At 33.7% G+C, this 141452-nt stretch overlaps 14 protein-coding genes, 2 long non-coding RNA genes and 5 pseudogenes across 42 annotated transcripts; 13 read left to right on the top strand and 8 right to left on the bottom strand.

The window, feature by feature from the left end:
- The first annotated feature begins 4356 nt into the window (after positions 1-4356).
- Positions 4357-8280, top strand: LOC146918722 (ARM repeat superfamily protein). Its single transcript, XM_085720347.1, has 5 exons — positions 4357-5341; positions 5447-5549; positions 5822-6465; positions 6850-7560; positions 7962-8280. Exons 1-5 carry the CDS (start codon positions 4529-4531, stop codon positions 8145-8147), a joined length of 2457 nt encoding a protein of 818 aa, XP_085576473.1. The 5' UTR covers positions 4357-4528; the 3' UTR covers positions 8148-8280.
- Positions 8281-9777: 1497 nt separating this feature from the next.
- On the top strand, positions 9778-11226 carry LOC146918721 (uncharacterized). Its single transcript, XM_085717473.1, has 3 exons — positions 9778-10337; positions 10442-10537; positions 10636-11226. Exons 1-3 carry the CDS (start codon positions 10269-10271, stop codon positions 10930-10932), a joined length of 462 nt encoding a protein of 153 aa, XP_085573599.1. The 5' UTR covers positions 9778-10268; the 3' UTR covers positions 10933-11226.
- A 1974-nt stretch (positions 11227-13200) lies between these two features.
- LOC146918720 (Pentatricopeptide repeat (PPR-like) superfamily protein) lies at positions 13201-21836 on the top strand. Of its 2 annotated transcripts, XM_085720345.1 has the most exons (4): positions 13201-15378; positions 16251-16367; positions 18853-21174; positions 21552-21836. In XM_085720345.1, the coding sequence occupies exon 1, from the start codon at positions 13324-13326 to the stop codon at positions 15142-15144; it is 1821 nt and encodes a 606-aa protein (XP_085576471.1). In that variant the 5' UTR covers positions 13201-13323; the 3' UTR covers positions 15145-15378; positions 16251-16367; positions 18853-21174; positions 21552-21836. The 2 variants fall into 2 exon arrangements, with proteins under 2 accessions (XP_085576471.1, XP_085576470.1); XM_085720344.1 differs by lacking the exon at positions 21552-21836 and having other exon boundaries at positions 18853-21311.
- Positions 16488-29855, bottom strand: LOC146918718 (lupeol synthase). The gene is made up of 15 exons (XM_085720343.1): positions 29561-29855; positions 21595-21780; positions 21315-21404; positions 19761-19958; positions 19583-19667; positions 19319-19485; positions 18891-19193; positions 18297-18539; positions 18039-18194; positions 17889-17935; positions 17632-17775; positions 17316-17493; positions 17163-17243; positions 16973-17056; positions 16488-16872 (listed from the first exon to the last, which is right to left on the bottom strand). Exons 1-15 carry the CDS (start codon positions 29753-29755, stop codon positions 16741-16743), a joined length of 2289 nt encoding a protein of 762 aa, XP_085576469.1. The 5' UTR covers positions 29756-29855; the 3' UTR covers positions 16488-16740.
- On the bottom strand, positions 22574-26120 carry LOC146918719 (uncharacterized). The gene has a single exon (XM_085720346.1). It carries the CDS (start codon positions 26007-26009, stop codon positions 24210-24212), a length of 1800 nt encoding a protein of 599 aa, XP_085576472.1. The 5' UTR covers positions 26010-26120; the 3' UTR covers positions 22574-24209.
- Positions 29856-30636: 781 nt separating the features above from the next.
- On the bottom strand, positions 30637-40014 carry LOC146918717 (uncharacterized; annotated as a pseudogene).
- A 2323-nt stretch (positions 40015-42337) lies between these two features.
- Positions 42338-42679, top strand: LOC146918716 (uncharacterized). The gene has a single exon (XM_085722079.1). It carries the CDS (start codon positions 42338-42340, stop codon positions 42677-42679), a length of 342 nt encoding a protein of 113 aa, XP_085578205.1.
- Positions 42680-43582: 903 nt separating this feature from the next.
- On the bottom strand, positions 43583-51835 carry LOC146918715 (CemA-like proton extrusion protein-like protein). The gene is made up of 7 exons (XM_085720342.1): positions 51106-51835; positions 50696-50781; positions 49700-49873; positions 48849-48963; positions 46640-46737; positions 45800-45935; positions 43583-44109 (listed from the first exon to the last, which is right to left on the bottom strand). The coding sequence occupies exons 1-7, from the start codon at positions 51745-51747 to the stop codon at positions 44041-44043; spliced, it is 1320 nt and encodes a 439-aa protein (XP_085576468.1). The 5' UTR covers positions 51748-51835; the 3' UTR covers positions 43583-44040.
- Positions 51836-52738: 903 nt separating this feature from the next.
- Positions 52739-55703, bottom strand: LOC146918714 (chaperone binding / ATPase activator). Its single transcript, XM_085720341.1, has 5 exons — positions 55385-55703; positions 55210-55296; positions 54926-54995; positions 54722-54810; positions 52739-53109 (listed from the first exon to the last, which is right to left on the bottom strand). Exons 1-5 carry the CDS (start codon positions 55634-55636, stop codon positions 52975-52977), a joined length of 633 nt encoding a protein of 210 aa, XP_085576467.1. The 5' UTR covers positions 55637-55703; the 3' UTR covers positions 52739-52974.
- Positions 55704-58067: 2364 nt separating this feature from the next.
- On the bottom strand, positions 58068-78136 carry LOC146918713 (uncharacterized). 9 transcript variants are annotated; one of them, XR_015016343.1, is made up of 26 exons: positions 77909-78136; positions 77663-77719; positions 76796-76922; positions 76642-76704; positions 75845-75946; positions 75590-75755; positions 74596-74694; positions 73375-73524; positions 72692-72731; positions 72434-72491; positions 71264-71346; positions 69266-69364; positions 68060-68175; positions 67864-67985; positions 66449-66519; positions 65985-66090; positions 63807-63979; positions 63152-63310; positions 62974-63077; positions 62621-62796; positions 61103-61292; positions 60592-60687; positions 60294-60462; positions 59167-59249; positions 58996-59072; positions 58068-58443 (listed from the first exon to the last, which is right to left on the bottom strand). XR_015016343.1 is itself a non-coding variant. In XM_085720332.1 (26 exons), the coding sequence occupies exons 2-26, from the start codon at positions 77705-77707 to the stop codon at positions 58272-58274; spliced, it is 2850 nt and encodes a 949-aa protein (XP_085576458.1). In that variant the 5' UTR covers positions 77708-77719; positions 77909-78136; the 3' UTR covers positions 58068-58271. The 9 variants fall into 9 exon arrangements, 8 of the variants coding, with proteins under 8 accessions (XP_085576458.1, XP_085576460.1, XP_085576459.1 ...); XM_085720332.1 differs by having other exon boundaries at positions 60592-60691; XM_085720334.1 differs by having other exon boundaries at positions 60592-60691; positions 63807-63946.
- A 5288-nt stretch (positions 78137-83424) lies between these two features.
- On the top strand, positions 83425-87731 carry LOC146918712 (uncharacterized). 13 transcript variants are annotated; one of them, XM_085720328.1, is made up of 9 exons: positions 83425-83594; positions 84020-84093; positions 85510-85753; positions 85843-85992; positions 86111-86209; positions 86404-86473; positions 86576-86632; positions 87129-87197; positions 87323-87731. In XM_085720328.1, the coding sequence occupies exons 3-9, from the start codon at positions 85680-85682 to the stop codon at positions 87479-87481; spliced, it is 678 nt and encodes a 225-aa protein (XP_085576454.1). In that variant the 5' UTR covers positions 83425-83594; positions 84020-84093; positions 85510-85679; the 3' UTR covers positions 87482-87731. The 13 variants fall into 13 exon arrangements, with proteins under 13 accessions (XP_085576454.1, XP_085576453.1, XP_085576445.1 ...); XM_085720327.1 differs by having other exon boundaries at positions 85838-85992; XM_085720319.1 differs by having other exon boundaries at positions 85506-85753.
- Positions 87732-88480: 749 nt separating this feature from the next.
- LOC146918711 (nucleotide pyrophosphatase/phosphodiesterase 1 pseudogene) lies at positions 88481-90241 on the top strand (annotated as a pseudogene). The gene has a single exon (XR_015016342.1). The product of XR_015016342.1 is annotated as a nucleotide pyrophosphatase/phosphodiesterase 1 pseudogene (transcript).
- A 2052-nt stretch (positions 90242-92293) lies between these two features.
- Positions 92294-96053, top strand: LOC146918710 (thioredoxin-like 2, chloroplastic; annotated as a pseudogene). The gene is made up of 4 exons (XR_015016706.1): positions 92294-92311; positions 92831-93010; positions 93817-93973; positions 95573-96053. The product of XR_015016706.1 is annotated as a thioredoxin-like 2, chloroplastic (transcript).
- A 5058-nt stretch (positions 96054-101111) lies between these two features.
- LOC146918708 (uncharacterized) lies at positions 101112-103222 on the top strand. Its single transcript, XR_015016341.1, has 2 exons — positions 101112-101645; positions 102248-103222. It is a non-coding gene; the product is annotated as an uncharacterized LOC146918708 (long non-coding RNA).
- On the bottom strand, positions 102472-102561 carry LOC146918709 (small nucleolar RNA Z159/U59; annotated as a pseudogene).
- Positions 103223-108454: 5232 nt separating the features above from the next.
- LOC146918707 (uncharacterized) lies at positions 108455-111051 on the bottom strand. Of its 2 annotated transcripts, none has more exons than XR_015014356.1 (3): positions 110820-111051; positions 108879-108961; positions 108455-108736 (listed from the first exon to the last, which is right to left on the bottom strand). It is a non-coding gene; the product is annotated as an uncharacterized LOC146918707 (long non-coding RNA). The 2 variants fall into 2 exon arrangements; XR_015014357.1 differs by lacking the exon at positions 110820-111051 and adding an exon at positions 109091-109358.
- Positions 111052-115207: 4156 nt separating this feature from the next.
- On the top strand, positions 115208-116908 carry LOC146918706 (uncharacterized). The gene is made up of 4 exons (XM_085720309.1): positions 115208-115312; positions 115606-115707; positions 115823-115909; positions 116026-116908. The coding sequence occupies exons 2-4, from the start codon at positions 115636-115638 to the stop codon at positions 116638-116640; spliced, it is 774 nt and encodes a 257-aa protein (XP_085576435.1). The 5' UTR covers positions 115208-115312; positions 115606-115635; the 3' UTR covers positions 116641-116908.
- A 1709-nt stretch (positions 116909-118617) lies between these two features.
- Positions 118618-120599, top strand: LOC146918705 (uncharacterized). The gene is made up of 4 exons (XM_085720310.1): positions 118618-118829; positions 119444-119566; positions 119680-119793; positions 119911-120599. Exons 2-4 carry the CDS (start codon positions 119480-119482, stop codon positions 120346-120348), a joined length of 639 nt encoding a protein of 212 aa, XP_085576436.1. The 5' UTR covers positions 118618-118829; positions 119444-119479; the 3' UTR covers positions 120349-120599.
- On the top strand, positions 118888-124736 carry LOC146918704 (uncharacterized). Of its 2 annotated transcripts, none has more exons than XM_085720311.1 (4): positions 118888-118964; positions 123865-124016; positions 124094-124183; positions 124313-124736. In XM_085720311.1, the coding sequence occupies exons 2-4, from the start codon at positions 123912-123914 to the stop codon at positions 124493-124495; spliced, it is 378 nt and encodes a 125-aa protein (XP_085576437.1). In that variant the 5' UTR covers positions 118888-118964; positions 123865-123911; the 3' UTR covers positions 124496-124736. The 2 variants fall into 2 exon arrangements, with proteins under 2 accessions (XP_085576437.1, XP_085576438.1); XM_085720312.1 differs by having other exon boundaries at positions 118904-118964; positions 124316-124736.
- A 3330-nt stretch (positions 124737-128066) lies between these two features.
- Positions 128067-129880, top strand: LOC146918703 (nucleotide pyrophosphatase/phosphodiesterase 1 pseudogene; annotated as a pseudogene). Its single transcript, XR_015016340.1, has one exon. The product of XR_015016340.1 is annotated as a nucleotide pyrophosphatase/phosphodiesterase 1 pseudogene (transcript).
- Positions 129881-134823: 4943 nt separating this feature from the next.
- On the top strand, positions 134824-138543 carry LOC146918702 (thioredoxin-like 2, chloroplastic). The gene is made up of 4 exons (XM_085720317.1): positions 134824-135126; positions 135980-136159; positions 137096-137260; positions 138074-138543. The coding sequence occupies exons 1-4, from the start codon at positions 134959-134961 to the stop codon at positions 138203-138205; spliced, it is 645 nt and encodes a 214-aa protein (XP_085576443.1). The 5' UTR covers positions 134824-134958; the 3' UTR covers positions 138206-138543.
- The last annotated feature ends 2909 nt before the right edge of the window (positions 138544-141452 follow it).

Below are 141452 nucleotides of genomic sequence, written 5' to 3'. Positions count from 1 at the left end.
AATTTCAATGTACAATTAAAAGCAACCAATGACATGAAATCAACCTAAAAGAAATTAATGAAATGGAGGTTAATTACCTAATACCCAATGTCAGGTTCTAGCGCGTATGAATGAAGGAAGAAGAAGAAGGAAGTAGAAGAAGAAGATGGAGGTAGAAGAAACAGGAAATACGTGAGTGAGATTTGGAGAGATGAGGAATTTTGTGTTGTTGAGAAATCATTAATAAGACAATGATTAAAACATAAATGATTATATTAAATGATTAAAACATAAATGATAAAGTATAATAAAAATTGGGGTAATATCTTAAGTGCATTCCGGATTATATATTCCGGATTGCATCAGAAGCTTTTGGCCGGTGGTCTGCACCACAAAGAAAACGTTTTTCAAACGATTTGGGCGGTGGTCACCGTGTAAAAACGTATTTTTACACGTTTTTTTGACTGTAATCATGGCTAAGCACACATTTTTTACTTTCCCTCCCCTATAAATAGGCTTCATTTTCTCAATGCAAGTCACACATTCTTCTTTCTCTTCTTCTACAACGATGTGTTTCCATCGTTGGCCTTTCATAGAAAGAGGTCTCTTTGGAAATCCATCAGGGGTCATATGATCGGTCAATAAGGTAGGGATGAGTTTGAATATGAGGTTGGTTTGCCTGGGTGTCATGTTGACCATCATGGTCTCTTGTTCCCTAGAGGAGCTGGAGTTAGAGCTGGAGCCAATGGTATAACTTATGTAATAGGATAGGATTAGAAATAGTTTTAGGATGTAATAAGCTTAAAAAGCTTGAAAGCTTGAAAATTATTGTAATGTATTGTTCATATATTAATAAAATGATTTCTTTTTATGCTTATGTCTTTTTATTTCTGTTTATTATTTTTATTCGCATTTTATTTTATTTTTTACTTCTGGTAAAACATTATTCTGGAATTTAAAATTCGGAAACATCTGCAAAATTCTAACAATGTAATCCGGAAAACGTAATCCGGAGCAGGGGCAAAATTGGAAAAAAAAATAGGGCGCGCGAGGAAAGGCATAGGGTGGGAAAAGTAATACTCTAAGTTATATTGGGGGAGGAAGGAAACCGAGAGAGAGAAAAAGAGGATTACGATAACAAGGGTTACGGCAGCTTGGGAGACCAATTGGAAGGTGATTCAACTGGTTTTGATCATCATTCAACTGCAATTTTAGGTGTAATTCTCAATTCTCTTTTAGTTTCTGACAAACATTATGAGTAGCTAATTTTCATGTTGTTAGGGATGAGATTATCTAGATGACAATTTTTGTTCTATGACTTTCTTTTGATTATTGAAGAAGTTTATTGAATCATTTTTCTTATCTCTGTTCTTAATGCTTTTATTGCTTGGCTGTCTTTAAATTGATTTACGGTTTATATTGTGAAGTTGAATTTATAAACGCTTTGAGATAAGAAATTCTTGCCTTTGTAATCTAGGAATAGATGCAAACTCTTGAAACCGATTATGAATTCTTGTTCAATCATGCTTAATTCTAATGTTAAATTCACTAAGGAATTAGGGGTTATTTTAAGATTAATGATTCTGTCACTAAGGAATTAGGACAAGAATAAATTAGAGAAATCGGTAGTGATTCGATACGTCGATTCAATAGTCATATTCAAATTGATAGCTCAAGATAGTCATGAAACTCATCCCTGACAATTTTATTATTATAAAGTTGAAACCAAATTTACTTTGCTTAATTTTCATTATTGCAATCAACCAAATTCAGTACCTTTTTGTTCAATTAAGTCACAAATATTATTCGACAGTATAACGCGATCCTCGAGTTCGACACTCGGTCTTACCGTTTTAATTTTACTACTTGCACGATTTCGTACACTTGCGAAAATCGCTATCAAGCACAACCGTGTTCGAATGAATGCATATCAAAATCTATCTAAATAAGCTAGCCTAAATCAACCATATTTACTTCCATTAGGACAAGCACGACCGTGCCATTATTAAGCACGACCGTGTCATTATTAAGCACGATCGTGCCATTATTAAGCTCGACCACATCCAAACTCTTTCTCATCACCTTTGTGTTGCAGCCATTGTTGGCTTCTTACCCTCTTTATTTGACCAATAATTAACTCAGAAATTAATTAATTATTCTTTCAGTTATGGTATCTTAGCCTCTTTTATTACCCAACAACACTACTATACAACAACCATATAGTATAATAAAACATTTAAAATGATGAACAAAGTTTTATTCATACCTTTAAGTTGAAAATGAATCTAGATCTATAAACCGAACTAAGCTGCAATCTCCAAATCAATAAAGGAAAATGAAATAATGTTGAACAATTTTGCTGATGAAAAAGAACTTTAAGTTAAGCATGAAGGAGAAAGCATATCTGGAAATGTCAAGAACATGGGTGGCTATGGAGATGAAGAAAAATGTTAAGCATGAAGGAGAAGGGAAACAAAGCTCAAAATGAGATTTAAAGTGGTGTTTCACGTGTGAAGAAAAAGAAAATTTGAATTACTACTCTCTATGTTTCAATTTTAGTAGGGGGTATACAAGTAATTGCTGATAAGTGGTGGTTTTTTAGGGGGTGTGAGCCGCATAAACAATAAATGAAATATTTTACAATATAATATGTTTCATTAAAATATTCCAGCAGGTAAAAAATCACTTTTTACTGCCAGCTGTCCAAAAATTCCTCCCTTGTGCATGGTGCACAAATCTTTTGCTTGTGCATGTTAAATGCCACCATGTTTAAATGTTTCATCCATTTTAATAAGGCTTAATTACACTTTTGGTCCTCGTGTTTTGACCTACTCACGAAATTGGCCCTGCCCTTTTAAAACAGAACAAAATTGTCCTTCAGTTATCATTTTTGTTGCATTTTTCGTCCTACCCCCCATTTTATTCTCCAAAAACGCAGAGAAATAACAGTTTTAGACCTACCCCTTATGCTCAACCATGAAATAAACAAGGAATAAAGCATGTGGGTACAAAGAATCCACTTTATTCAACACACTAACCAAAAAAACCCTAATTTCTAAGATATGTTTCAAATTAGGGTTTTTTTTTTGTTAGTGTGCTGAATAGAGTAAATTCCTTGTACCCACATGTTTTATTCCTTGTTGATTTCATGGTTGATCATAGGGGTAGTCCTAAAACTGTCATTTCTATGCGTTTCTGAAGTTTGAAAATAGGAGGTAGGACGAAAAATGCAACAAAAATGATAATTGAAGGACGATTTTGTTCTGTTTTAAAAGGGCAGAACCAGTTTCGTGAGTAGGCCAAAACACGAGGACCAAAAGTGTAATTAAGCCTTTTAATAATATTCAACTTTGTGTGCACGCGCGAGGACGTTTTGTGTGCACGCGCGAGGACGTTCTATTAAAACACTTGCATTTTAGGCATGGTAAAATCTGTTAGGGCATCTCTAATGCTAAAACTAAAATTTGATTCTTAATTACACTTTTATAAGTCGAAGTATGTCATGTAGGATTTAAGAACTTCAAGGTATTTTTACTCCAATGTAGACTAAACTTACTTGTTCTTGTTTTATTTCAATCTCTCATATGCCTTGTGAGATATATATATATATTGTACAGGGGTTACTTCACAATCCTTTTCTACTTGCTTCCTTTTACTTTTTGTCGTTTCAAAAATTACTAACTAAAACACGTTCTACTGGGACAATGATTCTCCAGCAATGAATCCATGTCATTGAACTACAATGGTGAAAAAAAATTAGAACACGTTCTTACCATGTAAAGCACATTGAAGAACATTTTTTTGGATTGACTTTTTTCACTTTTCCAAATTGGCCGTTCCTTAATTGTCAATTTTATCTTAAAAGTACCTACCATTTAAACAAAATTAATTTTTTTGTATAAAACAAAACGCTGGCACATTCCCTTAACTCAGCGGAAGTTAACTCGCGCTCGACATTAAGTGTAGAGGAAGTGGGTTGATAATCAGTGCAACATAACGAAAATTGCTCTTCTCCTTTTCAAAATTGCTCATTCCCTTAACTCAGCGGAAGTTAACTTACGCTCGACATTTTTCAGCGGTATTTAACTTACGCTGAAACTTTTTAGATCGGTTCAGTGTCTTTTTAAGTCGGATCAACCGATTGTAAAAATGACAGCGTGAGTTAACTACGGCTAAAAAATACCAAGCGTGAGTTAACTTCCGCTGGATAAAGAGAATAAGCAATTTTGAAAAGGAGAAGTGCAATTTTCCAACATAACTACTAAAGCCCAAAATCAGCATAAGACCCATAGCTAAAGTCCGAAATTCAAATTCACGTGAAGAGCGCGTAATTTCAATTTTGAATTTATATAAATAAATAAATAAATAATAATTCTCACTCGGAGTGAGTGTTAATATTAAAGATGGATATGTCTTTTCTGTCGCAGCAAGATTCTCTCTATTCTCTGACTCCATTTTCAAATTTCAATTTCTTTATAGTATTTCATTCATCATTCTTATCATAAATCAAATTTGAAATGGTAACACAAATACAAATTTAGCAATAACAATGAAGACCAACAACAAGCTGAGTAGTAATTTCGAGATGAAGCAAAGAGTACACAATGCATTAAACAAAGTTGGAGATCGAGACACACACGATATCGGAACCAAAGAACTCGAAACAATTCTCCACTCATTAACTCCACATTCCATCTCCTCATTCCTCTCTTGCATTCTCGACATTCACTCCGAACTAAAACCTTCCATTAGAAAACAATCTCTCAAACTCATCGCGACATTAGCCACTGTTTATGAATCTCTTATACTCCCACATCTCACCAAAATTGTTGCTGCGGTTGTTAAATGTTTTAGGGATCCAGATTCTTCTGTTAGAGAAGGTTGTATTGAAATGTTCGCGGTTTTAGCTTTGAAATTAGCGAATCAAGGTAATGAAGATAAGGTGTTTGTGTTATTGTCTAGTCCTATTTTCGATGCTCTTGTTGGTGAACAGAATAAGCATGTTCAATCTGCTTCAGCGTTTTGTCTTGCTGGTATTGTACAAAACACGCGGAATCCTCCTGTTTCGGTTTTGTATGGTATGTTGATTAGGATTCTTAAGTTGCTTAAGAATCCACATTTTATGGCGAAACCTGCGTTGATTGAGTTGAATAGGTGTATTATTCAGGCTGGTGGAGCTTCGACGCAGAGTGTTCTTTTGACGGCTGTTGGTAGTATTAGAGAGGGTTTGAAAGATACGGATTGGAAAACACGTAAAGCGGCTTCTGTTGCGTTGGGACAAATTGCTTTGGCTCGTGCTTCGTTCTTGTCATCTTTAAGGGTTTCTTGTATTCATTCTCTTGATTCCTCGAGGTTTGACAAGGTGATTTCTCACTCTCGGTTTTTTACATAGTTAGTATTACATTTCTCAATTTTCATGTTTTCCGTTAACTAAATTATAAGTGTATATATTAATAATCGATTATAGGTGAAACCAGTGAGGGATGCGGTTTTACAAGCTCTTAAATATTGGAAAATGCTTCCGGGTCATTATACTACCGAGCCTTCAGAAACTGGATCCTCCTTCAAAGGTTTACCTTTGCTCTTTCTCCCTCTTTTTGAATTTTGATATCAATATTGCTATTGGTTGGAATAAGGATATATATAAAGACATTTGGTAGTATTATAAGTCCCAATTAGATAGTGTTCTTGTTTATATTCATCTTAATTAACGTTGAATGCATGACTATAAAATACTAACATGCTAATATCATCATCTGTTTGTACGAAACTTTCTGATTGTGATTGCTAATCTTATACATTGGCATGCTTTTAAGCTCTTCTTAACTTATGCTTTCTACAGAAAATATCTGCGGAGGTGACTCTGTGGATCTCAGTAGTACTACTACTACCACCGAGTCCAGACATAGAGATGTTAGGCTCCAAAAACTTAATATGAAATCAACTACGGGAAGGATTCCTTTGTCTGTAAGAAAAGCATGTCAAAATGATGTTGGACATCTTCGTCATCCCAAAAGAGATGATTGGCACGTTGAAGTTGCAGTCCCCAGAACACATTCTGTAGTGGAATTCCATAATGAAGAGTTTGAGAGTAGTTCTGTCACCAAGCCGCTACAAACAATGAGTCTTGATGTTACAAGCATGCAGGATGTGGGTTATGAATATGGGCCTATGGATGACAAGCAGGAGTGTTCTTCTGTTTCTAACTATGAAACGAAGTTTTTAACTTCCCATGACTGCTTTGTAAACAATGGACTACCGAAGCCAAATGTGAGAAGCAAACCGTTAGAGGAAGTAATAAGTTGTAATGAACAAATGTACTCCATAAAGATGCAGGATCCTAAAAGTTCTGATTCGACAGTCACCGAGTCAAGTCCCCAAATTACACATCAATGTTGTGTACAAAGGGCAAATGAAATGACTTGTATTCGGAATCAACTTTCAGATATTGAAATCAAACAGGAAAACATGATGCATCAGTTACAGGTATTAATATTCTATATACTAACATATATACATGTCTATTTGTAAGTTTTTGAGTCTTGCTGCTGCTAGATACTTTCCGATATACAGTAGCTCATTTATTCAACATTATCTTCCTTGTTTACTTTCCACTACATGATAACGCTTCAAGTGCTTTCAGTAAGAGCTGTAAGTTTTGTATGATTTTTTCATTCAACTATCACGTACTAATAACAAAATCAATAGTGTAGTGAACATTCATGTAGTTTATCACAATAAAAATATGAATATTGTAACTTTTGGCTCACGTGTGCTCACACATATTTGAAGTAATGTCCGAAATGGTTCTTGTTACACCACACGGTATGTGGTATATATTTTACTTAGCACACTTCAAATCTTTTTCAGATTTTTACAACTGGCATAATGGACGCCCTTTCTACAATCCAATCAAGAATGGTAGGCTTGGAGAATGTAATTGATAGATTATCTCAAGAATCTTTAAAAGGAGGAAGACATTCCTTTTCAGAAAACTCCAAATTTGTGAGGCAGAGCCAAAATGTCGCTTCTCCCAGGATCTCCGTATGCACTCCAAAGCCATCTTCAGAAACTAGTACTAAGCAATCAGGCTTGTTTTCGGTGAAAAGTAGTGAAAGTTTGGAAAAAAGATCATTTTCAAGGAGCCAACCGAGGATTCATGCTGGAGATAGTGTGGATATGTGTAAAAGTTACAAGGTCAAGACTGCCCCAAAAGTCAGAGAGGATAATTTGAACTGCTTAGGGGAGGATAGACAAAGCACGAGTTCTGCTCAAGTGAGAAAGAATGGTAGTATCTTTTCCTCTGCTGCCAGAACCAATGCTAGAAATGGTTGTCCTCCCGAGAGTAACACAAACTACTGGAAATGTGTGAATCGTCTTGTATGTGAAGGAGATCTAAACTCTGCATATATGGAAGCTTTGTGTTCCGGTGACGAACTTATTCTCGTTGAGCTTCTGAATAAAACCGGTCCAGTTATAGAAAGTTTATCCATGAAAACTGTCAATGTTCTTCTTAGCACTTTAGCACCGTATCTTCTGGAAGGAAAAATTTTCAATACCATAATCCCATGGCTGCAGCAGGCAAGTTCACTTACTCATAACAATATTTTATTATAATATTAAAATTTACAGTGATTTGTAAAAGAATTGAAAAATAACTAATTAAGGAAATAGTAAAACATTTTTGTTGCATCTTCGTGGCATACCTTAAATGGTATTCAAAGCATTTTAAACTAGAAGTGTGAATCATGAATGAAATGAAGATGCTAATTTTTATTTTCTTCTGATGGCTATTTGTATCTTCCATGCCATGTGAAAAATACAATGTGCAGAAACTTAACCAGTGCAGCCAAACAGGCCTGGGTTATTAAATTGTTTAACGATCATTGATAATGCAAATGTAGGATATTTTGTAGTTAATCGCTTTTACCGAATAACCTGGGAAGTATATCAGTTATTTATGTTAGTCTTTCTTGTTTTAGGTTGTTGAAATGAGCACCGTCCACGGACCAAATTGCATTGCTCTTTCAATTGAAGTCGAAGAGCAGCTTTTATATGCAATTCAAGAGGTTGTGAACTTGAATATTTTCAGCCATGCAGAAAAGAGGCGTGCAGCTGAATTAGCAATAAAATTACATCATATCTGGAGTAAGATTAGTGAAAGTTAATAATGTATTTATGGCATAAAATTAATGTATCTAAGACATTTTCTGTGGGGGAACAGATCTTGTTCCTGGTTGAACTCCAAAAGCCAGTTTGTTCTATGTATTTTGTGAGTAACTGAACATCATGTTTGGTGAATTTTTTTTGAGGGAAATGTTTTTAATTGCTAGCAAACTCATTAGGAATCTTGTTCATTACATCATTAAAGTTGTTAGATACATTGATTGTTGTTCACCACGAAAAAGACTTTTTGATGCCCTGAGGCTGAAGTAGTATCTCTAATTGAAGCTACGGTGCTAAAGGGTGTGTAACCATTCACGTGTGTTAGCTTAAGCCCTGATTTTAATGTCAATACTCCGACCTTAAGTTTGTGCCAACACGATTTTTCCCTTAAAAGATGCCTGACAGCACATGTGCACAAATTTAGTTTGTGTGTTGACTTATGTTACAAACATCAATTATTTTTGTTCAATATTACCAATTTCATATTGATTTAATTTTTTTTTTAAATAAAAGACTTTAATCCTTTAGTTCAATCAAGTGAGCTACCTATCCCAGGGTGAGGTGCAGCACAAAGATTTCTCAGAAGTTAATTTAATTTTTTTTTTAAATAAAAGACTTTAATCCTTTAGTTCAATCAAGTGAGCTACCTATCCCAGGGTGAGGTGCAGCACAAAGATTTCTCAGGAGGTCACCATCCTAATACTACTTTTCCCAAACACATTTAATTGTAGAGTTTTGATGAAATCCCGTGTATTAGTGTTGATATGATTGTTTATTTAAAGAATAGGGTGTGAAAATTAAAAAGTAATAATGTCCCCGATGAAAACATTTTTTATCACTCAAATGTTAGGAATTTGGATAACTTTTTAAATAATCTCTTTCGGCTTAACCAAATGTTAAATTTTGAATCCAATAGTGTGAATACAACATTGTTAAATTTTGAGGGATCATAGTTTAACCATTCATTGTAATCATATTTCACTTGATCAAATTAGTCTGCATAGTTACGCGCAGAATCTACCTTATAATACTTGATCGAAGAACATTTTTTTTTACCCAGTTTGATTTAAAAATTGATAATGGTAGTGGACAAAACATGTTCCAAGGGATTGGATTAAAACAATAATTTTTGTCCTTAACTAAAACATGAGACAACTCTTTTTTGTTCAATGCAAAAACTATCATTTTTTTTTAATTTTTGTATATTCCAACATGAAATGAAAAACTTTACTCCCATTGATCTTAAATAACATCTGACTTTTATTAAAGACCAGAGGGAGTAGCTCTCTATCTCTAAAGTACAATTTTGTACTGTTCTGTATTTTGAAATACCTATTGTTTTGTGAACTACCCCAAGAGTGATAGTAGTTTAAATTCAAGCTTTATTTTCATATAACCCAAAAATATATTTAAAAAAACTCGAAGTGATCTAAGAATGAATGATAAGAAGAAGAAAGAGAGGAATGATGAGCAGAGAGAGTAAAGCAGAAGAATCAAACGTCAACAATTTGTTCTCTTGTTCATCAGCGATCCGAATTTTACCATGGGCTCGGGCTTTCAAATTTTTCTTCATTCATTCCGCCCAAATAAATAACTAATTTTCTTGATCAGTTACGATTTTCATTACGATTTATATACATACTTATCTCTCTAGGGCTTGTTGCATTACGATTTTCATTCATAATCCTTGCTTTTCTTTTCTTCACTCTCAAGGTATGTATTATATATTTTCATTCTTCTTCTTTTTCTTTCTTTTTCAATTTTAGTTCATTCACTATTTTATATTTATATATGTCTCTTCTTGCCTTTCAATCTCTTCTGTGATTATCATGCCACTTTCTTTCTTTGGGGGTAGTTAGGGTTTATTATACGTACGAACCCACCTTTTCAATCCACTATTTTCTGTTCTTCTCTCATATGGAGGAGATAATAACATAACTATGATAACATAACATGCATTGTATTGTATTTCAGAAACATTTGTTTGTTAGTTCATTGCCTAACATCAATAACCAAACTGTGTCTTATTATTAATATACATCATCTGCAGTCAAATTCAATTTCTCTTTCTATTGCTTTGCCAGTTGAATCTCTCCACAATCTTCCACATCTCACAACCGCAGATGCTTCCTTTCAAGGTCAATAAAAGATATTGGCCCAAAACTCGACCTGGGCCAAAACCGCAAGTCGAGGCAAAAAAAATTTCCCTGCAAATGTTAACAATGCTTTTGATTCATATTTTAGTTTCTTTCTCTATATATTTGACTGAGTTCTTTAATGTTAATCTCTAAACCAGGAGAAGAAAATCCGCAGGGAATCATATGAGACTATACTTGCTGGAATTCGAAAAGACAGGAATAAAGCCAAGTCTGACTTTGATTTAAAAGTCGATGTAAGCTTTTAGTGATGCTTTTGATTCAAGTTTCACAATTTTAGTTTCTTTGTTTATTTTTGAATTCTTTAATACTAGTTAATCTCTAATCCAAGCAGAGGGCATTGCTGAAGATAGTGATGCATGCCATGGATGAACTTAATAAGGAGGAAGCTGCTGAAGCTCGAAAGCAGAAAGCTGAGGACAAAAAGAAGAGAGCTGAAGACAGAAAGCAGAAAGCTGAAGAAAGAAAGAAGAAAGATGAAGATCGAAAGCAGAAAGCTGCAGACCGAAAGAGGAAAGCTGAAGACCGAAGGCAAAAAGCTGCTGATGAGAGAAGGAAGAAAGCAAAGATAACTGAAGTTCGAAAGCAACCACCTAGGACCGCTAAAGTTCAAAAGCAGTTGGAGGCTTAAGATGAAGAACATCCAAAATGTATATGTTAGACCTCCTATAAAGAATATTAGTAAGGCGGATAAATAAAGCATGCTAAATGCTGTAACTAAAATTAGGCAGTTTTGTGTAGTGTAGGAATGCGTAACTGAACTATGTTCTGTTTTATCCTGAACTTGTGAGTGTTAGACACTTGGGAGGCAGAGAACCAAGCTCTTCAATCTTGGTCTATCTGTCTCTGGTTATTCTGTACTATTTCCTATTTTTGAATCATTCACCAGAATTATTGCCATCAATAAAGTACTTGTATTGTGCAATCTGTTTTTTTCTGTTCAGTGCCGGATTCTATCAGTATCATGCTTGCATCTAGCAAGGGTTCTGGACTGTTATTTTGACCACAATTTATAGATGAATGAATTGTTAGATGGTTGTAATTGGTGAAAGTTCTAGTCTAGCAAGTCCTTCGCTCAATTACCGTCTATTATTATAACCCTTGGATGTAATGTAAAATTACTGGAAATGTGTTAATTTTCTTGTATGCTAAGGGGTCTAAACTCAGAAGAATATATGGAAGCTTTGTGTTCTGGCGATGAATATGTTCTTGTTGAGCTTAATTCTGAATAAAATTGGCCTAGTTAGCAGCATATCTTCTTAAAGGAAGATTTTTTAATACCACGATCCCATATCTGCAGCAGGCATTGCAAGTCCACTTACTCTACCAATTTTATTTTACAGTGATGTGTGTGTATAAAAATTGGAAAATGATTAAAAAAATGGTAAAACACAAAAAAGTTTTGTCTTTATGGCATATCTTAAATGTAATAATTCATAGCTTTTTAAACTAGATGTGCAGAATCATGAAATGAAGATACTAAAATTTTTCTCATTCTTGAGTGGAAGTTTTACAACTGCTACATATTTCAATGGACTTCTGATGGTTATTTGTTCTTCCATGCCATGTATAAAATGCCGTATGTTGAAACTTGAGCGGCCATAACAGATTTCAATGGTCTTCCATGCTACAATTATGTATATGTTATACTTATACCAAATAAGCCTGGTTTGGTTGAGCATCTGCAACACAATTATCGCATCCAAATGCAAATACTGCCACAGTTTTGAGAAGTTTTAAAACTTAAATTCTGTGTTAACTTGAATTCTGGCCGCGATTTTCATTGTTTAGCTGCATAACCAAACAAGTGCTTATATTGCGAAACTTATGAAGTATATCTGTTCATTAACGTTAGTGTGTTTGGATGAGGTAATTTGGAAATTTTAAAGAAATTAAAATTCTAGGCAATTTACCTCACAGTATTTGAATTCCCTCATAACATTACATTCCCTCAACATTACATTACATTCCCCCATCCAAACAACGGAATTCACTTCAAAGTATTTGAATTCCCTCATAACATTACATTCCCCCATCCAAACACACTCTTGGTCTTTCTTGTTTTAGGTTGTTGAAATGGGCACTGTCCATGGACTGAATTGCATTACTCTTTCAACTGAAGTCGAAGAGTAGGTTTTATATGCAACTCAAGAGGTTGTGAACTTGAATATTTTCAGCCATGTAGAAAGGAGGGTGTTGCTGAATTAGCAATAAAATTACATCATGTGGAGTAGGATTACTGAAAGTTAAGACTAATATGTATACAGGGGCGATTCCCTTTGAAAGGATGGGGTAGCTTTGGCTACCCCAAAATTTTTATTTTTATTGACTCATTAGGTATATTAAATGGCTAGCTACCCCAATAATATTTTTTTAGCTACCTCAACCAAATTCATTTGCAAATAATTAGCATAAATTAAAAGGTTAAAAAATTATTACTTGATTAATAAACTTATTTGCCTTATTTTGACATTTCATTCTCTACAACAACTATAAAGAAAGCATTTTTAGCAATAAAAATTATCAATAGGCAAACATAATAGACGATAATTTCATGCAAATAACCTATTTGTCTACGTTGAAAAAAAAAAAACTTTTAGAAAGATACGTTGAAAAAAAAAGTTAGAGATTAAACATACTTAACTTTTAAATTTAATATATAATATTTTAAAATATATAAAAAAAAATTTACCTAAACAAATTATTTGTATTTGGCCCCCTCGTAAAAATTTCTCTAGCTTCGCCGCTGTATGTATATGTGTGTCTATGACATATTATGTGTTTTTTTAGGGATTTTTTCCTTACTATACATTACGTGATACAAGGTCAAAGGAAATATAACTCAAATTATACTGTATTCTTCAACAAATTATTGTTGGTTCAGTTTCTGGGATTTTTTTTTTTCCCTTGATGTAGACTTCAAAATTTGAGTTTTGGTTAAAAAAAAATGAATGTGCCGAAAATTTAAATACACCTTCTATCTGATGTGCTACAAGTTCTTAAAGTAAAATAGAGCGTAAAAATGAAGGGAAGATTGATCTCTCTTCTAAAAAACTGCAAATCAATATATCATCTTCAACAAATTCATTCTCTCATTTTCACAACTGGTCTCCATCAAGATACTCACACTCTCAACAAACTCTTCTCCGTTTCCATTCATCTCAACAACGATTACTTTCACTATTCTCTTTCTATCTTCAACCACACTCATCACCCTTCTCTCTTCCTCTATAATCTCCTCATCAAATCCTTCCTCAAACGAAACTCTTTCTCCACCGTCATTTCTCTTTTCAATCAATTAAGACTAAATGCTCTTTACCCTGATAATTATACTTACCCTTTTGTTTTAAAGGCTATTGCTTTCATTCGAGATTTTCGTCAAGGGACAAAAATTCATGCTTTTGTTGTTAAGACTGGTTTAGATTGTGATAGTTATGTTTCTAATTCGTTCATGGATATGTATGCTCAACTGGGTCGGATTGATTTTGTACGTAAACTGTTTGATGAAATGTCTGTGAGAGATAATGTTTCATGGAATGTTATGATATCTGGTTGTGTTAAGTGTAGGAGATTTCAAGAAGCGGTGGAAGTTTTTCAACGGATGAGGGTTGAAGGTAATGTGATGATTAGTGAAGCTACTGTTGTTAGTAGTTTGACTGCGTGTGCTGCGTTGAGGAATGTGGAGGTTGGGAAAGAGATTCATGGTTTTATTGAAAAGGAATTGGATTTTACGATGATTATGGGGAATGCATTGTTGGATATGTATTGTAAGTGTGGTTATGTGAATGTGGCTCGTGAGATTTTTGATGGGATGATTGAGAGGAATGTGAATTGTTGGACTAGTATGGTGACTGGTTATGTGAGTTGTGGTGAGTTGGATAAAGCGAGAGATTTGTTTGATAAGAGTCCGACGAGGGATGTCGTTCTTTGGACGGCTATGATTAATGGGTATGTGCAGTTTAATCGTTTTGATGTGGCGGTTACGTTGTTTGAGGAGATGCAAGTTAGAGGAGTGAAGCCTGATAAGTTTATTGTGGTTGCTCTTCTTACGTGTTGTGCGCAGTTGGGAACTTTAGAGCATGGAAGGTGGATTCATGATTATATACGTGAAAACAGAATCGTGGTGGATGCTGTGGTTGGTACTTCTCTTATTGAAATGTATGCTAAATGTGGTTGTGTAGAGAAATCTTTGGAGGTTTTTATTGGATTGAAGGAAAAGGATACTGCCTCGTGGACTTCGATTATTTGTGGACTGGCCATGAATGGTAAGACCAGCGAAGCACTGGAGTTGTTTGAAGAAATGAAACTATTTGGGGCAAAACCTGATGATGTTACTTTTATTGTTCTTTTGAATGCGTGTAGTCATGGAGGATTGGTAGAAGAAGGCCGCAAGTTATTTCATTCCATGCCATGTATATATGGTATTGAGCCAAATTTAGAACACTATGGGTGTTTCATCGACCTTCTTGGTCGAGCTGGACTGTTATGTGAGGCGGAGGAGTTGATAAGGAAGTTGCCGGACCAAAAAAATGAGACAACAGTTGCAATTTATGGATCTTTGCTTAGTGCCTGCAGAACTTATGGCAATACTGATATGGGTGAAAGGATTGCTTCAGCACTAGCAAAAGTGAAATCCAGCGATTCGAGTCTTCATTCACTCCTTGCTAGCATTTATGCTTCTGCTGACAGATGGGAAGATGCAAGCAAAACGAGAAGTAAGATGAAAGATTTGCATATCAGAAAGGTGCCAGGATGTAGTGCCATTGAGGTGGATGGCATTGGAAACCAGGGAGGAGTTGGGGACTTTTCCAGTTTTCGGTCCAAAATTGGTCTGCCTACATGAGATAGGTGAGTGGAGGAGAACTCAACTATTGCCTAATGCAGTGTCCTACTTCTATGGGAATTTGATTCTATAGACGAAAGTGCAAGATTTGAACACCAACTTCTATTAATTTATACCTCTCTCTTCCTACTTTGGATGATGCTTATTTTTAAATACAAGCTCACGAACTCAGCAGATCATCTGCATACTGCCTCGTGTGTCCTCCCACAGAATTCAAGATTGTGTCAATTTCGTGTAAGGCATCTTTTCCTCATCTTAATCATGTCCTATAATGGGTGTGCATGATTCAGATAACTTAGTGCATCAAATAAACAATCAGAAGATCAAATCCAGTTAACAAATTACTTTTAAGTCTGGTGCTTGTAAGGACTGAGTGTTGTGAAACTATGCACAAGCCCTTGAAGATGTGTTTCTTTTTTACCCTAGCACCTTTCTTTAAGATGCAAGTGCAACTCATATTTTTATCCCTAAAAATAGGTTGATCACTTCATATTGAACTGACCCCTTTATTTTCTCTAATTGAAGAAAAAAATAGATTGTTTTATAATTAAAACTGTGTATTCATTTCTCACATTTAAGTTGTTTCATATATTTAGACATTTTGTTCTTTTTAAATTAATAGCCTATTATGAAAACAATATCATTCAGTTGTGTTTCATAAATTTTTCACAGTTAGAATATTACTTCCGTTTTATGCTTACAATAGTGAAACAATTTACTTGTTTCTTCCCCACATTTGAAGTGAATAAAATAAAATTGTGAAAATAAATTGTTATCTGTTTCATTGATATTGCTTAAATCATCCTTTATTTTTCTATTCACTCTTTGGTGAATACTGAAACTATTACTCTTAATATTGCTTTGTTTGATATTTAAGAAGTGAAAATTTTGACACTCGCACACTTTGTCATTCTTTTTTGTTCATTAAACGTAGTTGGTCCATGTGTGTGGATCTCAATGGGTTCTGATTTAGATCTGCCTGCTATGGAAAGTTATGCTGAAATCTTGGAGATGTTTGGTGTGCATCATTTTAATTTCCCTTTTAGAGGTGTTGTACTGTATAAAATTGTTTATCCTGACGTAAATGTACCTGAATCAAACTTTAGGCGAGAATAGTTTCAGCACGCCGTACTCCAGAAACGATGTTCTCTTTACGCCTTGTATGCTGTGAGTGAGGAAAAAAAGTTAATATGCTGGTGCTGGTGGTGCAGCTCACTTGCCTGGTAACTTCCTTCAATTGTGCTTTGTATTAATTTCCTCAAAGACCAATTGTCTTCGTAACATTAATTTAAATCAGGTTATAAATGCCATTGGGATGGGATATAGAATCAAAGTCCAAGATCTTAAAATGCAATAGAACTGAAAATATATATTGCGTTTCTGAAAAGGAATAAGTTACATGATAAGTTGCTGAAATGAATATGCTTACAGTTACCGATGATATTCTTGAAGAAAGACTTATTTTAAAAAGAACCAATCGACAGTTTTTTTACAAACTGCCAGAAAATACAAAATTCGGAAAAATAATAATCAAATTATAGTTTCATAACTTGATGTGTACAACCAATTAGCACCTGGGTAGTGAGTAGTTACAATTCAAGGTGCAGCATTTGGAATTTGTGCAGACAAGACTCGGTGACGATACTCTCCCAGAGCCCATATGGGAAAGATGTTTCGATATGATGAGTAGTTCAGGGTACAATTCCTCATAAATACTCCTGTTATCTCCTGTAGTTGCATTTTTTAATTTGTTATCAACTTATAATTAATTAATGAATAAGAATAGTATATAAAATTGATGGAAGGAGAGAAGTGCTACACTAATTACCTGTTGTGGGAAATCTCCATCTTCCATCTGTGAATTGATTATTAACTTCATTCCACGGTGTATGGGTGTAGGATCTATATCAGCCTTTTTGTAACAAAAACATTCATAATTAGAAAAGCGCATTTATTAACATAATTTATAATTACCAAGAGGCAGGAGCTAAGCTAGCTTTATTTTTCACAATACTAACCTGCCCTGCACCAATAAGGGACAACAAAGCCCACGAAGTTTGAACTAAATTTGCACGGTTGTCTTCTAGGTTTGTATATACCTATTTAAATTAACAAGGAAAAACAAGTGAGTTCTCATTCAAAGCAAAATGAATATACAATAATATATATACCTTGTTTTGGCTTGACAAATAACTTTCTCCCCACCCCCCATTAGGAAGCTGCTTTGACAATAAAAATTGACAAGCTTTTTGCAAGGAAGGACTGTTACGGTAATTCTTTCCACAAGCTGTTAGTCCCTCTACAGCAAACCAAGTGCCATACGTATAGCAAATTCCCCAACAGCCGTACCTGTGGAGTAGTGTATGTACTAATTATGTCTATCTATACTAAATCATGAACCAAACAAAAATTAAAGAAAGTCTCATGTTTAACACAATAGATCATTAGGTGGTGTATAATAAATAGAGAGAGTAGAAGATAGAATACCAGGATCCATCAGGGTTTTGTGTGTTTTCAATGAAATGAATTGCTTTGGAAAGGCAGTGATGTATTTCCTTAGCTCTATGAGTTGGGTGTAGCTTTGTGAAGAGATACAGGGCTTGCATTGCAGAACCAGTGCACTCAACATACCTATTAATTTCACAATGAACACATATATGCAGTGAGAAATTTATATATGCTTCAACAATGAATATGTATACACACACATATATGTTTATGATTGATGTTGCTATATATCTTACTCCCTCTCAATCAGTGTGTCTTCAAAGAATTCAGTTGGATTGAATTTCTGCAGTAGACATGCATGCATAGAATTAGTTGGTTGTCATTCTTACAAACTTTTCTTTTATATAATAATATGTTTGACGAATAAGAGTAACTTCATAGCATACCTCTAACCAACTGTAAGAATTTTGAGGCTCCCAAGCAGGGAACCCGCCATTACTGCTCTGTAGCGAGAGGATGACATTAACAGCATCGTAGAGTCGCTCTGTTTCCAATTTTTCTCCAACAAGATCAGTTGGCATTTTTGACAACAGGAGTGCGGCCTGCATGTGTTTTCATGAATATCATGTCATGCCATGCATGTATATTTTGAAAAACCTACAAAAATAGTTAACATTTATATATGACGATATAATTAGTAAAACCTTGAGTCCTTCTGCGGTGCAGTCAGAGACTTGCCAACCTTGGTCATGCATTGAGAATGTCCACGATCCTTTGCATATGTGTCTGTACATTGCTTTGAACTCACCGGATGGATTTTCAACTACCTGTGAGGCCTTCAGGAAGTCATGTGCTTTCCGAAGTGTAGGACCATACTCTTCACTCACGTTACAAGCAAGTATTGCTTGTATAGCAAATGCTGCATCCCACATTTGACACCCAAAGCTCTGCATTCATTATTATTATTTAACAACTGTTAATTTTAGTGGAGTAATATTATACCATGATTTTTTTTTTTTGAAGGATAATATTATACCATGATTAATTTATATTAAATTACTTGAAACTGAAAATCTGATTCTATTATATGGGGAATGTGTGTATATGTACACATGAGTATCCTAGTCAGTTCCAATAATTAGAGAAAGAATCAACTAAGAAAGGAAAGCTAAAGAAATATAATCAAGGCATAATAACTCAATATCCTAAAGATACTAATCATATTTATATATCTTAACAAAATTAAATGAAATGTTGCAGGCCTTAGTTGGTTGAATGAATAAAAATACAATATTAACCTGGATTTTCAAGCCATCTTCTGCAAGCCAGAAGTAATCAGGGATTCGGGCTAAATGAAGTTTGTATGCCTCTGAGTTCGGGTCTTCAACCCAACGCGCTATCAAACATAATACCTTCTCTACACTTCCAATGCAAAGGTATCTACTGTTCTCATCCTCGTAACGCACATGATTAATTGCAATTTCTAATGCCTTCTGTCTAAGCTTGGTGAAAGGCCAGCAATTCAGAAAAGGCTCTCCCACATGATAAAGAAATCCCCATAACATATCTTGAATCATAGGATGTGGGTAGTACAGATCCTCCTGAAATTGCATGCCATTTTCAGTTTCATATATCTATATGTATGTATGCATCAAATCAACAATTGTATGTATGCATATCAATTAAAGATATAGATAATATAGATTGGTTCCACACACGTACAAACCTTAGCAATAGTATTCCGGGCTTTGTTCCAGTTGATTTGATCATAAGGTTGATTGTACAGTTCTTCTCTCAGTGATTTGATTAGATCAGTGATAGGGCCCACAAACTTCTTCCCATATAGATATGACATGGGCATGTAAACTAACCGACAGTAGCACAACATTTTCCCTGAATGCATATTTAATTTGACCAAGGCATTAGACAAGATAATGGTTGCATATAGAAGTTAAGGAACCCCAAATTAATGTAGGACCTAGGTATGCACCTGGATGAATAGGGGTGAATTTTGGTAGAAACCAGAATTCTGGTGGAAGTGGATTGCAGCCTCGCCACTCATAAACTCCAAGTACCTATATATAGCGTGATTGCTTATTTTGATGCATATTTCTCTAAAATAGAATGCACTGCTGTATATATAAAATGAATGAATTAAATTAATTTACCGTGACCCAGAACTTTCCCCATGATGGAATAGCCACTAAACCACCATGGTCAAGGATCCAATTTCTGCATCTCTCCATTGCCTTGTCTTCACCATCTTCAGGTCCTTCTCCAAGCAGCCTCAGTGCAATATAGCTCAATGCTGATCCAAACATTGTGCTATGACCCTCTATATGGAATCCCCATCCACCATCTTCGTTCTGTCACCTCATCACAAATGGTATTGAAATAACTGATTGAGTGATTATTCTATGAATCTTGACAGTATATGACTTTCTTGGTACTACCTTCCATCATTTTATCGATGAGTTGAGAGACACTAAAATAATACTTACTAGACAAAAAGGGTCTTTTGTATCATGTGTGGAAATTAATGCAAGGAAGTCTTAGGTTTTCAAATGCAATTAAGAAAAAGGGGATTTCTAACTTGTGCCTCGCCGACCACAATTCGCATATAAGTTATTACTGAATAATAAAATGGTGAATATTGTTTTTTTCTTTACCTTGTGCACAATGATGACCGCAAAAAAAGATTATTTCACCTCACTTAGTCTATCCAAACCTTACACAATTAGCTTAATCCTAAACTTAAATTGATCCTGGTTAGTGTGCTATTTAATTTTGTTCATTTATATTTTATTCTTCTTTTCATTTGTCATATTCAAATTTACAGTTATCCTATAACACCATTCATCAAATTCAAACATTGTTGACATATATGTCTTGAATTTTGAGCTGTGGGTTATTCCAGAGGAAGTTGATATCAGATCACAAACATTGCAAAACTTTGGGCGAGACCTATTATGATGCTTTCTTTGTGATAGAGTGTAAAGGATGTTTATTTAGGTTTAGGATTTTTCTCCTTGTATTTTTTAGCAATTACTCAATTAACCTATTCTCCCTGAAAAACTAATAAGATGAACCTCTGTATACTCTAAAGCTGCTGCATAGACATAGGCTACCTTGGCAGAAACACATATAGTTGCATTCTCTTTCATTTGTTTTGTTTATGATGTTTATCTTTGTAAGTAGCATCAAAGCTTCATTATATGGAAGAGATAGTATCTATGTTACCGATGTGAAGGAGGATACGGAGTTGAAAGAACTGAAGAGAACTGTCTATTGTTTAGTGAAGATGGTGCAGAAGCAACATCTTTGATTCTGAGCAGGGGAAGGGATCCTCATCTAAAGGGATTTTTGCCTCAATGAAGTGCTTATATATAAGTATATATATAGCAAGGAGTAGGGGCAGCTAAAGAAACATTGTCTGAAGCAAAATAGGGGGAAGGAGTCAAAGTAGAAAAGGAATGCAAATGTGAGTGATGGTGAGGCATTTGCCAGTGTCGACAAACAATTATAGTTTTGAAGAGGGGGATGAATGGTCATGATGTTTTGTCAACTTTCCTAACTCGTTCAGTTAAGTCTATGATTATCCCAATTTGTTAGGATTACAGTTATTTGTTTTTTTTTTCAGGGTCTTTATTTGATCTCAATTATTCTGAGGAAAAATATATTCTTATTTAGTATAGAAGTAAAATGCATGATTTACATAATACCTGGTGATTATATAAATACCGAACAATTTCCTTCTTATGTTGAGGTCCTAGAACCTCATCAAGGGATCCTGTAACATAGAGGGCCATTACCTGTATGCATATAGTAATTAGTTACAAATATCAATACGTCCAGTGGTCATCAATATCAGCAAGTACTAAGTAATCTCTCCAGTTTTATATATAAGAAAAGGCTGGATCAATAAAAATTGTTGACCAAATTTTCTCTTTTGTATAAAGATCAAAGGGAGTTTCAATCGAAGATCAAAGGGACTTCACTCACCAATGGTTGAACAAAAAACAAAGGGCCAGCAGATTCTGCAGGCCAGTGGCCATCATGAGCTTGAATTGAGGAATAGAAACTTGTAGCCCTTCTTATTGTTGTAATCAATGCTTCCCCTGTTATGATATCTTCTTCTCTCAGTTTAACTGCTGGTGGAATGGGGCTACATTGATTCTCTTTTTTTAGCTGCATGTTCATCAATATTCAATCACCATATTTAGAAATGACATTGGAAATTAATCTACTGCACTTCTTACGAACTGCAACAAAGTTTACTTTTTAGAACTACAAGAAAGTTTAACAAAAAAAAAAGTATTTTACTACAAGGCTAAAAAAAACCGTTTACAAACTAGTTTTTATATCTCCTAAAAAAACTAGTTTTTATAAGTAAAAAAATCGCTTATTGTAAATAATTTTTATCAAGTAAAAAGTTATTAAGACATGAAAAAGATAAATAAAATAATGTATATCGTCTTTATTTATACCAGCGTTCAGACGAACACTAACACGTTTTTTTTTTCCTTCCAATGACAACTGTTATATTAATTGTTACATTAGTTTTTTCTCTTTGTCAGGACTTGAACCTAGGGATGGCAAAGCGGGCCGGCCCGCCCCATTTAGGCCCGCCCCGTCCAAGCCCGCTAAAAACGAGACGAGACGAGCCGAGTCAAATTTTGTGACCGAGTCCAAAATCTCACCCCGCCTCGTTTAGTGGCGGGCTTGCGAGTTGGCGGGCCGGCCCGCCAAACTAAAACTTTTTTCTTTATTTTTTTTACTACTTAATTGTTACAAAAAAAAAAAAAAAACTATGTTACTTTTATTGAAAAAATATAAAAGAATATGTAGCAAGTAAATTTGTGAAAAACAAGATAATTATCAAATTGTCGAATTCAACATCATAACTAATAGCAGTCGAATTCAACATCATAACTAATAGCAAAATAAGGAAAATGCGCAACATAAAACAAATCATAAAATATATCCAACAACCAAATTATAAAATAAGTCTCAAAATAAATAAACTCAACAACCAAGATAAATCCAAAAGCATAAAATAAGTCTCAAAATATATCTAACAACCAAAATAAATCCAAAAAGATAAAATAAGACTCAAAATAACAATTGAAACACGAGTTAAGCGGGCCGGCCCGCCACGCCCTGTGCTCGTCCCGTTTCCAACGAGTTAAGCGGGCCGACCCGCCCCGCCCCGTGCCCGCCCCGTATTTTAACGAGACGAGACGAGCCAACTATAGAAAGCGAGTTCAAAACTTCGACTCAGCCCGCCAAAAATAGCGGGCCAAACGGGCCGGTCCGACGGGTCAGACCCGTTTTCCACCCCTACTTGAACCCTGAACCTCCATTTCTTTAACCATAAATTCAACCCAGTTGAGATACTCAACCTCCTCGAATACTAACGTGTTTGTTCATTTTTCTATTTCCTTTAATCGTATATAAAAAGATAGAGAAACGATATTTGCAATATTTGAACAACCCATTTTCCCCACATATATTCAACATTCCATTTTATCTCTATTTCTCTCTTATCATTTTATCAATTTATCATATTAATTACATCATTCTCTCATAAAGTATATACATCCATTTATCACATTAATTACATCATTCTCTCTTAAGGTATATACATCCATATAAAATGTACACCAAATTTTTTCTATAACTAAACTCCTTTTAATAAATTTCAAATTTTTAAAAAATAGGGTATTTTTTAGTGTATTTATTTTAATGTTCACTTTATGTATAATTTTGTTTAAAAAATAATAAAATTTTAAACGCTAGTGCGTGTTCAACTATGACTTCTCATTTCACAAAACACTTCATAGTATATTTGGAAAATTAATAAAAATACCAAGTAAATGAACGTAACACATATATCTAACTCTAAGGACACATTGTTTTTCTTTTGATGATCAATCTTATAGCATGTCCAAAAAGCTTAAACCGTATTGGATACTTTTGGGAGTCTATTGTGGGTCATAGTCCTAATTACTTTTGGTTAGAAAAAATTTATTTTATGGGAATTAAAGTTTCATGCTTTTCTTTTATAATTATAAATGCAAAACTAATTTTATGTTTGAAATCATGTGAAGTATTTAGAATCACGAGTAATCATTGTAATTTTTTAAAAGCTATAAGATATAATTTCTGTAACATCAAGGTGGATCCGTGATTCTGACATTTCCACCGTGATACCGAAATTAGTAAATGAAAGCAACATACACCGAATGAATGCAATGAAAGTTGAATTGATAGTGCAACATGGTTGTAGCATTTCGAGTCTGGGTCCACCCCCTGATGCAGGAGGGTTTTATTAGTAATTTAGTAGCATTTATTATTTAGCCAAATCTTAGTAATTTTCTAGAACTTTCTATTATTATTTCGTTTTATTTTATTTCGGCCCACGGGTTTGTTATTTCTTTCACTATATAAGCAGAACTTATGTAGCCTAAGAGGCACACTTTTTGATTCAATAAAATTATTCGAGATTTTCTCTCAATTCTGGTGGATTCCGGAAACCCTTATTTTGATAGGTTTGTCGCTTGCAACCCTATTTTCACAAGTTTGTTGGTTGCAAACTTGTTCTTTTCTATCTAGGTTTAGCGCTTGCTAACCCCACGCTGCTGAACAGTTATGATGAACTCACTGTTTAGCCAATTATCATCAGCAACTAATTCTCTGACATGCTTCTGTCCATTACTTGTTGCCACGGTTGCATGGTTGAAGTCTGGATATTGAGTTGAGGAGTGATTTCCCCAAATGATAACATTTTTCACAACACTAGCATGAACATTTAGCTTCTCAGAGAGTTGGCCTAATGCTCTATTATGGTCAAGTCTAGTTAGACATGTTATAATTTTCTCGGGGATTGATGGAGCAAATTCTTTCAATATTAGAGCATTTATGTTTGCTGGATTGGCAATCACTAGCGCTTTACAATTTGTAGCAACATGCTCCTCCAAAGCTGAAACTTGAGCCTTGTAAATTGAAACATTTTTAGACATTACATCTTTTCTTTCCATTCCTTCCTTCCGTGGGAATCCTCCAATCATAACAGCAATGTTAACATCCTTGCAAGCTTCAACATCATCCATAGTAGCATCAAGACATTGGGTGAACTGTTCACTGTTGGGCTTAGACGAGACTTCTGATTCTTTAGTAGTGTGGCTGCCACCTAAGTGTTCGACGAATTCTCGGAGTGGTTCCATTTTCTGCACATCCACGACCTTCAAGATGATTACCGTGAATTGTAACTCCATCTTTGGTTCATGGAGCTCTTTTTCTGCATCAAACTCATATGATGCCGTCGACGGTGTTTGTGGGTGAGATACCGCTTGCATCCTGGTGTCCGGAGGTTCTGGTGGCGGTGAGATTGTTGCCGGATTTCGCACAAATATGTCTGGCCTAGACGGAGCTGCCACAGGTAAGACACTGATTTCTCTCAATGTATCAAACAGATACTCAAAGCAAATAGGACAATTATGATGCATTGCTCTTTCTACATAATTATGCCCCTCTTTGATTTCCACGGAATAGCAACATCCATATTTTTTGCAATGGAAAAAGTTATTACTACCACCAATTCTGCAGATGCCACATTCATCACAGTGGTATTGCTGCTTTGAAATATCATCATTAAAGAATTTACATGTAGCACAAGAGTACTTTCCTAAGCATGCTCCACAGTTTATGCAGTTTTGAAATATCGCTTTTGTCTGTTGGGAGTACTGATATGGCGGTTTTAGCGGTGGCGTCAGAGTCATATTGTTGCACTGTTCGAACTGTATTCTTGTTGATAGAAGCAATTTCTTTTCACTCAAATTTGTTACCCATGATGAATCTAGAAGTGATTTTCTCACAGTGGCATTGGAATAGTTGTTCGATGGTGTAATGGGGGGTAGCAACCCTTCAAACATTGTACGTTTTAGCTTTTCCCAATCCAATATTTGGTCTGTAATTCTCAACTCATTGACCCACAACTTTGATAATTTCATCTTACGCGTTGGTGTGAGTTTCGGCTGCAACTGCAAAGGATTCTCACACGTCGTCGAATCTCGGTGGTTGGTTGTCGGTGGTTCTGATAGTGGAAAAACAGTGAGGTCTTGAGAGGACCCATAGCTGTCCACTGTTGATAACCCTTTCTTCTCCATCGACATACTTTCGTCATGTGATCCGGAATGATCACTAACGGCAGAAGAGGAGTTGTCGAGATGCTCTACCACAAATTTAATTTCTGAACTTGGACCTGTTGTGGATATGTCTTCAATTTCTGATTCATAATATTTAGAAGTTGCGATTAAAACAGGTTCTGATTGTATATTTTCAACAATAGTGCTCAATGAATTAGAATGAGGGAAATAAGATTTATCTTTCTTGAAAGAGCTATTCACATCTGACATAGAGGAGTTCGCGACTGAGAATCTGAAAAGTGAGTTTGCAGCTCCATGTGCTCATCAGTCTCCTCAATACTAACAACAGGTTCAGTGACTGAATTATCTTCGATCAGTCTCCTCTTTCAATAGCGCAAGAATTCTTAGAATATACGTTATTAAAACAGAATGTCTAGCAATATCTTTAACCATCTTACGCGAACACGAGTTACCTGCAATTCTGAAAGCATGTCTCAAAAGGCCGGTCAAGGAGTAATCTTTGTTGTAACAAAACGGACAACGATATACTGAATCGTAGATTTCAAATTGGTAGTAATCATCCTTCAACTTTGTGTAATATTTACGCTCATAGTATTCCAAATCAGATTCATTGGCATATTTTGATTTTCGGTACGTAACAATAGTAGGGATGTTATTACAAACCCTAATAACCGGAATTGGTTCTACTCCTCTGTTCGGATTGTTTCCGTTGTTGTTGTTGTTGTTGTTGTTGTGGGCGTTGTTGTTGTCAACCTTAGCTGTCCACGCCACCATCTGGTCTAAGAAAGCTTTGATGGTCGTGGTAAGAGTCACGGTTATGCCGGCAAACTCTTCCCTCATCATCAATTCATCTCCCATGGCTGATCCGTTAGGAAAAGAACAGGAGAAACCTGCTCTGATACCAACTGACGCAGTACGGAAGCGTAGGGTTAGCAAGCGCTAAACCTAGATAGAAAAGAACAAGTTTGCAACCAACAAACTTGTGAAAATAGGGTTGCAAGCGACAAACCTATCAAAATAAGGGTTTCCGGAATCCACCAGAATTGAGAGAAAATCTCGAATAATTTTATTGAATCAAAAAGTGTGCCTCTTAGGCTACATAAGTTCTGGTTATATAGTAAAAGAAATAACAAACCCGTGGACCGAAATAAAATAAAACGAAATAATAATAGAAAGTTCTATAAAATTACTAAGATTTGGCTAAATAATAAATACTACTAAATTACTAATAAAACCCTCCTGCATCAACCCCTTGCTATATCTCTTCCACAATTCTTCAAACCTAATCTAATCCTTTCAATAAAAACAAGACGTTGAAGTGTTTTATGGTTTGTAACTAACGACTTAAACCATACGTAACTTTACGTGCCAAAAATGGTGAGAAAAAAGACCTGCATGTTTTTGGAGAATGATGTCATCACTAATTAACCATAAATCACTAAAGGATACGATCTAGTGAATCTAGGGGTGTACTTGCACGTAATCTTTATCCTATGAAGTCGATGGTAAGTACTAAAAAGTAAAAAATGCAGAGATTATATATAGTTGTTGTGTACTTTAATTTCTTCCAAGTAACGCAATCTAGTTATGTTATGTACTCATCTTAACGTACGGTATTGAGGAAGTTTCCTATTCTAATTGTTTATACTTTTTTGGTCACTATAGTTTTACATTTTTTAGGAACTGATCACTATATTTTAAAATTCGGTTAACTATGTAAATGCTTCCTATAAATATCTATAATTTTGTTTTTAGTCCCTACAAAATAAAATCACACTTTTTAGTTTATGTAAAATTTTCCCTTAGCATTTTAAGTCCCCGTAAAATTTTCTATCAACATTTTTAGTCATTGTAAAAAATTTCCGTCTGAAACTTTGGTCTCAAAAAAGCTAAAGGAAAATGTTTGAAGGACTAAAAAGTGTGGTTTTGTAAGGAGTAAAAATAAAATTTTGAATATTTATAGAGACCATTTACTTAATTAACCATTTAAAATTTGACGGTTTTAGTCTATCAATAGAATATTTCGTCTAAAATATGATGATATAACATGTTTTAAATGATTTTTTATTTTTACAATTTCGTTAATGTTGATATTTTTCTACCATCAGGTAAATATATCACATTTATTTAATAATCACATCACTAATATCTTAGTTCAAAAATACGATGAAGAGACCAAAACTATTAGATTTTAAAATAGGGGGATTAAATCCATAAAATGATTAAAATATGGTGACCAAAATTGCAATTAAGTCTATTGAAAAAAAAGGTAAATGTATTATTGACAAACCAATAATTAATGTTGCATTAAAACTTGAAAGTGACAAATAATGTGAAACAAAAAATTTCTCCAAAAGTACAAGTATTTAGAAACTGAGTTAAGCATTACAAGTAATAGTTAGATAATAACCTGAAATTTAAGATAAATTACATTAACGATATCTGCAATTAAATGAATTGGATACCAAGTATGAGGCAATGAAGGAGAACACTTTATTTTGGACGATCAATAAGTTATAACATAATTAACTTTATTTTACTCGGTTTGTTGAAATCAAGTAAATTAAGATTTTTAATTTGTGAACATGAAGTAGTTTATAAGAATAGTCCATGACTTGAAAACTTTTTACAAAAAATGGATATTTTACTCTTTTAAAATAGTCTTTATAAAATGCAAATATAATTCCGGTAAAAAAATGCAAATAATATTAAAAAGTGAATAAATTTTTTGTAGGGTATAAACTTAAAATTTGTAATTTTTTATGGATTAAAAACATATTTAAAACCAAGATTTTCACAAGCCACTGTTATGTAGGCCGCTTTTATTCTGTCTGGTGTTGTTTTGTTTCTGTTTTGGATATAGGGAGCATTGTATGTTATGAGAATTGCTCTTCTTTGTCCTCGTGAGCTTAGCTCAGTTGGTATGGACAATGCATAAAATATGCAAGGTACGAGGTTGAAACCCCGGCCACCACCAAAAAAAATAAAATTGCTCTTCTTTCATCTGGTTTTGCTCGTTTCCATCAAAATTGTTGAGCATGAGTTAACTCACGCATGTACATTTTCAACATCAGTTAACTCACGTATGTGTATTTTTCAACGTCAATTAACTCACGTTAAGTGGAAATGAGCAAAATCAGATGGGAGAAGAGCAATTATCGTATGCTACTACCATAGGCTTTTGTTAGATGAGTGGTTAGCTTGTTTTTACTTATTTGGTGGCTTCTGCCATTTTGTATCACAGGACTCTTATGTCCCGTCTGCTCTCATTGAGTTGATTGGATTCTTTAATAATATAGTTGTTCAAAAAAAAATACTCCACTAGCTAATTACTTTGATTATATATCAAATTAAAATAAAAATGCTAATAAATGCTTCTTTTTTTTTGCCGGGGTTTGAACCCCAGACCTTGCATATATTAATGCATTGTCTTTACCAACTGAGTTAAGCTCGCGAGGACGCTGACAAATGCTTTAAAAACACGTGATAAGATGTCTAAAAAAGAAACTTTATTTTGAAAACAATGCATTTAATAACTTGATTTTGTTTTTTGACAAATAATATCTTGAATTTATCACTTATTTTCATTTTTAACAAGTGCCCTTAGGTCATCTCTTGATAGCATAACCCATTTTGAACTCTGGATTTTCTAGTTATTTAGGAGTCAATTTGTAGCTGCTACACGATAATATAAGATAGTAGCAAGATTTAAGATAACTAGTTTTAACTACTTGAAATTATATATCTATAGGTTATATAGACATAGTAATGAATGAATTAACTAATTATATTATATATACCTGCATCCTCATCAAGAGGTCAGAACTTTGTTTGATGGAGAATCTATTTTTGGTGAATTGAATGCGTAGCCTTTCAATCTCAGCATGTTCTTGTGGTGTTCCTGCATTTGGATCAAATTCCCAGTGTTGACGTCCTATGAAGTTATTCACAGAAATCAACCCTTCTCCTCCTTCTGCTATCTTCAACTTCCACATCTTTTTCTTTATTCTCTCTCTCTATATATATGTTGAGATAATTTGGAAAAGAAAATGAAAAACCTTAATAATATTAACTACACCTTAATAGTTAGGTTCTGCCATGGCTCAAGAGTTGTCTGTGTATATATACTCACACAGTCACACGTATATGTGAAGCTGTGAATCATCGATCACTATTCAATGACCCAAAAAGGACTGCATGGAGTAATTAATTAATACCAAAATAAGATTCAATTTATTTATACTATTAGAGTAAAATGATTGATTCGATAAGAAGAAAGATATATTGAGAAAATGAAGTAGTAGATTTTATATAAGATATTAACTAATTTCTATGCATTTAAAATGTTTCGACACTTGTCCGACCATCAAAACATGTCAATAGATATTTGGAGAGATAAACCCATTATAGTTGTTCCGGTGGTATTGACTTAAAATCTGAGATGTGCTCCTCTTCGAACTCTAAAGTTCGATTCTCCTCGTGTCAATTTAAGTTAGTTAATTTAACTTTTTAAAAATATAATATTTGTAGAGATATTTCAAGAACTAATTTAAAAACACGGCATCGTAAAATGATTTGATTGAGTAAAAACGTTTGTATTGTCACTGATGTATACAAATTAAATTCTTTGAATAATTTAAATAAAATTTCAAAAATATCTAAAATAAAAGTGCGCAAGCTAAATTAATTATATTACAAGTGTGCAAGCTAAATTATAGATCTAGCCCCCCCCCCCCCCCCCCCCCCCCAATTGAGCTACCATCTTGATGTTATAAAAACCACCATTATTACTTACCTTATATTAGGTGTCGCTTAACCACAACATATATAACAATGTTACCACGTCATATATTTATTTTTTTTCATAAGAAGAAACTTATTGCATTTCATTCATAATAATAGTAGAGATACAAGATGGAATCCTAATATGAATATGGAAACTAGCATGACGCAAAGCCACTCTAGCAAAGTTATGAGCAACTTCGTTGGCTTGTCTCCAGATAAATCTAACATCAGAGGTTACTAAATCAGAAGCTAACAGGCGTCTACAATCATTGATTACTGCGCTAAAATTAGAGACGCCGTTATTACTACCATAAAGACTATCTACCATAGTTTTGGAATCAAGCTCAAAGTCCACAATACCTAGCTGCAGATCGCGAACCCAGTACATGGCTGATAATAAACCTAAAGCCTCACCCAATCCACATCAAGGAGCGGAGACATCCATTCAGTCTTAGCCAGAACATAACGACCTTCATCATCTCGAATGCACACACCAATGCCAACCTGATTCTGAGCTTGAGAAAAGGACGCATCAACATTACATTTAAATCTACCGGGACTTGGTTTAATCCACTTCAAGTCGTTTGGGCCGTAGTGGGATGATGAGGGATAGGATGACGAATAGACTGAGCATTCCTCCAACTACTAAGAAGAGATCATGCACGAGCACAAATAGTTTGAGCTGTTTCAGTAACATTGTTCCATACTTTATTGTTTCGATGCTTCCATATACTCCAGAGGGTCACACTGAAAACCTGCTTTTGCTGCTGGTCCAGGTGTTGTAAGATAGCAAACACATTGGTTTGAAAGCTTATATCAATATCAAAATCAGCCATCAAAAGACTCCATAATCCACTCCGCTGCCAACAAATCTTGCTTTTATCACACATAAAGAACAAATGGGTATTATCCTCACCAAAATCATCACACACTGCACACCTATTAGTACACTGAACTCCTTTTGATTGCAATCGGATTCTTGTGGGCAAACAATTACGACAAGCTCTCCATAGGAAATTCTTGACCTTTGGGGGCAATTTTAAACTCCAAATACAATTCCAGTTACCCGACACACGATGTTGTACAACTGCCACGTCATGATTCAAAATACCCTTGTAAGCCTTTTTAACTGAATAGATATCATCCCTCTTGAACTTCCAAACAGGCACATCATGAGTTACCGAAAGGAATAACGGAGTATTAAAAATATTTCTAGCAGTAGCATTGTCAAAAAAAGCATTAATTAGCTCCATATTCCATTGTTTTTGGGGTGTAACCAACAAGTCAGACACAGTGATAGATGGCCACTGCAAATGATGATGAGTAGACGGTAAAATTCGTGCAGCATTAATGAGCCATGGGTGATCCCAAACTGGAATGTGTTCTCCTGTGCCAATACTCCACTGAAAACCACGACAAATCATGTCTTTGGCACTCCATATGCTACGCCAAACATAACTAGGATTGTGGCCTATGCTAGCTCCAAAATAGTCACTTCGAGGAAAATATTTAGCTTTGAGTAAACGAGTGATTAGAGAGTCTGGAGAAGAAACCAACTTCCAAGCCTGCTTGCCAACCATAGCCATATTGAAAGCCTTAAGGCCCTTAAAACCCATACCTCCAAACACCTTGGGAACTGAAAGGCGTTCCTAAGATAGCCAGTGCAAGCCTCGAGAATTCGCTGAATTATGACCCCACCTGAAGGAATTTAACATTTTCTTTATCTCATTAATGAGGGATCCCAGAAGAAGGAAAATACTCATCACATAGGAAGGGACAGATTGCAAAACAGACTTAATGAGAACCTCCCTTCCAGCCTGCGAGAGACATTTACTACTCCAGGAGTTGATTTTATTCCATATACGATCCTTAATAAATTTAAAAGTTGCATGTTTACTACGTCCAATCATGGATGGTAGTCCAAGATATTTACCTGTTCCTAGCACTTGACGAACACCAAGAGTAGTAGCAATGAGATCTTTCAAATCAACTGGAGTATTGCGACTACAAAATAATTCTGACTTCTGGAGATTAATGGCCTGCCCCGAAGCTTCTTCATAGGTAGCTAAAATATTCTTCATACAAACAGCCTCACGTTCACAAGCTCTAAAGAAAAGAAAGCAATCGTCTGCAAAAAGAAGATGAGAAATAACTGGTGCATCTGTGCATATCATAGTACCTCTAATGTTATTACGATGTTCAGCTTCGCGAATATGGGAGGAAAGACCTTCAGCACAAATGATGAACAAATAAGGTGAAAGGGGATCACCCTGACGAAGGTCGCGCCCTGGTACAATAGAACCCACCGATGCTCCATTAACCAAGACCGAGTAATCAACTGTCTCAACACAAAGCATAATCCAGCTAACCCATCGAGATGAGAAACCCATTTGAATCATGATATCTCGTAGATAATCCCAATCTAGTCTATCATAAGCTTTACTAATGTCCAACTTAAGTGCAACATCCCCACTCTTTCCTTTAGCCTTAGCCTTCATGTAGTGAACAATTTCAATAGCCACCATGGCATTGTCTAAAATGGATCGACCTGGTACAAAAGCTGACTGATTAATAGAAATACATTTATCGAACACCAGTTTGAGCCTAATAGCAAACACCTTAGCTACAATTTTATACACAACATTACAGAGAGCAATAGGTCGCCAATCTTTCATGGAAATCTGTGAATCACCTTTTGGAATAAGTGTAATATTAGTAGAATTGACATGTGGTGGGAAAGCACCACTTGCTAGCCAATGACAACCTACCTGATAAACTTCATGACCACAAGTGTCCCAAAAATGCTGATAGAAACCTGGATTAAAACCATCCGACCCTGGACATTTATCTGCTTGCATGGAGAAAGCTGCCTGTTTGAACTCTTGTAGGGTGGAGGCCACAGTTAACATATCGTTATCATGTTGTTTCCAAAAAATATCATCTTTGATTAATAATTTATCCAACCTGTGCCTTAACATGTTGAAATAACTCACATTAGAGGCATCCACATGCGAACGGACAACTTCAAGCTTACATTGAATCTTGCGGATCTCTTGTATAGCGTTTTGATTAGCATTCATGCTCCATTTAGAGAGGTCCATAGCACATTGTTCGAGTTTATTCACAAGAGGATGAGCACCATAACCTTGCCATCTTTGAGAAACAAAAGGTCCAAATTCGAGTTCAACAAGCCACGCATTCTCAAAGCGAAATCGACGTATACCACAACTAGAAGCAGGCTGCGGAGTACAATCAAATTATAATATACTTTTTTATTTATAAATGTGATCATTCAAATTTTTTTATGGTGTAGTAAAAAAATTATTCTTAATATTATTTTTAAATTCGAAAAATAAATAAATAACATCAACAAGCTTTAAACACCATTTCATCATTAAAATCTCATAAGACTATTCCAAAAAAAAAAACAAAAAAAATATCATAAGACTACGAAACTAAAATTAATATATAAAGTTGGCTCTTTTTCTTTTCTTAAGAAAAATCAATGGTTTGAGTTAGAATTTTTTTCCAACCCTTTTAGCATCATTTAATGCACACACTATTTTTGGCATTAGACTTTTGATTTACAATTCGTCAAAGACTACTACAAAAACACTCCCACTTTTCCTTCCTTCACGCTGAACAACATGCCAAAACTCTTTCTTCTCAACACAAAGATATTCTCAGTGTTATTTTTTTGAAAAATATATATTGTTCCAAATATCTATTGTTTGCATAATATTAAGCATGAAATATATATTGTATGTGTAATATTATATCTCAATTAAGTTTTCATTATTAAAAAAGATATTGGTTAAAAAAAATGATTAAAAAAGATAAAGGAGAGTCTCTAGATAAAGGTAAAATAGGGTATGTTGATGTACTTCTATATGATTCATAGATAAAGGAGACTCTTTAGATGACAATTTATGACTTCCGGATGAAGTATATACTAAAAAGAGACCATCATTATTGTTAAACTATATACCAAAAAGAACATCATTACCTGATGTGTATATTATATTATAATGTTTTCTCATTTGTCTTATTTTTTAAAGAAGAAAAAAAGAAATTAGAAAAATCATGTTTCCACTTTCTTTTTCTTTTTTTAAGAAAAAATTGAAAAACAAAATAATAGAAAAATCTAGTATCCCACATGTATCGATTTTCACTGTTGTATCCCTCGGGTATCTCAAAAGTATCTGAAATGTATCAGCAATTGTTCTTTTAAAAAATAAAATTTAATCACGGGATACTCTTCCTATACGTATCGGAGCGTATCGGGCATGTATCAATGCAAGATACATATCGAATATAAGTACGTCGCCAATTTTAAAGTATTGGGGCTTCTGAGCGTAACCATATAAGTCAATTATTAGAAACATCACATTTTATATGAAGAGGCTAGAGTTTGAGTCCCAAATTTCGTACTTATTCATTAAGGGTGAATTTCTAACCATTAGACTACTTAACAAAAAAAATTGTATGTTAATATTTAATTAAATTGAGGCCCTTACTTTTGCCACCCTATTGCCTTCTCGCATGCCCTATTTTTTTCCGGAAATGCCTTGGGGGATTTTTTCGAAATTGGATTATTTTTCACTTTGTTTTTTGATTGTTTTTAAAAGCAAAATTCACAACTGCTGAAATGGAAAAAAAAAATCTAATTGCTACTAATATATAAACATATTTCAGATTCTATAATACGAACATAGTTCGGAGATTCTAAAATCCGAACAAAGAGTATTTTGATGAAAAAATCGGACGCACAAAAAACATATAAGGTAAAAAAAAGTAACAGTTTTAAATTGATAATTTAAAAAAAAATAACAATAGTCCCAGCACATCATGTGCATTAAGTTTAAACCTAATTGAGGGTACGAAACATACAGGGTGGGGAAAATCTAAAAGGGTACGAAACAAGAACCATCAATCTTAAATTTATGAGACTTTTTATGGGACTTCATCTATCAAAAATAAGAAAATCCGATGTTTAGTTTGATCATATCGTTCCGTAACTTGTCCAAAAAATAAGAAAAAAAATCAAGGATCAAGACTCCTTATAAGAGATTTTTTATTTGTACAAAAAGAGGGATCAAGACTCCTTATAAGGATCAAGGATCAAGACTCCTTATCGGTGATCACAACTATTTTTTATTTTTTTATTTTTACAAAAAGAGGGATTCCATTGCCTAATTTAGTGCCTGTTTGGGCCCACGGTGGAAGAGGGCCAAAACCACGTTTTCTCTAACGCTACAATTCTCAGCTTTGGAAAATCACGGCAAATCATGTATTGGACAGCGTGCACCGTGAAAAAAACGTGATACCAAACACTGCCTTATTCAACCTATTACAGGAAAGTAAATAATTTACAAAACAAGTTGCGATTAATTTATAATTAATACTTTGACTTTGTTTTGAAAAAATAGCAAATAGTTAATAAGGAAACTTGTAGCGGACAAATTTATAACAGATAATATATCTTAATAGCTAAGGATATATAATATTTTTTTACTAAGATAACGAATAAGTTAGTTGATTCCTTAAACAAAAAACTAGTTGATTGAATTTGCCGTATTTAATAAAATTAACGATTGGACTAGCTTATAAATATAAATGAGATAAAAGAGATATATTTAATTTTCCTTTTTTCTTAAGATTAATGGGGTAAAATTTAGAGAGAGAAAAATGATGAACTTTAAGTTTTAAGCTATACGCTAGGTTTTTTCTAGATTACCCTCTCTTGTTTAGAGGGTATTTAACCCCTCATGATATCAACCAATCAAAATGTAATATACATTGGCAACATTAAATGTCAAATAAATGAGTAAATTTTTTCTATAAAAAAAATAATTTTAGGTAACTTTTAAAGTTTTAATACTTTTAATTTTTATTTAATTATAGACAAGATTACATTATATGTCCTTTATCTTATTTATTTGTAACAATTTGGTCCTTTATCTTTATTTTTTTCCGTTTAGGTCTTTTATCTCTCATAAAAGCACATATACATCCTTTTTCTCATTTTTTTTTTTATTAAAAAATTACATAATTTTATTTTTTTAAATATATTTTTATTAAAAATGAAAAAAAAATCCAGAAATATGATGAAGATGTTCATCATCTCCGTCTTCTTTTTTTGAATCTTCATCATCTTCATTGAATCAGAAAAAATTCTACACAAATATATCTCCAAGTATCATGAATTAATGTTATGTTCACCTCAAATCTTCTTTTAAACACAAAAATCAAAACCATATAGAAAAGAGATTTAGTTTCATCACAAAAAAAAAAAATTAGTTATATAAATTGGCACACCGTATATTATTATTATTTTCTAACTCAATATTCAAACTCGGCATAAAAATAACCCCAAAATTGAGAGCAGCTTTGCACATCAATTTTGTTGTTTCCAGAACAATCTTAACTTTTGTAAAGCCTAACCCTTCCGCTAGTGACTAAGCCTCCACCATCCGCCTTGCAACATTTGTGAAATTAAGGTTTTGATTTTTGTGTTTAAAAGAAGATTTGAGATGAATATAACATTAATTCACGATATTTGGAGATATATTCTAGTAGAATTTTTTTTTATTTAAAGAAGATGATGAAGATTCAAAGGAAGAAGATGAAGATCATGAACATCTTCATCATATTTCTGGATTTTTTTTCATTTTTAATAAAAATATATTTTTAAAAATAAAATTATGTATTTTTTAATAAAAAATGAGAAAAAAAGATGTATATGTGCTTTTAAGAGAGATAAAGGACCTAAACGGAAAAAAATAAAGATAAATGACCAAATTGTTACAAAAAAAAAATAAGATAAAGGACCCCTAATGTAATCTTGCCTTAATTATATTTAGGTGTTCAATCTTAATTAATTTACACTACAAGACTGGCTTAAAACAATTAAAATTTCACATCAAATTTCTTTCATCTGAATGTCCTTAAATTTATCGGTTACATTCATAAATTTTCTTCTTCCCATTTTGATTGTTCAATTTTTTCGTTCTAAACTGCCGCATTTTTCAATTTTCGTGAGAATCGTCGTCGTTCGTTTGATTCCAAATATCGTGAGAATTACCGTTATTTCCAGAACCACGTCAGGTATGGTGAGTTGATTTTTCTTTTTGATTTGATTTTTCTTGGTTGTGAGGTAGTTAATTATAACAATTGAGTAAGTCATCCATTATACTTTAAGGATTGCTAGCAGGTCTTGCCGCTGTGATGTTTTGGGAGTTTGCTAGCATTTTTTTCGGTTGCTGCTGAAATGGTTATGTCATGAGGCTTTTGTTCTTTTGTTTGGACTTAAAGGCTTTGGCTGATAGTGAGGCAGGTCTATGCGTGTTAGCAGATTTTATTAGGTTGGCTGCTTAAATAAAAAAAAGTCATGATACCTGACGCGGTTCTAGAAACAACGACAATTCTCACTATTATTTGAAACTGCAGCAGTTTGGAACGACAAAATTGAACAATCAAAATGGGAAGAAAACGAAAAAGAAACAAGAATTGATCAATAGGGAAGAATAAAGAAGAAATTTGAATGAAGGAGATGTTTTTGTTCTCACGTTCGGGGTTGTGGAATGGAAGAAATTTTATGAATGTAAGTGATGAATTTAAGGACATTCAGATGAAATAAATTTGATGTAAAAATTTTATTTGTTATAAGTCTTGTAGTGTAAATTAATTAAGATTGAACACCTTAATATAATTTTTTTTTTTTTTTGATAAGGCCAGAGCATAATAACATCAAGAAAGAGAATAGGTGATTTCTCAACTACACTCTGATCTTGTGTCAAATGCTCATAAATATTATTAAAAAAAGGAAAAAAAAATACAAAAAAACTGGGGGGACATAAACCTTAACCCAGTAAAAACAAACAAAAGTGCAGAACAACCCAAACGGGCATTACAAACATTTTAACCCACACATGATCCAACCTCCAATGAAAAGGTCAGCTATTTGGTGTATGAACCAACCGTCAGCACAGAAAAGTCCAAGAACCAACAACCCCTTGCAGCGACGCAACAAGAAACATCGACTCTTTCGAGTCCAATTAGTCCAATGTCAATCATACGAATGACTAGGATTCCAAAGCAGTCTGAAGTCAGCCACAAGGACTGCAACAGATATTCAACAGCATCCACGTGTCACCATATATTTGAAACCTGCAGAGCTCAACAACTCTGGATAATAATCAGAGAAATCAAAGACATGACCACACGGCAGACACCGACACCACCGACACCGACACCGACACCTTAATATAATTAAATAAAAGAGTAAATTACACTCTTCTCCCCTCCAAGATTCTTGAATTACACTCCCTTCCCCTCTTATGTTAAAATATACACTCTCCTCCCCCCTTATTCCAAACATATTAAAAAACATTTCATTCCCCTCCCTTAAGAGAAGCTTGAATTACATTCCTCTCTATTCTTATGTTAAAATCTACACTTTACTTCCTCAATATTTTTTTTAATAATCTAGCAAAAAATAAAATAAAAATCTAACACACTTAAAAAAAAAAAGTACTGCGGGTCTATTTTAACATAATCAAAATTTGAATACATATTTTTCGCTATTTTTTATTCACAATTACATTAACATATAGTTTTAAACCCTATTATAAAATATGAAACAACGAAAAAATAAAATTTGAATACATATTTTTCGCTATTTTTTATTCACAATTACATTAACATATAGTTTTAAACCCTATTATAAAATATGAAACAACCAAAAAATAAAATTACAATAATTACTAAATACAGTAAAATATGGTTATTTATAAATTAGTTTTATACTATAAATTATAAACTTAATAGCAAAATATTTAAGTTTAATTACCATTGATATTTAAATTATAAAGAAATGAATTTATTTTTCTTAAATGGTGGTTCAAAATTAGTATATATCATAAAAATATTTATTTATGTTAAAATAGATTAAAGTGTAGTACATATTTAATTATTAAGGGAGAGTTGTAATTCAAGCATCTTATAGGGAGAGGAGTGTAGATTTTATTTTTAAAGGGAGGGAAGTGTATATTTTAACATAAGAGGGGAGGGGAGTGTAATTTACTCTAAATAAAAATTAAAAGTATTAAAAGTTACCTTATGATTAAGATTAACTTTTTTATTTTTAGAAAAAATTGATTCATTTATTTGACATTTAATGTTGTCTATGCATATTACATTTTGATTGGTTGATATCATGAGAGGGTAATTACCCCCTAAACAAGAGAGGGTAACGTAGTTCTCACATATACGCTATTCTAACTAGCTTATCCAAAAATGCTATAAACTTGTAAAAATTGAGTTATAAATTACTCGTAAGAAAATGATGATTACATAACATGTCTTTTTTAGTATATAAATTGTAATCTAAAAACCATAAGCTCACAAATGTGTATTGCCTTACCTAAAAAAATGTGTATATTGCTAAACATACATAGTCTCTAACCATTGAGTTATAAATTACTCGTAAGAAAATGATGATTACATAACATGTCTTTTTTAGTATATAAATTGTAATCTAAAAACCATAAGCTCACAAATGTGTATTGCCTTACCTAAAAAAATGTGTATATTGCTAAACATACATAGTCTCTAACCAGAGTGAGATCAATTCCTGATTAATTAACACTTTTTTGAAGGACTAATTAACACTTGTATAAATCAATATTCAGACAATAATGGTGCGGAACACATTTTTCATTAAATTAAGTTCCAACTATTTTAATGAATTCATTTTGGCTTTTATTAAAACAATAAAATATAAGAATTCTTTTAGTGCAAAAATGTACAAATTAAATTGGTCGTTAGACGCCGTTTAGAGGAGTATACTAAATAAAGATTTTAAAAGTCATGGATTCTTTTGTTATCTTATAATTTTATAAAAACCATTTCTAGTCCTATAAGTTCTTATCATATAAATCTTTTAAAATTCAAGAATACCAACAAACTTTTTATTTGTACAAAAATTATAGGATATGTTTGTTTATCTTTGTTCTCTTCCCCTTTTGCATGGGCGAGTGCAGTAATTTGCATGTGAGCGCTGATATATATATTTTGCAATTTTATAAAATCTGTGATCACATCCGATCTTATATATTGAGTATAAATTTAAACTAATATGATTGTTAAACTAAAAGTTCTCAATAGACCAAGTTTACAAAAATTTATACAACTCATAAAACAATTTGATACTTCGTCACACTTCTTTAGATACCTACGAGATCTAAACAAAAGATAAAACGATCCAATGGTTCAATACTTCAATTGATTAATTTCCATACTGAATATGAGTATTTAAGTTTGACATTTAATTTGGAAATCTCTTAACTTATTTTCAGGTAACACTTTCGTCTTTTATTTTTTTATTTTTCTGATTTCATCATTTATATTACTTACAATCAGTACAATCAGGTAACAGTTTCATCCTTTATCTTTTTCTTTTCTCGATTTAATCCTTTATGCTTGAAAATGTCAACATAGTTATCCTTCTATTGGGAAAAACCCAAGTCCCACATCAGATAGATGAGACTTTTGATGAGAGTTTATAAAGAGGAGGCACTCCTCACCTCACAAGCCGGTTTTGTGATGATGAGTTAGGCCCCGAATTTCAACACTTCTTTATGAGATTTTTCAATGAAATTTGAGTTGTTATGTTTATATGATGAAAATTTGAGTTTGTTTATGAGTTTGATGAATTTTTTTATAAGTTTTTTTAATGAATTTTTTTATTTTGTTTTGTTAAAAAAAAAAAAAAAGGATGACAACATTGACATTTCAGAACATAAAGGACTAAATCGAGAAAAGAAAAAGATAAAGGACGAAAGTGTTACCTAATTATAATATAAAAGATTAAATCGGGAAAAAAGAAAGATAAAGGACAAAAATATTACTTAAAATTAAGTTATGGAACAAATCCTATAATTTTGTCTAAAAATTAAATGGTAGTATGTATTTTCGGCGTGTGAGTATTTTACACACAGTTGCAATCGCCAATCGCCATACATTTGAGGTGATAGTTTAATGGGAAAAACTTAGACATGTAACTTTAAGATATACAATTTAAATATCGTTAAAAACGATTCTAAATGACCATTAATACCACTGACAATTAAATTTACAATGTCATAGAAATCAAAATATATCCTCGAAAAAAAGTAATCAATCTAATATATCAAATCAATAATTCGAGTAATATGTAGTCCTCTAATAACTTAATATATGTTGTTTGACATTTATGGTTGGTTTACTCTTTGTTCTCTTCCCCTTTTGCATGGGTGAGTGCAGTAATTTGCATGCTTTGCATGTAAAGAATGTTAAATGCGCGCTTGACAAATTAAGGTATGGTATGACTTCTCAACCATCATGCAAATCGTGTTGAATTATTTTATTTATATTAAAAACAAAATTCAAAAACAATCATTGTTTGGTGTTCTCAAACATAAGTAAAAGTATTGAGAGCACTTAGATGATACGATAAGAGATCTCTTATAGCTTAATAATATGTTTAGGTTCGAATCATCCATATAACTGTAATAGTGTTAAATCTATTGAAAGAGAACTTTGCCACCTATTGTGGCCCTACCTTGTTTTAAAAATACCTCTTATAAGCCAATGAAGGTTGACTCAATTAGTAAGGAGTTGACTCACCGGCAAGATTGTGAGTTCAACTAAGCACTCGTTGAACCTTAATACATGTCCTGATCCTGATGAGTTTTAGAGTTTAATTCACCTAAACTTTTATCAAACAAAAATATACCCCTTATTAGTTAATTATGTTGGCTGTTGAAAAAGCCAAAGAGCTGCGTTTGACTAGGCTTTGGATGGAAACTGATTCAATGGCAGTGGTCAATGCCTTCCACAAAGCCATAGGTATTCCTTGGAAAATGCGAAGACAATATGGATGGCATAATTGTTTGCACTTTTGTACTCTGATTGGTTGTACTTGCACTCACATTCTTAGGGAAGACAATATGGCTGCTGATGCTCTTGCTAAGAATGAACAGGGCTTAGCTATGTTCTCATCTCAGTGGTGGCCATCCCCTCCCCCTTTTATCTCTTCTTTTCTTTTGAGAGATAGTTTAGGTTTACCTTTTTCTCGCATTACTATGGATTGATTTTGTAAAAGGTTCAGGTCTCTCCTAGTTTTGTTTTTATTTCATTTACCTTTATAAAAAAAAGTAAGTAATTATAGCCGGTGTAATTCAGCTATAAACTAGATCATAGCCTAATTCACCAAATTCTGACTTAGTAGCCCTAGCTCATAACTTAATTTCTAATTAGACATTAGTTACTCCAATGCTGCAACATGAAACATATATATTTGATCGCGTAAATACAATTTAAATGGTAAAAAGCAATTGTTGCAGTAATATTTCATATGTTGGAGCGTAAATTTGAACATGAAACTCTCTATTTTTCAACACTGTGTATGTGAATTTCACTGCTAAACTCTTTGAGGATAATAAAAAAAACATCAATTTCTTTTTTTAGTACATTAGATTTTGTACTTAGTTCAAGGATTTTAGTACATCAATTTCTTTCTTTTACCTAAGTTCAAGGATTTTGTACATTAGATTCCACTGTAGTACAGGTGATTCCATGGGGATGAACTATTGAATAATGATCAACATAGTTCAAAACGCCTCTGGTAAAACTTGAACTAGTTTATATGATTTTTTTTTCCACTCCATGTATTCCTAAAATTACTTTTTATTATGGTTTAATTTGAACTATTTGGTGCGAACTAGATTGAAGGGCGTATTGTAACAAAATTACTCAGAAATTAGACATATATTTTGGTAAGAGAAGCTTGCAGTAGTTCAATATTAAAAACAGAGATAATCTAAAATATATATGAGTAATCTGAGCAGCAGTATTTTATTTAGTCATAAACTCATATTCTTACACTTCCGTTTGCAGATGTATGCTTTCGGAAAATCCCTTTCAGAAAGTATACCTTCGGAGAGGTAATTTTATTAAAAATAAACTAAAATAAGAGACATTTTAAGAACAGATGGTTGGAAACAGAAGCTCCCCTTATGAAGAAGCACCCTCCATAAACAAATATTCAATCTCAGTATACAAATATCAATTTAAGTAAAAGTAAAAAAAAAAATGAAGACATAAACTAAAGAATGAGTTGAATTTAAAGCTTATAACATGTTTAAGCTTTATATTGATGTAGTAGTTATTTATTGGCGGATTTGAGTGACCATTCTTTATGTGCACATAAAGCACCTTGAACCGCCTTGTACTATAGAACCAGTAAAATTCCTGTGGGTTCGCACAGGTCTGCAGAATAAAGTAACATGAACCAGTAGCTGAAACTCGTGGAACAGTTACAATTACACCGTTGGACATTTCAATATCAATAAATGCATACAAGAATGAGGTTAGGGTGAAAAATCGAAACTCTTCCAGTTGATAAAGCCGTAGCAAACAGTTGAATCCACTTTGCCAGACATGAAATTGTAAACTAGTGACGCTTCATTTCTTGAAATATACTCATCACTTTTGGGGATAATCGTGGGAGGAATTTGAACAGCTGCATCACAAAAACAATAAGGGGTGATTTACATATAACCAACTACAAAGTAATTGACAGTACAATTTTTATAGCGGTGCACATTATAAATTTTCACATTCCTTGTAATATTATTCAAGACAAAGGACAAAAGCATGTTTTTTATAATATTCAAACCTACTGCAGGCTTCATTTTATTGAGGCTTGGCACAATGGCAAGGTTGCTATTTTGTTACATGGTGGTCATGGATTATAGCCATGGAAACAGTCTCTACGCTTACAAGGGTGTGGCGTATAGTTATGGAGTGGTACAAAGATTTAGGCGTAAATGCAGACATATCTTGAAAGTATTTTGGCTTTTTTTTTAGAAAGCCAAAATAGGATATTGGCACTGATATTAGATAATGGACCTCAGGTCAAAGGATAACATAATGTCCAAGTAAAATCAAGAAGATTTCCTAAACTAGGTTATGAGGCAACTAATTCAACCTTCTAAACCCGGCTTGTAAGATGAGAGATATCCGTCACTTATAAACAGATTTTCGTATCATATCATATCATATCTAATATGGGACTCAAGCACACCCTTCTCACGTCCAATATTGAAAAACTGAAGTGTGATCCGAGTTGTTTGATAATAGGTGGCCCATTTGTATGGTAAGGGATGCCCACAAAACCGACTTGTATAGTAAGGGAAGCCCACCACTTATATATGCTTTTTTGGGTCATATCACATTCATTGTGGGACTCTCAACAATGATACAATTATTTTTTTTGAATCAGCAAATATTATTCACGACGAATGAGTGCAAGGCGCACAAAAAACAATCGCGGACAAAGCCAAAGAGCTAACAAACAAGAAGGTGCCATATATATGTGGAACACCCGAAGAAACCGAGAAAACCTCCCCCCTCTCAACAATGATACAATCTTTGATTTTGGACTTATAAGCACTACAAATTCCATATCTCAAGGCTATGAGAGACTAAACCCACTCCTTTACAGCCAACACTATGGTGTTGGATCCTACAATGAAGGCCGCCCTATGTGCCGCAATTAAGGTGGTTAAGGGGCACCACCAATCAAGTGGACAAGTCCCTCCACTGACAATAAAAAAAAACTGTACCCCCTCTCGAACATTGTAAACTAGTGGCCAACTTTTTGCATCCTCTTCTTCGGTGCCTATTTAGAATCCAATCAAATTTCAATGTATCTCAAAAATAAAGACAACAAAAATGCACCACAAAGAAGGTTATGTACTATTACAATCTATTTGACCTCAATAATGTGGGAGACTGGGAGTAACCAATTAGCAAATGATGGACAAGGTTTTCAACCATTAGTTAATCATAATTATTAATTATGACAACCCCCTTTAACATTTTGTATTTCACTATATTTTAGTATTTATTTACACTGTTGTGATTTATGTTAAGTTTGTACAAGGTGTTTTAGTCTTTGCAGGTAGCGGCTATCTGCTATACCGCTTTAGCAGTTTTGGGAGATTCTTGTACAATGTGATTTATGTTTAACTTTGAGAGATTCTTTATCTCTTCCCTTGTATATTCATTTTATAATTTAATACAATTAATTAGATCGTTCAACTAATGTTCAAGTTATTAGGTAGAGGCCAATTTCTTTAACAGATTTATAGCACTATCAAATCCATAAAATCAATGACATTTAGCAATAACTAAAGCGAAGAAAATACCCAAAGTTTCACGCATGCATCAACGATGACTGGTACAAAGCAAACAAAAATAGTAATGGCGGCCTGATCAACTTCAAGCCCATAATGCTCGACAATTATCTCTATCAGAGTTTGCCAACCAGATTCAGAATGATACCTGTAGGCGTCCCAATATGCAACAAAAGAGTAAACAACTCGAAAAGAGAAGCTAAAATAAAATAGGTTTATTAAATCAAGTAGGAAATCCTATCAAAGGTTGCTAATAGAAAAGAGATGAAAACAGCAACAATTATCATATATGAAATGTAATAAATAGTAACCAGATGTTGTGTAAGTCTGGTTCTAGGTAAAATCAATAAAGAAGTACCTTATACGAGACCAATCTTTTCCCATTTGAAGGGGTAGCCTACTTAAATCATTTAATGGCATAATGCTTTGTATAATGTATCAGGTGCAAAGGTAGATTATTTACTTTCAAATATTTCTTAATGGTTAGACTTAGACCTATAGTTTTTCTTAGCCTCCCTCTACCGCTAACTCTTTTTTATTCCCCATCGAGTCTACCTTACTTAACTATGAAACCTCGATTAGTAGTACTGACACAAATATGATACAATGTGGATATGGAAATTTTTCTAAATTCAACATACGACACAGATTAGATACATTAACAAAATTTCATTAAAAAATGCTATAATTGTTATCAATTTAATGAAATTTGTCAATATACTTGTTTTGACTTTTGAATGCATGGATACTTGGTAAAAGTGATATCACAGACAATGTCAACTTGTCAAGTGTTAACTAGAAAATAAGTTTTATGTAATAGATAACAATTATCAAGTTGGAAAAGGAAGTTACCCTAGGAAAATATCTGTGATAAGTATAATAAGAAACGCCTTCCCAGTATCAGAAATATTGTTTATTATTTTATAACCAGTAAATTTGAGCAAAGCTACCTGCACAACATGAGGAAAGAAACAAAACCAAGGATATTTAATATGTTTATTTTAGATGAAAGTATAGAATAAATTATTAGTAAACATCAACGACCAAAATAGGAAAACAACTTAGGAAATATTCAAAAGACAAATGCAACATAACCCAAGTCATCTGCCGTAGTAAGGCAGCCTCCTAAAAAATTAGTGTTCGGCTCCAACCAAATGAACAAATACAACAACAATCACAACCAAGCTTTATCCCACTAAGTGGAGTTGGGTACATGGATCAACCGATGCCATAATGTTCTATCATATACCATATTTCTATCTAACTCATTAATCTCAAGATCTTTCCTAATCGTTTCTCTTATAGTTTTTAAAGGTCTTCCTATTCTTTTTACAAAAGTGTGGTCCTAGCCCTAGGTTTCAATCTCTTAATTGCTGATTCATAGGATAGTTCCTGCCAGAATATATGATAGTATCTTAGAATATCATAATATTATGTTAGAGTATCCTAATTTATATCTCTTAATATTCGTTTCTATATCAGTTAATATAAGATTAAGATATTCTATGATTCTTTCTTATATCTAACAGTTCCAAACAGAATGGGTACTGTTCTACTGTTACATTTCTCCTTTTTGGTTTCACAGGTAACCTTCTTTTAATCTACACATTTCTTTCCAGGTTACTACTCTTCTGGTGATGTTCAGGATTACTATCTAGGATATCATGTCATCAAGTTCCATTCAATAAACCATTCCTCATACAAAGAACTAGTTGAATCCCTTTAATCCAATATGACACTCACTGAATGCACCAGTGTGTCGTTGTTCCTCGTGGCACTTGATACACCATAAGTTTGACCACTTTCAATTTCGTTGTTGTGATATATTGTCTGCTCGAGCTGCTAAGTGTGTATTTCTTGGGTATTCAAGAGTTCAAATGGGGTATTGACCTTACGCTCCATCTACACATCGTTTTTATGTCTCAGCAAATGTTACTTTCTTTGAGGATACACCAATACTTCGCATCACTAACTATATCAGGGTCTACAACAGATTTTACTCCTTTTCAGGTACTACCTATTCATATATATTCAGCATATATTTGTCTAATCACAGTTCCTCACAGTTACACGGCGATCTAAAGTTGGCCACCTTGGTATTACTTATGAGTGACAACATATAGAACCTTTAATCCACGTGTTATTTATAACTTTTTGATTTATCAGCGCGTCTCCTGTCCATTATGCTTTTGTTTCTGATATATCATCTATCTCTGTTCCTAAGAATGTCCAGGAAGCATTAGCTCATCCAGGACGGTGACATGCAATGATTACTCTGGAGTTTGGAGTCCAGCAGTACACTGAAACTTGTTCCTCTTCCTTCTGGAAAATCTATGGTAAGTTATTGGTGGGTCTTTCCTATTAAAGAAAGCCCTGATGAACAAGTGGATCATTTGAAAGTCCGACCTGTAGCTAAAAGGAACACTCAAATTTACAGTGTAGACTACAGTGATACCTTCTCTCCAGATGCAAAAATGGCGTTTGTTCGGCTTTATTTGTCAATTGCTTCTATGAAACAATGACCTTTGTATCACCTTAATATTAAAAATGTCTTTTTTCATAGACTTAGCATAGGAGATCTGTATGGAGCAACCATCTAGTGTTTTTTGCCCCCAAGGGAGTTTGGCCTTGTTTGCAAGTTACACAAATCATTGTATGGTCTTAACTCTTAAGCAATCACCTTGAGTTTGATTTGAAAAATAAAGCAAAGTTATTTCGCAAATAGCTTTGTAGACGTTCATCTGTGAACAAACTTATTTATCTTGTGGTGTAAGTAGATGATATTGTCATTTCAGGTAATGATCAAGAAGGTATTAAAGACCTAAAACAACATTTATTTAGACATTTCCAAACCAAATATTTCCTAAATATATTAAATGGAAGTCATCCCACACCCTGCTATCCCAATTTTGAAATTGGCCACCCCGCTATCCAGGACAGACAACATAGAGTGATAATATATCGCAAAAATAACAGTGATGTTTATGGTTGAAAATACGTTCAACAAAATTGGTAGTGTATCAAAACATTTAGCATAAGGAAGAAAGAAAAGAAAACTTACTTTACTCTTATTGAAGTACAAAAGAATAAATAAAGAGATCCCGAAAACTGTGTCAGACCATATGTTGGCAAATGCTCTACGATTCTCCAGTCTCCACTCATCTCTCAACTCTAATCTGTAAGAGCAAAAAAAAAAAAATAGAAGGGAAATAAGGCAACTGAGTATACAACAATCGAAGATCAACAAAGCCATCTTAAACAAATGACACTAAAGAACATCATAACAATAAACTAACAAGTCCAGGACTAGGTTTATTATCTTTTTGTTCAAAGCCTCTACCAGTTCACAAGGTGTTTTATAACAGAAAATTCAAGTAAACTTGATGAAGATTAAAGGGAAGTGCACACTCTTTAGCATGATTATTCGTAAAGGTGAAAATTTTATGATAAGGACGGAAAAAAGAGATAGAAAACAAAGACTTTTTATCATGAATATGGTTTGATAGACAATTTATAAAACACTAGGCAGTGACACTTAAGTATACTAAAACTAGACTCGTAATTCTAATCAAATAGGGAAACAAATCATGCTAACAATTAAGAAACATGGAACCTAATACTAAGAGATAATCTATAATACTTTAAGATAGGAAACTGCTCCTAAATCCTAAGAGATAAGTTAAGATATTCTAAGATAAGAATAATATGATTTTCATATCTTCTACTGCAAAAAGAAAGAAGAGAACATGTGAGTGAATTCATATGTTTTACACAGCAAAGCTTTGCTACTACCTAATTTTAATGATCACTAACATCATCTAACAATTTCCATTTTGGGAATTTCCTGAATTCAAAGTACCACTTCATGCTCATTTAAGATAATCAGGAAAAACAAAGAAATATTGATCTTACGCTTTATTCCGCAATTCCCACCAAACCTCATTATCAGAAAGAGGTGGAGATTTACCAATCTCTACCTCAAGCTCAAATCGGCTTTTCTCAGTTTTTAATTCCTCAATCATTTGAAGTTTTTGATATCTTCTCACGTCGAGCATTTGGGCGGCTAGTGGTACAGTCTTCACATATCTGGCAAAGCAAAAAAGTTGCTTAACCAATTAGAAGGAAAAACAATCAATCCAGCAAGTTTAAACAAACACACAAGTAAAAGATAAATAACGAATAACTCCTACTCAAGAAAAAGAAAGCAAAAAAATAAAAAAACAGAAATCCTAAAATTAATAGCTTTGTTTATAATTTATAAGCTAAAAAACTTAGCTGCATAAAGAATCATTAAACTAAGAGGCACTAATACTGAATATTCAGAGTGAATATTTCTGCTCATCTATGATAAATGAATATTCAGAGCACTCTTGGTGGTCAATGACATAGGTACATTTGAGAACAGAATGCTAGAAGCAATGTTATATCATGTGCTGTTGTTTGATAAATATCCAAGCACTTTTGGAACCCTCCCTTAATTGCTAGATATCAAGGGGAAGAATCATGTAACGTACATACTCCACCGAGCATCCCATACTAGTCGATGTGGGATTTGGGAACTCCATAATACCCAAAATCCTATCATAGCACCACCCCTTAGAGCCGACGTCCTGGCGGTTGTATTGTAAAACGCGTTACTCAGCCTTTCCAGTCAGCCCCCCTCCATAGGTACCCACTTTCAAGCCACTGATTACTGCGGTTCAAATACCAATTGATATGTGTCCAAGCACTCAATGAACTCTCCCTTAAAAGTTAGCTATCTAGCTTATAAGGTGAGGAGTGCCTCCTCTTTACATCTCAGATTAACCTCATTAGACTGGCCATCTTCCTTCAAGCAATTTTGCAAACCAGCATAAAACTTATGAATGGAGAAGAAAAATCTAAGATATGAGTAAGAAAATAGATTACCTGTCTAAAAAAGGCATGAGTACATAGTCATGAACTAGAAAATCCATTGCCCAAGGTATAATAATCAACACTCCCAAAAATTTAGCCTGCAATAACAAACAGTTTCAGTATATGAAATTGAGTTACTACTATTAATAAGGGCCCGTTTGGATTGGCTTATTTTTGAGCTAATACAAAACAGCTTATGCCAATAAATAAAGCTTTTAAGTATTACTCACAAGCTTATTAAGGTAGTTATGGAAAAACAACATATGAAGATACAATTTTCGTTAGTGAGAATTTATGAATTAACATAAAAGCTCATTTATTTGCATAAACTATTTTCCATATCCTCAAAAATAAGTCAATCCAAACTAGCCCTAAAATTAGAGAATGCATTATAAGCAAGCACTAGCACACAATGCACATACCGAATTTGAAGAAGCATAGTTAAAAACACGGTCTTCATAAAGCATATCATCATCATTATCACCACCATCTTCTCTTCCAAAAATCAAATACTTAACAGACTGTACAACCCCGTTATTTTCGTTGAAATCATCATCCTCGCCTCGTAACTCCTCCCTATAATCTTTTATTCCACTCTCCCAAGAAGAAGAAGAACTACTGCTGTCATCCTCCAAAAGCCAGTCTTCCCATTTTCTATGGTCTTGATTCTTCCTATCTTCTTGTGCTTCCCTTATATCTATAATAGCTTCTGCTCTTTGCTTCCATGCTTCGAACTTTTCTTCTTCAGACAATTCTTGTTCTTCTTCCACTTCAAATTCAACATCCTCTTCAACCATATCATCTTCCCTTAAACCAAGCCAGTTTCCATCATCTTGTTGAAAAAATTTCTGCCACCAAGTGGTACTGTTTTTCTTGTTTTTATGGTTTTTGGCTTTTGAAATGAAGGTAGTAAAACGTTGGTTTTGAAATGAAAGATGTTGAGGATGATGGGAGAGGAAGTTATTAGAGTTGGATGATGATGATAATACAAGTTTGTGGTGTTGTTTAAATAAGATGAAATTGTTGGATGATGATAATAGAATTGATGAGCTCATGAAGAACATTAATGATAAATGCCAACATTTTTCAGTAAGTTTCCCAACCAAACCAAACCCACATTTCTGAAACTACTTATACTATGTTATGTTATCCATTTCATCTATTATCAACAACAAGAACAAAAACATTACCCCCAACAACGCAGTCACGGGCATGGCTATTGTTCAGCCACGTTCCAAGATTAAAAATGTCTCTTTTTTCCTTTTTGTCAAATAGTCTAATTTCATTTCAAGTTAAATAAATACAACATCTACCATTGCATACTGCGGTATCTCTATCAATTGAGTTATGATTCTACTCCCTTTGTTGTTAATTATAAATAAATTTGACTTTTTAGGTTCATTCGATTCGATTGATAATGTATGTGGTTTACAAAATAATATTTTCTTTTTTATCTAGAGTGGTGAATTAGTTTTGTCTTTCGCAATATTTTTTTACAGTCTAATTAAGTCACATAATAAAATTCAAATTGATCTCTAAGATTTTTATACCGTGGACAAAAATATCATGGACCAATTTCAATTTTATTTTTATCACGGATTAAATTAGACCGCCATCAAAAAAATTGTGAAGGACAAAAATAGGTATTCACTCTTTTATTTATATAAAAATATATAAAATGATACTCTTTAATTTTACACACATAGTCTCTTGTTTCTCTCCGGTAGATATAATATATTGTCTCTTGTTTCTCTCCGGTAGATATAATATATATTTAGAGCTTCAGTTTTGTCTTGGAGTTGTTGCGGTGATATTTTTTAGATGAAATTGTATATGACTTTTATGAATTTCAATTATAATATTTTAGTTTCCTCAAAAAAAAAATTATAATATTTTAGTTAATATTTGCCACTCCCCCAATATTTTAGGTAAGATCCGCTGTTGCAGGCAAACAACTAAAAAATGATCGTTTGAACGCAAGTTTTTATAAAAATGAAAACAATAGAGGAAAATTACATTTAACGGTTACTTTTAATTTTACATTTAACTAAAAAATGATCGTTTGAACGCAAGTTTTTATAAAAATGAAATCAATGTCTCACAATGTTAGGCATACATAAGAGGACTTTCATGCTTTCAGAATGGATCCAGATAGTGATGCAAAACTTTATTTGTGAAGAGGTTGTACCAGAAATAATAGTACACACAATGAAATCAAATTGAGAACAACGTCTACATGGCTTTTGCCACTATCTATCTTTGAGTTCTTGTTCAAATTGGAGCAACTGCCACTATCTATCTTTGAGTTCTTGTTCAAATTGAAGCAACTTTTCCCGAACAGGCTGTAAAAATAGCTTCAAGTCGTTGCATATTTCAATTTTATCTTGATGAGAGATATCCGATGCTTCATTAAGTCTCACTTCCATCTGTATAATGAAAAAAAAAAAAAACTGTAATGAACAAACAGATGATCAAGCAAATAACAAGTCATGATTTCATCAAAGCAGTAAAGAGAGTTAATAACACGTGCAAACGGTTATATAAATCAATACGGTAAAAACAAAGCTTTCTTTCTGTGTAGACTGCAAAGTCACTTCCCTAACCCTAATGATTAAACGAGTACACAAAAAGAATAAGGGTTGATGTAGGACAATGAAGGGTTCAATAGGTAAGAATAAGGCCTTTATTTGGAAAATTTGGCATTAATGCTGGTGGACTAAGGGTTTTGGAATCGATATAATGATCAAAAGGGTCAACTGGAGTCATTTTAGGTGCTGAGAGCAGTACTTGCTTGTAAAGAATGCCTATAGTGCAAAGGAAAAAAGATAAAACTTCAAAATCACCTACAACAGGACATGGATTGGAATATATATAACTCCATTAACAGAACTAATCATGCAAGATTGACCCACTTGCTAATAACTACTAATTGGCAAGACTTAACTTCTGTCAGAAAGATCATAATCTATGTGGTGGGATAAGGTATGTGTTTACTGAATCAGTTTAAGCAAGCCAAACATGTTATGTACAAAAATAACAACAAAAGCATTTTTCTTATAGCGTTCTTTCAGTAATTGATATGCAAATTTGAACAGTGAGTCATCTCAAAAGTTGTCTTCAAAACTGGATGTAGGCCACAAGACTTTAGTGGCTTAACCAACATAAATTTTTGTGTTCTTCTCTATCTTTTTCTTTTAAATTCTTACACTTACAATTCTAGTTTTGGGTGTGTGACGATTTCTCTCTTATTTGAATAGATATAATCAATTCCATTTAAAATTGAAATAATCAATCATCACGCATGTTAAATAAATATAAAATTCAGTATTTAAAATTGATAGGGCAAAACCACGTATAATACAAGGAGTATTTGCAGTAAGTTTATTTTCTAAGCGTTAACATTGATGCAAATGAGCCATTTAAAAGAAAAAATTAATTTCACTATTATAAATTGGTAGGGCCAAACCACAAAAAGAGATCTAAAACCCTCCCTAATCCCAATTATAATTCTCACCAAATGAATACCATCCTTCTCAGCACCCTATTCTCAATACAAATGCTTGTTTTTTTCATTCTAAACCTGAACCAGTTTCTATCAGTGAGATTAGCTATAAGGATCTAACGCCATAATAATCTAGTGTGAATGATCATGTCTAATGAAAGACCATTTAAATCAATATCCTTCTCGGAGATTTGACCTAAGGTTTTTCTTGATCTCCCTTTGCCAGGTTTGTCGTCTATTTGGTCTACAAACCTTCTACATACAAGCCCAAATCACGGAAGACAATTTTAACATCTTTTCCACAACATGTGTGGCTATTAAGCTATCAGAAAATAAACGTGCACCAATGCATATATTGGGAGAACATGTAGCCTCCTACTAGCATAGTGTCGTAATTTGTTCTGTTATGGCATAAACCAAATGAAAAAAGGACGAACCATACAAAAAACCCAAAATCCAATCAACGTCTAGACATGTAAGTAAGCCATTTCCAAAGTCAGTGTCTGAAAAGTGATAAAATCAATAATAAGAGGTACCTGCAAATCATCCAGTTCACCAAATGAGATCTCCGGAACATCGATATGCCCTCCAAGCAACTTCTTATTTCCTTGTATAATCCATTCCCCTGTATCCAATTGTAAAACATCACTTATAATGTAGTTAGACAGACAGAAATGCAAAGTAAAGAAGAACAATTGGATTGAAGTGGCAACACAATAATAGTAAGGTAAACGACTCACCTTTCACTTTTAAGGACAGCTCATATGTGAAACTGACACGTTTCTTGTTACGAACGACCACCACAAGTGCCTATAATAAATAAATAAATATATATAATCATTAAGCATCGATCTGTCTTATACATTGGATTCTTTTGTTTCATTTTTTGCATATAAATTCATGTGTACTGCATGAACTAAGTATGTAACTCAGCAAGCATCAACATTAATAGTTATGATTAAAAACATAAATAGAATTTGAATTTGAAGATAGGAGTGAGAGTAGAGTAATAAAAAAGACTAACATCTCCAACACATTTGGTTACATCTTGAACTTGTGCTGTGCCTCTGCCAGAGGAGAATGATATGGAACCCACAGAAATGAGCAATTCCTGAAACAAAGTAACAAAATGAATGAATGAGTTGAATGAAAGAGTAATTGACTCGGTGTAGGTTGTTGTAACAAACAAGTAAGTAAACCTTAATTCTAGGAATAGCCCAATGGTTAAGAGATTTCTCTTCCCAAGTGCCAGCACGATTCCAAGCAGAACCCAATTGATGAGAAGAAGTAACAGAAGAAGATTGTTGCTGTAGCTTTTGTGGAACAGGTAAAGGCGCTGCAGCTTCAGTTTTATTCCGAACCCAGTAAGTATACGACGACGCTGCTTTTTCTTCTTCTTGAGATTTCGACGACGAAGACGATGACGTCACTCCTCCTTTAAGGGACTCCATTGATTTGATTCTTCAACAAACGCCGTCTCTCTCACTATTACTTCCTCTTCTCGAAACTTCTTCCTCTAGATCCGAGTATTTTTTGGATCACTCACACTAAAATATATAAATTAATTAATTAATTATTCTTTTTTTTTTTTTATACATGGATTTTAATTTTAATAACACACACAAATCGTTTTTTTATTTAATAGGCAAAATGTCCATAACTAATAAACATTTCACACATAAGTGAAACAAGAGTCAAAGTTGAAACTTCAATCATGATGTTTGGTCTATCAATTTTAATTTTTTTGTCAAATGAGCTAGGATATGTGGATCAACGATACTTGACAACTTAAAATAAAAAAATCATCTAAACAAATGGTACCAATTATGTACAAGAAAAATATATATCATTTATTTGATTATTATAATGATACATCTACGAAGATAATTTGTTTGAATGATTATTAAAGAATAGATTATTTTTGTGATGATTAATACTAATCACCTTGACAATTGACACTACAACGATTATATCTTAAGGGAGAGTATACGAGGAAATGATGAGACCTTGAGATACTACAACCGTCTTATATGGAATTTGAACTTTCTTAAAGGAGAGGATCTTACGATCTCATCATTTCCTCCTTCTTCAAGAGAATTCAACCACGGATTTGTTTTTCGTTGGAAAAATATTTGGGTGTTTTTCTTACTCTTGTGATTCATGAAGACAGTCATATTTCCAAAGCTCGTTATTTCTTTCTAATTTTTTAGAAAACTCATCTTCATTCACTTCAATACATTCTTGACATAAAGAAGAAATATTAGACAAATGAGCAATATTGGAAGAATTCCAACACTTGACTACACAAACCAACTTAAAAGAATGTATTAGTAGTATGCCACAACTTTCCAATATTTTCCTCTTGCAATTCAGCTTTCTCCCGAGGAAGTGTTGCATTGTTTCTTTGGAAGAGATTCTTCATTTGTTTCTTTTCTCCTTTATCTTTCCAACCTCTATCTCTCTCTCTCTCTCTCTTTCTCTCTCTCTCTCTCATTTCTCTCCCTTATTTCTTTCTCTCTCACTCTATTAAAAGTGTTGGATATTTGTATGTTGGCTTCACTTTTACCTAAAACAAATATTCACTTGAGATGTGGAACACAATGTTCCAACATCAAGAGTTGTTCTGTACGTTCTAGGCTTGACCTATGTTTACGCACACGCTTGCTTGATTGAAGGAATCCACACCAACATGTGTTGGCATGAACCGTGTGCAATTATGAAGAGATCAGAACATATGTGATTTCTTAAGGAATTGTTGAAATGACTTAGGAAAGTTTTTTTAATGTGACTTTTAATAAGCCTATTTTATAGGAGTTTCTCTATCTGTCCATATTGCTTAATGAAGAAGTCACTGATCCGATCTGAAGCATGATTGAAGGAATGACACGCCTTGCTTCAGTATATAAGGGAGGCTGCAAGACCTGAAGATATTATTCAAGACATTGGTTTACAAATAGAGTTTTTGTTTAGGTTTTGAGTCTTATATATTGTGAGCCTTTCGTGTATCATCTTGATACATGTTTAGGACTGTGCTTTGAGTTGTAATACTGTGCACTACTTCGAAGCTTTTAAGCAAGGAGCTAGGTAGATTGTGAACTGCACCTAAGCTTTTAAGCAAGGTTGCAAGTTGTTATTTTTGAGGGTAACCTCATTTGATTTGTGTCTGTAATTTTGGAATCACAGGGGATTGTGATCTGTTGTAAGGGAGTGAGATGGGATCTCAGATCTAGGAGTTCCTAGGTTAAGTCTAGTTGGGGTAGGTCCTAGGTCATAAGTGCAAACGTGATTTGCTGAGAGCTTTTGAATACGGACTGCACTAGTGGATTTCCTTCCTGGCTTGGTAGCCCCCAGATGTAGGTGACGTTGCACCGAACTGGGTTAACAATTTCTATGTGCCTCTTTTCTTTCCTGTCTATTATTTGCTTTATTATGTTTGTGTCTGTTAGCTTAATGTTCTAAACATCATATACAACATCTGCTTTTCTGTGTCCTGTGTCAGAACATCGTTTGGAACATCGTAAATCTAACGCGCCAGAATAACAAAAAGAACGTGAAAAGAAAAAGAGATTGAAGGAAAAAGAAATAAAGAATTAAAAGACAGAAGAATTGAGAGAAAATTAAGAGGGGGAAGATACAAACATATAGAGAGGGGAGAAAGGGTAGAGAGGAGATATTCTTTTTCTTTTTTTGATAAAAGAGATTCTATTTATTTTTCAACAAAGATGTATTATATCATATCTGCTAACCAATTTTTTGAACAATAATTAACAAAAAAATGGATAATTCTGAGATGAGTATTTGAGATTCTCCTATGAATATCGGCATCTTATTTTTTCGTTTGAGGGAAATGAATATCGGTATCTTATACTCGACATAAATAAATGCAAGGCAAAATGGTTATATTATATAAAGGAAATAGCCATAAATAAATTAACATTTGCTAAGGAGTTATCAAAATCCACCTTTAAGTCCTACTCCAAAAGTATTTATGTACAAAGCTAATTGCAAATCATTTCCATAAACCCTTGTACTAACACAAAAATTCTTTTAACAATCTAATTAAACTCATAATGATCGCCAGAAACCTCAATTAATCTTTGGTTTTGGTCGCCTTGGCCTTAATACCATATAAAGGCAGCCTAAAACAATCAAAAAAGCAGGAATAGTTGTCATATCAAACACCATCTGCATTTTTCTCTCTCTTGTGCAGTTAATTGGATGGAGAAGAGTCAGGGTCGTATTAACTTGCTCAACAAATCTGCAAAAATGAAAAACCTTGTCAGGCAAAAGAACCAATGAAGAACAGGCCCTTAGTGAAGATGCCAAAACCATGTGGCACACAGGCCAGCTTTTAACCAAATAAAGAACAAAATAGAACACAGATGAGCTGCTAATCACTTACCACCCTCTGCGTCCCGCCCCCCCTTTATCTCTCGTAATTCTAAAAGGGTATCACCGTATTTTTTTTTGAAGAAGAAAGGGTATCACCATATTAAAAGAGCCTAGAGGGCAAGTTAAGCGTGTTCTTATTTCTACAGGTGCGTTTGTTACAAATTACAATACAAAGTAAGAGAACAGCAGAACATAAACGTTGAGGCACATCACCAGTATACAACTATCTATGTGGGTACCATTAGGGTAACAATTTATTTTTTAAGAGGAAAACTAGCTGTTACGGCCAAGGCTTGTGAATTGTGTTGCTGTAGTCAAATTGTGGTTTAATCCATAATTTCCAACAATAAAACTGCACTATTTATTTATGCAGTTTACAATCTAACATTGCTGAATAGTTTAGTTTACATTGTCCAACCTTATGGATGCATCCTCCAAGGTGTTTAGTAGCCTTAATGCATCAACATATCGCAATTCTCCGGTGACGGTTGATGCCTGAAAATACAATATTCATAAAAAATCATGGTATAAACAACTGTTTAAGAATACAATTTAAAATTTATAGAAGCAATTAGCAATTCGTACTCACCCTTCTCCAAAGGCTAACAACATAGTTGTATTTGTTTACAAGCTCATGCTCCTGGGACTGGAAGATCTTGAAAGTGTTTTGAGCTTTATTTTGTTAAGAAATCAAATAGATAATTCATCTGGTATCACAAGGAAAATAAATGCAGTAATAAAATATTCCTGGTAAAAGGCTGCTATTTTAATAAAACAAATAGGAGCCTTGATCACCAAACAAGCTATAAACTTATTTACCAAACACCTACTTTTTTTTTATCAAACAAGCTTATGGAAGAAAAGCTTAATTCAGGGATAACCTATATTTTCAGTTAAAATAGAACAATTTACCAATAAACTTATATAAGTTTGAGATTCCATTTTTTATAATTTTGTCTGCGTAGACATTTGTTGAAAACCCATCACCTTTATTACACTACATGTTATATGGGTACAAAGCCTAGCCCAATTCTAAAATAATATCAAAGTTTATCCACCATATATTATTGGGCCACCCTTATTTGTCAATGCTCTAGATGTTGAGACCAAGACATGAGTGGGTGTGTTGGAAACCCTAGTTTCCTTCATTTGTAGCAAAGTTGGGATGTCTTCACAGCAGCCCCCAAAACCTCTGTTGTGTAGGGCATGAAGGGATGTGTTGATATCCAATATCAACTAGATATATGACCACAGTAGTTTCTATAAAGCTTGAAAAATCCTTAGCCCATGAGGTAGCTTTTGAGGTTGTGTTAGGCAGGCTTGACCCAATTGGCATCAAATCTTATCTAGATCTATTATTATTAGGCTACCTGAACTTGTTCACACTATATGTCCAATCCTACACATGAGGGTGTGTTGGAAACCCAAGTTGCATTCATTATCGCCACCTTAGGCTTCCTTCATTGCAACCTCCAGCATCTTACTTGTGTTAGCATGAGGGGTTATGTTGAAATCCTACAGACTAGTGCTACAACATAGTCAGCGAAGGAATGGAAAGCCACATTCCTCGGCTTCACTAGTTTTTGGAGTTGAATTAGACTTAACACAAATTCCAAGATTATTGGAAATTGGAAAAGGAATCATTCTGTACAACAGTACATAAGAAAGATAGTTTCTCTATCATTAAATGGTTGCAATAGTACACAAGAAGGATACTAGTACGCTCCATTAGTAGGCGATGAATGGCAGAATTAACCAGTAGGATCGATTCTTCAAGAGTTGTGATGACATAACTTCGAGCAATTGAATCAGACTGGAACTGTGAAATGTGCCAACCTTGTGATGTAGCAGAGAAAGGATTGCATCCTGCCGACCATATCCAGTCCTGTCATGTTCAGAAATGAATATTAAGACATTGCAGTCTAACTATACTTGATAATGAAGTTATTTATATTTAGAATAATGACCATTCAAGGAACCCAACACAAAGAGAATAATGGATATAAAGGTGTACCTCCATTGCAGTCTCATGGGCTTGACCATAAACAAGATGAAGGGGAAGCAAACCCGCAAGATGCTCAGCAGTAGCAGCTACTGCAGCTTTTATAGGCTGCCTTTATAGACCAGACGAAGGATAAAGCCATGGAAGAATTAATAAGTGGATTTATGTTCCATAAAGAAAAGTCTTACAAAAAATGTTCAATGCAAAAGTTCAATTATTGCCAAGTATTTTCAGCAAAATTCTATCTTTAATAATAATATTTGTAACATTATATAACTTGAGATCTACTTCAAAATATAACTTGAGATCTTATTTCCCCCTTTCCCCCGTCAAATTAATAGAATACTATAATCTCACAAAAAATTGAAAATGTAAGGCTTATGATAAATATGATTAGACATCCCTTAATATCCTGAATATTTTCATCATCAACATATTTCCAATATAGCTTATAAAATTATATTTGCTTTACAAGTTATATGAAAAAGACAGTTTAAAAAACAAATGTGTTTCTGACTCTAACCTCAAGTTCATTAGAAGTGAGTGTCCATTACAATGTAGATGGCTTTCCCAAGAAGAGGGCTCTGACTGAACAACAATAATCATGTCGGATAGTGCTATAGCCTGAAAATGTTTGTCTAGTAACAATGGTTCACTGTGAATGAACCAAAAGATTGGAACCTCTAGCATGGACCTTGAATGTGCATGCCTACCTGCCTCGTTTATAAAGATGATTATCATCTTAGTTGTATACCATAATATCAAGTAACAAAAGAGAAACATTTTATTTTATTTTTTTTTTTGAATAAAAAGAGAATCTCAAACAAAAGGAAATGAAAAGAAAAGAACTTGTTGAAGTTGTGGGATTTAGATAAAAGAGGGAGAGAAATAATAACATCGAATATTAATGATAATGACTTAATACTAACTTGATACCAAAGACTAAACACTAATCCCTATTTATAGGGATGCATAGACTCGGTCCTAAATCCAGAAAATAATAATAATAATAATAATAATAATAATAATAATAATAATAATAATAATAATAATAATAATAATAATAATAATTATAATTATAATTATAATAATAATAATAAGTAATATAAAATTTAATCCCAATAGATACTCTAAGATTGTAAACTAATTCTAGGAAATAACTTAAGATATTCTAATATAATATTAAAGTTATTATAAGATATTTATACTATTCTATGCTCCTAACACTCCCCCTACAGCTAAAGCTTACTAAACTTTAAACTTGTTACAGATATACCTTTTCAAAGAGAAAATATAACACCAGACACAATCAAACCCAAACATAGTGGCGGATGCATGCATAATATTTACATAAATATTGTTTTTAAGAAAATTAACTCAGAAAGTTTCTCTTAAACAAAATAAATCAGTACAAATTTTGATAATTTATTCTTCTAATGTTTAGGACTTCTTTAACATTAAGCACACATAGTGATACAAAATATATCATATTTTGTAAAGAAAACATTGTCCTACATATTATAAACTATTTTTGGAGATCTTGTTCGTAATGTTGTATACTTCGTAGAAGTTTAAAATATTTTTCATTTGTGTATAAGTTTGTTCGCTATTTTGTTGCCCCTACTATGGAGAATTTCTAGACCAGCCACTGCCCAGACAGACATCTTTTGGACAATCTAACAAAGAATGGCAAAACAATCAACCAATGATGTCAAAACTTCAAACCAAACCAATAAAGAATGTTGAATCACCATAAAGCAAAAGCTACCAAAGTCTAACCACCATGAGCAGGAGGTAAAGGATGCGCCTTCACCACTCAAGACTGAAGCCTAAAATATCAAAAAGCTTAACAATAAGAAAAAACCAAACTACAATGATACTACGCGGGCGCACACTAAACTTATCAGTCGACAAAATTCTTTTCCTTTTGAACTTTCCCTAATTTTTTATTTTTTTAATTCAAGAGGACGGCATCAATTCTTTTTGTTTCCAGGTACATAAAAATGACATTCTAAAAAAAAGGAGCACATAAGAAGGAGACCTTTAAGAGAACCATGTTTATTTAGCCTTTGCAACTGATACTGCAGAATGGAAGAATCAAGATAGGTGCGAATTGTCTTTCGATACGTTCCATTTACAAGTAACAGGGGGACAGCAGCTGCACGTCGTGCAACAGAGAAGGCCATTGCTAAATCAGGATCATCTGACAGAGGTAGCCTGAAACACAGTAATACTAATATCAGTAGAAAACGAAAACTAGGAAAAATCCATATTTTAAGGGAATATGACAAATCAAGTGTTTTTTCAGTGTGCCTGATAAGAATTTTCAATAACCAAATGCATAATTAGAGGTGGAAAAGCAAAGAGCAGAATAAAACACTTATAACTGCATACATGTGTGGACTGAACATTGGTTTCTGAGAAGGCACCATCAATGAGGAGAGTCCATCCTTAATAGCATTCATATCCACAGGAAGCTGTTTAATGTGCCTAACTTTCTGCAAATATAATTGCATGAACATAAATATTCCACTAATGCGAGCCGTTTGATATGATGAAACATACATCTTACCTCCTGTGTCATAAAAAACAACTGAAAGGATATCTTCTCATAATAATGGAAGGCCCCATCAGAAACTGAAGGCGATACGATCTGTCTCATAGATCCCCACAGTATCGCACCAAGATGTGCAAGAAACGAATCACGTGCAACTGTGTAGTTCTGGAACTCCTGCATTGAGGGAAACCCATGAACCAAGCTAATATTGAACTGAATTAATCAAGTATTTGCATGTTATTAACTATGTACTTTATAGTGGGTTGCGAAAAAAGAAATTAATTCCGTAAAAAAATTAATATTTCATTAACAGCTTAATGAACATAATGAACCAAATATTTACTAGTCATTACCACATAGCATTATGTGAACAGTACATACGGTGTTGATAAATATGTCAAAAAGTAATTTTTCTTTGATGAAGGAAGAAACTATTTTCTATTTGGTTACAATTATAAAAACTAGTTTTACTTCAAAAGGTGGAGATAATGACAACTTTTTTCAAAAGCAACCAAAAGTAACTTTTCAAAATAATCAGAAATCTGATTTTTTTTTTCCTTTCAAATTCTATTTTTTTTTTTAAGAAAACCCATAAAACCTCTTAATCAGAGTTTTAAAATTAAAAACGATCAGACAAATGAGCCTCAATACAGCAGACCAATCAGCTGACCTCATGTGTATCACTGAATAAATTCCAGCCCTCCATCCTCTTTAATGTCTCTATGGCTTTTGCCTTATGTCTTTCATCATATTCTTCACCTTCAAAAGACTGCAGCTCATTTTTCAAATCCCGCATCCTCTCGTCAAGTTCTGAAATGATACATTTTTTTTTTTTGAAGAATTCTGAAATGATACATATTTAAGGATGTATGAAATATACAGTGTAGATATTAAACTTTTTGGAGCACTAACCTGCAAAGCTTGATATTTTAAAAAAAATTAATAAAATGAAAAGGAATTTTGTAACAGAAATAAAAGAAACTGGCTTCACAAAGTGAGATGTAAGGAAGCACAAACATGTCCAAACAATTACCATACTGGTGTCTAACATGTGTCATGTTAGATATTTCTAGACAATTATCAGATACTCCAAATATGCTACATTTTTAACTTTGTTTTAAAACATTAATGTCATTAAGATCAATATTTTCAACAAGTGCTCATGTTTGCAATTGTGTTTACATATTTATGGAAGTTAAAGAGATCAGGGAAGATAGGAAATTTGAGAGATTTCTATTTTGATTTTAGAATGTAAAATCTGAAGTTTTTACTTTTTTTGTAAGAAAATAAACTGAATCTGTTATTAATCTTCTGCTAACAGAAACTATATTTCTAGTGATTTTGACCAAGAATATATTGGATAATGCACTCTTATCAATCTTAAATAGATCATGTGATAACACCATGTTAAAATCTTGATTTAACACGCACGGAAAGCTTTCGACAAGGTTATAAATCACACACAATAGCAGACAAAAGCAGCTCCTACCCACTACAACGTCATCCGTAGCGTCAAAAAAAAAAACAGAAAATTTTCAGAAAAGTGGTTATCCTGTTATCAAGTTTTTGAGTTCGATTACTACACGCAGTTATTTGAGATTTTTAATGTTTGTCCTACATTTTTTTGCCTTCATGCATGTTCTATTGCATGAAAGATTGATAGAATGGGGTTAGACTGGGATCAATGAACTTGCTCGCAGAAGCATGAAATTGGCAAGTTTGAGCAATCCTGCGAGGGTGCTTATCTGGTCCAGCTTCACGACTCCCTTCCTTTACTGTCTCTCTCTGTCAATGTTGTAACTTGCCATCAACGGAAGCTCCCTCTCTTTGCGACTACATTTCTCTAAAACCGTGACCTCTCTCACTCTCTTTTTGACTGTGTGTGGCTGCGACTTCCTTCCCACTGCTCATTTTTGTAAAGCTCGTGCACTCTCCTTGTACCAAGCTTTTGCAGAATTGTGCGACCTCCATCTCAAGCTCACTTGTTGAAACCTTAGCATTGTAGGAAATGTTTTAGCTCGTTTACTTTCTCTTGTAAATAGTTGTTTGTATTATTATCCATGGTGCATATAAATCAAACATGCCGAGTTCATTACTGAAGCAATTTGCCTAAAAACATACATCTCTTTGTAGTCGCTAAGTAAATAACTTTGCTCTCTGCTCACATACAAAAGCAATATTGTCAGGGCAACTGCTGGGAATTGGAATTTCAATAAAGGAGAACTGTGGATTTATTGATAGAGAAGTGATGAGCAAAGCTCTACAATGGATGAAAACTGAAAAAGAAAAGATAACCAGAGTCTAAGATTCCTACCAGAGTATTTCTACTCCTAACCAGAAAAGATATTTCTCCTAACAAACTCTAAACAATATTCTCAATGCCTTTCCTACCTCCCAACTCTCTTTCATATAACAAACGCATCCCTTGAATTCAGGGATTGCACCAACTAATTATTTTATTCCCTCTTCTTCTATAACCTTCTAGAAGGTGTAAGTGTGTGACATGTGGATTTGGACCAAATTATTGGGCCATCAAACCTATGGGACCCTAGTGTCCAATCAGGAACTCAAGGAAACAATTTTTTTATTGAAAGATATTAGACAAACTTCAAGTTTAATCATCCCAATGCACGAGACTATCACTACACGAGGTTTGTAAAAGGTAAATGTACGCAGCCTTATTTTCGCAAGAGAAGTTGTCTTGAGGATTTCAACCCATGACTTCCAGGTCACAAGACAACAACCTTTACCATTGAGCCATGGCTCACTATCCAAGTTTAATTTAAAAAAAAAAAAAAAAAAAGAATTAAAAAAAGAAGAAAAAAAATAAAAAGCTCAAACAGATTACCGTCACAAAGAGTAAGTTTGCCTTTCCTTCCCTTGCAATGTTTAAAAGCAAAAAGCTCATATATATCAATCTCAGCCAGAAGAATATCAATAGCCTGGTGTTCTTTCTGCAACATTAAAAATCAAAGCTGACTTACTACAAATTCGTTAGAAATCAAACATGTTTTCCTCTTAGCATCCTAATTAACATGCCAATGCCATCAAAGTCTAAAGCCACTGCATAGAAGTACACAGTCAATTAATTATCCTCTCAGATATTTATTTCTATCGAACATAGTTTCTAATCATCAAGTATTTCGGAATAGCCACAAAATTAATTTTCTTCTTTTCATTTTTGGCTTCAACTGCAGTGGAAGGAATCTAACATGTGGACACTATTTCCTACAACTCCTTCAAAGCTTGTTCATAGAAGAAGAATAAATAATATGCAATCCATTGTAATAAGTTCATTTGAATAACACATACATCACCAAATACAGCAAATTTCTCGTGAATAGCATCTTGCAGAAGGTCCTCAGCTTCTTCTTCTGAAATTTCTGGAATAAGCATCAAGAAAATCAAAATAACATAAATAAACAATGACAACTCAAGTTAAACAATGCAATATGTACTAAATAATTAAGGTTCTTTACAAGAAAACATACACATTTTCTGGGCCTAAATTAAGTAATTTAAGAAATGAATCAGTTCATTACCACAAAAGAATAAAGAAATGAATCAGTTCATTACCACAACAATCATCAGATTATTCAATGGATTTTGCTTTTTTGGCCCCCCAAAGAGGTTCAGTTTGCAACTCCCCAAAGGCTTTTTTTTTTTTTTTTGTGTGTGTTTAAAGAGCAAATAGGGGCCCAAAAGAGCAGTCATCTTATTCAATTGCACAGAAAAATAATTGGACACTTTTTCAGCTCCTAATTTATTAACCATTTCTGAGGTGAACCTATAATCTATATTGGGCAACCCATATTTATCCATGATCCAGAGGCGCTTTCCTATGCATGAGGGGTAATTTGAGAGCCCACATCGACAAAGGTAAAACAGAAGTAGTTCTTATAAGGCTTTGGATAAGGATTGTCATATAAGGACTTGGGTAAGACTCATCAAGCAAAGGCTTACAAAATTTCGAGCTAAGACTCACAAAATTTCTGAGTCATACTTGGTGGTTTCAAAATAAAATATGAAGAACCTATGAGGCTATTTTGCGATAACAAGACCGTCTAAGCATCACTCACAAGGTAGTTTAAAACATAAGGGAAAGCATATAGAGATTGATCAACATATCCTCGAGGAAAAAGCGTCCCTTCTAAGATCTTGCAAGCTGAGAATGAAAAGATACTGACTCATCACCCCAACGAGGGGGAGTGGTGACATTATACAAAAAGGATTCAATCTTTCCTTTATTATTGTAATCATCTTGTTACCTTAAGTGATGTAATTAGGCATATTTTGGTACATTTTTTAGAGAATCAATTATTTCTGAATTTCAAAACACTGAATCTAATGATTCAGTTTAAAAGTATATATACTTGAGCTAACCTACAGCCTCTTGTAACTAACACTTAAGACAGTGACAGTTGTCAGTAACTAACCAGTCCTTATGTAGCACTTTACAGGCGGTCAGCACTTTGATCAACACACAAGATGCATATATATTAACACACCTAGTATCTGTTTAATTAGGACATATTCGATTCAACAAAGCTTATTAATTATACAGTTTATGTAATTTTTTAATAATGAAATACAACTCGGATTTCCTCTCCACCTTTTTTCAACTGATTTTTCTATTTATATTTTATATGTGGATCTAAAGTGGAATGCATTGCCATTTTATATCAAACAGGCGTGCACACACCCAAAATCAAACACGTCATTACTACCTGAAGCTGAACCAATTGTCCTTTCCACATTTGGTAGGCTTGCTTCTGTACGCACGCCTTCTCCACCAACGGCAGGCCCCCATGAAAAAGGACCGGCACTTAAATCAATAAAGGCCCATCTGCTACAAAACATGAATGAATGTGAATAGAAAGAAATGTGTATGTCTTCACATATGCCATGCGAGATAAATTGAACCTGTTCTTTCCAATCCACGTGTCTGTGAGACATTCTGCTTGAAAACCACCATAATCCCCAGATTTTAATATCCTTTCCAAAAGGAGCTTTAGATCTTGATCCTTCCCTTTTAGTAACTTCAAATGCCAAAACACGAATTTTAGTAAAGAAGTGTGGAAAATATTTCTGATATGTTTCAAAAGTATAAATAAGATACAAGCTCTAATATGTTTAAAAGAGACTATTCTTAATCTAATGGGCCCTGATTAAGAGGCCAATTACAATTATTTACAACACTCTTCTCAAAATATGCATATCTATCATTCCAATCTTGCAAGTAAGATGGTTGATGGAGGAGAGTCTTGATCTAAAGTATCTCCACAGTAATGAGGGCAAGGCTGTGATATACAGCCTCGGCACTGGAGTGAGAAACCACAGATTGTTCCCTAGATCACCAAGACACTAAATTTTGGTCCAAAGAACACAGCTTCCCCAGATGTGGAGCGACTATCATCTGGGTGAGCAGCCCAGTCAGCATCACAAAAGCCTTGGAGAGGAATATCATGAGGTGTTGTAGCAGGAAAGAGATGAAGGCCTAATGATTGAGTACCGGCCAAGTAACGCAAGATCATTTTTAGTTTTTACAGCCTGTCAGTGGTCTTCTAAAGGATAAGCAATAAACTGGCAAATTTTATTAACTCGTAGCTCAACTCAGGAGGAGTAAAGTTAAAACTGCAGTGTTAAAACTGCAAAGATCAACTCAGGAGGAGTAATGTTAAAACTGTCAGCGGTCTTATTACCAGGCCAAAAACTGCAGTGTACGGTGGTAAAAAACACACTTGACCATTAGCGGGTGTAGTGAGCAGTAATGTTAATTGAGAATTGGAACTGGAAAGGCAATGAGCAAGGCTGAAGATCTCAACTAGCTGTAAAAAAGACAGCAAAGGAACATGAAACCACAATGAAGGCAGAAAGAGAGGGGAAAAAACGCAATGGCGGCAAGGGTTTATGCGAAAAAGGTTACAAAACCAGGAGCTTGTGATACCATGTAGAAAATATTTCACTAGTGTAAATAAATTACAAGCACTAATCTGTTTAAATATAGACTATTCTACATCTAACAGGCCGAATACAATTTTACAACTAGTTACAAACAATTACAATTATTTACAACATATTTCTTACATTTTCAAAGAAATATAGAGGCTTTGTTTGATGAATATATACCTGTAAAGCTTTGGCCTCAATGATTTGAGCTATCTCTTTCCCTTGATGCAACTTCTCAAAATTGTTTAGTGTGTCGAGCCAAATATTATACCATTCCACCTGCAATTTATAGTTGTGCCGAAAAAAGGCAAAATTTTATAAAATAAAATAAATTAGACTGCCTTTGAAGAGAAAAACAAAAAAGACAACTGACCCAAAAAAAAAAAATAGCAGAACAACTATGATAAAAATGTCACTAGCTTCTCGTAGGATTCTAAAACAAAGACAGGCCTTTTTCTTGAAGAGAAGAAAAATATTATCAGAGGAAAAGGAAGGAGTATAAGATGCTGCTCTAGAGGAAAAGGTGAGGAACATATGATAGAAGAATATTTTAATCTGTTTGAGTGAAGAACACTCTATTAGAGCCGTAGCCTTTTTGTGTCTAATGCAAGAACAGTGAATCAATTTTTTGAAGAAAAATAGGATTTGTTGTTGCAGCATGACATTTATATACCGGAAAAATACAGTTTACAGAAAGAGAAACCAAAGCGGTCACGAGTTCATGCAAACCAGAACCCAACACCAGCAAAAAGCAACTGCTCCCCGTCCATTACAAGCATAACTGATTTCTAAATATGCCCCAACTCGCCTACAACCAGCATGTTAACAATTGTAACGCACTATGAAGCACGGATACATACACGGACACCGACACCGCTAATAATTTGAGAAAATCACATAATTCAGTGTAATTATGTGTCGATGTCGTGTCAGTGTCGGACACGACACGTGTCTGACACCCCAGGACATGCCTAATCCGAGGAGTGTCCGTGCTTCATAGGTAACACAAATCATGTAACCACCTTCATATTTTCTATTGCTTGAATAGTAGTGGTTCTGCTGAATGGTTCTTCACCTTCGTTCTTTTTTTAGGTTCATATTAGTGTTTCAGCTTAATGGTAATCTTGTAATGGTAAAATTGACCACCTAACTCAAGTTTACACCTACACGTTCAAAGCTATCACCCCGATCCATGAATTCTATTAGTGGTTCAGAAATATGCTTCTTCAGATCTACAGCAGCTAAGCAAGTTGCTCCACCCCAATGTCTTTCCACAAATTCCACATGCAGGAGAGAGATAACTCTAAATCTATGGTGCACCCATGTTTGCATATGCATTTTCAAGCTTCAAACCTATGGTTTTCTTTTGGGGCATAACATATATTTAAGACTGAGAGCTCACATTGAAAGGAAACCATAGATTTGAAGCTTGAAATTTATGTCCAAATATGGGTGTGAAGAACCAAAATTACGAGAAAAAAAGATAAATGAATAAATTGTTCCCTAAAATTAAGTTAAGGGACCGCAGGATTAAGTGTAATTTTGCCTTTTTTATATTTTGCTACGACACATGTTAGACACTCTTTGGACACATCTCAGACAGATCTACATGGGTTAAAGATGTGTCAAAGCAATGATGATCAGTGATGGGTTAAAGACATCAAATTTAATTACAACATTTTTAGTTCGGTAGTTGATGGATGAACAAAGCCGAAAAACTATTGTATCTTGTTTTAGAATTTTATAATGAAACAAATTACTTAAATTTGATGCACAAATATACATATTTTGATTCTCAATTTAGATATTTTATTAAGGGAAATGTTAACCGGTGCCCCCGGGGGCACCGGTTAAGGAATTATAAAAGGAAATTTTGTCTTGGAAATTGTGTATTCTACTTTTTGAAAGTTAAAAAAGTGTTCTTTTTAATGCAAAATTTGACTTTTCTTTCTACTTTTAGTTCCTTAACTAGTGCCCTGGGGGCACTGGTTAACAAGACAAATAATGTTCATATTTTATTTAGTCATAATAAATAAATATGAATCAGTGTCCTATGTTTTTCACATTAGAAGTGTCTACACGACCATGTCGTGTCATTAACTAAGTCCATGATTCATATGCTTCATTATTTTGATATATATATATATATATAAAATAAAATAAAAATAAAAAACTTACAATTTCACTGTCCTCTGCTCTTGTCCATGAGAACTTCATCATTGGGTGCTTTACATATAATGGTCGCTGAATCTTTGTAAAATCTGTCAATAAATTTATATTAAAAAATGAGGGTCTTGTTGAAGTTATGGGTTTTGGATAAGAGAAGGAGAAAACAAATTAAAAGGATTTTGAATAATGGCAATCGTGAATCGTGTAATACAATTGATAATAATTTGATACCAACTTAATGCTAAAGACTGAACACCAACCCCTATTTATATAGATGAAAGGCTTCTATCTACAGGAAAATTAAATAATATGGAAATCAATCTACAGAAATAATCTAAGATAATTATGAGTAGAAACTGACAAGATAAACTACGAAATGCTAACCCCCCCCCCGCCGTAAAGCTAATAGTTATTAAATCTTTAAGTTAAAGCCGCTGGAAAATATTCCGATATTGGCCAGCAGTGGTGGCCGAAAAATCAGAAAGAACTCAGCGGACGAAAGAAAAATCGCAGACTGTATGGCTGACAAATTATTAGAGTTTCTTCAGAATTGGCAGTAGAATAGTAATGAAACAAGAAGTTGCAGAGGGATGGTACCACTCTGACACCACATTGGAATTATGAGTATTAGATAAAAGAAGACAAACAATAAGGACCTTGAACAATGACAATGGTGTAATATTATTGATAATAGTTTGATATCAACTTGATACTCCAACACTATCCCCTATTTATAAGAGATCAATTAATAGGAAAATCAGAAAACAAATGATAATAATAACTTCCTAGAATTTGTGGTTGGGCCTAACACAACCCCACAAAACCGGCTTGTGAGGTGAGGACTGCCCCAACTTATAAACACTTGTTCATGCCATCTCTTATCCAATGTGGGACTCTTCAACATAACTAATTACTAAATAATACACAAACTAATCTTAGGAGATAATTAAAAATTATAATAATATTGTGATATTATAAAATATCTTCTAATATTCTAATGGTTCACAAGTAAAGGAGAGAAGAAATGGACAGGAATTTCTAAAATCTAACTACGGAAGTAAATTCACAACAACAACGCTGGATGCCTTTTTCACACTAGATGGAGTCAGTTACTAGAGTCAACATCTTGAGCATTATGTATCCTTCAACATATATTTTTGTTTGAGAAGAGTTTCATACCAAGAGTATTTTCAGGAACCTCTTCAGACTGAAGTAGCTTCGTTTGCAAAGTCTTATTCTGCATGACATGGAAGCTGTTAGTTCTGGCACTTAAGGTATCTTAAAATAGAAAAATATCTAACAACTAAAGTTTTGGCATGCAAATACCCATAAACTAAGCAGAAAAACATCAAGCATGGTATGATACAATTAACAAATGGAACACTAATATCAGGTTTAGAAAAGTTTAAAGGAGAAAAGACGGAAAGTTGTATATACCTCCTTTAAGAAGTTAAATTCGGACTCCGATAAACCTCTCCTGAAATATTTTGTATAAACAGACAGTTATAAAAAGCGACCGCGTCAGATCTTTTATACTTCGATTACCATTTACATTTACAATTTATAATATAAAACAAATCTGGCTCAAAATACGTATGAAACAGACTCAAAAGGAGGAAAATATCAGTTATTTTCTGGCACTTTTAAAATTATAAAATGTCCGCGTAAATATGTGAGGTGAAAATTGTATTTCATTTACTTGCTCACTAGAGTAAAAAAAGTTATGCGTGTGTATATACATGAGACTAATGGGTTTCGGCGAACACTCCCCCCAAGCTTGAGCGTATAGGTTATATGCACCAACACCAAGCTTGTTACAAATAAACTCGATTTGAGGACACCTAAGAGACTTGGTAAAACTATCAGCAAACTGAGCATTAAAACAGATGCAATTGGTGACTATAAAGCCATGCAAAAATTATCTTCAATGAAATGACTATAAAGCCAATTAGGCTCACATGACCATGGCCATATAGCACGGTACTCAGCCTCCGCACTGGATTACCTACAACATCCTGCCTCTTACTTTTAATATACAACAAATATTTATCATGTAAAAGAGATGCCATTATTGAAGTTTATAGTAATAGTAAATGATAACATTTAACAAGAATACTAACCGATAACCATATTTAGTCTTCTTCTCGGCACGCTTGGGATTCAAAATAAAAATATTATATGCATTTTCAAGTTGAAGGTATTCTACGAGGCTAGCGAAAAGGCCATCTATCATGTCCACATCTACTTGCCAATCACCGCCATCATTATCCCTGCAAATAGGAATTTGGAAGAAGAGACAACACAACAAGCCACGTCATGTTTCTAAACATGTAGAGAGAGAACATACAGAAAAAAGAATCATTGGAATTGGAAACCCATTTGCTAGCTTACGAAATCCTTTTCATAACACCATTTCCACTTGGTCAAAGTATTAAAACTAAGCTAGTGGACGGGAATCCACTTTCATATGATGAACAGCACTTACAGTAGTTTGATTTATTATTATTTTTTGAATGCCAAATGTTAGTAGTTAGAATAATATTTACTCCTTCGTCGGAGTTTGAACCCAAGACCTCCAAAACCTTTAACCCTTAGCTCAAACAAGTTGAGCAATCCAACCCAAGACTTGTTAACTAGCTTGCACACCCAGCGGGTTGCATCGTTTAGTGTACCAAGTTGTTTGATGCATGGTTACTTGTACCACATGGGATTTAGGCCGGATGACAAGAATGTGAATGCAGAATGTTTCTTAACAAATAGCCTAAGTGTAGTCTAGACTTCATTCTTATGCTCTAACTTGCTGATTGAATCATTAAAACCAAGTATTCATATTTTATGTATACTAGTTAATTGACAGACATAGAGGAGAGAAACAAGTGAATGAAAAGGGCAGGCTTCTTAAAAGACGTCAAGGCCTTTGGGTAAAATAACTAGTAGAAGGGGGGGAGAGAAAGCAAGCATAACAGAATGACAGGTGGCATAGGCTTCTTAATCCATGTAGCCGACCCGACTTAGTGGGATAAGGCTTGGTTGTTGTTGTCTTGTAACAAGCTTTGCTCCAACCGCTGTTCTAGTCTTTATTTTCCTACAGTTTCTGGTGTAAGTACTGTTACAAAGTTTTCTCACCACTGATAATAGTGTATTTGCTATTAAAAACAAATACATATCAATTTTGTATATCAGTTTTGGGTCCTAACTAGTTGTGAATCTGTGCTTGTGCGCTTTAGTTTTCATAACAGGAAAAGAAAAAAGAAGTAATAAAATATTGGCATAAATGTACAAAGAGCACTTAAAAGTTAAAAAGGTTCTAATAAGTAATAACTAATCTAAACAGAACTTACCCACTGCCAACTGGAGCATCCTTGCGACCAAACACCTTTATGGCATGCTCAAAAATGGACGTAACCTTCTCTCCCATTTCAATAGCATGGACTGAAAAGCTGCACCAGAACATCCACAGTCATAGTAAGAAAAGATAACATATACTTTCTCACTACAAGAAGATTCAAAGAATAAATAAACAAGAATTCTATACAGATTTACTTTGGAGATGCAATATTAAACAGCTTCAACCAAGATGGCCGAAAAAAATAAATAGAGAAGTTCGCCACTTTTTTTTTTGTAGGTTTACAAATGGGTTGAAAAATACTTTTGAGACCATTATCTGATTTTGCTTGATTAAGGAGAAATTTCATTCTTCCAATACTTTAATATAAAAAATAAAAGATAAACTTCCGAATGAAGTAAAAACTGATAGACAAGCACAATCAGAATTGACTATCAATGAGACAAGATAAGAAGGTTTAGTTTTAAAATGAGTCGAGCTAAATTAATATAAAAGTAAAATATAAACTGCCAAAATAAGGGATGACTGACAGACAAGCACAATCAAAATTGACTATCAATGAGACAAGATGAGAAGGTTTAACATTAATTTGAATCAAGCACAGAATAATAGATAATGAACAAAGCCATGTGAAGGTTTAACATTAATTTGAATCAAGCACAGAATAATAGATAATGAACAAAGCCATGTGAAGGATCTATTCTTTTCTGAGAAAGAAGATAGCACAGCGCTGGAGGTTTTAAATATACATTGTACCCATCTTACTTTTCATTCCTCGATTAACTACAAAGGTTTTATGAAGTAAATCCTTCAAATTTGATGCCAAATGAGTCTGTGTTTTGCCACATACTCCTGTATATGTCAAAACACCCTATTGCATTGAAACTTAAATGGATGTAACAAATCTAGTCTTCAAAAGAAAGAACATATTAAAATAAAATGAAATAATTGCTTGTATTTTATTTATGGGTTTAACCAATAAGTCGTACTTGTAATTTATGTGACTGGCAACATGAAGGGGGTGCCGTTGCATTTTATCTACACTTGTTTTGTCGAATGCAGTTAGAACCTCTTCATGTCGGATTCTTGTATGTTCAAAGATGTGATCAATTTTTGTAAACCAACGCTCAATTTCTTCGGGAAGAAGCTTGAATTCTGTGGGACATAAAAAACACTATGGAATCCACAATACTTTTAAAATGAAATAACCAAAGAAAAGATATGTCAGTCGTCCAACTATGTACCTTGGTTGCCCTTCCCTTCAAATCCTATAAAAATAAAGTTGATAGGAACAGGAAGGTAGATGGAATCAACTTCCTGCAGCTTTAGATAATTCGCAATATTACCTGAAATACAACAAATTAGAAAATAATATGTACTCAATTTTCAAAATGAACTGCGAAGTTTTAGCCAATTCGCACTCTAGTGCAGCTAAAATTTTTGCAAACGATTAAAGCGAAAAAATAACTACTCATGTGTTTGGCAACAATGCAGGAAAAATTGTGGATGTAAACAAAATTCATAGTTCTGAATATTCTAAAACAAAGCTACTAAGTAACTGAATAGCATAGAAGCAAACGATCAGAGCACTCAGAATTAACACAAATAATAGGAGAATAAGACTTGAACATATGTCATTTGTGTTAATTCCAATTAGTTAGGATAGTTACTGATTGAGAGGAATCTCCATACAGCTACATGTCTTCCCTACTCTCAATCAATCAATAAATTTATAATTATTCCTCACCTTTGTTATTTTTTCGAGTTGACTTACATTTCTAATCACAAGACTCCTATCAATACCACAAATCATTTTTTAATCAAGTGTAACATAGTCTCCGGCGAAAATAAATGTGGCGAACCCAAGCCCAAACCAACTATTTATCTTTCCATGAGTTTCTACATAAGGATGCACCAAAATAGATGTAGCGAACAACCGAAGCCATTGTCCCATGGCAAGGAACATTACAGGAAGACAAGCGCTAAAACCCTAAACTAGTATAAAATCAAACAAGCGAAGTTTGAGAGAATGCATTCATACCTGAATTGGTGTAATTAAACGCGCTTACTTTTCCATGATTTGGAAACTTCAATTCATCAATATCTGAAGAAGCAACATACCAAGAGAATCAAAAGAAACTCAGACATACATGCTAGAGAAGAAAATTGAAGGAAGATGGTGTACACATTCATACCATTATGTATAACATCCTCACTCCAAAAACGACTCTTTTCTTTGAGGTTAAACAGTGAGAACACAGATGATAATCTGCCACTTTTCTGAGTTTTAACAGGAGAACCAAGTGAAGTAGCAGCTAAGAACTGATAAAGAAAAAAACTTAATAAGCATCATGAAAAACTTAGCAATCAGGAAATGGAAGAATGAAACATCCATCCAGAAGGACCTAAGGCCTGTTTGGATTGGCTTATTTTTGAGCTAATACAAAGCAGCTTAAGCAAATAAAAAAGCTTTTTGGCCCGTTTGGATTGAGCTTATGTAAAAAAATAAGCTTTTATTTATTACCCACAAGCTTGTTAAGGTTGTTGTCATGTGACTGAAAGGTCACGGGTTCAAGTCCTGGAAACAGCCTCTTGTGTAAAACAGGGTAAGGCTGTGTACAATACACCAAATGGTGGGACCCCTTCCCGGACCCTGCATATGCGGGAGCTCTAGTGCACCGGGTTGCCATAAGCTTGTTAAGGTACTTTATGAAAAAACAACTTATGAAGATACACTATTTGTTAGTGAGAACTTATGAATTAATATAAAAGCTTATTTATTTGCATAAGCTATTTTTCATAAGCTCAATCCAAAGGGGACCTTTATCATAACCTTGTCAAATTATGAAAAAACAGCTTATGAGGATACAATGTTCGCTAGTGAGAAGTTATGAATTAACATAAAAGCTTAATTATTTGCATAAGCTATTTTTCAGAAGCTAAAAAATAAGTCAACCCATACAGCCCCCTAATCAAATGTAAAAACTGAATCATAGGCTTAATTAGTGGAATCAATGGAATCAATAAATAAATAAAAAGTATTTTATTATTATTATTATTACCAGAAGAGTTGAAATGGCAAGAAGGAAGAACTTGCGAAGAACCATTGGTGCAGCAACCTAATTCAGAAGCATTCATGATGATTATGAATAAAAACGGATTAAAAAAGTAATTAAGATAAATTAGTGAGAAATGAAAGTGAGCATAAACCTCTGAAAAGAAACAAAGCGTGTGATTGAAAGAAAAAAAAAAGAACGTGGATCGTATAAGAGAGGATCGATCGAGGCGACGGGTAATTTAGTACTTACACAGATTAGAAATGATGGTGACTTGAAAGGAGCAGAGTAGAGTAGAAGACTGGAGAGGAGTGAAATGAAAAATGAAAATCGTTGGAAGAAGAAGAAGAAGTTTCGCCCCTGTTTGGTTTTGCGATTGGAAGCTGTAAACGCACGTTTGAAATTGGAAGGATGTTTGGCAATTAACTATAAACGTGATTCATCTTTTTAGAATCGATTCTAGTCCAAGCCACATATTGTAGCTTTTGCGTTGGCCAGAATCGAGTTTAGTTATGTCACACGATAGTTTCCATTTTTACCCTCTTTTTCCTGATGTGTCTTTATATGCTATATGCTACAGTTACCATTTACTCCGGTCCTTGTTATAAGAAAAAGTTGACTTTTTAGGTTCATTGAATAATTAATGTATCTCGTTATAAATATAGACTAGATACATCACTTGTACAATGAACCTAAAAAGTCAATTGTTTCTTATAATAAGGACCGGAGGAGTACAAAGGTTAGCGAAGAGAAAAAGAATTTAGGCTTTTCTTTTAGAGATTAACTTTTCCCACCCTGCTGCCTTCTCGTGCGCCCTGCAAAATTTCCAAAAATGTCTCTGGTCCGGATAATCCGGACCAGATTGTTAGTGATATCCGGAAAACGAAATTTGGCCCAGATGTTATGTGTTTTTTTGTGTCTTTCTTTGATGTCAAGGGTTTATGTTGACCGTTATATGAACTCCACACACGCTGCAATGCAATTGCAGAGTTCATATGAACGGTCAACAATGACCATGACACCACTGACACCCCTAAAAAACTAAAAACATTTGAAGAAAATGGAAGATAAGAGGTGAAGTGAAGAATGAAGGTATTTGTTGAAGATGGAAGCCTATTTATAGCCTAAAACAAGTCCTAGGTCATTAGTACAGTCAATGAAAACGTGTTAGTGGTTGTAACCGTCCAAAATTGCATTAATGTCTCCACACAAAAGAATCCAATGCTGAAGTTTTCCGGATTATACAATCCAGAACTTCCTTAACCCTACAAGAAGAGCCAACTCTTCCCTCGTTCATCAGTATCGTATTAATCCTGAAAATATATTCCGGAATACAAAGGTGCATTCCAGATTGTATTTTTCGGACTACATCAGTGTCATGGCCGGTGGTCTGCACCACATGTTTTTGTCGGTGGTCAAGTCAAAAAACGTGTTTTACCACGTTTTCTGACTACATTTATGACCTCCCAACTGTTTTTGACCCCCCTCCCTATAAATAGCCTTCCAAACCCTCACCATTCGTTTTTTAAGCGATGTGAAGCATGTAATAATTCGTTGGAAAGCTAACAAGCATATAAATGGAGGTTAAGGGAATTTCCTCGTTAGTTTAGGACTTTACTCGTTTTAGACCCTAAGCCCATAAAGTGGCCGATTTGCATTGAATCTTAGCATGTGACAATTCGTTGGATTGGTAAACAACATAGCTACGACTTCCATGGTATATTTTTGCATTCTCTAAAAATTCGGCCAAAATGGAGGTTAAGAAAATTTCTTCGTCAATTTAGGGAATTTACTCGTTTTCAACCCTTTTTTACTAGGAAGGCCATAAAGTGGCCGGTTTGTATTGAATCTTAGCATGTGTCAATTGGTTGGATAGGTAAACAGCATAGCTACGACTTCCATGGTATATTTTTGCATTCTCTAAAAATTCGGCCAAAATGGAGGTTAAGAAAATTTCCTCGTCAATTTAGGGATTTTACTCGTTTTCAACCATTTTTTACTAGGTAGCCCATAAACTAGCCGATTTTAAGCGATGTGAAGCATGTAACAATTTGTTGGAAAGCTAACAAGCATATAAATGGAGGTTAAGGGAATTTCCTCGTTAATTTAGGAGTTTACTCGTTTTCGACCATTTTTTACTAGGAAGCCCATAAAGTGGCCGATTTGCATTGAACTTTAGCATGTGACAATTCGTTGGATAGACAAACAACATAGCTACGACTTCCATGGTATATTTTTGCATTCTCTAAAAATTCGACCAAAATGGAGGCTAAGAAAATTTCCTCGTCAATTTAGGGAATTTACTCGTTTTCAACCCTTTTATACTATGAAGCCCATAAAGTGGTTGATTTGCATTGAATCTTAGCATCTGACAATTGGTTGGATAGGTAAACAACATAGCTACGAATTCCATTGTATATTTTTGCATTCTCTAAAAATTCGGCCAAAATGGAGGTTAAGAAAATTTCCTCGTCAATTTAGGGATTTTACTCGTTTTCAACCCTTTTTACTAGATAGCCCATAAACTAGCCAATTTTAAGCGATGTGAAGCATGTAACAATTCGTTGGAAAGCTAACAAATTGACGAGGAAATTCCCTAAATTGACGAGGAAATTTTCTTAACCTCCATTTTGGCCGAATTTTTAGATGATGCAAAAATATACCATCGATGATTCTTTTACAGGGTTGATCTCAAAGATGCTATCAGATCTTGATATCATTATAATATCATTTTCTAGAAGAAGAAAGCAGATGTGAGAACAGAAGAAAACATTGTTATATATAAGCCAATGACAGTTAAGTAGAATATTATTTGAAGCAAATTAAAAATAAAAAATATGATGCAATAAAACCAAAATCAAACAATATGATTGGTTCAACAAAATACCATTTACACATGTTAATGTATTATTGGAAGAATTTTATAAATGACGTGAATTGCACATATTAATGCATTATAATTATTTTTTTATTTTTTCTGTCAATGCAGTTCTACCATTCGGTTACCGAAACACCACTTTAGGCTTAGAATTTTTTCAGTAATAAAGTCAAATAAATATTCCTTTAAAATAAAAGATTATTGCGATTACCAAATTTTTTTGTGCCAAATTATAATGTTAGTTTACAATGCATTTAAGGTAATATAATACACATTGCCAATAATAGTGTAACTATAATCTGTTGACCAATTAAAATTAAAGAAAAATCGTTTTTATAACTTTTTAGTAAAAGATCAAATTGATGCAATACAATTGGTTCACTTAAATAATATGGACACATGTTAACATATCATTGAAGGAAACTTTCTATTGAGAGAAACTCCAACTTCTCTCTAAACTTTCTTTCCCATTCGTTTATCGATGAGGGTGGTTTTAGGTCGTTTTTTGACTTAGAATCACCCCTTCTACATCTTTTTTCTCTTTTCTTTCAATCTAGATAAGTGGTTTTCACATAGATCAAGTTTATTCTTTTGTGTTTTTTTGTGATTTCGTCGTCTAAGTGCGGCGTTGTGTTGTTCGTCGTCTTGTGCTGCGTTTGATTTCGCGTCTTGTCGCGTTGTTCGTTTAGTTCCTATTGAAAGATCGACATTAGTCAATTACAAATTAAACAAATGATTTGGGCGTCAATGTTGCAGATCCGGAAACATGTGAATTTCGGTGACTTAGGTTTTATCATATTTTCTGTAGGCATTTTGTCGTTTTATGCTATTAACTTGCGTGCTGTGAGTTTGTTCGCAGATTCACCCTTTACGTTTTTAGCGATGTTTGTATCTGATGTACTCTATCAATTTGAATGAATGAATATCGTTTTGTTTTTGTCAAAAAAAAAACATCATTGAAGGAATTTGCTCAAATGACTTGAATCACATATTATTTAGATCACAAAGACCATGCATTCTAATTATTTTTTTCTTAAATTTTTAGTACAAGCCAAATTTGAAGTTCCAATTAAAAATAAAAAATAAGATCATCATTTTAATTAACGTGTATTCAAATTAATTTAAAAATTTGATCATCAATATTAAAATTTATAAACACTAAAAATTTTCAACAACGAAACAACAATTTCATAAACACTAAAATTTTGGTTCTTGTCCCCCTTCTCTTTTCTTGGTGTTTAATATATTTCTACGGGGCTTGCCAAAATAAGTATCTTCCTATTATGAAATTTTATGTTACCAAAATTCATGTCATTTTGTTGTGTAAATAAAAAAAAAAATTAAACGCACCTAAGAATTTTTGCATATTACAATTTGTTGTGTAAATCAATTAAAATATTAAATGCACATTAGAATATAAACATGCTATGTGTACTATCAAAAAAATAAATTAAGGTAAATGTTTATAATAGAGATAAAGATATACTCTTTCCGTCCCAAATTATAAGCAAAAAAATCTCATTTTCTTTGTCCCAAAATATAAGCAAAAAAGACCAATTTTTATACTATTATTATGTTTTTTCAAAAAAATAAATAATCATCTTTCCAAAGTAAAATTAAATGCAAATTGCATTAAATTTGTTCTCTTTTTTATTTTCTCCATAATAATTAACCAATGATAATTGTTTTTACATCTTTCTATGAAACTTATTCTAAGAAATTGTGTTTTTTGCTTATAAATTGGGAAAGAGAGAGTATTTTTTATAGTAATAAGTTTGTTTGAGGAGGTTTAAATAAAGTTTTTTTTATCCTTTTTTTGTTAAAGGATTTTTTATCCGTGTAAACATTTCACACTACACAAGTAAAAATGAGTTCTTTAAAAAAGAAAATTGTGAAAATGATTCTTTAATTTTATTCATTTCACAATTGAATAGAAGGTTTTTTTTTATATAAAATAAAAGGTTTTTTTTATATAAAATAAAAGGTTTTTTATATATAACATGTTAGTAGTTTATATAAAATAAAAGGTTTTTTTTTTGAAAAAAAATAGAAGGTTTTTATATATAACATGTTAGTAGTTGATTTTCAATTTTTCATTAAGGATAAATTCAACATTTTAAAAATAAATATGAGAGTAATTATGCTGGTATAATTGATATTGTAATAACTCATTACTCCTCCCCTCTAAAAAAAATCTCAATTTGAGGGAAGCAAAAGCGGGTCTAGAACCTCTATTCCCTTGTTAAAAATTGAACTAAACAAATAAACTTTAAAATATCTTTTTCCCTTTTCCTTACAAAAAAAAAGTACCACGTTTTTTCCTCTCTCGAATGGATCAAAGAATATAGTAAGTTTAATTGTGAAGTCTTCTAAGTTTAAAATGGGTAATAAAACAACAATCAATTATGATATACGACTTTAGAAATAGTGATAATTAAAATGTCAGATGTCCATCTAACTCAAGTGATAGAGCGCAAAGCTCTTAACCTTGTCGTTGTTGGTTTGAACCCCACGATGGGTGATATACTTTATTTTCGTCCTCTTTACAAAAAGGAGTATTTTGAACTATTTTATTAATACTAACATTCACTTTACGAAATTGATGCAACTTTTGCCTTTTAAAAATGTGTATATTTTTTTTTTTTGTATCAACTAGTCTAGTGACTATACTCATGCACTTTAAACATGGAGAAGTGAAAAATCTGAATTTAAAAATTTAGACCCCTACATTTCTTCAAAAAAAAAATTTAGACCCCTACATTTTATTGTCTTTGTAACTATTAAAGGTTAAAAAAAAAGTTTTTAAATCTCAAAAAACAATTAAAACAATTATTTGTTTGAAATAAAAAAAATAGCATAAAAAAGGAGAAAAGAGATGAACGTGGTTTTTGGGTCGCTGTGTCTGTCTGAGAAATTAGTTAGGAAGAAGAATAAACAAAGCAAAGCAGCACCTCATTCATTCTTCCATCGAACACAACACAACACAACACTGTCTCAACAACAGTATTAACACAAAACACACTTCACTCTTTTTTCATTTCTCTCTCAAACTTCTTCAAGGTTAGTTAGGCTTCTTCGATTACGTCGTTTACGTCACTCGTTTACGTCGTTTTCTCTCAAACTCTTTTTTCACTTCACTCGTTTACGTCGTTTTTCTTCTTCGATTCGCTTCGATTTTTCTTACCGATTCTTCCGATTGTTTTCGTTTACGATCTTGAACTTTATTTTTCAACTCATAAACCCTAATTTGTTTGAATTTGGTTAAAATTTTGAACTTTGTTTTTTCAACTCATAAACCTTAATTTAACCTTAAATCTGGTAAATGCTTTCTTCGTTTATGTTTGTGCTATGATGAACTTTTACTGTGTTTGAGTCTATTTACACTGATTTTGAATTAGTTGAGTTTTTGTTTTTGTTTTAGGGTTTTCTTGTTTCGTTTTTGTTGGTTTAAAACTGAGTATTATTTCAAAATGTTAAGTTTATAGGCTTGGAGAAGAAGAAGGAGCTGGAGGAAAGGGGAGTCTTGAGCACTTTTGAAGCTATTGGAAGCTAATTTGAGGTAAGAGCTGAACTTGTTTTTTAGTAACCATGGGTTGAGACACGCATAAGGAAAATAGACTGTCCTATAGAAATTCATATGTTCTGTTTAGTTAGTTCTTGAATTAGAATTAGATGATTATTGGTTATTAATTAGTTAGATTGGTAGTTTCCTCTGTAAATCATTTATGAGGCCGCAAATGTTACATAGAAAATATGGTTAGTTGATATGTACGAGAGGATGAATGTCAATGACAATGCTCATGAGTTAGCACTAACTCTCGAAATGTAAAAATAACAGCAGTTAATTAGTTAGGTTGTTAGTTCCACTCCGTTGTTCAATCAAGAATTAGAAAATGGGAAGTAAAGAATCAAGTGTGGCATTATTCATGAGTTTTAAAGAATCAAGTGTTTAGGCCCCTTTTTACCTTAAGAAATTCCTTATGATTTAATCATGTTACTGTACAGGATTATGTAATGGGTTGTCAAATTTAGCTAGTGACCCTCAATTCACCATGATATTTTAGTCTAATTTTAAGTGTACTAAGAGTCATAAGTCTCTGACTGAGACTAATTAGTTAATTATTTTATCCCAATTACAAATAACTTTTGGAGCTACTCAAGTTGGAGAAACCAAGTATTAAGTGGTACAGGAAGAATACAATAATTTGAAAGTAGAAACTTATGAAATAGAATAATTGATTGTATTGTTAGTAATTTATAAGAGTATTCCTCATCGGTTTATACATTAGATTCTTCAGGTGAAGTTAAGTCATGATTGAATTTGATGACGAATTCCTACTTCAGCGAGAATATGGAAATTATAATCATATAAATTGGAATGATTCTGTCATGTATAATACAAAATAATTGACTAAATTGTTCAGATGCTATGGTCTTATGACACAGTTATGGAACTCAAGGTTTATGAGACATGTTAAATAAGGTGCTCGTAAACCGTCAGTTTTCATGCTTACTTAATAAATAATTTGCAATTGGGCAATTTATAATTGTTTAGTTGCTATGGTCTTATGACACAGTTATGAGACTGAAGGTTTATGAGACCAAGTTAAATAAGGTGCTCGTAAACCGTCAGTTTCCATGGTTAAGTAACAAATAAATGTGAGATTAGAGTTGGTGGGTATCGGATTTATTATATCTAACGCGTTGCCGACATAGGAGGCAATATTGGATACGTCTCACATCCAAAATTGTCCGTAAAATTTACAAGATAATAATTGTTTGTTCAACCTTATCTATTCATGTATCATTATGTTATGAACGTCAAACATACTTTTATGTGAAGTATTTACTGATTATGGTGTTACCTGAAAATTGATATATATGTTAGTTATGATAGAATTAGAGGGAATTTATGGTTATGTAGGAATCCACTGAGACAAGTAGATCTCACCCCATTTTTTTTTATTTTAGACAGGCAAAGGCTGTTGAGGACTTAAGGATTGGCATCTTAAAGAGTAGACTGGACTATTTTTTTTTAGATTAATTTTGTAAACCGATGAATTTAATGTTCATGTACACCCTGAAATAAAATGTACCTTGTAATTATGTTTAAGGCAAGGATTTAATTTCCCCTGTGATTCGACTATGTTGTTTAATTATCCAATATCAAGTTGTAATGTTATGTATAATATTCTACAAAATTATACGGGCGTCACAGTGTAAGTTGTTAGAACTTGTTGATTTCAGAGTTTATTGGATTTTAAGTTGTTAGAATTTGACTTATTCCATTGTTTTTTTGATAGAAAAGACCGACCATGCCGAATAGAAAACCTTCTATCCCATATTCAATTGAAACACCGAGGAGGTCAAAGAGGCTTCAAGAACTCTCCACCGGCGATGAGAAAGTAGGTTTTCAATTTCAATCTGCTGGAACTTCCACATCCGTAGTACGAACTCAGTGAGTTATTTGAAATAGTTCTTTGTGTAGCTTTTGCATAAACTTATGTTTTTTTGAAACAACTCAAGTTTCCTAATTATACTTACACCCTAAATTAATGGTGATCATAAATTACCAGGAGGTCAAAGAGGCGTCTCCCAAAACCCTCAGTAGCACAACTGTGCAATCCACCCACAATTGTGCAATCACTGGATTCCACATCTGTAGTCCAAACTCAGTGAGTTATTTGAAATAATTCTCCGTGTAGCTTTTCCATCAACTTTGTTTTTTTCGAAACAACTCATGTTTTCTAATTAACAGTGTTCATAAATGTCTTATCCTCTTGCTGCTATCAACAGATCGAGTTGTTTGCCATTTACCTCTATCCTGTTGTCAAGCTTTCTCAAATACATTTCAATGTCATTTTTGCAGTGTTACTACAGATACTTATGGACAGGCTGCTTCATTTGTGCAATGCTATTTTAGTGTCATGTTTCCACAGGTAAAAATAATAATTTGAATGGATTAACAAAAGTCACTTTACCTTGTCATTTACATCTTTTGTCGTTACTTTGTGATTTATTTTGAGTTGAAACTATTTCAGGAGACAAGTTCTGGTGTTGGAGCTGGTTCGCTCTACTTCGTGAGAAACAATCCCCTTGTAAGCATTTTGTTTCATCATTTATAATACACCGTTAAGAAATTTATGCTTCACACGTCCATGTTGGAAGAAATAGTTTTTGTTTTTTGAACCTGCTTGTTTCATCATTTATAATCCCCTTGTAGGCATTTTGTTTCATCATTTATAATTATTGAAATTATGAACAGTAAAGGAGATTCATTGATCTCTAGAACTTTCTCTTTGTATTCACTATTTGTTGATACGGTTACAGATACAGATAAGGTCCTTTTATAGACCAGTTCTAAGCCTAGCTCAACTGACACGCATCAGTTGAGTTTGTTACAACCTATAGAGCCAGTTACATTGGCATTGGCAGTTAGAGTCTTCTCCCATCTAGGCTAAGTTATACAATAGTTATCATGTGTTGTAGCTGAGCTGTCCTTTAATAATAATACACTGCAAATACATGTTTTTCTTCTCTTGTGGAAAACTTCAATAAATTGTTAATAATTGTTTCTATGTTCTGCATATTTAGTTTGAATTTGAACCATTGCCAATGGTGAAATCCAATGTGACGCCAGCTGAGCAGGAGGCAATTGGAAGGGTATATCTATTTTTTAATTTTTTTTTAAGAATGATCCGCGTTCTTTTCATTTCAATTGATTTACCTTGTGCCTTTGCAAAAAAATGAAATTGATTTGCCGATTAATTTTTACCTATGACATGCAGCTAGAGGATATGGGATTTGATAGAGCCTCTGTCATAGAGGCATTTTTGGCTTGTGACCAGGATGAGCAATTGACAGCCAACTACTTACAGGAAAATGTCATCATAGAGTCATTTTTGGCATGTCACTTACAGGAAAATGCTGGGGATTTTGAGGATTAGATCACTAATCATAGAGTTTCTGATTTTGATTGACGTATTTTACCATTTTGGTAATGAAAAGAATGGAAGATGTAAAAAATGCATCCAATCTTGACTCTGGATTGTGATGTAGACACCTTAATAACACTTGTTTTTGCATTCAAAATTTCTGAAAAACAAGTTATACACATGTTCTGAGAATATGAACATTTAACGTGACCTTTTTTTGGTGAATGAATATAAAAGATATGAAAGTAGTGTCTTCCAAATACTGAAGTTCTCTCTTTTTGTTTGTAGCATTTTACTTTGCATTTATAGTTTATTATTTCTTGTAACCAAGTAATTCTAAGGATTTTTTTCTTGTTAAAAAAAAGTAATTTCTTAAGGTTTGATGTTTGAAACTTAAATTATGTTTATGATTGGAAAAATGGAAAGAAGTTTTGGTTTTTCACAATTTTTTAAATTTAGTCAAAGCTACAAACTTCATCCTTATAACTAATGTAACTCCTCCAAAAACTGAGTTTCAACCTTAATTTGTTGAAATACATATCTTCTTGTTTGTTGTTAAAATGTATTAACCCCAATGTTTCTAGGATTGTACGACCATACCTTTGTGCAGTGTTGGATCAAACAATTGTTTGTACGACCATCGTCCATAGATTTGTTGGGTATATGTTTTATATAGTGTAGTTATATTAGAATGACAAAATAAATATGGTCTTTTTTTTTTGAGGAAAAAATTAATATGGTCTATATTAAGTGTTTTGAAATAGTGTATACCCACCCTATTTTTTTGGTTACAGAAATAGTGTATACTATTTGAATGGGAACACTTTTGAACTAGATTATGCCCAAAACTTTGTTTTTTTAAATCACTATATACATGGAAGGAAATCAGGCATTTGGAGTTTGTTAACCACTCAAATCAATACACCTGGCAAAAACTTATAATAATCCAACAACATCAAAAAAAACAAAAAAAACATTGGACAAATCAAATCAAATCTTAAACAAACAAACACAAACACAGATCTAAGAATCAAAGGAACAACAACAAAAGAATCTCCAAACATGGAAACTAAAAAAGTACAAATAGAAGATGAAGAATCACTACCAACATCAACAACACCACTTCTCAACAACATTAACAACACTTCTTCTTCTCATCATTCTCAAAACAAACCAACCCTTCTTCTCAATCTCATAACCTGCATGTCACTCATCACTGCCATCACTTTCTCTCTCCTCTTCTTCTCTCTCTCACCACCCTCAACCACCACACCCACCGCCCGCCACCTCAAGAAACTCCACCACCCCACTGTCATCCTCATCTCTTCTGACGGTTTCCGTTTTGGCTACCAACACAAAACCTCAACTCCCAACATCCACCGTCTTATCACAAACGGTACAGAAGCTCTCACTGGTCTCATCCCAGTTTTCCCAACTCTCACTTTCCCTAACCATTACTCCATTGTCACTGGTCTCTACCCTCCTTACCATGGTATCATCAACAACTTCTTTTTCGATCCGGTTACCGGAGAAAAATTCACCATGGCTAGCCATGAATCAAAATGGTGGCTTGGTCAGCCCTTATGGCAAACTGTTGTCAACAGTGGTAAAATTGCTGCTACTTACTTCTGGCCTGGCTCTGAGGTAAAGAAAGGTTCTTGGACTTGTGATGATGATAAGTATTGTAAACATTATAATGGTTCTGTTAGTTTTGAAGATAGAGTTGATACTGTTTTAGAGTATTTTGATTTGGATCTTGATGATATACCGGTTTTTATGACGCTTTATTTTGAGGATCCTGATCATCAGGGTCATCAAGTTGGTCCTGATGATGATGAGGTTACTCAAGCTGTTGCTAGGATTGATGGGATTATAGGGAGGTTGATTCATGGGTTGGAAAAAAGAGGGGTTTTTGAGGATGTTAGTATTATTATGGTTGGTGATCATGGTATGGTTGGTACTTGTGATCAAAAGCTTATTTTTTTAGATGATTTAGCTTCTTGGGTTGAAATTAAATCGAATTGGGTTCATTCGTATACACCTTTGCTTGCAATTTGGCCGCCGAGTAATTTTAATTATTCGTCGGCTGATGTTGTGGCGAAGATGAATGAAGGGTTGAGTTCGGGGAAAGTTGAGAATGGGAATAAGTTGAAGGTGTTTTTGAAGGAAGATTTGCCGAAACGGCTTCATTATGCGGATAGTGATAGGATTCCACCGATTATTGGGTTGGTTCATGAGGGTTATAAGGTGGAGCAGAGTAGGACGGGGAAGAAAGAGTGTGGTGGTGCTCATGGTTATGATAATGAGTTTTTCTCTATGAGGACTATTTTTATTGGACATGGTCCTCAATTTGAAAGAGGGAAGAAGATACCTTCCTTTGAGAATGTTGAGATTTATAACTTGATTACTTCTATACTCAACATAAATGGTGCGCCTAATAATGGATCTGACTCATTTCCGCAATCTGTTCTTCTACCGAAGGCTTAACGATACTCGAAGTCCGGTGTCTCTGAGTTGCTTCTGCTTGACAGTATGTTCCTTGTTCTCCAAGAGTGATGTGATGCTCAGAGATATGCAACATGAAGAGATGTTGCAGGAAAGAAAAAGGTATCTTTTACCTGGATTCTTCTAGTTCTAGCCTCTAGGATTCATTAAACTACTTTTAGTATAAATTGATTTTGTATCAGTTGATGGATAAAGAATAGGTATCGTATACCTGTATTCTTGTAGGATTAAACTACCTCTGATTTAATTTGCTTTAATTTTCTCGTATCTGTTGGTTGATCATATCCTCTTTATTATTTCATAATTTCACTCGAACAGTACACTCTTTTCCATATGCAGTTCACATAACTCCATCTACGATGTATGCAAATACGATTTAGCTTCCATTTAGCTTCTTGTTTCAAAAATACTATTTCTGTCAAGGCTAACTGGCCATTCTAGCTGTATGAGAAGTATCTAGTGATAACCTATTGTGATGTAGATGGAACATCTCTTTCGAAGGTGTTTGTTTTCTTCCATCTATAGACCCCTCGTTAACTTTGGCATATCACTGAGTTGTTTCCCTTATGGCATATCACTGAAAATAACAAAGTCTTAGTTCAGTTTGAAATTTTATCATTATGTCTTGGATCATCAACTTTATTAAGCATTGCCTTTAGTAATCAAACGATGGACGAATTAAAATTTTCTATGTGCAGGGTGTTACTGTTTGTGATAAATGGTAAGAACCTGAGTTAAAGAGAAGAAGAAAATGTAATATTGATCGGAAAACATGGGAAAATGTATTACTTATCAGTTTTGTTCAATAATTTTCATTCTAGTTCTCAGGATTGCTTAGTGCTTACATGGAGAAGTTGGATTTCCATGTCATTATTATAAATTGAAGTTGGGAATGTGTATTGGAGAAACTTCAACCCAATGCCTCCTATAGTTTATTTGTCATATTGACCGAGTGCTTAATAATACTCGAAACTTGGTAGTTCTGAGCTGCTTGTGCTTGACAGTATGTTCTTTATTCTCCATGTTGTGGAGATATTGCAGAAAGAAAAGGTCTCATATACCCGGATTCTTTTAGTTCTAGCCTCTAGGATTAAACTAATTTCAGGATAAGAACTCTTTGGTTGGGAGAGTGTCAAAAAGAGAGTATTCCTAACACTTTTGTATAATCTTTTATATAATCCTTAAAGATTATATAATCAATTCTACACCTCTAGAATCAATTTTGGCCCTGCCAGAAGTGAAATCAAACATACAAGAAAAAAGACTTCTTTGGTTGGACTGATGCATGCTTTATAGTTTGTGCCCTCTTTTGATGTGATGCTATTAGTCTGTGATGATCACAAATGAATTTTGTAGTAAGAATGAACTAAACTGACCAGTCCATTCTTTACTGAGCTACACAACCAATTAAGTGCTATTTACTAGTATTTAGTAAGATGTTGTTTTATCTTTAGAAGTAGCTTCCTCTTCAAATTGTTTTTACTTTGTCTTTTAGGACTTGTGCAAGTGTCAAGCCTCATAGATGCTACAAGTTCCATTTGCTGCTTGTTGTTATTATGACCCTGTTTGGATAATAAACTTATTTGTAGCTTATAGGACAAGTTTTCATCATGATAAGTGCTTATGTTTAAGCTATTTCAGTGCAAAATATAAAATAAGGTTAAATTGTTTTCGTATAAGATATAAGTTGTTTTCATAATCTATCTTGGAGAACTTGATGAAAATAAGCGGAAAACAACTTATGAACAATGTCACATAAGCTGTTTTCATAATAGTTTCTTCCAAACAATCTCCCAAAACATATGTCAGTAGAAAAACTTTAATAAGCCGATCCAAACAGGCCCATATGCCTTTCTGTTGGGGGATTGTATTTGGTTCATCCATACTATTTAAGTGTTGTAGGTAGACCAACTGAGATGGTTTATAAACTTATGCATCAATGATAATTGTTTATTTTTCCTTTGGTTTATAAATTTGTGTGTGAAAATCAATTATAGAATCAAAAGCTACAAATCATAGCTTCAAGTAGAATCAATTATGAGTCAAAATCAATTCTACTCGAGAGAAATCAAACATGTGAGGATCAATTCTACACCTCTATAAGTGAAACTAAACATACAAGAGAAAAGATTTCTTTGGTTGGACTGATGCATGCTTTATAGTATGCGCCCTCTTTTGATGCGATGCTATTAGTCTGTGATGATCACAGATGAATTTTGTAGTAAGATGAGCTAAACTACACCACTCCAATTTTGTAGTATTTAGTAAGACTCTATTTTAGATTTAGAAGTAGCTTCATCTTAAAATTGTTTTTACTCTATGTCGTTTAGGACATGTGTAAGTGTAAAGCATCATGGATTTTTCCATTTGGTGCTTGTTGTTATTATGGCCCTGTTTCAATAATAAACTTATTTGTAGCTTATAGGACAAATTCTCATCATGATAAGTGCTTATGTATAAGCTAAGTTAAATTGTTTTCGTATAAGCGATAAGTTGTTGTCATAATCTATCTTGGAGAACTTATGAAAATAAGCGGAAAACAACTTGTGAACAATTTCATAAGCTGTTTTCATAGTTTCTTTTAAACAATCTCCCAAAACTGATATCGGTAGATAAACTCAAATAAGCCAATCCAAACAGGCCCACATGCCTTTCCATTGGGGGATTGTATTTGGTTCATCCATACTATTCAAGTGCTCTAGGTACACCAGCTGAGATGGCTTATACATTTATGCATCAGTGATAATTGTTTATTTTTTCCTTTGGCTTTTTATTGATCGCGAGTTTGTGTGAAATGCGTTAATTATTTTGGAAAAAAAGTGATGAAATAACTCTTGGCTTTTACTCCATTTTCAGGTATGTGCAACTGTTGCCGAAACTGGTCAACCAAAATGGTGGGAAAAGAACGCACCAAACATGATTGACATTCAGTCGACACAAGAATTTCTGAATGCTTTGAGTCAAGCTGAGGATAGACTAGTTATTGTTGAATTTTATGGGACTTGGTGTGCTTCTTGCCGAGCATTATTCCCCAAGGTACTCTTGCTTCAAGATTTCCCCTTCACTCTTTTACTTTTTGGATGATTTTGTTTGAAAAATATGTGCTTCCCTAGGTAGTATTTCATGTGCTTCCCTAAGAACTATATCGAGTTTGGTTTCTTCTGTTACAAATTTACTAATCTGGATGCTTAGCCTCCATTGTGTGTCGTACAGTTCCTTCTACTAAAACATGAATTTGAATAGGATCTCAAGTTCATCTTATTAGAAAGAGAATGTGTTTAAGATATTGTCTTCACTCTTCTGTTCAACCTTCAAAACATATTTGTCAAATTCAATCAGATATTGCTAGTGGCCGCATATTGTACTCCACTTCCATAAAAGGGTAGATGACTGTTATGTAAATGGCTGGGGTCATATATGTCAAATGTGATCAACACGGGTAAAAGGTTATACCTTGGTTCTAGGATTAATACTATATCTAAGACGAAGTATTGATTTTCTTTGCCTGACAGTAAAACCTTTGAATCAAATCACACAATTATTGAATAAATCTTTCCATGGCTATCAGGTTTAGAAGTCTCTGACCTTTTTGGTTTTCACTTTTTGGTCATTTAGTATTCTGCTTTGGTGCTTACTGCATGTGTGCAACAATAGGGGAAAAGAGAGAACTTGATTGACTAAATTGGTTTATTTAGACATGAATAAAAAAATTCCATTCATTGCTCGAACGTTTTCTAGTTAGGATGATGATATTTTAAAATTACTTACCATGCTTTAATGTGCATGCTGCGGAAATTATCAGATGTCCTGTACCTTATATATTTGTTTAATGGCTTTGGCAGTTATGCAGAACAGCTGAAGAACACCCCGAAATTATTTTCCTCAAAGTAAATTTTGATGAGAATAAGCCAATCTGCAAAAGTTTGAATGTTAAAGTACTTCCTTACTTCCACTTTTATAGAGGGGCAGCTGGAATCATTTTCATGTTCACTTGCCAAGGTAATTTTTCCTATTTAGTTCTGTTCAAGCTAAGCATTTCCAGCCATAGTAGTCAATAGCGGCCAATAGCGCCGCTATAGCAGCCGCGCGGTGAGGTGCGGTGCCGGAGCGCTACGCAACAAGCCATAGCGTTGCGGTGTGAGATAGCGGCACTATAGCGGCGCAACGCTTCGTAGCGGTTTTGCAGTTTAGAACCGCTATTTCATTTTAAGAGAAAATACAAAATTGTCCTTGGTTTAAAAAAAAATACAAGGGTATTTTTGTAAATCTTCCTCTGCTTTTCTGCTGTTATGTAAAACTTCTTCACCTCTTCTGTAAATCTTCCTCTACTTTGTCGTGTTTGCTCTGTTATCCTGTTATTTTTTTGTTTAACAATCACAAAATTCTGTTATCCTGTTACTTTTTTGTTCTAGTTTTTTTCTTTGTTATTATTGATTCCAAACTCCATTCTGCTCTCTCTGTTTCTGTTTGTAGTTTGCGCAAATAATCCTCTGTTTTGTTCATACAAAACTCTATTTTGCTCTCTCTGTTTCCTTATTTTTGTTGTTTTTGTTTTTATGAAATAGCGGTCATAGCGCTATGCGCTATCTCGCTATAGCATTTTTGGGGTCAGCCGCTACGCGCCGCTATCCGCTATTAACTACTATGTTTCCAGCTTCAATTTAAGATAATGAACAGTAGTTAGTTACTGCTTAGCGTCAATTTTTTTTTTCTTTCTTTTTTCTAAATTTTATGAATGGCAAAATGTTAATATAGTGAGTATTATGCTGTTGTGAAGATCGAACCCTCTCACTCCTTAACTCCCCCACTCCAATCATCAAACCAACCGTATATTTCCGGTCAGTGTCTATTCTGAAACCAGGAAATGTTTATATCGAAACATAGCTTCACTCCTTGCTAAACAGTATTATATATACTCCCACCGTCCCACAATAAACCGTCACATTTCACATAGATTAAGAATATATGATAATAAATGAAAGAGCGAGAATGGTGATCTTACTAAATTGTCTTTATTAGCCATTGATGTATTTTCACTGTCATAAATGCAAAGTGAAAAATAATTACTTGGGAGTGATGCACTGATGCTCATAGTACTAATTGGATGGTATAATTGGAAAAAATCTCTTAAAACTACATTGGAAATTGAAAGTGACTTTCTTTTTAGGACAATTTTTTCCCACAAATGTGACAGTTATTTGGGACAGAGAGTATTCTATGTAACATAGTATTATAGGGGAAAAAACAGAAAAAGTGCATAAAATTGACGAGTATTGCTTTTTAATATTCCTGATGCTTATGTTTTCTGTATTGGCATCTCTTCGAAATGTAGAGGCTAGAACTAAATTTTACAGAAATAGCTGAATGCAAGAAGATACTGATAATACTACATGTTTGAGTGTTTGGCTGATTGTATTCAGAAAGTGGATTATCCAAGTGTATGGAAAAATTATGTATGCTCACTTACATATTTTCCTTGTTAAGGACTATAAATGCTTAGATCAGATGCCTAATAGCGAAACAAATGTATGGTGATGGCTGTATATGCTTGAGGTAAATACATTAACAATAAGCTAATGGTTCTTTTAAACATTACAGTTTCAAAAAATAAAGGAAGCTATCCAGACGCATAACACAGCTCGATGCAGCATTGGTCCGCCTAAGGGAATTGGTGATTTGGTTCTTGAAACTTCCTCTGCTCCCAAGGATAGACCAGCAGACTCTGTTTGATAATCATAGTACCTTCATCCATGCATCTACAGCTTATAAGTTTATCTCCCAAAGTCTAACCGCATTGGAAGCTATGGTCCAGAAAGACTTATGATGTGAGGTTATGTGTAATCTGTATATTTACACTTGTATTTTTTTGATCTGTTACTTCATTCTTGATCATTCATTAGCTGATTGTAATCAAGTACTTGAAAACTTCAGCGAGAATGACATGTTAGGTCTTAAGTTGTATTTAAGTGAAAAACTTCTGCATCTGTAAGCTGAATACCACTTGTTATGGCTTGATTCTTTTACTAAATCACTTATGCTACAGAATGAAAATGAGTAATTATCTCATGAGTCATCAACATATCTACTGGAGTTTATCCATCTACTATAGACTTTAGAAAATAAATTAGCAGCAAAATTATGAAACTACCCTTCTACTTTAAAATTTGGACACATGTCCTTTTTCATTTATTTATTTTTGTAAAAGAAAAACAACTTATTTTCATTCATTCTAAAAAATGAAAAGGAAAAAATATTTGTCGATTTTGTCTATGTCATTTCATTGTTTTCATATTATTTTCGGTAAATAATTCATTAAATAGTGTCTTTAGAAGATGCATTACATGCACAAAATAATTGTTTGTCATTAATCAATTAATTAATTATTTTATATCTTCTTAATCGAAATGATAATATTTATAAAATATATACCAATTTAGTTATTATTAAAAGTAGACACGAGACTAATGTACGTCGCTAAAGAATTACTAAAAATTTGTGTTTGTATAATAAACACAAATATTTATCCTGGTTGACGCCACAATCCGGGATTATGTCCAGCTCCTTCATGCCTGAGAAATTTTTTCATTATAATCACATAAGATTACAATTTACTTAGACAAGTCTAAGATTTCCTACCTCTCCTTGAAGACTTCTAAAATCAAAGTTTACAAAAGATTGAATGGTGGTAAACTAACTTGAAGACTTCTAAAATCAAAGTTTACAAAAGATTGAATGGTGGTAAACTAAATTAACCTCAAATGATTTCTAAACACTTGAGAAATTCTAAGATTAAATGTTGTAAGATTTTTTTTTTTTTTGTGTTTTTCTGCTTGAGATTTGATCAGAGTTTTGGCATAGTTTGAAAGTGTGTAATTCTCATTCTTCTTCAAATGCCCAAGGTCCTTCTATAGAAGAAGTGAATAAAGTTGTTGTTTTAAGAGATTTGCTAGCGCTCAAGATCTTTCTTCAGCTTAGAATTATTTGCCTCTAAAGGATAATTCCGTTGAACAATACTTCAGAATTTATTTTCTTTTAGAATGATTTGTTGCCTTTATCTTGTAAGACCTTTATCCGTTTTTTGAATATGTTCTTCATTTAATTCTTTAAGAACAAAACGTACTACAGAACTTGGACAATGATATTCCATCAAAAGAATACAAAACTGGTCAGAGGATGTTCAGAGCGTTTACCATTGACTTCGTCCTTCAAAGTCTGCCTTCAGATCAGAGCTTGTCTTCATGTCTTGATACATACCAAGAGCTTTGACTTTTCATTGACCATCAGAGTCTTGTCATAAGAGCTTCATTTCGGGAATCAGAGTTTCCATTCTATATGCAGAGCGTGTTCTTTCAGGGCCAAAATTGTTGACTCCAGAGTCAGAATTTTATTCTATGGTTCTGCACACTTGAATAAACATTAGAGTACTCAATTTCTCCTATATACATCGTTACCCACAAAACCTTAGAGATATTGTCCTGAAATCCACTTTAGTTCAACATCGGGTATCACAAAGAATACAACTCCAACAATAGTGGTTTAAAAGAAAAGGAACACACACCACATGCACTATCCAACAAACCTGCATACATGCACGAAACTAAGGAAACATATTCATGTACCACAACCCTTATAACAAAAAAACATCAAGAAAGCATCCTTTTCAAGCCTATTGGCAACTGAATTCGACTGCTAGCATAGTAACAAATCCAAGCACTAACTAATTACTATCAGCAAACTCTTGACCATTTATGGCCTACCAGTCCCATACCAATCATGAAAGTGGAAGTTGATATTAAGAAATTGAACATCCAAGCACGTGATGTACCAGATCGTGGGATGATTTCAATGCGCCGAACACTAAACAATCCATAATCTCGATTTGAAAGAAAGACACACGCGAACACTAATCGAGGGATGAGTTCAACATGCTAAAAACCAAAGCAACAGACCCTTGCAGGTTTTAATAGAACCACATATCCTTTTGGATTTTTGAACCAGACAACGACGATGACATGGCAAGCCGCCGTCGATGAGAGACCAAAACAACAACAAATGTCACACAACTAACGAAGGTCAACAGAACCGATGGAGGAGGTTGGGTGAACCCAAATGATGTAGTCGGTTGAAGAGGATGGTGAATTAGAGACAAATCTGAAGAGACTACCATCGAACCCAGAAACACAGCTACGACAAGCGATGAGTAGCAATCGCGTTGATAACAAGGAGACGCATCGAGCTCGAACATGATAAAGATCAGGGTAGCGCGGAGGCCCCGTCGTCTACATGAGCAACCCCAATTCCTCACTGATAATTATTAAAAAACATTGGACGGAATTTTGTCACTTAAATATAATAAAAGCACGAGACAAATATAAAACAAAAATATTAGACACATATTGTCACTAATACATAAAAAACGTAAGACAAATATTTGAACCATGAAATCAAATATACATCAAATTTGCAAAGTTAATCCTAGCAATTTGGTTCATGTATTAAAAACAAGGTCATGATGATCATAATCATAGCAATTTGTTCATGTATTAAAAACAAGGTCATGTATTAAAAACAAGGCCATGATGATCATAATCATTTCATTCAATTACGCCGAAAGTTAGCATTGTTTTCACCCAACAAAGAAAGAGAGAAAACCACATGTGCTTAGATTTTTTTTTATTTTTTACAAATGGACTAAAATTAGTTATGTCATTAGTTTCCTAAATTTTATCAATTTAGTACTATTTAACAAAACTTTTAACATTGTATGATAATCTTCTGTAAAAAAACATTGTATAATAATCTATATAATAAGAGAGATTTTTTTTTGACACAAAACAAACAACATTCATTCATTTAACTTGATAGAGTACATCGATGCAATACAAATTCGCTAAAAACAAGAAGGATGAATCTGTGAACAAACTCATGACATCCATGTTAATAGCATAAAATTGCAAGGTACATATGCCTACAAATATGACTATATTAAAATCTCCGGAATAGCCATGCCTCCGGATCTGCAATGTTGATGACGTCAAAGTCATTGGTTGGATCAGCACTGGATCGAAGCTGATCTGACAATCTGAATCGAACAAACACCTGAACAAGGGAAATGACAAACAACGTCGCACAAAGACGACAAACAAAACAGCGTCGCACTAAGACGACGAAATCACAATAGGAAAACCTAATTCGATGTGAAAATCACTTATTTAAATAGTAGGAAAGGAGAAAAACGATATAGAGGGGTGATTTGGGGTCAAAAATTGACCCTAACCCACCCCTCTTTGGTGGATGAAGGAGAAGAAATTAGGGTTTCTGTTGACGGCTCACAAAAGAGAGGGGGGAGAGAGGGGAAGGAACGTTTTTTTAACAAACTCTTTATATAATAAGAGAGATATTTACCTAGCATAATATTGTATGTGAATTCAATATTTCTTAGAGAGTTAATATGGTTTTCACCCAACAAAGAAAGAGAGAGAATCAACATGTGATAATATTTTTTTATTTTTACAAATGAACTAAAATTAATGATGTGATTAGTTTGTTAAATTTAATCAATTTAGTACTATATTTAATTAAGATTTTAACATCATAGTATGATCTAGATAATAAGAGAGATGTTTACTTAACATTATATTGTATGTGAAATTCAATACTTCTTGACTACCACTAAAAAAACACTTCAAAAGATTGGCCAAATTAGTTTTCTTACAAATGGACTAAAATTAGTGATGTGATTAGTTTGTTAAATTTAATCAATTTAGTACTCCCTCCGTTTCAAAATGAGTGTCGCTTTAGCCAAAAAAATTTGTTTCAAAATGAGTGTCGCTTTCAGTTTCCAATGCAATAATAACTTTTTCTTTTCAATTGTACCCTTCAATTAATACTCTGCACACTACTTCCAAAATATTACTTTTAAAACTAACCAATAGTTAATAAGGATAATTTGGTAAAATAACTATTCTCTTTCTTTTAATCATTGCATTTCTTAATATGTGTGTAAACACCTAAAACGACACTCATTTTGAAACGGAGGGAGTACTATTCAATTAAGATTTTAATATTATATAATAATCTAGATAATAAGAGAGATATTTACTTAACATAATATTGTATGTTAAATTCAATATTTCTTGACTATCACTACCAAAAAAAGAACACTTTAAAAGATTGGCCAAAGCATCATAAAAACATGCCCTTAACAAATAGAATTTAAGTATGACAATAACAAAATCATGAGTCCGAAAATAAAATTTAATAAGATTAAACATCACAAAAGCACGAGTAAAAAGCATGACCACAATTTAGTAATTTAGTTCAATACTAGCATATCAAATTCACCTAACATTCACATAAAATTCACTTCATCTAAAACAAGAAACCTAATAAAAAACAAGCCCTTTGCGAATCTAATAAGTATGACAATACAAAGTCATGAGTCCAAGCATACAATATAAGCTTAACCATTACAAAAACATGAGTAAAGAAATCAACATGACCACCATCTATTTATTGGGTTATTTAGTTTAATACTAGTATATCATGAAAATTAAAGATCCCATTTATAACACACACAATAATTAGTGATTTTTGTTTAAGCAAAAGTTATATTGCAAAATCATTACATGTCATAAATGTCATTACAAATGTGTTAGCACTTCAAAACTATCACATATATTTATCATACCCCAACAATAACTATCGAATAAGCGAATCAAATATTTTTTTTTTACATATTATCTTTGATATATGTTATTTTTTTTTAATATAATTTTCATGTTCTAATTTCTTTAGGAACGGTCGAAAATGATCTTTCAGGGCAACTTTTTTGAAAAATAATGATACCATGAATAAAATCAAGGATAATTTTGTTTAAAGTAATTGAACTAGAGCTAAATTTCTTATTTTTATTCCATTAAACAAGCAAAATAGTATAATATTTGAATTCTCCTCACTTTTTGGAACAAAATTCTTTTCTTTTTAATTAAAGTACTGCATATTTTATTTTCTACATTAATGTTTATTATTGTACCGAAATAGTCCTTATTTCATAGTAACCGTACAAAGCATATATTTTAATCATCAAACAAAATAAAAATGTGTTGTTATCATTGCAAATAAATAAATCATTCCTTGGATGGAAAGTGTTCCTCCCCAAATTGCTAATGTGTATCTCTCTGATTTAATCCATTAATTCATACGTTTTTGATAAAAAAAATAAAATAAAAAACATAAATCTAAATAAAATAATGAGAGTTTTGGATATAGGTATAGGTAGTTGGGTAAAATAAAAACAACCCAAAAAGCAACCAAAAAATATCTATTTCGGTTCCTTATTTACTTTTCTCTTCAAAACAAACACAACACAACAGCCTATCCACTCAAAAAACCAAACCCACTTTCCTTGTTTCTCAACTCAACTCATGTTTCAATTTCAATCTTGTTCTTTCTCATAACATAGCATTTACACTTTCATTCATTCTCTTTTGTGTAAGTGTAAATGGCACTACATGTTCATAATACTATTCGTTTACACTTTCAATATCAATATCTTCTTCCACTTTCATCTCCTTCCACCTCTTTCTTCACTACTCTCCAGCCACTCTCACCCAAGAGGGGTTTCTCTCTTCCTTCTCCACCCAGAAGAAAACACTTGCTTCCTTTCAAGGTCACTTTTTTTTTATTACCCCTTTTTATTATTGTGATTATTTTACAGTTTTTACATGATTAGGTGTGATAAATTAAGAAACTTTATGCAATCCCTTTTCTTAATTATGCTTTAATTATGTTATTTGAATCTTGGGTCATTGACATTAGTAGTAGTAGGATTAGGAGGATAAACCCTTTTAATCATGTATTTGTATTTTTTAATTTAGCACTTAATTAATAATAGATGCTCACATATGAAAAAAATATGTCAGTGCTATGATGAATTCTTCACATTTGGAACATTAAAAAAGTAACAATTAAGTGTATGTTTGGTTGTTTTGGCATAAATTGATTTTGAGTGAATTGATTTTGCGGCGAAAAGAGTTGAATTTGAGTGAATTGATTTTGACTAAAAGTGAGTTGAAGGTAAGTGATTTATGTTTGGATATTCATGTAAAAGTGAATTAGTTGAATTTTCTTGTGACGGTTTTCCAAAAATCCACCATGGGGTTGCCATGACAACAACGGTGATGGTTTCTATTATCCGAGTTATGTTACAACCGTGGAATGAATATGATAGCAGCATAATTGAAAGTAATTTTGATTGCAATTGAGATCCAGGATGAGTACCTTACTAAGAACGACAACAAGAGCACCGTCGTCATCGTTGGTGATTTTCTCGCCGAGTAATCTACTTGACCTTCTCAGTTTGCCAAGTGGATATCTGACGGTAGGAGTAAGATATCCACTTGGCAAACTGAGAAGGTCAAGTAGATCTGGGAGAAAGAGGAATAGATATTTTACTTAATCCAGCACTAAAACTATGAGCAAACAAGACAATAAGTGTCTCTTCAGTTCAAGTCTCCAAGTATCTTCCGCATGCATGGATAACTCAGAAGAACCAAAGTTATTTTGATTTCATCATCCTCGAAGAAATTTTTTTTCAGAAAAATTGAAAATCATAGATAACACAAGTAGAACAAAGATTGAAATAAATACGATTCATTCGAAATTAAAAAGCATGAAAGCAACGTAATTCCTACCTAATTTGAACGAACAAAGATGAATCAACCCTAGTTCTGAAATGGATGGGAATTGGTTCTCGAATGTTAAACCCTGGTTCTGTTCAGTTCAGAGTTCGTTCTATCGCGTTTAGTTTTGTATATGACGACGATGGATCAACGAGCCCGCTCTTATTCTTGTTCTTTGTGTGTGAAATTGAACATGATGGATTATGTTTTGTTGTTGTTGTTGTTGTTAATGTTCTGAGAGGTTTTGATGGTTTAAAAGATGAGATGTTCAACACATGAATTGGTGATGTGTGTAAACAGTAGTAGTTCATTGTCATTTGCAAATGTAGTTATGCTATGCTATGAATATGAATGATGATATGTTTCACATCTGAATGAGTTTGTTTGCGTTTCACTGTTCCGTATCTATGATTATGTGGTCCTTCCTCATATTTCTATTTACTATATTAATTAATTAATTAATTGACAAGGCACGCAAAATAGGTTGGACCCGTCGGGTTGACCCGTTTAACCCGCTTTTTTTAGCGAGGTGGGTTGAGATTTCGAACTAAAAAAATTCAATTAATTTTTGTTTCATGATTTTAACCTCATATTTTTAATTGTTAGTTGATTGATAACTCATGAAGTTTTTATTTTTAATGTCTTATTAATTTATTATAGATTTTTAGATGATGTAATTTATATGTTTGAATAATTATTTTCATATTTTTAGTGGAGTCGTTAGTTATATATTTTGATTGCTTTAAATTTATATATTTTTACATTATTTATGTGAAGTTTTTAATTAATAAATTTTTTAAAAAAACATTGACGGGTCAACCCGCCAACTCGTCGATCCGCCATAAAACAGAGCGAGGTGAGATTTTCATCCCTACATCTCTAGTTGGCCCGCCCTGCTCCGTCCCCTTTTAGACGGGTTATTGACGGGACAGGTTTGACCCTTTTTGCCATCCCTAGGCACAACATAGTCGATCACATATTTACAATTAATATAAGTAATCGTTTAAAACAATGGAGGAAGAAATAATTGTAACTTTTTTTTTTGAATCAGCAAATATTATTAAACGCCATCCCCGCAAGACGCAAGGTAAAGACAAAACAAGATATAAATGGTGCCGCATATAGACGGTACACCATAACCCCCAAACAAAGCCCCCGAAGATAAACCCACCAAAACACATTACCACCTGAGACAGACACAATAACAGAAACAAACACTGTAAACACAGTATCCACAACCAACCATCGACACTACTCACTCCCAAAGAACACCCCTCAAAATAAAACTCATTGACTTCAACACCCAAACTCAGCCACATTCGAAAAGCTCCTAACCGAATGAACATGCAGCTTTCACAACCTCTCGACCTTCGATCCATCGAAAGAGCACAAAACAAAAATCCAAAAACCAACTTGAGCCAAAAAGCTGACTCCCGATCTCAAATCAAAAGTGATCGGCCCACCAGACTTTAGAACCAAATTAGCAGGGCACCCCTCGCCCCCGGTACACTAGAGAACACCATATAAAGTCAAACAGGATTGCAGTCAGACACCAACTCCCGATCTCGAAGCAAAAATAACAGGCCCATCGGACGCCAACACACAATATGTAAGACGATAGACATGATATGCAATTGGTGCAAACAACAAACCAATCACAAGGAAAAAGGCTCAAACACAACAGGACACGCACCCTCTAAACACTCTAAACACCTAAACATCCCAAAAGTGCCAACAAGAGCAAATGACGACGAACATGGACCCGTGAAACAGAGGCTGCCTCCAAAGGAAAAAACCCTAACAAGCACCCACCTCTTCACCTAAACAAACACACTCCTCCTCACGAAAACAAACACCAGTCAACCCCTTAATTAACTCCCTTCCGCCAATCGTTCTGACACCAAATCTAAGTCCAAAACCTCACCAAGACAACCACGACCACCCATCCAAACCTCACCAAGACAACCTGAAGCTAAGCCACCGGCACGAACAACCACCACGATCCTTACGACAACAAACGATTTGGGAGTTCGTTGAAGGAGGATTAATCGTGGATGAAAGAGTTGTCGCCACTCCTGCAGCCGCCGGAATCAGACCACTCAGATCGGCCCCACACATCACCCCATTCACACCACACTTCCGTCACCACCACAATGTCGGAATCAGAACATGGAAAGAACGGATCAGAACACGGAACAACTCCTCACACCACTGTCATCTCCTCCACCTAACGGCACACAACCATCACCACCCTTACACAAAACCTCGCACCGAACCTCCGCCACCGTCACCACCATAACAACCTCGTCACCACCAAATGCGAGACATCCTCACCCGCACCACCCCAACCCCACCTAGTGCGCCAGCAACCTAACACAAATAATCAGCACAATAGCGACCAAAACCTTTCAACAGTCAAGGTCGAAACTGCACAACCACAACCCACAAAAAACAACTGCAAACAGGCGCAAACAACCAACAATCGTAGCTAAAACACATCTAGCAACAGATAGCTACTTTACTCCTGCAAACAGAAAAACAGTACCAAAAAAATCCTATTTCATCTAGGGGTGTTCAAAACCGAACCAACCCAATAGAAAAACCGCAAACCAAACCAATCCAAACTGAAACCTTCTTAATGCCACTCATGTACACACACGATAAAATCTTCTAAAGGATATATTTCCTTCCGCTTTCTCTGATCCACATACATGGAAAAAGGTTAAAGGTTTTATCAAGTAATATGACTTCTATAGTGCTAATTTATGTTCAGAATATGAAGTTCTTATCCATGTTGTGAATAAACAAATTCTAGTTCTAAAAAAAAAGAAGAATTATATATTCTCTAGTTATTTTGGGGCATTGTATTATCCATATTGTGAATAAATAAATTTTGGGACATGGTAGTATTATCCAAACTTAAAAGAGTTTCGTGTCATGGTATGACAATTCTTGATACAACATAATTAAAAGAACAATGTAGAAAATTTATGAGTTATGAATATATACTATTGATGATTTGATTAATTGAATACGAAGACCCTATTTATACATGTAAGTCCATATGAAAAGGCTTAGAACGTAGCAACTAATAACAAAAATAACTAACATAACTAACTATAACAAACTTATAGCTCCGTTTGTTTAAGATTTTTTTTGAAAAAAAAATATTTATTTTCTTAAATAAAAATCATTTTTTTTTCATTTTTAAGTGTTTGTTTAAGATTTTAAAAAAAATCATTTTATAAAAAAAAATTATTTTGACCCTAAAATGAAAAGCTATTAGGATTAACTTTTCTCAAAATCTATTTTTTTCCAAACCAAGGAGGTAACACATGTACAAGTTAAAACTCTTTTTTTTTTTTTAAAAAAAAAATAGATTTTTATAGGTAGTACCGTAGTAGGCAAACAAAAATAATTTCAGATATTTTTTAAAATCTCTAAAAAAATCTTTAGATTCTTTTAACACAAAATTTATTTTTTTAAAGCTGAAACAAACGCATCCTATATCTATACATGGAACAATTTTCACTTTTACTTTGGAAGGGAAAAAAAGTTCTTTGACGTTGGATAGTGACATGGATAAATTGGGAGCTTCTTTTTCCACCCATACATACACTTCAATAACGTTGGATATTTATTTTACAAGAATATAGTGAAGAGGAACAAAACAATTGTGATTATTATGAATGCTCATTTGATTAACAATCCTAGACCAATTTCTATTGTTAAGAAGATGGCGAATCAAAATGGTTTGTGGCAAAAGAAGTTTGTTGAGAATAGGATACACCAAAGAGACGGGTGTGGATGATGCAATACACAGATACATGAATTTATTTAAAATTTAGAATACGAATACGCCTACGACATGTTGATATGTTATTTTATAATAAAACTATTCTTTGAAAAACAATAGAGTGAAAACATCCAAAGATAACTACATCATCCCAGTTATGTTGGCATCTGATCACTGTCACCCATCAACCATTCTCACTCTAAATAAATTATTAATAAAACGAAAGAAATGTACAAATTTGGGAGATTGACCAATACCTAAGGCAACACAATGTGTGAAACAACCAATGCCGGATCAGAAACCTCACCAACGAAAATCCAATCCAAATGGATAAAATCTTGGAAAAGCAAAAAAATAAAATAATGCAGAGTAAACGGACAAGATTTCAGCATCAAATCAACAAAATTTATACATAGGTAATCCTAACTTATTTTTATGGAAATCCTCCCGAATAGAATTTGGAATATTGTCCGATTATTATCAATTTTATCAACACAAGAAATTCATTCCCTCAAAATATGAGAGATCTTGAAAGAAATAAATGCATTGATCATTCTAATCCATTAATATATAACTATGAAGATCACAATTTTGAAAAAAAAATGTGATCAAAACACAAAGGGATAAATTGTTTGTATAAGACATAATCTATTTTAATCCATATGCTTTGATATAAAAAAAAAAATCATTAAAAAACTTAAAACAAGTTTAGTCTAACGTTGATTTGTTGAGTCTCTTGTCTTTCATTGCTATCACCCATATGCTTTGTGTACGTACATTATTGGTTTGAGATTTAACCTTTTTATTAACCATCATGAACGCATTTTGACTATTATTGTGTACTAATCTGTAAGCCATTGCTAACAATTGGTTGTTTTACTATATTCTTCTCGCTGAATTGGATAAATCATCCAAACATAGTGTCTATTACCATTGAAACTTGAAAGAGGTTTTGCATCATATATAGCCAAGGAAACCCGTTTATAAGTCCTTCATTTGGCTCATATTTAATTTAAGTAAATGAGTGTGCTCCTCCATGATTGTCGTTGCACAACTAGAGAAATAACTGATAGTGTAAATATAAATAATATGTATCTGAGTACATTAATCAGTAACTTTCAATGTTGTTTGTCAACCAAAAAAAATATTTAAATGTTACTCCCTCCGTTTCAAAATGAGTGTCGCTTTAGCCAAAAAAATTGTTTCAAAATGAATGTCACTTTCAGTTTCCAATGTAATAATAACTTTTTCTTTTCAATTGTACCCTTCAATTAATACTATATGTTACACTACTTCCAAAATATTATTCTTTCTTTAATAAAAAAACCAACCGATAGTTGATTAGGATAATTTGGTAAAATTACTATGACATTTGACTACTTTATTTCATTCCTTAATCGACACTCATTTTGAAACAGAAGGAGTAAAATTATTGAAAATACATTTAGTTAAGATAACTTGTTTGTTAGTAAAAGTCCCAGCTACTCTTGCAAATGCCGAAATGGTATTGGTCACTTCGTTTATATGTCAAATAAATCTTGTTGGTTAGTAAATAAGTCACATTATTGGCTCATTTATACCATCTTTCTCCCTTCATATTTTTCTCAAATTCACTTCAATACACTTTACATATACATTTTCCCACTTCCCTTTCCATGGATACCGTACGTGTTTACTAACAAAAACCTCAAGTAAAGTTCAAATAATTTGTATCACGTTTTAGAGCTTAAAGAGGTTGAATCTTCAAATGTTACTCTTCTCGATAGATAGATTAATAGTTTGTTTGTTTTACATTCTATACTGGAACAAGTTTGTGGAATATAACCATTTTTCGCCAAATTTCTTCTGATCAGCAAAATATAGATACTAAGATTTTGAAAACAAAATGTAGAAAAATGGTAGAATCAGTGTTGTATTTCTCTTGTGACTGTACTACTTGAACAAGAGAGATTAAGGGGAGCATGTTGAGTCGTAATCTCCCTCATAGTATTGCGATGAAACTTCAAAAACAACTTTTCATATTCAACACAAGTAAACATGAGTATTACTAACTCAGGAATACTGACATAAATCATAAACTCAATGATCTAAAGACGGAGCACCATAAAAAAATAAAAAATATTTTCCATTTATCTCTAACTTTGAAAGCGCCTAAATCAAGTATGGCACTATATTTCTTAAGTAAGAACGGTTGGAGATCTTGTGAAGGCAGAAGTCAGACATACACAAGCAGGGCCGGTCCTTAAATTTGGATGCCTTAGGCGATTCAAGAGAGTGGTGCCCCTATAAAAAAAATTATGAAGAGCAACCTTTTGAGATTCAATATCAATTTCAATTTGTTTCTTTTTTTTTTTCCATTTTAGATGACTAGACAATTGTTTTCTAGGCAACATTTCAAGCAATCAAAGAGACGAAACAACAGTACCTGGATGTTGATTTTTAACTTCAACTTTAATTCTGATCAATTTGTTCCAAAAGTCTTCGAGCACTAAATCAAACTTGTTGTTTCTGAAAAGTGAAAATCATAAAATTAGCATCTTATAAATAAATACACTTGTTGATTCCTGAAAAGTGAAAATTCCTATGACTATTATTGAATAATAAATAAATTGTTTGGCAATTGCAATTGGCACCTACTCATATCTTATGAAGTTATGATCAATGTCATACGACACTTATGCTTTTGCCAATTGTTTGTTCTTGTGTTAACAGATGCTGAATTGAGATGGAGAGATGATTTTTGTTTACAAATTGAGATGGAGAGATTAAACATAGAGAATGAGAATTTGAAAGAAAAGAGAATCATAAACTAGGTAAAATAAATATTGTGACTTTTGATTGTTAATATGGAAAAACAAAAAATCTAACTCTTTATTATTCATAACACTCCATATCATTATTTTAATTTTCGCGCCCCAATTAGACTATTCACTTGCTTTTCATTCATGACTCATAGGTTCAGTTACTAAAATTATGGATGTAATTAATATTTTTTGGTACATAGTTAACTGATTTTATTCTATTTTTTATTTAATCACGTCATTTATTAGTTTTGACTTTGTAGCGCACCCCTATAATTTTGTCAGCAACTAACATTTTACATTTTTTTTATGGGAATATACACGGGGGCGGAGCCCCTCATGGGCCAAGGTGGGTCATGGCCCACCCCAAAAGAATAATTCTTAAAGCATATCCAATGGGGGTCCTTACTTAACAAGGATCACTCCCGGTTAAAGACCCTTCATTGGAGGAAGAAAAAATGAGTCTCTGTTAAGGAACGGGCAACTAGAGCATCTCCAATGGGGGGTCCTTACTTAACAAGGACCACTCCCCGTTAAGGACCCTCCATTGGAGGAAGAAAAAATGAGTCCCCGTTAAGGAACGGGCAACTATATAAGGACCCTCTCTCTCCTGGGTAACTAACGGGTCCCACGTTTAAAAAAGTAATAAAATGTGTACTACTTGGTCCCACTTGCATAAAGGAGTAATAAAATGTGTACTACATGGTCCCACTTGTAAAAAGGAGTAATAGATAAAATTTTTTTGTTTAATGATATAAAGATAGTAGGACATATTTAAGTATTTTTTATTGGAGTCCTTATTAGTGTATTACCATTGGAGTCATTGAGTCCTTAATAGCTACTCTTATTAAAAAATTATAAATAAGTGATGTGTCACGTGGGGTCCATTTAAGGAGTCCTTGTTAGGGAACTACCATTGTGGATGCTCTAAGGACTCTCTCTCTCTCTCTCTCTCTCTCTCTCTCTCTCTCTCTCTCTCTCTCTCTCTCCTGGGTAACTAATGGGTCCCACGTTTAAAAAAGTAATAAAATATGTACTACTTGGTCCCACTTACATAAAGGAGTAATAAAATGTGTACTACTTGGTCCCACTTGTAAAAATGAGTAATAGATAAATATGTTTTTGTTTAATATGTAAAGATAGTGAGACATATTTAAGTAATTTTTATTGGAGTCCTTATTAGTGTATTGTCATTGGAGTCATTGAGTTCTTAATAAGTACTTTTATTAAAAAATTATAAATAAGTGATGTGTCATGTGGAGTCCATTTAAGGAGTCAGGAACTACCATTGTGGAAGCTCTTAGTAGGTATATATATATTTTTTTCCACAACAAGTTGATTTTTTTTTTTGAGAGGACAAGTTGATTTTTATTTTTATTTATTTGCCAAATACTATTAAATTTTGCACAGTAAAAAAGAAAAGAAAAATAGTGCAAAGTGACCTAATATATACTGTACTTTTTTTATCCTCTCCCGACATCTGAAAGCCTCAACCCCAATCACCGACCTGCACACAGAGAACATGGTTGTTTCAAGAAAAACGACGGTTGCAGATTGCTACTTACCCGATGAGTGCTGGGAGGCAGTGTTCGGTTGTCTCAAGGACGACCGCTACTTGGAGCATCTCTCTCTCGTTTCCAAACAATGTCTCACCATAAGCAACGGTTTCCGATCATCCCTCACTATCTGTGATCTAACCCTTCCTTTCCTCCCCCGCCTCCTCCACAAATTTCCCAACCTCACATCCTGGTCCTTTCCTCCCCCCGCCTCCTCCTTTCTCAGGGATCACGAAGTGATCCCTGAGAAAGACTTGCGGTGTTCAATGCCAAGCACATGCAACATGTTTCATCAAACATGAGAACACGTAGTATTTCGAGAAAGGTAAGCTTTTTTGTCCAAATGTGTCCTCCCAAAGGTTAAAAACGCCAAACATCTAAAGATCCTATCCTCGTCAAGGACACTTGTTGGTTACAAAAATTTTAGTTGAAGAATTGATATTTGAATAATCATTTTTAAAATTCTCTTTCGGATTTTTTCCTCTCTAAAAGTTTTCTCACAGCCTTATTAAAATTGATTCTGGGTATGGTTTATATAGCCAATGAAAAATAGTAAAGAGAGGCTATAATTTAAGGAGATTTTTCTCCTTTACTTTCCATCAATTTCCTTTAGAAAATTATACTCCCTCCATTTCAAAATGAGTGTCGCTTTAGCCAGTTGCACACAGATTAAGGAATGTAATGAAATAATCGTTAACCATAACACTTTTACTAAACTGTCCTTACTTTATAAGAAAAAGACAAACTTAAAGTTGCATTGAAAATTGTGTGAGAGAAAAGTTTGAGTATTTATTGAGGGTAAAGTTGGAAGAAGTTGTATTGGAAATGTAAAATGACATTCATTTTGAAACAATTTTTTTTGACTAAAGTGACACTCATTTTGAAACGGAGGGAGTAGAAAACATGCCTCTCCAATCTCATACTAATCACTTAAATAATTATTAGCATTCATCCAACTATGATTCATAAATCATAACTATGTTAACTTTTTAAAGAAAGTATTTTAAATTGGTATTATTCTTAAATTTCTAAATAAAATCAATAAAAATGTATATTTTTACATTAGTTAACCCTCTCAATTACCGATATAAAAAGGTAAGAGTTTGGAGCTACATGCTTAGTTATGGGTTTAGGAGAGTAGAGTTGTGATTGGTGGTTCCATGTGTAAAGATTGAAGCCGTGTTCTGCTTTTTTGGATGTTTAGACGCAAGGTATTGGAGTTGTCCTAGTGGCTTGATGATTAAGAGCTGGACTTGAAGAAAAGGTTAGGGATTTAAGCCAATCAAGAAGTGCAGCGGTTGTTATTGTGATGGTAGAAGCATAAGTTGTTTGTATAAGCTTCCATAAGTGATTATGTTGTGATTGCTGTTTGGACAGGTTCTGTTTTTGGGCCGTGTCTCTTACTGTGTTGATCAGAATTGAATAATTATGTGATTTCTGAATTCTACACTTAATTCCCTTCAATTCAGATATAAGTTTCGTATGATTCGGATTAGAAACGAATTTGGAAATCGTGTTCGAAGTTTGAGCACGAATGCTGGAATTTGTTACGGGTTTTGGGTTTTGGGACAGGGTTTCACTAAAATGGTAAGAACTCTCTCTGTAACTCCAAATCAGGTGATTGTTGTTGCTATGGTTAGCTAACGAAATTTCCGACATTTTGGCACCGGTTTCACGAATTTTGATCAAGTATTGAAGTCTGGAGGTAACTTTGAAGTATGGGGTCTAATGCTAGGATTGTGCAGAATCTGGGTTGGTATTCATGTGAGGAAGATTATTGTTTGTGTTGCATCTTGAACACCTTGCAGCAAGCTTGAGCAAGAGAGAAGCAACTAGGGTTTTGTTAGCTTGTTGGGACTTGAAGCTTGGAATGGAAGCAGAGCATATCATGTGAGTTCCTTAGTTAGTTCCCACCCATGGGATTATGTGATTGTTGTGTGAGAAAGAATGAAATCATAGGTTTTGCATGAATTATGTTAGTACCCCTTTTATGTCATATTTGCCAAATCATGTTAATGTTTGCCATGCCTTTTATTATCAGTATTTTTATGACTTCTGGAGATAATATGTGTATTAGGAGACTTGATTTTGAGGTTTTTGAACCAAATCACGTTTCTGCAGGTTCTGGACTGATTAAACACGCTTAAAGCGAGTTGAACTCGCTCAAAGCGTGTAAACTCTAGAGACAACTCGCCATAAGCGAGCCTGGGGCGAATTTGACAGCTTTTCATATGTTGTTGACTCGTCCTGTGGTCCAGTAGTGGCCGTCTGAGGCCCGATTCTTGCAGTATTTTTTCTATATTATGAACCCCCTCAATATCAAGCGTCCGATTTACATTCTTATCTAAGTTCTTAAAACAAAATTGGTGCGCAAACATTAACATGGTTCGACAATATGTGGTACATGAGAGTATGATAGTAGATGTTATGTCCGGGTAGCATTTTAACCCTTAAGCAATGGGGAAAACTTATATAGAGCCTCAACTTAGATAGTTGAGAATAATCACGTTGCTATATTATCCTAAGCACGTTAGGTCATGTAGGAACAAGAATAAGCGTGTAATTATTTACCGCTATGTGGGTAGACTACGGACCCGTGGTAACTAATCAAGTAAGTGCAGTTTATAAATGCATCATATGTAAGAGTAAGCCTATGTAAATATGAACATGTCGTGTCTCTCGCTATCCACGCCAGGGGGATACGAGAGGTTCACGTTAGGGGGACGGGATACGCTCCGCAAGGTAGGTCCGCACGACATTAAGAGGAGTCCGATGTTAACCTTAGATAGGATTTTCATCGGTTATGACATGGGATTGTACTCGGGGTTACTCCACCCGGTTACAATCCGTAAAATGAACTCAGATAACTTATGCATGTTAAACCCTAACCTCTAACATTATGAATATGAAATGACTATGCTTATGATATGATTATGACATGTTATGCACTATGTACAAGTTTATGTAGGAACCCAAATACGATCTTAGTATTTCACACGATCGTTTAAGCATGTTAGATATCCACACACGTAAAATCAACCGAACGGTTGTGTATGTAGACACGAGGCAAATCTTAAGTTTCCCCGAGGTTGCCTATAGCCTAGGATTAGGTGGAACTCACTGAGACATTATGTCTCATCCCAATCCTTTATGTTTGCAGATCAGCAGGTTGCTTGTAGCATGAAGTAATAGCTATGTAGCTGGATGGATTATCGTCGAGTACTCGTTTGTACCAGTTGTAAACTATTCTCATAAACTCAAGTATATTTCAGATGTAATGTAGTGGATGTTAGCGTTGTTTTACCATTTGTACGAATTTATATTGATGTATTTATTCATTCAAGTGAATTTATGTTGTAAATTTTAATGTATCCAGTACTAAGTTAACGCACATGCTAAGTATTCTAGACACGCTTAGTATGGGTGTTACAAAATTCTAATTTTTTCGGGAGAGATTCTTATAATGTTATGATTTTTTTGCAAAATTTTATTTAAAAATATGAATTTTACATGAGTTTAAGGATGAACCAAAAGTGAAGATGAAAATTTTATGAGGGATTAAAAGTTGAAGAATTTTTTTAGAGGGATTAAAACGAAAAGTTGACATATTTATAGGGACCAAAAACATATTTAACCCTATAATATATTATACTTATAAAAATGGAAATATATATTAAAATATAGGTATGCGTTTCAGTTCGGTTTTGAAAAATCAATTCAAAATCCGATCCAATCCAATCCAAGCGGTTTTCATAAGATGTCATCCAAACACATCCAATTTTATTCGGTTTTGTACGATTTTCGATTTTTTTAGATCGATTTGGGGTTTTAATTTGGATCGGTTTGAATTTGAACACCTCTAAATGTTACAATGGAATCCACATCAATTTCACCCTACAAAAGGGTGAGCATTAGGAAGAGAGTGTCCACGACACTCCTCATTTAGAGTTTATTTTTTGAGTTATGAACTTCTCAACTTTCTCTCTATTTTGCATCTCTGTTAATTTCAAAATGAATGCCATTTAAAATATCTTACATAAGCATTAAGAAATATAATAATAATTAAGTTTTATTGCACATTTAGCCCCCAAATTTCTCGATTGTGCGATTTTCACTTCCTAATTTTTTAAGCGAATTTGACCCCAAAGTCCCCAATCCAATTTTGTGGTCAGTTGGTAATTTTAGTGACATGTCATCCTTGCCACTAGGCCACATTTTGGATAATAATTTTTAAAAAATGATTAAAAAAATTAATTAAAAAAAAACTACTAAAAACTATGCAAATTCCAGGGAAAAATACTCCTCTTGCATGCAAACGCAACATAGCATTCTGGATTTTTGCAGTACAAAATATGGTGTGATAAGTAAAATTGTAGTGCAAAAAGTCAAAACAACCCAAAAGTTGTTTAGTTTACCATCCACCGATCAGATTACTCTAACATATATGTATATTCTGTCTCTCTCTAGGGTTGCATTACGCTTTTCTTTCCTTTACTCTCAAGGTATGTACCTATTTTTCATTCATTCTTCTTAATCTTTCTTTTTTCAATTATCATTTTTCTTGTCGATTATTGTTATTGTTGTTCAATTATAGTTGTTAATAGATTTCGCTTCTTTTCCTTTGAATCTGTTCTGTGATTGAATTGGGTGATTAGGGTTTGAAGGCTTGGCTGTGACTTACTGCGTGATTGCATGACATTTTTCATAACCTCTCAATCAACTAATTTCTCCAATTGTCATATATAATCCTTATTATGAAATTAAATTTGTGTTTTCACAATTTTACATTGTGCAGCTCCAATCTTTAACATCTCACAAAGCCCAAATGAGTTATTCGAAGAGAAAGAATTGGCCCAAAACAACACCCTACCATCATCCTTGGGATTATCCCAATGAGGCAAGTTTGTTTTTTCCATAACATGTATCAAACAATTTTAATTAGTTTCTTAATTAAAAACTCCATATATATTTTATTCACTTTTTAATATAATAATAATTTATCTCTAAACCAGAAGAAGACCAGGGAAGAGTTCTCGTATGAGAGTATGCGAAAGGATGTTAAATACCATGCCAGGACTAAGTCTGAATTACAATCCCATGTAAGTTTTGTTTTTCTCGAAATGCCAAGCCAACAAACTTCTTTTTTACCAATGAATGCTTTTCGTTCAAGTTTCAGTTCTTTAATATCATTATTAATTAACCTCCAAACCTGCAGATGGAAATGCTGGACTTAATCAATTCTTGTGAGGCTTCATATAAAGCCGATGTTCGTAAGCAGAAAGCTGCTGAAGCTCGAAACCAGAAGCAGAAAGCTGCTGAACTTCCAAAGCAGATACCTCCTTTTGATCCTTTTGAACTTCCAAAGCTGCCAACTCAAGAATTTCTAAGGAAGAATTATCTTGAGTTTCTGGCTTCTTTAGACGCTCGAGACCAGAAGAAGAAAGCTGCTGCAGATCGAAAGAAGAAAGCTGCTGAAGCTCGAAAGCAGAAAGCTGCCGAAGCTCGAAATCAGAAGCAGGCAGAAGTTCATGAGCAGGAAGCTGCCGAAGTTCAAGAGCAGAAACATGAAGCCGCTGAAGTTCGAAAGCAGAAGCAGAAAGCCGCTGAAGTTCGAAAGCAGAAGCAGGTAGCTGCTGAAGTCCGTAAGCAGGAAGCCGCTGAACTTCGAAAGCTGAAGCAGGAAGCCGTTGAACTTCGAAAGCAGAAAGCCGCTGAACTTCGAAAGCAGAGGGCTGAAGCTCGTAAGCAGAAAGCTGAAGCTGTTGAAATTCGTAAGCGCGAAGCTGAAGTTGCTGAAGGTAACATCAAAAGTAAGCGGCAGAAGAAGTAAGTGTTGGAGACTTAAGATGAAGGACATCCAAAATGTATATGTTAGACCTCTTATAAAGAATATTTATAGGAGTAGGTGCTTAAATAAATCATTCTTAATGCTGTAACTAAAATTAAACTATGTTTAGTTTTATCATGAAGTTGTGAGTGTTAGACACTTGGGAGGGAGAGAACCAAACTCTCGAATCTTGGTCTATGTGTGTCTTGTTATTCAGGTTTTGAATCATTCTCCAGAATTATTGTCATCAATAAAGTTTCGTATTGTGCAATCTGTTTGCTTCTGACTATTATAACACTTCTAAGGTGAGGGCTCTACTCTAGTAAGTCCCTCCCCCATGTACCGTCTATTATAACACTTGGATGTAATGTAATATTATTGGAAATGTGTTAATCGTCTTGCATGGGAAGGGGGTCTAAACTCATATATGGAAGCTTTGTGTTCCGGCCATGAATATATTCGCCTTAAGCTTCTGAATAAAATTGTGTCTTCGTGGCATACCTTCAACGGAATTCATTACATTGCTATTTAAAGCAGCATGAAATGAATATGCTAAAACTTTTCTCTCATTCTTGAGTGGTAGTTGTAAATGTAATAGTATGGAATGTCATTTCTGATTACCTTTGAAGTTTAGTAGTTTAAATAGTTCTTGAATTGCTACAGATTTGGATGGTTTTAATTAACTATGATGGTTATTTGTTTCTTCCATGCCATGTGAAAAAGACAGTGTGAGGAAACTTGACCGGTACAGCTGAATCATCATTGTCCATTGATAGTGCAGCTTTTACTTCATTTTTTTTAGTGGAATTCAATTTAGTAGACCAAACAAAAAAGAGGATTAGATCTGTTAAGTTCTAGAATATAACAATGCAAGAGTCTGTATGGCTTTATTTATAATTCTCTATTCTCTTTTTCATTTACCTTTTATTGCATTTAATTATTTACAAATGTAATCAAATGAATTTTATTAGTGAGTAGCCTCACATCAATACACAGGGCAGAACCAAATCATTTAGTTTGAGATGAAAGTTAGCAGTATGAGCCAAATCACCTTGAAATATAACATGTATAAAAAATGAAGGAGGGTCATGGCCAAAACGAGTGATGACTGTGGCGGCGAGAGGGTTTCCGTCATGAGTAGTTTGGAGGTGAAAATGTTTGTTAACGGTGCCGATTAGGTTGACAGAGTTGGCAAGTTTGGGCTGGAAAGGAATTTTGCTTGGTTTTGGGAATTTGGATTTGCGAGTGGTGGTCGTGGTGGAGGAGGAATAGTATCTATACTTCATCGAAGATGGAGTAGAAACACATGAACACCACACTTGCTGCACTGAATTCATTTTCCAAAACACTTCCAACGAGTTTCCAAAACCCTTCTGAATGGATTTTTTTTGGGGAATTTTTGATTTTGTGTGTTGGCTCATCTATTTAGCACTATCAGTAGCAAAATCAATTGATTGTGGCTGTCCATAATCGCATCATAGTAGCAAAGGGAAAACATAGGCAAAAACATATAGGACTGGTGAAATTAGAAGGTTAAAAGCAACTGGTATATGACATGATTATCTTGAACATTAAGGATTGACAAGAAACGTTGTATGCCATGATTTCCATTCAGATCCTTTATTAGATCCAGAGTGCACTAATCTCTATTTTAGATTTTTAGCGACAATATATATGGGAAAACATTGCCACAACTTTAGTTGTATTGACATTTATTTCCTTACCAATTGCATTAAAAGGATACACATAATCACATAAAACACAAAGCGAATTTGAAGGAAAACTGAACCACTACATATAATAATGATAAACAATTTGATGTAAGATAGACGACCGTGTTTGGATTGACGAAATAAGCACTAAAATGCAACACAAATTTGAACGTAGCGTGAACCAACGTCGTTTTCCAAAGTGAGAATGTTCGTCAATTGCATTTTCAAATTACTTTATCTAAACACACACTTGAGGTTCTGTCAGAAAGAAAAAAACTGAGAATAGTTAAGGGTAATTAACAAGTAAAATGAAAAGAATGGGGTGTGCAAAGTAGAAATAGTGTGTGAAAGTAGCTCAAGTAATAAACGCACTCTTTATTCAGTTACTTCTTCTATATATTCTCTCTAGGGTTGCATGACAGTTTTGGTTCATAATCTCTCTTTCAATCGTATTTTCATAATCGTTTCTTCACTCTCAAGGTATCTATGCATTTTCATTCTTCTTTCTTTCTTTTCTCAAAATTCTCTTTGGATGGTTACACACACACACACTTGTTCTTCTAGGGTTGCATAGTTTAATTATCTTCTCTCTTTCTCTGATTTTCATTCTTGCAGGTATGTATGTATTTTGATTTTGATTCATCTTCTTTCTCTTTCTTTTTCAATTCTAGTTGTTGATTTTATTCATTCCAATCTTCTCTGATTTGGGGATTTTCTCTTCTTTGATGGAATGATTATATTAATTTTGATAGAGAGTGTGTTACTCAAAGTTAATTAATTAGTACATATATATCATCATCATCATCTAATTACCTTCTAACAATTTTGTTGTTCTTTTATTATTACAGATTATTAATTATTTTTTCCAATTCTAGTTTGATTTGAATTTGTGATTGTGATTGATTGCTCGGATCTTCTCTGAATTTGGGGGTTAGGGTTTAAACCTTATGAATTGGGTTTTTTTCTCTTCTTTTTCATGGAATGATTATATTAATTTTTATAGAGAGTGTGTTCCTCAAAGTTAATTAATCAGTACATATCATCATCATCTAATTACCTTCTAACAATTTCGTTCTTTCATGTTATTTGTGTAGCCGAGTGTCTCCCCAATCTTCGACATCTCAAGCGCAATGTTGAGATACGGATGTTCATTGAGATACACACACTGTAAAACTCCTGCGCACATGTTCGACAACCTTCCTGTGTTTCAAGCCGAGGCAAGTTTTTATGGGGCCTGTAGCAAATGCTTTCTTTTGATTCTAGTTTCACAATTTTTGTTTCTCTGTGCGTATTCTAGTTCTTTAATATTACTTACTCTTTAAACCCACAGGATCCCGAACTGGCATCGCTTCAGCTAATGCTTGATGAAATAGAAGATGAGAAGATTCACCCCGAGAATTACCTCATCACTCGCCCCAAGACTTCGTCTGAACGTGAAGTCAATGCAAGTTTTTTTTTTTTTTTTATTATTATTGTTACGGGCCCTGCTTTTGATTCAAGTTTAACAATTTTAGTGCATATTTGAGTTCTTTATTATTAATATTAATCTCTAAACCTGCAGAGGCGTTTTGAGGAGATTGTTCGTTCTGCCATCGACAGACATCTACAGGAGAAAGCTGATGCTAAAGTTCCAAAGGAGACAGCCAAGACAATTGCTGTTCGAAAGCAGACAGCCAAGACAACTGCTGTTCGAAAGCAGACAGCCAAGGCAACTGCTGTTCGAAAGCAGAAACAGGAAGCTGCTGAAGTTCGAAAGCAAAAGCAGAAAGCCGCTGAAGTTCGAAAGCAGAAGCAGGAAGCCGCTGAAGTTCGAAAGCAGAAAGCTGCTGAACTTCGAAAGCAGAAGCACGAAGCTGCTGAAGTTTGTAAGCAGAAAGCCGCTGAACTTCGAAAGCAGAGAGCTGAAGTTCGTAAGCAGAAAGCTGAAGCTGTTGAAATTCGTAAGCGCGAAGCTGAAGTTGCTGAAGGTAACATTAAAAGTAAGCGGCAGAAGAAGTAAGTGTTGGAGGCTTAAGATGAAGGACGTCCAAAATCTATATGCTAGACTTCTTATAAAGAATATTTATTGGATTATGTGCTACATAAATCATTCTAAATGCTGTAACTAAAATTAAACTATGTTTAGTTTTATCATGAAGTTGTGAGCATTAGACACTTGGGAGGGAGAGAACCAAGCTCTCGAATCTTGATCTATGTGTGTCTTGTTATTCTGTACTATTTCCTATATAACTACTGCAATTTGTCTAGTAAGTGTTCTGGATTGTTATCTTGGCCACAATTTATAGATGAATTGTTAGGTTTCTTATAAGGTGAGGGCTCTACTCTAGTAAGTCCCACATCCATGTACCGTCTATTACAACTGGTATAAAAAACAAAGAAAGGTCATGGCCAAGATGAGTGCCAATTACGTTTGGAGGTGAATTGGTTTGTTATCAGTGCCAATTACGTTGACAGAATTGGTGAGTTTGGTTGAAAGGAATTTCACTTGGCTTTGGGAATTGGGATTTGCGATTGGTGGTCGTTGTGGAGGAGGAGTAGAAGCTACTACACCGAAGATGGAGTAGCCATGAGTTTGATGAGCGCTACATTGCCATGCTGAATTCATTTTCCAAAACCCTTCCAATGAGGTCTATTATGGTGCAAACTAATAACTGATAAGGTCCAAAAAAAAGAAAAGAAAGATCAATAGAATAATGAAGATGAAAATATACACAAAAATATATAGGACAGGTGAAATTAGAAGGCTAAAAGCAACTGTTGTATGACATGATTATCTTGAACACTAAGGATTGACAAGCAACGTTGTATGCACTGATATATATTTTAAATATTTAGCGACGATACGCAAAAACATTGCCACAGTTTTAGTTGTAGAATAATTTATCTCCTTACCAATCGCCTCAAAAGGAAACACAGTGATGAAGGATATTTTGTTTATTGTTTTAGCTCTTAGACTAAAGACATTGTTTTAATCGATGAAAATGAAATTAAAAGTCAAAACACAGCGAATTTCAAGGAAAACTGAACCACTACATATGATAGTGATAAACAATTTGATGTAGGATAGACCGTGTTTGGATTGACGAAATAAGCACTAAAATGCAACACAAATTTGAACGTAGCATGAACCAACTTCGTTTTCCAAAGTGATAATGTTCGTCAATTGCATTTTCAAATTACTTTATCTTAAGACACAGTTGAGGTTCTGTCAGAAAGAAGAAAAAAACTGAGATTAGTTAAGGGTAATTAGCAAGTAAAATGAAAAGTAGAAATAGTGTGTGAAACTCAAGTAATAATGGCCAAAGAAATTCTCATCTCCTATGTGATGTGAAAGCAAAAGAAAAATCATGGGTAGAAATAGAATGAGAAGAAGTTGTAGAAGAAGAAGCTCCAAGGTATCTATGTATTTTTATTGCATGACAGTTTTTGTTCGTAATCTCTAGGGTTGAAGCTTCTTATAAGTAGAATGAGAAGAATTTGTTGAATTTGTCTCTCTAAGGTTGCATTGCATGACAGTTTTCGTTCGTATCTCTTCAATCGTATTTTCATATTCATTGCTTCACTCTCAAGGTATCTATGTATTTTCATTCTTCTTCTTTCTTTTGTCAAAACTCAAGTTGATTATTATATATGTCTCTTTCTATTGTTCTCTCATGGAATGAATTCTAGTTTTAAAGACTCCCACGGAAAAACTCCCACGTACATGTTCGCCAACCTTCCTGTGTTTAAAGACGAGGCAAGTTTTTATGGGGCCTGTAGCAAATGCTTTCTTTTAATTCTAGTTTCACTATTTTAGTTTCATTGTGCGTATTCTAGTTCTTTAATATTACTTACTCTTTAAAGCCACAGGATCCCGAACTGGCATCGCTTCAGCAAATGCTTGATGAAATAGAAAGTGAGAAGAATCACCCCAACAATCACCCCAAGACTTCGTCTCAACGTGAAAGCGAGGCAAGTTTTTTATTTTTTATTTTTTGTTGTTATGGGCCCTTTAGAAATGCCTTTGATGCAAGTTTAACTATTAATCTCAAAACTAGCAGAGGCGTTTTGAGGAGTGTTCGTTCTGCCATCGACAGACATCTACAGGAGAAAGCTGATGCTAAAGTTCCAAAGGAGACAGCCAAGACAATTGCTGTTCGAAAGCAGACAGCCAAGACAACTGTTGTTCGAAAGCAGACAGCCAAGGCAACTGCTGTTCGAAAGCAGAAACAGGAAGCAGGCAACCAAGAGAGTGCACTAATCTATATTTTAGATTCTTAGCAACGATATGCGAAAACATTGCCAAAACTTTATTTGTAGAGACATTTCTTTCCTTACCAATTACCTCAAAAGGATACACATAGTCACCAAGGATATTTTTTATTGTTTTATCTCTTAGACTATAGACATTGTTTTGATCGATGAAATGAAATTAAAAGTTAAAACACGCAGCGAATTTGAAGGAAAACTGAACCACTACTACATATGATAGTGTGATAAACAATTTGATGTAGGCTAGACTGTGTTTGGATTGACGAAATAAGCACTAAAATGCAACACAAATTTGAACGTAGAGTGAACCAACGTTGTTTTCCAAAGTGAGAATGTTCGTCAATTGCATTTTCAAATTACTTTATCTCAACACACACTTGAGGTTCTGTAAGAAAATAAAAAACTGAGACTAGTCAAGGGTAATTAACAGTAAAATAAAAAGAATGGGGTGTGAAAAGTAGAAATAGTGTGTGAAAGTAACACAAGTAATTACTACGCACTCTTTATTCAGTTATATATATTGTCTCTCTAGGGTTTTGGTTCATAATCTCTCTTTCAATTGTATTTTCATAATCGTTGCTTCACTCTCAAGGTATCTATGTATTTTCATTCTTCTTCTTTCTTTTGTCAAAACTCAAGTTGATTATTATATGTGTCTTTCTATTTTTCTCTCATGGAATGAATTCAAGTAATGAAGGCATAGGAGAGAGGCTCAGGCTCAGGCTTGGGCTTGGGCTCGGGCTTGGAAATATCATACAGCCCAAATAACTAACTCTTTCCGTTATATCACACTTGTTCTTCTAGGGTTGCGTAGTTTAATTATCTTGTTTCTTTTTCAATTTCAATTCTAGTTAGTAATTTTAATGCCTCTTTTGCCTTTTCAATATGTGATTGTGATTGTAATTGATTGCTCAAAATATTGATTCGAACATTTTCTGATTTGGGGGTTAGGGTTTAAACCTTATGAATTGGAGATTTTCTCTTCTGTGATTGAAATAATTAGATTAATTCTCTCCTCTTTTTATTATGATTGTGTTGATCTTATATTAAGAGAATCATATAGTTAAATTGATCTTGTATTTGCTTGTTTATGAATGATGCTTGTTAACCTGATATGCTTCCAACTGAGTGTAATAAAGTCTCAGTAGCTTGGCTTGACTTATTGTTGAATTATGTGCTGCTGCTATTTATTTTCTCTTGTTATTGTTGGTTTGATGAAGCCATATTTCACTAACTATTTATTTCTTTCGTATTATATATGCAGCTGAGTCTCTTCTCTCCCCAATCTTTTGACATCTCACAAGCGCAAAAATGTCTTTTTGCCGCTCAGCCAGTTCTCACCGCTTAGGCCCGTATCACGCAAAAACTCCCAAGCACCAGTTTGCCAACTATCCTTTGAGAAAAACCAAAGCCAAGGCAAGTTTTGCAAATGCTTTCTTTTGATCCTAGTTTCACAATTTTAGTTTCTCTAATATTACTATTTAATCCAACAGGATTTCGAACTGGCAAACTATGAGATTTTGCTTGATCAAGTGAATGCTGCATTGGCTCTGCCCTGCACTCCCTCTGAACTTGAAATTCGGGCAAGTTTTTTCAGGAAATGTTAACAAAGTTTATTATTATGTGGCCTTCACCAATGTTTTTGATTCAAGTTTCACAATTTTAGTTTCTTCCCGCATATTTGAGTTCTTTAATATTAATCTATGAACCAGCAGGAGAATTTTAAGAAGGATCTTCTTGATTTCATTGCTGAACGTGAGGCTGAAATATTGGCTGAGCATCTTGCTGAAAAAGTGGCTAAATGTCAACTGCATAGAGTTTCTGCTAAAGCTCGAATCAAGACAACTGCTAAAGCTCCAAAGCAGACAGCCAAAACAACTGAAGTTCCAAAGTAGGAGGGAAATATAGTGTTGGAGACTTGATATTCCTTCGTTTGTTTTAGTTGTTCCAAGAAACATAATAAATAAGTCATGTTGACTGTGTTGTGTATAATAACACTATGTTTAAGAATTTAGCTTGGTTGTTTGGATTTGGATTTTGTTATGTTACTACCTTAATGCCCTTCTGAAAGTTCAATATGTACCCTTAGCATCTATCTTAATAAGTCCTCATTTATGGATGGGGAGTGTCTAATGATCCTTTGATTGTATTGTTGCTCTCTTAGCATTTGAATGAATGAAGCTTATTTCCTGTATATAAAATAAAAAGACAAAAAAGTTGCCATGTTTGTAGAAGCAAATACATAGATAGTATTAAAAGCAAAACATGTTTGAAGATGTAACAACTTTTAGTCAGGCTTTACTTACCTCCTAGTAGAACTCTGGATTGTTAGGGGCTCTTTCCCCTATGAAACAGATGGTTAACACAACAGCAAAAGGTGGCAACGTGATTACCACCCATCTTACAAAGCACCTACACATACTTGATGTATCTTGAGTTTGTATGTATATGTTGCACTTAAATTTCTTAGCCTCACATACTTAATGGACTCTTTGTCAATAAGAATAAGACAACTGCTAAAGCTCCAAAGCAGACAGCCAAGACAACTGAAGTTCCAAAGCATGAGGGAAATATAGTGTTGGAGACTTGATATTCCTTCATTTGTTTTAGATGTCCCACTACTTGATAAAAGTAAGACACGTAATATTTCGTCTCTGATGATTGTATTGTGTATAACATCAATGGTTTCATGTATTGAAGAGGATGGTAGTGTAAGCATAACTGGTTTGACATTGACTTAGTAGATTAAACGCCTTATTGAGAGGTTAAGCTTTTGACCCTCCTCAAACAAACAAGTATACTAGTCAATCTCTACTAGTGCTCTTCTCTTAACCTTTCTCCTCCTTCTTTTGGATCTCGATAGGCTCGATCGATGGCTCAAAAACAGGCAAGCTTTTAATTGATCAACAGGCACTAAACATTCCAAAAGTAATGATTTCAGAAGGTTTTTTTTACTAATGCATCAGAGAAATGTAAATTTGTATGAAATTCAACTATTGTATGTAGAGTGGACCAATCTATCTCGCTGTTAATTAGTAATCCAAAAGGTCTGCATTATTTAATGTAACATTGGTATTCATTTTTCATTCTTTATATACATGTAGAAATAGAATCGACACTTCATATTGAAGGTGTCTTGTGTTTAAAAAGTTTCAGTGTCCGACAACAATTTTAACGTTTCCGAATAGAAGCTTCAAAATCAATCTATGATGATATCAAGTTTTTATTACTTCATCACTGTAAATTATTTGGAGTACAGAAGAATAGAAATTGGAAGAACTATGATGATATCAAGTTTCTTTTACTACATCGCTATATGATTCCTAAACTAACCATGCCATTTAGAAGTAGAATGCAACTTTTGGATACAGAGACTATTTTGCTTGTAAGAAATATAGGTCAAACAAATTGAAAATTTTGAGATATTTAGAAACAATTGAAGTATGAGGTACAAGAGTGTGATATATCTGGGAAATGTTGCATTATTAGCTCACTATAGCGCATGTAAATATTAAATTTCCATATAAATAAATTACACTTATTCAATTATTAACAGTAAAAGAATCATTCCTTCAAAAAAAACATTAAAAGAATCATCAATGGTGGTCCACATTAAAAGTAACACATTTTAAAAAAGGCAAATGCTACATATCGCGACAATTTTGTCCCGATGGCATCACAACATTGTACATGTTCATTGTAGAAAATTAAAGTCTTGTACTTAAATCCATCCATTCATGTATTGTGTGACAGGATTATCTAACGGCGACATTATGTTTGCGATTCATTTGTGAAAGAGACGTTCGCTTTATATAGCAATACTCTTTAAAAAAAAAAACAAAAGCTAAAGAAAATTGGTATATGGCATGATTATCTTGAACGCTAAGGCATGGCAAGCGACGTTGAATGACAAGATTAAGAAAAGAAGGTAGAATTGCAGACCTCACTAATGCAATTTGCCTCCTTGATTTGATAAAAATAAGATTAAGTAAAGTACTCTATATTTTAGGTTGTGAGCAAGGATATGTGAAAACATTGTCACAACTTCAGTTGTAGGTACATTTCTTGTCCTTGCCAATTGCCACAAAAGGATACACATAGTTGACTAACAATGATGTTTTTGTTATTGTTTAAGTTCTTAGACTATAGACGGCATTTGGATCGATGAAAATGAGATTAAAAGATAAACACATAGCGACAGCATAACGATGCTTCTGCTAAAGTTCGAAAGCAGACAACCAAGTCAACTAAAGTTCGAAAGCAGACGTCTAAGACACCTAAAGTTCGAAAGCAGCAGGAGAAGAAAGAGTTGGAGGACATAAAAAGTGTGATCAATCAGTTGATGAAGTAGACACACTGTCTTTTTTCCTTCGTTTGTTTTAGTGGAGGACATACAAAATCTGAAGTTTGTGTTATTGTCTTATGTTTTGTGATCATAGTACAAAATTAACATTATGTGTAGCATATGATTATGTTTGTTGCTAGAAAAGTATGGTCCAAATGGAACGAATGAAAGACATCTATGAGAAAAATAGTTTGTAGGATATGGCCTTAAATTTTCACTTGAAAATTTGAACAACCAAAAATTTCATATATATTGTGTCCATATAAAATCAACAATAAGTTGATCCAAGTGACAAGGGATTTAAACCTCGTAAGTAAGTAATCCGTGTTTGACATTTAAACATTGTATGTGGATAAAATTTAGTTAGGAATGTTTTAAGTGATGGATTATAGTGTGACTCATTTTAATAAGTGGACTATACCAATGGGTCTCACCGATCAAATGAAGAGTAAATGAAGGCAAATAAATAGAGTGAACATGGATTCATGTTATACCACTCAAATAGAGGTGTTCACAATGTGATTTGGATCAACTTTGAGGTAAAAAATAATCCAATTTAAAAATGTAAATATGTACGGTTTAGTTTAAATCAGTTTTTAACTAATAAATAGAATAATAAAAGAAAATAGATTTAATTTAACTAATAAATATTATTAAAAAACCAACAAATAATAGATTAATGCAATATTTATATCATTATTTATTTTTGAACAATTTTGTTCAATTTATTTTCTAAAAAATGAATTCAAAATCCCATCAAAACAATAGTTTTTTTCACACAAAAACACATCTAATAAATTTCAATATTATGCAATTTTTTAATTTTAATTTTATTTTAAATCGGATTGAATATGAACACTTTTCAACTAGATTATGCCCAAAACTTGTTTTTTTAAATCACTATATACATGGAAGGAAATCAGGCATTTGGAGTTTGGTTAACCACTCAAATCAATACAGCTGGCAATTCATAATACTCCCTCCGGTCCTATTTATAAGAGAAATTTGAGTCAACAAAAGCTAATGTATGTGGACTGAATTTTTAACCAAATACATCAACTTTTGTTGACCCAAATTTTTCTTATAAATAGGACCGGATGGAATAATTTTCTACCAACATGAAACAAACTAAAAAACAAAAAACATTGGACAAATCAAATCAAATCTTAAACAAACAAACACAAACACAGATCTAAGAATCAAAGGAACAACAACAAAAGAATCTCCAAACATGGAAACTAAAAAAGTACAAATAGAAGATGAAGAATCACTACCAACATCAACAACACCACTTCTCAACAACATTAACAACACTTCTTCTTCTCATCATTCTCAAAACAAACCAACCCTTCTTCTCAATCTCATAACCTGCATGTCACTCATCACTGCCATCACTTTCTCTCTCCTCTTCTTCTCTCTCTCACCACCCTCAACCACCACACCCACCGCCCGCCACCTCAAGAAACTCCACCACCCCACTGTCATCCTCATCTCTTCTGACGGTTTCCGTTTTGGCTACCAACACAAAACCTCAACTCCCAACATCCACCGTCTTATCACAAACGGTACAGAAGCTCTCACTGGTCTCATCCCAGTTTTCCCAACTCTCACTTTCCCTAACCATTACTCCATTGTCACTGGTCTCTACCCTCCTTACCATGGTATCATCAACAACTTCTTTTTCGATCCGGTTACCGGAGAAAAATTCACCATGGCTAGCCATGAATCAAAATGGTGGCTTGGTCAGCCCTTATGGCAAACTGTTGTCAACAGTGGTAAAATTGCTGCTACTTACTTCTGGCCTGGCTCTGAGGTAAAGAAAGGTTCTTGGACTTGTGATGATGATAAGTATTGTAAACATTATAATGGTTCTGTTAGTTTTGAAGATAGAGTTGATACTGTTTTAGAGTATTTTGATTTGGATCTTGATGATATACCGGTTTTTATGACGCTTTATTTTGAGGATCCTGATCATCAGGGTCATCAAGTTGGTCCTGATGATGATGAGGTTACTCAAGCTGTTGCTAGGATTGATGGGATTATAGGGAGGTTGATTCATGGGTTGGAAAAAAGAGGGGTTTTTGAGGATGTTAGTATTATTATGGTTGGTGATCATGGTATGGTTGGTACTTGTGATCAAAAGCTTATTTTTTTAGATGATTTAGCTTCTTGGGTTGAAATTAAATCGAATTGGGTTCATTCGTATTCGCCATTGCTTGCAATTTGGCCTCCGAGTGATTCTAACTATTCGGTGGCTGATGTTGTGGCGAAGATGAATGAAGGGTTGAGTTCGGGGAAAGTTGAGAATGGGAATAAGTTGAAGGTGTTTTTGAAGGAAGATTTGCCGAAACGGCTTCATTATGCGGATAGTGATAGGATTCCACCGATTATTGGGTTGGTTCATGAGGGTTATAAGGTGGAGCAGAGTAGGACGGGGAAGAAAGAGTGTGGTGGTGCTCATGGTTATGATAATGAGTTTTTCTCTATGAGGACTATTTTTATTGGACATGGTCCTCAATTTGAAAGAGGGAAGAAGATACCTTCCTTTGAGAATGTTGAGATTTATAACTTAATTACTTCTATACTCAACATTAAGGGTGTGCCTAATAATGGATCTGACTCATTTCCGCAATCTGTTCTTCTACCGAAGGCTTAATAATGCTCGAAGTTTGCTTCTGCTTGACAGCATGTTCCTTGTTCTCCAAGAGTGATGTGATGCTCAGAGATATGAAACATGAAGTGATGTTGCAGGAAAGAAAAAGGTATCTTATACCTGGATTCTTCTAGTTCTAGCTTCTAGGATTCATTAAACTACTTTCAGTATAAATTGATTTAGCATTTTTGTATCAGTTGATGGATAAAAAATAGGTATAATTTACCTGTATTATTGTAGGACTAAACTACCTCCGATTTAATTTGTTTTAATTTTCTCGTATCTGTTGGTTGATCATATCCTCTTTATTGTTTCATAATTTCACTCGAACAGTACACTCTTCCATATGCAGTTCACATATAACTCAATTTACGATGTATGCAAATACGATTTAGCTTCTTGTTTCAAAAATACGATTTCTGTCAAGGCTAACTGGGCATTCTAGTTGGTTGAGAAGTGTCTAGTGATAACCTAGTGTGATATAGAAGGAACATTTCTTTCGGAGGTGTTTGTTTTCTTCCATCTATAAACCCCTTGTTAACTTTGGCATATCACTGAGTCGTTTCCCTTATGGCATTTCACTGAATGACTGAACATAACAAAGTCCTAGTTCAGTTTGAAATTTTATTATGTTTTGGATCATCGGCTTTATTAAGCATTGCCTTTAGTAATCAAACCATAGACGGATTAAAATTTTCTATTTACAGGGTGTTACTGTTTGTGGTAACTGGTAAGAACCTGAGTTAAAGAGAAGGAGGAAATGTAATATTGATCAGAAAACATGGGAAAATGCATCACTTATCAGTTTTGCTCAATATTTTCATTCTAGTTCTCAGGATTGCTTAGTGCTTACATAGAGAAGTTTGATTTCCATGTTATTATCATATAATTCGTACACTCTGAAATGAAAATAAAATGAAAGTACTCATGGGAATATTTAGTTCTAGCCTCCTATAGTTTATTTGTCTGAAACGCACCGCTTCATATCTATTTTTTTAAGTTAAAAATATTAATAATAATAATAATAATAATAATAATAAATTATGAAATAAATAAAACAGGGGGGGTCGAGAACCTTCCTTATTTTCTTTTCTTTCTCATTCTGACCTTCCATGTCACTTTTCCATTTCTCCTTTTTCTTTGTTCCTAACCGATCCATCCTCCTCCTCCATGCCATTCTTCTACCTCATATTGTTCAAGCCATCAAATCTCAAGCTTATCTCACACTTTTAACAAAACTTCACACATTCAATCGAAGCTTTTAATTCATACTCTTACAAGTGCTTTTGGATAGAGTTTTGAGTTGGGTGTCGGCTATAAGAAAGGATAGGAATACCCACTCATGGAAGGTGTGCTTTTTAGTGATCCTTGAGATTTGGTGACTGCTCCGGTGGTTATTTTGAAAGGCATTGCTAGGAACGGAGTTGACACGTCATATTTATTTCCAAGCAGCTAAGTAGAGAGCTGCTAGTAGACTCGAGTTCAGCAGCGTCACTCTTTTTGGTAGGCTTCATTGATGGATGTCTCTTTTGTTTATGTATATGTTGAATCAGATTATCTGCAGCTATTTGGAGTCTAAGAATGTTTTAGTTTCAGATGTACAAATATATGAATATGTCATTTTGGAACTCTGGATGAGAATACAGGTACATAAGCAAGATTAAAATCTTGGAAAATATTCAAAATACAAAGGATACTCTGTTGAAATTCCAGTGGATATCGTTTTAAGTGAAAGTCAATTTGGAAATTGTTTAAATTATAGTTTGTCTAGTGTCGTTAATAGGCTTGCCAGACTAGGATGTTCTAGTTCGTGCGTCGGTCACGATTGTGAATTTCGGGTCGTGACATTGTCATTATCGACCGAATGTGTTGAAATTGCCTTAGTATTTTTCAGTTACGTTATTAAAAGTTTTTTTAAGAGTCATTAGTGTGTTGTTTTTCAGTTATGATTTGGTTTCAAGACAATAATTTTAGGGAGTTTATCTTCTATTTTTCAGCTATATTTTAGCTCTACATATAGAACAATGTAGTGATTGTAACCATGAGCCATATGTTATAACTTATAAACATTGCCTTTTGCCTTCCAATACATCAGCTTCATATTATTCTTACATATTCCTTTTATAAAACAACAGAATGCTTAATAAACTCGAAATTTGGTAGTTCTGAGCTGCTTGTGCTTGACAGTAGTGTGATGAGATGCTTAGAAATATGAAACATGATGAGCTGTTGCAGAAAGAAAAAGGTATCATATACCTGGATTCTTTTAGTTCTAGCCTCTAGGATTAAACTGCCTTCAGTATAAATTTCTGTTACATTTTGTATCTGTTGATGGATAAGGAATAGGTGTCATATTCTCATATTCTTGTAGGATTAAACTACCCTCCAATTTAATTTTCTTTGGTTTTTCACATCTGCTGGTAGATCATCCTCTTTATTATTTCATAATTTCACTAGCACATTACTACTCTTTTTCATATGCCATTTATATAACTCAAATTATGATGACCACATGAGGTTCATGTTGAGCTTACCTTTGATAGATTCAGGCCTCATCTAAATCGCCATATTTTCATGTGTTAAAAGAAAAAAGATTGTAAACACACAGCATATATTATCAGACCTCATGTTAAAATGATACATGAATTTAAAAATTCCTATTTGCAGGGTGTTACCATTTGTGATAAACTGATAAGAACTCTAGTTAAAGAGAAGAAGAAAATGTATTAATTATCAGTTTGGTTCAATAATTCTCATTCTAGTTCTCAGGTTTGCTTAAGAGCTAACTTGGAGAAGTTGAATTTCCATGTCATTCTCACAAAATTAGTACACCATGAAATGAAATGAAAATAAAATGAAAGAACTGATGGGAATGTTTATTGGAAACTTCTTTATTCCAATGCCTCATAATGACTACTGTATATACATCAAGAATCAAATTGGAGTTATTCCCTTTTGACTTTTATCTGCCCTTTCAATGCTAAGATATGTATCACATAACTTAGAGCATCCACAATGGAGACCCTCAACTTTGAGGTCTTAAATGGGTCCCACATTGACACATCACTTTTTTATTATTTTTTAATAATAGTACCTAATAGGTACTCAACCACTACAATGGAGATCCTCCAACAAAAGGTCTAAATAGGACCCACCAATAACATTAAAAAATCAAGGTAAATTGCAATTGAAAAGCAATAGTACAATGACATTGATTATTTTAAGCAAAAGTAATGTGGGACCCACTTAAGCATTGAGGTCTTAAGTGAGACCCTGGGTCTTAGAAGACCCCCAAAAAATTTCTCCACAATGGGAGTACCTATTAGGTACCGGGTCTTAAATAGTTAAGACCCTACCATTGTGGATGGTGTGAATAATACATACACGTGGAGATTCCAACTGTGCAAACTTGTGAGCTGAAAGGCCAAAAGTGCCAATGAACTTGTGCAATGTGATGACTTTTTTAAACCAAAATGACCAATGACAATTGCTACTAGTTAATTTGTTAGATTAATATTTATTCTTATTCATTTGTATGAGTTTGAACACCGGATCTTCAACTTATTTCCTTTAACTCAAACTAGTTGAACCACGCTACTCTCGTATAATATCAATTATTGATTTATTAATAATTGATAATACTCACATTGGAATAAGCATATGTTAGCAATGAATTGGTTACAGCAACAAACATCGGAAAACATATTAACTGACATTCATGAGATCAAATGTGAGTGATTAGTCTCACATTGGATAAGTTGACGATCCTAAACAATTAGTTTAGTGACTTCCGATACTGCCAACTTATCCAACACTCATCCACGTGAATTTCGAGACCACAGAAAATATAAAAGTGGAGATTTCAAGTAGCAATATTTTAGAAGGGAAAAAGAAGTATAATTAGTTTTTTTGGTAGAAAAAAGTATAATTAGTTTAGAAACAAATTCACGCACCATCCTTTTGTGTTAAACAAATGAAAAAACAATTTTGAAAGTACTTTTTTTTTTTTGACAAAATTGTTCTTATGCTTACTAACCTCAAGAATAGACAGACATTAACGAGTCCGTTTTTTTACAATAAACGATAAAATGGTAAAAAAAATAATTGGCCAAAAAAGAGTGATACTAATGAGTTGTAGCTGCTTCATATGTTGATTGCATTAATAGTGTCATTGTAAAGAATAAGTGTATATGCGTGGGGAAGATTGTCAAGGTGAGTGGTTATGTGAAAAGTTTCATTGAAAAAGAACACCATGGATCATGCTTTTTAAGTGAGTCACGCTTGAATCCTCATAAAGGGATTGAGTGTGAGATTAAATTGCGTAATTGGTCTTAATGTAAACACGCCTCAAATCGTCAAGGCGTAAGGGCATATTTACATGCTTAGCGTGTTTAAGTTTCATTGAATAGACAAGTAAATACACAGACGATTTGAGGCGTGATTACATTGAATAAGTATACAAGCATATACACTTGTTCAACGAAACTTAAATATGCGTAAATGCATATTAGCTATTCATGATATCATATAAGGCATATTTAAGTTTTATCGAATATTCGATGAAACTTAAATATGTTTCTCTCTTATGATATGGATAGTTATGTTTCCCATCGATTAAGTTTCTCATCACGTAAGGGCATTTTAACACAAGTTATTTTTTTTTTTTTACAAAAATGCATCTATTTAAACTTTTAAGCATCATTGAGAAACATTACGATATCAATAATTATATAGATGAATACGTAAAATAATACAATATATTTTTTTTACAAATTTATTATTACTATACCTTTTATTAATACCCGTGTATTTTGTTGAAAATCTTATAATAAAGGCAAAAGGAAATAAGATTTTTTTTTGTGGTCGGGGTTTGAACCAGAACCTTGCATATATTATGCGCATTGTCCTATCAATTAAGTTAAGCTTACGAGGATACCAAGTTGATAAGATGTTGAAACATATAAGGTTGTAGGTTCAACTTTTATTATCGGATAATCTTTAAAGGACCGTTGAACCGCGTCTTGATCATAGTGAGTTCTGAGCCAAACTCAACTAAATTTTTTATTAAAATTAAAAAATAAAATCAAAAACATAAATAAACTAATGAGAGTTTTGGATATAGGTATAGGTAGTTGGGTAAAATAAAAACAATCCAAAAAGCAACCAAAAAATATCTATTTTGGTTCCTTACTTTTCTCTTCAAAACAAACTCAACATAACAGCCTATCCACTCAAAAAACCAAACCCACTTTCCTTGTTTCTCAACTCAACTCAACTCAACTCGTGTTTCAGTTTCAATCTTGTTCCTTTTCATAGCATAGCATTTACACTTTCATTCATTATCTTTTGTGTAAGTGTAAATGGCACTACATGTTCATAATACTATTCGTTTACACTTTCAATTTCAATCCCTTCTTCCACTTTCATCTCCTTCCACCTCTTTCTTCAATACTCTCCCGCCACTCTCACCCAAGAGGGTTTTCTCTCTTCCTTCTCCACCCAGAAGAAAACACTTGCTTCCTTTCAAGGTCACTTTTTTTTTATTACCCCTTTTTATTATTGTTATTATTATTACATTTTTTTGCATGATTAGGTGATAAATTAAGAAACTTTATGCAACCCCTTTTTTTAATTATGCTTTAATTATGTTATAATCCCACATTTGAATCTTGGGTCATTGACATTAGTAGTAATAGGATTAGGAGGATAAACCCTTTTAATCATGTATGTGTGTTTTTAAAGTATGTTTGGTTTTGCGTTGGCATTAATTGATTTTGAGTGATTTATGTTTGGATATTTATGTAAAAGTGAGTTAAACTGTAAATTTGTGTGTGAAAATCAATTATAGAATCAAATTCTACAAATCATAGCTTCAAGTATAATCAATTATGAGTCAAAATCAATTCTACTTGAGAGAAACAAACATGTCAGGATCAATTATACTTTTATAGAATCAATTTTAGAAGTGAAACCAAACATACAAGAAAAAAGACTTCTTTGGTTGGACTGATGCATGCTTTATAGTATGCACCCCCTTTTGATGTGATGCTATTAGTCTGTGATGATCACAAATGAATTTTGTAGTAAGATGAGCTAAACTACACCAGTCCAATTTTGTAGTATTTAGTAGACTCTATTTTATCTTTAGAAGTAGCTTCATCTTAAAATTGTTTTTACTTTATGTCTTTTAGGACATGTGTAAGTGTAAAGCATCATGGATGTTACAAGTTCCATTTGGTGCTTGTTGTTATTATGACCCTGTTTGGATAATAAACTTATTTGTAGCTTATAGGACCAGTTTTCATCATGATAAGTGAAATAAGTTAATTATTTTGGAAAAAGTGGTTAAATAACTCTTGGCTTTGATTCTCTTCACTTCAGGTATGTGCAACTGTTTCGGAAACTGGTCAGCCGAAATGGTGGGAAAAGAATGCACCAAACATGATTGACATTCACTCGACACAAGAATTTCTGAATGCTTTGAGTCAAGCTGAGGATAGACTAGTTATTGTTGAATTTTATGGGACTTGGTGTGCTTCTTGCCGAGCATTATTCCCCAAGGTACTCTTGCTTCAAGAATTCCCCTTCACTCTTTTACTTTTTGGATGATTTTTTTTGTTGTGCTGCCCTTGGTAGTATTTCATTGCATGTCCGGAACTAAACAAGTGGTAAAGTTATCATCAATTTTTTATTCATGATCATCTAAGAACTATATTTAGTATTGACCAGTGTCTTAATTACTGAACTATACTGAGTTTGGTCTCTTCTGTTACGAATTTACTAACCTGGATGCTTAGCACTCAATTGTGTGTCGTGAAGTTCCTTCTACTAAAACATGAATTTGAATAGGATCTTGATTCTCGAGTTTATACTTATTAGAAAGGGGATGTTTTTAAGATACTGTCTTCACTCTTCAGTTGAACCTTCAAAACATATTTGTCAAATTCAATCAGATATAACTAGTGGCCGCATGCTGAGTTTCCTATTGTACTCCACTTCCATAAAAGGACTGTAATGAAAATAAATAATTGGGGCATACATCAAATGTGATCAACATGGATAAAAGGTTATACGTTATTCTTTCCCTGACAGAGTAAAACCTTCGAATCACATCACACAATTATTGAATAAATCTTTCCATGGATCAGTTTAGAAGTCTTTGACCATTTTGGTTTTCATCCATGATAAAGACTACTACACAAGGATCCCGATTCCCAATTCCCGACTGTCTGATTCATGTTGCTCTAGTATTCTGCTTTGGTGCTTACTGCATGTGCAGCATTAGGGGAAAAGAGAGAACTTGATTGACTAATTATTATCCGGATAATACAGGGAAATATTGTTTTATTTAGACCTGAATAAAAATATTCTATTCACTGCTGGAAAGTTTTCTAGTTAGGATGATATTTTAAAATTACTTACCATGCTTTAATTTGCATGCTGCAGAAATTATCGGCTTTCCTATACCTGATGTATTTTGTTTAATGGCTTTGGCAGTTATGCAGAACAGCTGAAGAACACCCTGAAATTGTTTTCCTCAAAGTAAATTTTGATGAGAATAAGCCAATGTGCAAAAGTCTGAATGTTAAAGTACTTCCTTACTTCCACTTTTATAGAGGGGCTGAGGGGCAGCTGGAATCATTTTCATGTTCACTTGCCAAGGTAATTTTTACTATTAAGATAATGAGCAGTAGTTAGTTACTGCCTGGTGTGAAGATCGAACCCTCTCACTCCTTATCACCCCACTCATTAACTCCCCTACCCCAATCATCAAACCAACCGTATTATATATGCTCCCACCGTCCCACAATAGTCTGTCACATTTCACACAAATTAAGAAAACATGATAAATGAAAGAGCAAGAATGGTGATTTTACTAAATTTTCTTTATTAGCTATTGATGTATTTTCACTATCATAAATGCAAAGTGATAAATAATTAGAGTGATGCTCATAGTATTAATTTAGATGGTAGAATTGGAAAAAAAATCTATTAAAACTACATTGGAAATTGAAAGTGACGTTCTTTTTCGGACAATTTTTTCCCTCAAATGTAACAGTTATTTTGGGACGGACTACGGAATATTCTATGTAACATAGAATTATAGGGAAAAAACAGATAAAATGCTTAAAACTGCCGAGTATTGCTTTTTAATATTCCTGATGCTTCTGTTTTCTGTACTGGCATCCTGCATAATTCTCTTCGAAACGTAGAGGCTAAAACTAAATTGTACAGAAATAGCTGAATCAAGAAGATACTGATAATAATGCATATTTGAGTGTTTGGCTGGTTGTATTCAGAAAGTGGATTATCTAAGTGTATGGAAAAATTACATATGCTCATTTACATATTTTCCTTGTTAAGGACTAGAAATGCGTAGCTCAGATGCCTAGTGAAACAAATGTATGATGATGGATAAATATGCTTGAGTTAAATGCATTGACAATAAGCTAATGGTTCTTTTGAACATTACAGTTTCAAAAAATAAAGGAAGCCATCCAGACGCATAACACAGCTCGATGCAGCATTGGTCCGCCTAAGGGAATCGGTGATTTGGTTCTTGAAACTTCCTCTGCTCCCAAGGATAGACCAGCAGACTCTGTTTGATAGTCATAGTACCTTCATCCATGCATCTACAGCTTATAAGTTTATCTCCCAAAGTCTAACCGCATTGGAAGCTATGGTCCAGAAAGACTTATGATGTGAAGGTTATGTAATCTGTATATTTACACTTGTATTTTTTTGATCTGTTACTTCATTCTTGATCATTCATTAACTGATTGTAATCAAGTACTTGAAAACTTCAGTGAGAATGACATGTTAGGTCTTAAGTTGTATTTCAGTGAAAAACTTGTGCATCTGTAAGCTGAATAGCACTTGTTATGGCTTGATTCTTTTACTAAATCAGTTATGCTACAGAATGAAAATGAGTAATTATCTCCTGAGTCATAACATATCTACTGGAATTTATCTATCTATCTACTATAGACTTTAGAAAATAAATTACCAGGAAAATTATGAAACTACCTTTCTACTTTAAAATTTGGACACATGTCCTTTTTTATTTATTTATTTTTGTAAAAGAAAACTTATTTTAAGAAAAACAACTTATTTTAGTTCATTCTAAAAAATGAAAAAAAAAAAAAAATATTTGTGAATTTTGTCTTCTTTGTTTTCATGTTATTTTTGGTAAACAATTCATTAAATAGTGTCTTTTGAAGATGCATTACATGCACAAAATAATTGTTTGTCATTAATCAATCAATTAATTTTTTTATATCTTAATTAAAATGATAATATTTATGAAATATATACTAATATGATTATTATTAAAACTAGACACAAGACTAATGTATGTAAGTCGCTAAACAATTACTAAAAATTTGTGTTTGTATAATAAACACTATTTATCTTGGTTGACACCACAATCCAGGATTACGTCCAACCCCTTCACACATGAGAGATATTTTTTTACTATAATCACATAAGACTATATTTTACTTAGACACATAAGTCTAAGATTTCCTACCTCTTCTTGAGGATTTCTATAATCAGAGTTTACAAAAGATTGATTGTTGTTTACACTAGTGGTAAACTAAATTAAGCTCAAATGATTTCTAAACACTTAAGAAATTCTAAGATTGAATGTTTGTAAGATTTTTTTTTTTAAAATGTTTCTCTGCTTGAGATTTGATTAGAGTTTTGGCATAGTTTGAAAGTGTATAATTCTTCATTCTTCTTCAAATATCCAAGGTCCTTTTATAGAAGAAATGAATAGAGCCGTTGTTTTAATAGATTTGTTAGCGCTCATGATCTTTCTTTGGATTAGAATTATTTGCCTCTATAGGATAATTTTGTTGAATAGTACTTCAAAATTTATTTTCTTCTTTTTAATATGATTTGTTGCATCCAATTTATCTTGTAAGCCTTATATTTGTTTCTCGAATGTGTTCTTCATTTAATCAGCAAGGACAAAATGTACTACAAAACTTGGACAATGACATTCCATCAGAAGAAGACAAAATTGGTCAAAGGATGGTCAGATCGTTTACCATTGACTTCATCCTTCAATTTCTGCCTTCAGATCAGAGCTTGTCTCCAAATCTTGATACATACTGCAGAGTGTGTTCTTTCAGGGTCATAATTGTTGACTTCAGAGTCAGAATCTTATTCTATGGTCCTTCACACTTGAATAAACATTAGAGTACCCAATTGCTCTTCTATACATTGTTATCCACAAAACCTTAAAGATATTGTCCTAAAATTCACTTTGGTTCAACAACGGGTATCACAGATAATACAACTACAACAATTGTTGTTTAAAAGAAAAGAAACACACCACATGCACTACCCAACAAACCTGCATACATGCGTGAAACGATATAGTAAAAAAGAGCGTCGTGTGAACCTTTTCATCCTTAAGCTAGAGAATGATCCTAGTGCCATAGAGAAACATATTCACGTACCCAAACCCCCTGTAACAAAAAACATCAAACAAACATCCCTTGCAAGCCTAGCGGCGACTGAATCCGACCGCTAGCACAGTAACGAATCCAAGCACCAACCATTTACTATCAGCAAACTCATGGAAATTTATGCCCTACTAGTCCCATTCCAATTTTGAATAAGCTGAAGCGAATATTACGAAACTGAACATCCAATCACATGATGTACTAGTTGTGGGATGATCTCAACACGACGACCACCAAAAAATCCAGAATCTCGATTTGAAAGAAACACACACGTGAACTTTAATCGAAGGATGTGTTCAACACGCTAAAAACCAAAGCAACAAACCCTTGCAAGTTTTAATAGAACCACATATCCTTTTGGATTTTTGAACCAGAAAACGACGGTGGCATGGCAAGCCACCGTTGTTGAGAGACCTAAACAGAAACAAATGCCACACAACTACCAAAGGTCAACAGAACCCATGGAGGAGGTGGCGTGAACCCAAATGACGTAGTCGGGTGAATAAGATGATGAATTAGTTACAAATATGAATAGACTACCATCAAATCCAGAAACCCATCTACGACAAGCGACGAGTGGCAATCACGTTGATAACAAGGAGACACATTGAGCTCGAACATGATAAAGAGCAGGATAACATGGAGGCCCCGCCGTCTACCTGAGTAACCCCAATTGCAGTCTCTAGGTGGTGGAGCTGATAGAACGACGAGGAAACCAATCATACCACAACATGTGATAAGATTATTTTTTTTACAAATGAACTAAAATTAGTGATGTGATTAGTTTGTTAAATTTAATCAATTTAGTACTATTTAATTAAGATTTTAACATTATATGATAATAATCTAGATAATTAGAGAGATATTTACTTAACGTATGTAAAATTCAATATTTCTTGATTATCACTATTCCCCCAAACAAAAAAAAAACACTTCTAAAGACTGGTCAAAGCATCATAAAAACATGCCCTTAACAAATAGAATTTAAGTATGACAATAACAAAATCATGAGTTCGGATTTTTTTTAATAAGATTAAACATCACAAAAGCATGAGTAAAAAACATGACCACAATTTAGTAATTTTGTTCAATACTAGCATATCAATTTCACCTAACATTCACAAAAAATACACTTCATCTAAAACAAGAAACCTAATAAAAACAAACCCTTGGCAAATCTAATAAGCATGACAATACAAAGTAACGAGTCCAAGCATATTATAAGCTTAACCATTACAAAAACATGAGTAAAGAAATCAACATGACCACCATCTATTTATTGAGTTATTTAGTTCAATACTATCATATCATGAAAATTAAAGATCCCATTTATAACATACACAATAATTAGTGATTTTTGTTTAAGACAAAAGTTATAACTT

The sequence above is a fragment of the Medicago sativa genome, chromosome 6 (genome assembly GCF_051527215.1).
Source record: "Medicago sativa cultivar Bolivia chromosome 6, Bolivia_mono, whole genome shotgun sequence".
In the NCBI taxonomy this organism is placed as follows: domain Eukaryota; kingdom Viridiplantae; phylum Streptophyta; class Magnoliopsida; order Fabales; family Fabaceae; genus Medicago; species Medicago sativa.
This window is presented reverse-complemented; position numbering and strand designations above follow the sequence as displayed.

Excerpts from the sequence above, each read along its gene's own strand:
- LOC146918714 (XM_085720341.1), bottom strand. The coding sequence starts at position 55,636 with ATGGAGTCCCTTAAAGGAGGAGTGACGTCATCGTCTTCGTCGTCGAAA. Across the intron at positions 55,297-55,384 it reads GGGCTATTCCTAGAATTAAG|GAATTGCTCATTTCTGTGGG; the intron begins GTTTACTTACTT and ends ACTTTGTTTCAG. Across the intron at positions 53,110-54,721 it reads GTGAACTGGATGATTTGCAG|ATGGAAGTGAGACTTAATGA; the intron begins GTACCTCTTATT and ends TTCATTATACAG.
- LOC146918719 (XM_085720346.1), bottom strand. The coding sequence starts at position 26,009 with ATGTCAGATGTGAATAGCTCTTTCAAGAAAGATAAATCTTATTTCCCT.
- LOC146918712 (XM_085720328.1), top strand. The coding sequence starts at position 85,680 with ATGTTGTTTAATTATCCAATATCAAGTTGTAATGTTATGTATAATATT. Across the intron at positions 86,210-86,403 it reads ACATCTGTAGTCCAAACTCA|TGTTACTACAGATACTTATG; the intron begins GTGAGTTATTTG and ends TCATTTTTGCAG. Across the intron at positions 86,474-86,575 it reads TTAGTGTCATGTTTCCACAG|GAGACAAGTTCTGGTGTTGG; the intron begins GTAAAAATAATA and ends AAACTATTTCAG.
- LOC146918704 (XM_085720311.1), top strand. The coding sequence starts at position 123,912 with ATGTCTTTTTGCCGCTCAGCCAGTTCTCACCGCTTAGGCCCGTATCAC. Across the intron at positions 124,017-124,093 it reads TGAGAAAAACCAAAGCCAAG|GATTTCGAACTGGCAAACTA; the intron begins GCAAGTTTTGCA and ends TTAATCCAACAG. Across the intron at positions 124,184-124,312 it reads CCTCTGAACTTGAAATTCGG|CAGGAGAATTTTAAGAAGGA; the intron begins GCAAGTTTTTTC and ends TCTATGAACCAG.
- LOC146918722 (XM_085720347.1), top strand. The coding sequence starts at position 4,529 with ATGAAGACCAACAACAAGCTGAGTAGTAATTTCGAGATGAAGCAAAGA. Across the intron at positions 5,342-5,446 it reads ATTCCTCGAGGTTTGACAAG|GTGAAACCAGTGAGGGATGC; the intron begins GTGATTTCTCAC and ends AATCGATTATAG. Across the intron at positions 5,550-5,821 it reads AACTGGATCCTCCTTCAAAG|AAAATATCTGCGGAGGTGAC; the intron begins GTTTACCTTTGC and ends TGCTTTCTACAG.
- LOC146918718 (XM_085720343.1), bottom strand. The coding sequence starts at position 29,755 with ATGTGGAAGTTGAAGATAGCAGAAGGAGGAGAAGGGTTGATTTCTGTG. Across the intron at positions 19,486-19,582 it reads ATTCACCCCTATTCATCCAG|GGAAAATGTTGTGCTACTGT; the intron begins GTGCATACCTAG and ends ATATGCATTCAG. Across the intron at positions 17,244-17,315 it reads ATTTGTCAAGCCAAAACAAG|GTATATACAAACCTAGAAGA; the intron begins GTATATATATTA and ends TAATTTAAATAG.
- LOC146918716 (XM_085722079.1), top strand. The coding sequence starts at position 42,338 with ATGTTGGCTGTTGAAAAAGCCAAAGAGCTGCGTTTGACTAGGCTTTGG.
- LOC146918720 (XM_085720345.1), top strand. The coding sequence starts at position 13,324 with ATGAAGGGAAGATTGATCTCTCTTCTAAAAAACTGCAAATCAATATAT.
- LOC146918713 (XM_085720332.1), bottom strand. The coding sequence starts at position 77,707 with ATGGTTCTTCGCAAGTTCTTCCTTCTTGCCATTTCAACTCTTCTG. Across the intron at positions 66,091-66,448 it reads AATTTGCTGTATTTGGTGAT|AAAGAACACCAGGCTATTGA; the intron begins GTATGTGTTATT and ends TTAATGTTGCAG. Across the intron at positions 63,311-63,806 it reads TATTCAGTGATACACATGAG|GAGTTCCAGAACTACACAGT; the intron begins GTCAGCTGATTG and ends CCCTCAATGCAG.
- LOC146918706 (XM_085720309.1), top strand. The coding sequence starts at position 115,636 with ATGAGTTATTCGAAGAGAAAGAATTGGCCCAAAACAACACCCTACCAT. Across the intron at positions 115,708-115,822 it reads CTTGGGATTATCCCAATGAG|AAGAAGACCAGGGAAGAGTT; the intron begins GCAAGTTTGTTT and ends TCTCTAAACCAG. Across the intron at positions 115,910-116,025 it reads AGTCTGAATTACAATCCCAT|ATGGAAATGCTGGACTTAAT; the intron begins GTAAGTTTTGTT and ends CCAAACCTGCAG.
- LOC146918702 (XM_085720317.1), top strand. The coding sequence starts at position 134,959 with ATGGCACTACATGTTCATAATACTATTCGTTTACACTTTCAATTTCAA. Across the intron at positions 135,127-135,979 it reads AACACTTGCTTCCTTTCAAG|GTATGTGCAACTGTTTCGGA; the intron begins GTCACTTTTTTT and ends TCTTCACTTCAG. Across the intron at positions 136,160-137,095 it reads GCCGAGCATTATTCCCCAAG|TTATGCAGAACAGCTGAAGA; the intron begins GTACTCTTGCTT and ends TGGCTTTGGCAG.
- LOC146918721 (XM_085717473.1), top strand. The coding sequence starts at position 10,269 with ATGCTTCCTTTCAAGGTCAATAAAAGATATTGGCCCAAAACTCGACCT. Across the intron at positions 10,338-10,441 it reads GGCCAAAACCGCAAGTCGAG|GAGAAGAAAATCCGCAGGGA; the intron begins GCAAAAAAAATT and ends TCTCTAAACCAG. Across the intron at positions 10,538-10,635 it reads ACTTTGATTTAAAAGTCGAT|AGGGCATTGCTGAAGATAGT; the intron begins GTAAGCTTTTAG and ends TAATCCAAGCAG.
- LOC146918705 (XM_085720310.1), top strand. The coding sequence starts at position 119,480 with ATGTTGAGATACGGATGTTCATTGAGATACACACACTGTAAAACTCCT. Across the intron at positions 119,567-119,679 it reads TTCCTGTGTTTCAAGCCGAG|GATCCCGAACTGGCATCGCT; the intron begins GCAAGTTTTTAT and ends TTAAACCCACAG. Across the intron at positions 119,794-119,910 it reads CGTCTGAACGTGAAGTCAAT|AGGCGTTTTGAGGAGATTGT; the intron begins GCAAGTTTTTTT and ends CTAAACCTGCAG.
- LOC146918715 (XM_085720342.1), bottom strand. The coding sequence starts at position 51,747 with ATGTTCTTCATGAGCTCATCAATTCTATTATCATCATCCAACAATTTC. Across the intron at positions 49,874-50,695 it reads CTCATGCCTTTTTTAGACAG|ATATGTGAAGACTGTACCAC; the intron begins GTAATCTATTTT and ends TTGCTTTGCCAG. Across the intron at positions 46,738-48,848 it reads TGTACTTCAATAAGAGTAAA|GTAGCTTTGCTCAAATTTAC; the intron begins GTAAGTTTTCTT and ends CATGTTGTGCAG.